Genomic DNA, 141,203 nt, shown 5'->3' with positions numbered 1-141,203 from the left:
GCAGATCTGTTAGAAACACAGCCAGTCTGAATTTAAAAATGGTCACTGAGGAAGGATCCACCACAGCCCTGGGTAAATTGTTCCAAGGGTTAATTACTCTCACCAGTAAAAATTTACACCTTAGTTCCAGGCAAAATTGGTCTAGCTCAGGGGTGGGCAAACGTTTAGGCCCGAGGGCCACATTGGGGTTGCAAAACTGTATGGAAGGCCAGGCAGTGAAGGCTGTGCCTCCCAAAAAGCCTGGCCCCCGCCCCCTCTCACTTCCCACCCCAACTGCCCCCTTCAGAACCCGCGACCCATCCAACTCCCCTCGCTCCTTGTCCCCTAACTGCCCCCTTCTGGGACCCCCCAGGACCCCACCCCATAGCCAACCCCCCCTGCTCCCAGTCTCCTGACTGCCCCAACCCCTATCCACACCCCCGCCCCGAGACTCCCACACTTATCCAACCCCCCCCTCCACGTTCCCTGTCCCCTGACCGCCCCCCAGGACCTCTGCCTCATCCAATCGCCCCTGGTCCCTGTCCCCTGACTGCCCTCCAGGACTCCCCACCCCTTATCCAACCCCTGGGCCCCTTACCATGCTGCTCAGAGCAGCATGTCTGGCAGCCGTGCCACCTGGCTGGAGCCAGACATGCTGTCATGCTGCTCGGCAGGAGCGCGCAACCACACCACCCAGCACGCTGCCCACATGGCAGCATAGCTGCAGGGGAGGGCGGAAAGCGGGGGAGGGGCCAAGAGCTCAAGGGCTGGGCAGGATGGTGTTCCCGCGGGCCAGCTTGCCCACCTCTGGTCTAGCTTCAGCTTCTAGCCACTACATCGTGCTATACTGGTGTGCTAACCTGGAGAGCCCACTATCAAAGATTTGTTTCCTGTGTAGGTACTTATCGGCTATGACCAAGTCACACCTTTACCTTCTCTGCGTGAAGCTAAACAGACTGAGCTCTTGGAGCTTGTCACTCTGCAGCAGGTTTTCTAATCCTTTAATCATGCTCGTGGCTCTTCTCTGACCCCTCTCCAACTGATCGCAGTCCTGCTGGAGTTGTGGGGACCAGAACTGGACCCAGGATTCCAGTAGCTGGCGCACCAGTGCCAAAGACAGAGGTAAAATAACCTCTCTGCTCCCAGTCGAGATTCCCAGTTCATGCATCCCAGGATCACATTCGCTTTTTTGGTCACATATGGGGAGCTCATGTTCAGTGATTATCCACCATGATTCCCAAATCTTTTTCAGTCTCTGCTCCCCAGGACAGAGTGGCCCACCTTGTGCATATGGCCAACATTCTCTGTTCCCAGCTGTGCACATTTACATTTAACTGTATTCACATGCATATTGTTTGCTTTCACCCGGGTTACCAAATGAGCCAGAGCACCCTGTCTCCATTCCCAAATCCTAGCCTGCCTCCATACCAGGAGGGACTACCCACCCTTCCTCTAGTACTCCTGCTCTGCTTCCCCCAGAAAATCCAACTGTCCTGTCTGCAGGGGTGGGGTGTAACGCAGCATCAGCTAGAGCAGCTGAGCCCGCCAGATCTGGCCCTTGCTTGGGGAAGGAGGGAGCAGCATTGGGTGGCACACCCTAGCTGCTAGCAGCCAAGCACTGCTCTCCTATAACAGACTAGTTCAACTCCTGCCCCCCTGCAGCCTGCCTGAAAGAGCCTGGAGGTGGGGACGAGGCACAGAAACTTCACAGAGGAGCCTACAGCCAGGGCATTTATTGAGAAAGGAGCTCTGGTTCCAGATGTATGCAACCCACTGTGTGGGTGCAGTACAGTGCCCCTGCCTCTGGGGCAGGAGCATGGCACATTGTCCTCTGCCCTTACCTAGGGCCAGCTTGGCCCACTTGCTCACCCAGCAGCTCCTAGCCCCGCCAGGGCCTGGCCATACACTTCACAGCCACCCTCAGTCTCTGTGCTGCCATGGGCAGCATGGCCCCTCTGGCCTAGCGAGCCTTCTTGTGGGGCCGCTGGTGGTGCCTGGAATGCTGAGGTGTGGGGGCTAGGGCAGCGCTGCCTCCACGGGTGGGCACAGTGCTCTGCGGGCTAGCGTCCTCAGCAGATATGGGCTGGATGATGTGGCCTGGCTGGGTGAGGATGCGAGGGGCTGTCAGCTTCTGGAAGGCTCGCTGTGTGTTCCACGTGGGCCCCACCGGCGCCCGGATGCTCTGCTCAAACTGCTGGTGGTGCTCGAAGGGGAATGGGACCTCGTTGACCTGCCAGAGAGGGAGATACAGACAGGGTCAGAACCCTGTCCTGGCACCAGACTGGGCATGGTTGGTCCTGCTAGGGCAGCCAAGGCACGGTAAGGAGGTCACTAGAGACCCACACTAGAGGGAGAGCTGCCAGCACTGGGCTCCGCATGGGCTGGATCCTTGCTCCAGGCCCCCACTACCCCAGTATTCAGGGCTTGTGGGGATTCAGCCCTGAAGCAGAGGAGAGCCCAGCTGTGATGCTGGCTGCTGCAGGGAAGCTGTGGTGTCAGTGCTGCTCCTGCCTGCTGCAGCTGGAACCCTGGCACCCCCTACACAGTCAGCTGAGGCCATGGCTCATGGAGCTTTGGTGCCACTGGTCCTGGGAGGGAAGTGATTCCTGAAACAGCCTCCTTGCTGGCTAGAGCGCCTGCCCAGCTTCCTCTAAGCCTGTGCACTGGGGCCACTGTGGTTCTAGTTGTCCCCACAGTGCCCTCTGGTCTGCCTGAGGGCTGAACAACTCCTTCCTATCCAGGGACTCATCGGGGGGGAGCTAGCCTCTGAGTGGCTGGGGCCCCATGGGGCAGGACCTGTCACCAGGGCAGGTGGGGTTCCCCTCACCTGGTGTGCTGCAGCCAGGATGTTGCGCTGCTGGCTGATGATGACATGGGGTAGGTGCTGATCTCTCCTGGGTGGCCCTGGCACCGGCTTGATGAGGAACCTGAGAGACAACGAGACAGATTAGGTTGCAAGGCTCCAGCGAGGGGCGAGACACCCCATGCCCTGGTCTCGTCTGTACATACCGCTTCCTCTTCCTGGCGCTAGGCTGCAGCCCTGTGCCACCCCACTCGCCCCATCCGGGTAGAACCAGGTTTATGGCCTGCGGCTTCCCCGCCTGCTCCACCTTGTGCTTCTCCCGCAGGAAGTCAGCAATGACGTCGTCCCCCGCAAAGGCCTCCTTGATCACCAGCCTCTGGTCTGCAGCCTCGTCCTCCTGCTAGAGAGAGATAAGGACCCATGGCACCCACCTACCTTCCTTCCCAAGACAGAGACCAGCACCCATGGCATCTGCCTGCCCCCCTCCCCCTGCCCGAGACAGAGATCAGACCCAGGGCACCCACCTGCCCTCTCCCTAAAACAGATTAGCACCCATGGCACCCACCTGCCCCCCTCCCCAAGACAGAGATCAGCAGCCATGGAACCTCCTCCCCCTCCCCACTCCTTATAGCAGCAGACAGCACAGAGCCCAGCTCACTTCGTTTTGCACAGAGACTGGCTGGGCAGGACATTGGATCACGTGGGACTCCCCAGCCAGGACCGCCTGCAGATTGATCATCTTCTGCTTAGGTGCCTTCTTGGCTGTGTGGCCACCCCCAGCACAGCCCTCTTCCTCGGACTTCTGCAGTGTCCTGGTGGGCCAGGGCCGCTCCTGCTCTTCTGCCCCCTCCTCCTGGCCCAAAGCATCTATCTCCTCCAGTGTGCACCGCCTGCCCAGCTGCTCGGACAGCAGCGGCTCCTCTGGCCCCTGGGCAGGTTGTTCCACTCCAGGACCCGTCTGCACATTTGACAGAAGCTCCACAAACAAGTGTGCTTCCTCCGCTTCGCCAGCACCTGCAGAGAGCACTGAGTGAAGGCACTGCTACCCGCTGTGGGTATAACAGGCCCCAAGGATGGCATCGGGGGGCCCACTGGGCTGATGGGTGAGAGATGCTGTTCCCCCAAGAGCAGCAGGGTGGCAAGCGATTCACACAGCATCTCTTCCAGCCCAACCAGCTCCTGACAGATGGTGGTAGGAGGCTCCAAACCTGACTCCTGTCCTCCCACCACATCAGGCCCAGGGCCTGCCCACCCCAGGGACTCCGCCCCCTCACCCAGCCCTGGGTCTGGCCCACTCTCCCAACATCAGGCCCCGGCATGCCCACAATGGGGCTCCGGGCTCCCGACATTTGGCCCCAGCCTGCTCACCCTCAGGCTCTGGGCTCCCCGTCTGTTGCCGTGTACATCGTCTTTGCTCAAAGTCTTGTAACAAGATCTCCTCCTCTGACATCTCACTCCCAGCATCCTCTTGGGCAACAGACTCTCTGGGGTCCTTGGGATCCTCCTGCATCCCAGAGTCCTTTGCTTCACTGCTGGGTTTCCCCAACATCCAAGGGTTGGCTCCATCCATGCTGGGCTGCACTTCATTGATGGAGTCTGGGAGAAGGCCTTCCCCAGCCATGTCACCCTCCTCTTCGCCCTCTGACTCCATAGGCATTTTCTGGGTCAGCTCCTTGTTCCTGGCCAGCTGCTCCTGCATGGCCTTGCGGTCCTGTGGGGAGATGGAAACACGTTCACAGACAGGCCCAGAAAAGTCCCCACACTGCCCCAACTCAGAGCCACCCTTCTCCCAACAGCTCCTCACCTCCAAGTTGTACTTGGCCATAATGGCCCTGGAGCGGGCCCATTTCCCCTTGTTTTGGTGCCTGAGGCCCATCCTCTCCTGGGGAGGGAGAAAGCAAAGAGAGGCATCAGCAAGGGCTTCTCTGGGCAGCTGGAAGATCTCAGGGTGCAGAGGGTCCCCGAGGCATCACCTCAATCCTGCTTTTCTCTATCTCCTCCAGCTTTTTCAGGGCAGCCTCAGGGTCTAGCTTCCGCAGCACCTCAAACTCCTTCAGGGCCTTGCGACTCCTGCCCTTCTGGAGCACTCGGTGGTACCTGTGCAATGAGAGCAGAGCAGCCAGAAGATGAAGGCGCCAGCCGAGCTGCCCTCCCACAGCAGGAAGTGAGATAACTCACACTAGCTCATTGCTAACCCGCCCCGCACCTGGGCTCCAGGGCAAGTGGCACCCAGGGCTCCTAGCAGGCCCCCCAACCTCCCCACACACTAACACCTGCGTGAACGATTCCTTACTTCTTGCTCTTGATCTTCTTCTTTCGTCGGGCCTTGGCCTCATAGTAGGACTGCAGGGCACGGGCCTTCTGCAGCTCTGCCCGGCGCAGCTGAGCCTGAAACACACAGCACGGGGTGACAGCCAGCTTCAAGGGGGGCCTGCACCCCAGGGGGGGGGCATGGACAGGGATGGCACGGTCCACTCACCTCCTCCAGGCTCATCGCCCGCAGTGAGGCCTCTTCCAGAGGCGTCAGCAGCGGGTCCGTCACCGGCTGCTGCGTCTTATGGAGAAGACTGAAGATCTCCTGCTCCAGCGGCGTTCGGGCCTTCGGGACAAGGAAGGCAGCAAGTGAGCACAATACTAGGCATGCAGGGGCAACCTCATTGGGATCTCCCTGGCCATGGGCTCTGGCCATCCCACCCACTCCCCCTAGCAGGCCCAGAGGGAGGGAGGGAGGGATTCCACTCTTCCTGTGGGCCACAAGGTTAGCAAGGGGAGCCACCAGCCAGTATTAGCAGCCCCACCTCAGTGAGGGCTGCTAGTCACATGGGGGCTCCCTGCCTCATCTAGCTCCTCACCCTCAATATAACCCAAAAGGAGTGGGGGCCATTTCACCATAGCTCCTGGGAGGGGATAGGCTGGGGACACCAATCGAACCCAGGCTGAGGGGGAGGGGGTGGCGCCACCCAGACAAGTGTACTATGGGTCACTGGGCAATTTCCACAGAAGGGTCAGGGAGACATCCCCATTAACTGCCCCCGATCCTTTTGCCCCATCTGGTTCCCACTACTGTGGGGATTTCAGGGTGCAGGATCAGGACCCTCAGGTGGTGGGGGTTAGGTGGGTGGGGACTTGGGTCTGGGGACGTCTTGAGGCGAGTCTGCTGGGGCAAAGGGGGCACAATGGCAAGAACCTGCTGCTTTCACAAGGCTTTTGGTGAAAATTCAACATCAGCCCAGGGCTGAAACCAAGCCAGGCCTAGTGCGTGGACCAGCCACTTTCATCCAGCATATCGGGTGGGCACCCCCAGAATACCAGGCACAGCTAGAAAGCCTCCACTATCAACACAGGCCACTGGCCAGCAGCGCCCTGAAGGCTAGACTTGGCCATGGTCAGAGAGGCAGAGGTGAATGATAAAACCCAGCAACCCTGGCTCAATCCCCAATCCAAACCCCCCACTCCTCCAACACTCCCCAGCCAGTGCCCCAGAGGAAGCCCCTGCGTCCCAGGGAACATAGAGGGGAGATGGGATGCAGAATGACTGTCTGACAGCGCTTTGTCAGCCACCCAGGCACGTGTGCTCAGAATCCAGGGGACACGTTTCATCTCAGCCAACAGTCAGCACCAGAACACAGCCATCTCTGTGGCACTACGCAGCCACTGCCTAACAAGCACAGCAACATGCACAGCTGCTCAGCACAAGAAGCAACCAAAGCCAACCAAAACCACAGGGGAAATGTGGGGACTGAATGGGAGGGATTCCCCGTGGCAGTGTCTAGAGAGGACTCCTGGGTGACCCCCCCTAAGAGAAAGCCCTGGGACCCTGTGGGAGCAAAAGACTGATTTTCCACCTCATCTGAAAGAGGCTCCTCAGAGCCCGTCACATCACTGGGACCTACCTGGGCCTCCTGATGTGGGTGCCCCCAGAGAGCCAGACTCTCCGTGCAGAGCGCAGACCCATTTCTCAGCTCTCACTTTTACAGTCTCAAGCATCCTTCTTTGGGGGGAGAATTTGACAAGCAAGCGTGCAGTGGTCAGCAAAGCCTTTGCATTTCCTTTGGACTGCTCAGTGAGGCCAAGCCCAGAGAACCCCTCCAACCCTTGCACTGCTGGCAGGGCAGTCACAGCACGTGCTTCCCTCTGGACTGGAGACCGTTAGGCCCCAGTGCTGAGCCCTACACACAGCTGGCTATGTGTTCCCCATACATTTACCTCGCTAGGGACTGGGACTGCTGGAGCAGTCTCCTGCCTCATCGGGGGCCAGTGCTGCCCCAGCTTGCACTCTGCACAGGGGGAATGTTTGTGGAAGGGCTGCAATGGTCTCGCAGTTTGGGGGAAGAGGACCCTGCCCCAGTGGAAGGGTCCCTTGTCATTGGACAGCTCCAGCATTGCAGAGCTTGAGGGAAAGAGTGGAAATCTGGCTACGAGAGGGTCTTGCTGGGGTGGGAAGAAGGCAGGGCTGGGGACTTTAACAAGGCAGCCCCCTCCCACTTCCCTGTCCCATCCCAGCAGCAGTATTCAGCTGAGACTGTGGTGTCAGGACCCTGGGTTGAGGTCAGGAACTTAGCAGGAAGAGAAGAGAGCTGCAGAGAGAAAGGACAGCGCTGACCTGCTCCCTCCTTCCTGAGTGAGGCGCCTGGACGGTTTGGAATTTGTTTGGCCCTGGGAAGGTTGAGCAGGAGACTACTCAGATTTGGGGGGCAGAGAGTAAGCCAGCAGAGCTTGGGATGGCCACACACCGTGCGCGCCTGTCCGCACTGCAAAGCGCTGTGCATCAGCTACCAGTGTGGAATGCAGGTCAGGACCTGGGGAGGTCAGCACGAAGTGGCCCGGCTTTGTGTGTGCCCAGCCTCACATTGAATCTTCCCCCAGAAGCTGCATGGCTTGCCATGGCCCCGCTGAGCTAGCACGAGAGCACAGACACACACACCCCGCATGCCGGAGCTGGCAGTGCCCCTTGTTGTCACCGTGGCTCTCAGTTGGCTGGTGTGAAGCTCAGGCCTGTCTGCCACAGCAAGGCTGGGCCTGGGCTCGCCCAGTGCTCAGAGGCCTGATGCACTCCTGCTCCGCCAGTGCCCTCGGGGTTGGGATCAGGCATAAACCACACCTAAAGAGGCATAGACATCTGTGCCAGTGCTGACCCCATCCCCTGCCCCAACGCCGTGCAACAGCACCCACCTTCCAGCTGGTCAACACCTCCTCGATGGGTGCAACCCCCATCTGCTCCTGCTTCAGGGGGAAAACCAACTGCTCCGCTCGTCGGTTCTGCAGAACCACTTGCTCCCACTTGGCAACAGCCTTCGAGGTCTTATTGTAGGCAGCTTCCCTCACAACCTGCAGTCCCAAGAGAGAGTCTGTGAGGACAGAATAGGCCCCAGGTCTGCGACGACATCAGGCGCCAAGGTCTGGATAGCAAGGAAACCCAGCAAGTAACCCAGACGGGGAGAGGCACTCAGTTCAGCCACACAGGACTGAGACCAACCATGACTGCTCATCTCCATGGCTGCCCCCTGCTCCACTCCCAACTCGCTCGCACCCTGCTCTGCCCTTCATCTACCCCATCACCTCAGGCACTACCAGCTCAGCTGGGATGGATGGACAGACAGACTCTTACCCGCTCTGACTCCTGTTTGCTGAGTGGCAGCTCTACAGACTTTTTCTGCTTGACTCTGTTTAATTGCTTCTTCACAATGCCCAAGGAGGATGAGGCTCGGATGGACCCCAGCAGCTCAGGCAGGACCAGCTTCTCCCTTGCACCTGCAGGAACCAGTGCAGTCAACACAGGCAGGATGTCACACAGCTCCCCCCAGAGGGCACCAACAGGGAACTGTCTGCTGGGTTCCTGAGCCCTTCCCCTACCAGTCCATTGCAGTTTCCCACACTACCACATTGGAATAAGATGGAAGTGACCCAGTTATGCAGAGGGACCTCTGCCTAAAAGCTGCAGAAACAGTTTGGAGAAAGGTTCATCCCATCCCATCTTCTCCCCTCCCAAGAAGCTCACCTTCGCAGCTGAGGTTGAACTCGGACACCTGCAAGCTCGCTTCTGTGCGTTCTGTCAGCTTCCGCCTAGAAGAGAGGAGGCAGAATACATGGGGACCTCTTGTGTGCAATACACCAGCACCCCTGCCCATGCAATGCCCCCCACAGCTGGTCGTGACAAGCAGTCCAAACATAGAGGAGCCAAGTGCGCCACAGCCCTCCCAAAAGTGTGTGAGAATGTCCGGGGCGGAGGGGCAATGTTCCCTCTAATTTTTTACATCCATGTGCAGAATTAACTTTGTTATGTGCACCAATATGGAGGTGATGTGTGGCAGGGGTGGGGCCGAGGGGTTCAGAGTGTGGGAAGGGGCTCAGGGCTCAGATAGAGAATTGGGATCTTGGGGGTGAGAACTCCAGCTGAGGATGAAGGCTCTAGGGTGGGACTGGGGACGAGGGGTTCAGAGTGTGGGAGGGGGCTCAGGGCTGTGGCAGACGGTTGGGATGTGGGGAGGTGAGGGCTCTGGTTGGGGGTGCAGGCTCTAGGGTGGGGCTGAGGATGAGGAGTTTGGGGTGCAGGCTGCCCCAAGGAAGAGAGGACTCCCCTCAGCCCTCTCCCGTCATAGCAACCCGCGGAGGGGCACCACTCTCCCTGGAGCGGCCCTCAATAGTCTGCTGTGCAACTTAGAGGGAACTTAACCCGGGGCCCCCCTGTAGCCCCACCCCTGGCCAAGCCGAAAGCCTGAATGGGCCAGGGAGCCCCCTCCTACTGCCTGGCGGGGGGAGAAGGGGGCAAAAGAAGTCCTCTGCCTGTGTTCTGGGCCCCCTGCCCAGGGCAAGTGGAGGGACCCAGGCTTCCCACATCTGCCCTCTGGCCGGGGGGCATGCCTCGGAGCCGCAGCCTGCCCATGATAAGAGCCGGGCAGGCAGCTGTGAGGAGCCGCAGTAGACCCTCCACCTGCCTGTGGTGCAGGGAGCCCCTAGCCTGTGTCCCCAACCAGCCCGTGACTCCTCACAGCTGCCTGCACAGCTCTTATCATGGGTGGGTAGTGGCTCTGAGGCCTCCAGCCAGAGCCGGGTTGACGAGAGCCACGCAGGCAGCTGTGGGAAGCTGACGCATAGATGCAGACTCTCCATCTGTCCTGGGCCGGGCAGAGACACGGGCCGGGAGCTGCTGTCAGGCCTCCTGCAACCCAGGCAGGTGAAGGGTCCACCACTGCTCCCCTCACCTGCCCAGACTCCTTGGCCCAGCTCCACGCTGGCCTGGCCAGGGGAGTGGGGCTGGGGGGGGAGTGAGTAGGAGGGGGTCTGCCTCAGTGAAAAGTGGACATGCCAGACCCCTCCACTTTCAAAAAGTGGGAGGGCCCTAGCACTGTGGCAATCCTACCGGCTCCTGCACCACTGAGAGGAGCCCATTCCTGCGTCTTGGCAGGGGGTTAGACTTTATGACTCTTGCGGTCCCTTCTGACCCTCTTGGTCTAAGGTTGTGATGGGGGTATGTGGGGCAAGCTGCCTCCCAGACACCCCAGGGGCCTTTGCTGCTGTCACACTTGCCCTGAACATAGCGTGGGAGCCATAGCAACCTGGACACCAGTGTCTAAGAGTCCCCGGGTGATGAGCAAGCGTGACCCCAACACTCACCGCTTCCTTCCAGCAAGGGAGCTGACAGCCTCCAAGAGCCGATGATGCCGCCTCTCCTCATTGTCGTCCCCCTGGCACACAGGAGACAAAATTAATGCAGCCCGCACTGGTACAGTCCTTCAGCATTTGGCCATGAGGAGTTGCTTCAGTCACCAGAGGGGCTCTGCCCTGCTCCTACTGCAGGTCTGCAAGGGGGGCAGCGGGCTGGCCTTCAGTTACAGGCCTGACCCCTGGAGCGGAGTGCCCACAGTGCCCACCTCTGGCACAGGGTCAAACACAAACACATCATCAAACACAAACGTCAGCTCAGCCTGAGGCCCCACCATGCCTTGCTTCCACTGCCTCTCAAGTCCCCCCCCGGGACCTCCCTCCACTACACTGCCACCTTCATGCACCCACCATGACCTGCCCCCCCAAGGCTGTCTCACTTTCTGCCCCATTCCACCTCACTAATGTTACAACATAAAAGAAAACAATAGAGCTCGCTGTATTTACCCCCCAGGGCAGGACCACGCCCCCCCGTGGGAGGCCTGAGCCCTCCTGTCAACAGTAACCTGGCATACGCTCGGGGTAAACTACTAAACTCAGCCATGCCTTGAGGTCACTGCCCCAGCGCTGGGGCCGCAAGAGCCTCTCCTACCTCATCCTCGCTGGCGCTCACAGGGTGATCGCTCCGGAACAAATCCTCCTCTGCCATTGGCCGCCCTAGGAAGCTGCTACAGGAGAGACACGAGCCAGGCTCAGGCTTGGGCCCCTTGGCACAGGATCGCACAGGCTACGGGCCCAACCAGGTCCTGCGGGACGAGCTACCTGGGAAACGGGCACTTAATAAACGGCACAAGCCTATCAAGGATGCTTTAGTCAGAGATGGGGCTGGGGCTGGGGCCGGGGCCAGGCCCCGACTTCCCCCCCACGGCGGGGACCGGGAAGTCCGGCTCCCCCACAGTAGCCCAAGGCTACTTCATCCTACCCGCGGCAGGGCGGAGCCAGCAGAGCCCGGCGGGGACGGGCTGGCCCCAGACACCACCTACAAGTCAAAGGAGGAACCAGCCCCCGAGACCCCTCACCTCCGCCGCGTGTCCAAGCCCGCTCCCCTCCCGGCCTGCACACGTGTGTAGGAACAAGTACTGCGGGGCGCAGGTCGCCAAGTGCCGCACTTCCGCCCTGCACAGGGCCGGCTGGCACTTCCGCCCCGCGCTGCGCGCGCTAGCTCTGGCTGTTGCCGGGGCGGGGGGGCGCATGGGAGGCCTGGCTGGCCTGGTACTTCCTCTGGCCGGCGCTGAGCGCTCGGCCGCGGGCCGGGGGAGACGGGCAGCTTGCGGCGCCTGGCGCTGTGTCCCCGGGGCACTCGGCCCCGGCACCACCCCCGCCCGGGGTGACCCCTTCTCTCCTCTGGGACTCGGCCGGCTCCCCGCGTTGCGCCGCGTGTGGGCGCCCAGCCCGGCGGGACGAGCTGCTAACGGCACGGCGGCGGGCCTGGCGCCGGCCGACCTGGCGGCGGCGCTGCTGATGCGGCCGGGGAGTGTTGACCAGGAAGCCCCGGGCTCGGGCCCCGGACCCGCGAACCCTTTAGAAAAGGAGAAACCATCTGTGCATCGGTCACTCGGCTGGGGGAACCTCTCTGGGCCCAGGCAGTGGGGTCTTCATTTTCTTTCGTATCTCTTGGGGCCCAGGCGTCCCATTCGGGCTGCATCCATCTAGAAGAAAACACTGGCGGTCAGAAGGCCCCTTCCGACTTGGAGAACTGGCTACAAGCAAGATGCTGATGGATTCAGAGAAAAATGTTAGACAGTTTCATTCATACCCACTGGATCCAGATGCACAAACATATTTCCAATCAAATTCATCAATGTTTTTTTTGGCCTGAACGGCATGTTACCCCCACAGGGTTAGATGATCCTAGTGGCCATCTCCTGCACCTTATCAAGAAGGGTCTATGCATGGGACTAGACCTTCACCAGTTCTGTACCAGGAGGACATTCGGTTATCTGATCCAAAGCATACAGATATTTGGTGATTGTTTGTTCGGTTTTTATCACTAGGAGTTAATAGCAGACAGGTGGAGCCTGGAAGTTATTGCATGTGATTACACAATTCAAATCAAGACCCTTGCCCCCAACAGCTCACCCATTTCATCTCTGGGCAGAGACCAAAGTCATCTCATTTTGTTAAAGAACAAGATTTGATCTTTGCTGCAGTTAGGAGCCATAGAGAGAGTTCTGCAAGATCAGAGGGAGGGTTTATACTCACGTTTTCTAATTTAAAAAAATGTGGGGCTTTGCCCTCTTTTGGATTTAAGGAAATGAAACACTTAGATAAAGACATTTTGTTTCTGCATGTTAGAGATAACTTCTATAATCCTTTCACTTTGTCTTGAGGATGGGATTGCTGCTTTGGATTTAAAAGATGAGTGTTTTCATAAAACAGTATCATCTGAAATACCTGCTTTTCATGGTATGAGAAGTCCATTTTCAGTGCATGGTCCTCCTTTTTTGTAATCCATAGCTCCTCCTTTTAATTCATAGCTCAGCTGTTTACAAAATGCCTGTTGGCAGTGGCAGAGTATCTAAAAAGGCAGGGTATGTATGCATACCCATTCCTAGATGACTGGGTAATAAAAGCATCATCCAGGGAAGACATTCTAATACATGTAAATCAAATATGTTCTCTCTTTGCCAGTCTGGGATTAGAAATAAAATGGAAAAAGTTGTGTTTAAACCCTTTTCAAAGGATCTGCTTTATAGGGGCCATAGTAGATTCTACTGCAGAAAGAGCTTTTCTCCCACAGGAGAAGTATATAAAATATATATGTCCTCCAGTTTCTGTAGCAGTCAGTTCCCTTTTTTCTTCAGTTCCTGGGTCTGTCAAACACAGCAGTGCCACCATATGCTCATCTTCAGCTGAGATATCTTCAGCACGGGTTAGGAACAAGTTACAGACTAGGTTTGCGTAGCATGCATCACAAAATAGTAATTCCACAGCAGGTGTTAATGTCACTCATGTGGGGGACAGATGCTCAAAAATGCGATGAAAGGTACACTTTTCAATTCTCCACCATCACAAACCTCAGAAAAACAACAGAGGAGTTTGGTGGCACTTTAAGAACTAACAGATTAATTTGGGCATAAGCTTTCGTGGGTAAAAAACCCCACTTCTTGAGATGCATGGAGTGAAAATTACAGATACAGGCATAAATATACTGGCACATGAAGAGAAGGGAGTTACCTTACGGTAAGCCTTCCCCTATCACTCCTACCTTAAGGTAACTCCCTTCTCTTCATGTGCTAGTATATTTATGCCTGTATCTGTAATTTTCACTCCATGCATCTGAAGAAGACGGGGTGGGGATTTACCCACAAAAGCTTATGCCCCAATAAATGTGTTAGTCTTTAAGGTGCCACCGGACTCCTTGTTTTTGTGGAAACAGCTACCCCCGATACAAACCTCAGATGCAGCTACACTATGTTGGGGAGCTCATCTGAAAAGCAATGTTAGGGCTTATTGGTCACCCCACCCTGCCCCCCCAAAAATGTACATATCAGTATTGTAGAACTGAGAGCCACAAGACTAGCTCTAAAGTCCTTCCTATCTCAAGTCTAATACAAAGTACTTCAGGTAGTAACAGACAATGTGATGGCGCTACATTATCTGAACAAGCAAGGGAGGGGAAACATTCTATAAAATTATGCCTGGAGGCAAAGAGGCTTTGGAAATGGTGTACAGAACACAACATTCACCCAGTATCAGTTGGTGTAGGGGTGTGTGAATGGGTTTGTTGTCCACTTCCTAATGGTCACAGTCTCTGGCAGTTGCTCCTTCCAGTGGTTGCAGCCAAAGGGGAGGTAGGGGAACCTGGACCCTTCTGCTTCACCAGGTTCCGACCCAGGGCCCTGTGAGACTTGTCTGGTGCCTTGCACCCTGAGGGGCTGCAAGTCAGCCTCCCTGGGTCACTTCCTACTTCCCCTTTTCTTGCACTGGGGGCTGCAAGGTGTCCACATAAGCACCAGTTCGCAGGGTGCCTAGCCATCTCCAACCTGATAATTACAGCTGCCTAAATGCTAACTCCTCCAAACAACATTCCTCTTTCATTTAAAAAAAACTAGAAAATTCAATAGAAAAAAATTCATTAACCAGAGTGATGGCTGTCTGTCTGGTTGTATCTCGTGCCCTTCCAGAATTCAAGTTCAGTAAATCTCAAACTTATGAATACTAGGAAAAATAGACTTAAAGTACATGCCCACACAACTGTAACTCTGCCCTTTTTGGGTGATGCCCCAATACACTCATCACTCATACTCACATTCTGCCTTTGTATTGTACTGAACAGGAGAAATCTACTCCTGCCCTACTCTCAAACTCTTAGCACCCTCCACAATGAAAAACACCACATCTGCTAAATTTTACAACCTCTTCACCCTTATGCATATGATGCCAAACACTGTATTTTCATTAACCTATCATTAAACCCATAGACCACACTCATCTCCCACCTAACTGGGGACCATCCCCAGTGTCCTGCTACTGACACAACCTACATAACTCAGCACTGACATGAGACATCTTGGATCTCCCAAGGTATATGTGCACCTCTTTCCTTCTGTCACCCCTCCTCCCCCCAGAGGGGCACAGCCCTTCAAAGGTCACCTCAGATCACGATCACAGCTCTGACAAAATGCTCCAAACTAATCCCTCCCACATTCAGTACAGCTACACCTAACACTGAATGCAGCTGGAGTGCAGGCAGATAATTCCCAGTCACTATTGCCAGCTCCAGGGGGGAAAGTTAAGGTTATGTGGGCATTTACCTTAACTCAGTATTTCTTGGTTTTGAGAAAGGAAGGTTTCTTACCTGGACAGTGACTGGAGTTCTTCAGCATGTGTTATCCATATGCACATTCCACTTACGTGCCCTAGGCACCTGAGTCCAGGGTATTTTTCACAGCAGTGTCCACTGTGGCTGCACATATGCCCTGAGCGTCCTCATGCCCTCCACCACGTGTGTACAAGGGTAGAGCAGGCTGTAAGCATGAAAGGGGGTTAATTGTACAGATTTGCAGAGTTGCCAGTTAAATTTACAGCTGAAGTCTAACAAACTAGATTTGCCAATGAGATTAGTAGTGGTATAGCCCACATTCAAATATTAGAAGAGAAGAGATTGGTCCAAAATGGACCAGTTTAGTAATCAAAAGCAATTGATTAAAGTTATGGTTCAGGTCTCTCTTAAGCCAATTTGTTTAGCCTTATAAAGGAGGGTGTGAACCAAGCACGCTGTGTTGGCAGTAGGTGAGGGTACACAGTTGCAATCTATACCCAAGGACTTGCGTAGACGTGCCCAGAAGAATTGCTAACATAGTTCCTATTTTTAAGAAAGGGGAAAAAAAGTGATCCGAGTAACTATAGGCCTATTAGTTTGACATCTGTAGTATGTAAGGTCTTGGAAAAAATTTTGAAGGAAAAAGTAGTTAAGGACATTGAGGTCAATGGTAATTGGGACAAATTACAACATGGCTTTACAGAAGGTAGATCTTGCCAAACCAACCTGATCTCCTTCTTTGAGAAGGTGACAGATTATTTAGAAGAAGAAATGCAGTAGATCTAATTTACCTTGATTTCAGTAAGGCATTTGACACGGTTCCACATGGGGAATTATTAGTTAAACTGGAAAAGATGGCGATCAATATGAAAATTGAAAGGTGGATAAGGAACTGGTTAAAGGGGAGACTACAACGGGTAGTACTGAAGGGTGAATTGTCAGGCTGGAAGGAGGTTACTAGTGGAGTTCCTCAGGGATCAGTTTTGGGATCAATCTTATTTAACCTTTTTATTACTGATCTTGGCACAAAAAGCGGGAATGTGCTAATAAAGTTTGTGGATGACACAAAGCTGGGAGGTATTGCTAACACAGAGAAGGACCGGGATATCATACAGGAAGATCTGGATGACCTTGTAAACTGGAGTAATAGTAATGGGATGAAATTTAATAGTGAAAAGTGCAAGGTCATGCATTTAGGGATTAATAATAAGAATTTTAGTTATAAATTGGGGACACATCAGTTGGAAGCAACCAAGGAGGAGAAGGACCTTGGAGTACTGGTTGATCACAGGATGACTATGAGCCGCCAATGTGATATGGCCATTGAAAAAGCTAATGCAGTTTTAGGATGCATCAGGCAAGGTATTTCCGGCAAAGATAAGGAGGTGTTAGTACCGTTATACAAGGCACTGGTGAGACCTCATCTAGAATACTGTGTACAGTTCTGGTCTCCCATGTTTAAGAAGGATGAATTCAAACTGGAACAGGTTCAGAGACAGGCTACTAGGATGACCGAGGAATGGAAAACCTGTCTTATGAAAGGAGACTGAAAGAGCTTGGCTTGTTTAGCCTAACCAAAAGAAGGCTGAGGGGGGATATGCTTGCTCTTTATAAATATATCAGAGGGATTAATATTAGGGAGGGAGAAGAATTATTTATGCTTAGTACCAATGTGGACACAAGAACAAATGGGTATAAACTGGACACTAGGAAGTTTAGACTTGAAATTAGACTAAGGTTTCTAACCATTAGAGGAGTGAAGTTCTGGAACAGCCTTCCAAGGGGAGTAGTGGGAGCAAAAGACATATCTGGCTTTAAGACTAAGCTTGATAAGTTTATGGAAGGGATGGTATGATGGGATAGCCTAATTTTGGCAATTGATCTTTGATTATCAGCAGGTAAGTATGCCCAGTGGTCTGTGATGGGATGTTAGATGGGATGGGATCTGAGTTACTGCAGAGAGCTCTTTCCTGAGTGCTGGCTGGTGAGTCTTGCCCACATGCTCAGGGTTTAACTGATCGCCATATTTGGGGTCGGGAAGGAATTTTCCTCCGGGGCAGACTGGCAGAGGCCCTGGAGGTTTTTCACCTTCCTCTGCAGCGTGGGGCATGGGTCACTTCCACTGCACTTCTCTGCAGCTTGAGGTCTTCAAACCACAATTTGAAGACTTCAGTAATTCAGACATAGGTTAGGGGTTTGTTAAAGAAGTGGATGGGTAGGAATCTGTGGCCTGCTTTGTGCAGGAGGTCAGACTAGATGATCATAATGATCCCTTCTGACGTTAAAGTCTATGAGTCTATGAGATGGGCATATTTACCCTGTGATCACCATCTTCATAATACTTTACCAAAGGGGCTATGGGTGGTGACCGCGGAAAGCTAAGAACTGGCTAATTGTCATGGATATTGTGGGATGTATGCAGAGAACATACTTTAAGAGTTCTGTGATATATACAATATTGTGTTATGAAGTTGCTGGATATGAAATTGGTTACAGGGGGTGCGTGCTTCTCAGAGCTAACTCAGTCAAGAGTGAGAACAATTGACATCTGACCCAGCCTAGACAAGTGTTTACAGTCTAGGCCAGGTGTGGGTGTGGCACTTTTGGGGGTTATCCGAGACGATGTCCTGGGTGATTAACTGCTTACAGCACAAGAGGGCCTTGTCTGTGTATACCAAGGGAAATCCCAACTCTGCTCTAGGCTCTGCTAGCCCTACTCGTCCTCTCTGCAGGTTAGCAATTTACAAACCCCACTTTGTTACACTTGAGTGCCCAGCTCCTTGTTTCTGGATGCCAGGAGAGTACACTGTCCGCTGTTCCCTATGGAAGCAGTGCACCCCAACTTATGGGTTTCAACTCAGTTCAACACCCATCCTAGCACAAGGCACTTAAACATATCCAAATCAAACTGAAATGCATTTAACAGAGCTTGCCATAAAGGTTAAAAATAAAAGCCAGTATAAGGATTTGAAACACAAGGTTACAGGTAAAAGAAAACAAAATGCAATATGTAGCCTATACTTATTAACAAGTTACTTGCCTGTATAATCAGGTATTTTTCACCCAATGGTCAGTTCCTTCAGCTTTTGTCCAGTCCAGAGAGCTGGGATCCACTTTTCATGAGATACTCCATTTGGCAGAGTCTTTCCTCTGTAATGGATAACATCTTGTACCCTTTCTTCTTCCTTCATCTAGTTACAGACTTGTCTCTTAGCCCAGGGATTCCCCTTATCAGAGACTTTTCCTGGGATCCTTTGTCTTTGTAAATGTTCATACCTGCAAACAGCCACTCCATGGATGTTTATTGTTTTCAATGTTGATTGAGTCATCTCTGAGCCCTGGTCTACACTACAGCGTTATGTCAACGTAATCAGGGGGGCTCCAGGCCCCAGCACACCAAGCACATGCTTGGGGCGGCATGCCGCGGAGGACGGCAGGCAGGGTGCCTTTGGCCTGCGGGAGGTCCACCGGAGCCGCGGGACCAGTGAGCGGCAGAGTGCCCCCTGTAGCGTGCCACCGTGCTTGGGGTGGGGAGATGTCTAGAGCTGCCCCTGAACATAAGGCAGCTTATGTTGACCCAATTATGTCAGTGTACATGCTGCAGCCTTGCTCCCGCCAAAGTAGGTGACCTAGTACATCGACATAATAAATCTACTTCCATGAGGGGTAGGGCTTATGTCAGTGTAGTTAGGGTGATACAGTGTCTGTGTACACAGAGGGTTGTTAGCTGTCATTCTTGTCAATGATGAAGCTGTGAAACTGACAAGAAAGCCCTGGCTGGCAGCTCAAGCTGCTCCCCGGGCTCCAGGCTCCCTGCTCTGAGCTGGGCTGCCACCCAGGCTCCAAGTAGGGTTGCCAACATTCTAATTGCACAAAACTGAACACCCTTGTCCTGCCCCCTACCCTGTCCCTTCCCCAAGGCCCTGCCAATTCCCTGAGGCTCCACCCCCACTCACTCCATCTCCCCTCCCTCCGTGGCTTGCTCTCCCCCACCCTCACTCACACTCATTTTCAGTGATCTGGGGCAGGGGGTTGGGGTGCAGGATGGGTGAGGGCTCTGGCTGGGGGTGTGGGCCAGGAATATGAGGTTTGGGGTGCAGGAGGGGGCTCGAGGCTGGGGCTGCAGGGTTCGGAGTGTGGGAGGGGGTTCCTAGCTGGGGCACTGGGTTGGGGCACAGAAGGGGTTCAGGTTGCAGGCTCCAGGAGGGAATTTGGGTGTGGGAGGGGGATCAGGACTGGGGGTTAGAGTGTGGGACGGGGTGAGGGGTTCAGGCTCTGGGAGGGAGTTTGGGTGCAGGAGGGGGATCAGGGCTGGGGGAGGTGGCACAGGAGGGGTTTTGGGGTGCCAGATCCGAGCAGCACTCACCTCAGACAGCTCCCCGCAAGTGGCAACATGTCCCTTGGCTCCTAGGTGGAGGCATGGCCCGGCAGCTCTGTGTGGTGCAGTTTGCCTCTGCCTGCAGGCACCGCCCCACAGCTCCCATTGGCTGCAGTTCCTGGCCAATGGAAGCTGCGGAGCCAGCCATTGGGGAAGGGTAGGGGCTGCGCACAGAGATCCCATGGCCGTCCCTCTGCCTAGGCACCAAGGGACATCTCGCCATTTCCAGGGAGCAGCGTGGAGCCAGGAAGGGAGCCTGCTGCACGTTGGAAGCCTGCACTGAAGCTTCAGCTCCCCACTCCCCACCAGAAACCTGACTCCCTGCTGGGAGCCTGGCAGCAGCCTGGGCTCTGGGTGTAGAGCTCCCCACCAGGAGCCTGGGCAGCTGCACAGCTACCATTCGGGAGCTGTGCATACAGCTGAGAGCCTGGGCTCTCAGGCAGGGATGGTGGAACCTTCCCAAAAGTGGGGAGCCCAGGCCCCCTTTCCCCCCTCTGTGACCTCCCTCCTCCTCCTCCTCCCCCTGAGGCCTCTCCCCACAGCCAGGCCAGCAGCTGAAGCCAAGATGGGGATCCTGGGAAGCTGTGGGGAGCCATGGACCCTCCATCTGCCCTGGGTGGGGGGACATGAGCCGGGGGCTGCTCTTGGGCCTCCCACCCAGGGCAGGTGGAGGAGCCACAGCTTCCTACAGCTGCCCGGGCTCCCTAGCTGGGTCTAGAACCTCCAGCTGCCAGACTGACTGGAGGCCAGAGCCGAGGGAAGAGTAGAGGCAGAGGACATGGCCCGTGGAGAAAAGTGGATGGGCCAGGCCTGTCAACTTTCAAGAATTCCCCCCTATTCTGGTGCCCCTACTCTCAGCCGCCCACACTGCTGCTCTTAAGTTGGTGGAAGCCCAACCACAGACAGAAGAAGGGCAGTCTGGACATGAACCACCACAGTAATTACTGCAGTAGCTGTAAATTGACCTAACATAGGTAGTCTTTTGTGTACACATGCCCTGAGACTCTACCGCCTCAGGTGACAAGATTCACTTCCAAAATTTTTGGAACATAATATCCTACACATCGCATGGATCTACATTTGTTTTCTTCACAAACATCTTGCAACAACCAGGACAATCAGCTAGGTCTTAGCTTTTGGCACAGACCACACATGGCCCCCTTCAGTAAAAATATTAGGAAAATCTTCAGATATAGGCGTAATATACCTGCTTAGGGATGTCAGTGTCACAACAGGCTTTGTCCTTTACAAAGCACAAAAGAGTCCAAAAAAAGACCTTGAATAAGGAGACCATCAGGGACAAGTAAAAGTTAACAAAATGCCCAAGTTATGAAAATAGACAAAAGGAACAATATATTTGGAGAAAGGAGGGGACAAGATGGCATCCATTACAGAGTAACGCTCTGCCAGTGGGAGTGTCTCATGAAAAGTGAATCCCAGATCTCTCGGCTGGACAAGTGCTGTACGGACTGGCCATTGGGTAAGAAATACCTTATTAGACAGGAAAGGGCCTTGTTAATAGGTGCAGGCTTTAGATAGTATTTTTTATTTTTCTTTTATCAGCAGCCACGTGTCCAATCCTTTTACTGGCTTCTCTTTGAATCTTTATCGTGAGCTCTGTCAAATAAACAGGGATTTGGTTTTACTATAGACACAACTCAGTGCTGTGTGTTGAGGAGAGTGCTGAAGGGAAGCTAGTGAGCTGTCCGGGGTCACTGCTTCCATGGAGGCAGTAATCTGTGTGCTTTGTGGGTGACCGGAACTCATGAGACTGGGCACTTGTGTGTAATGAAGTGGGGTGTACAGGCAGGTGGAAGGGACCCGTGCTCAGTTCAGAGCAGAACTCTGGGGGAAACTATCTCCATAGATTTAGCCATAGGTTCTCTCTGCTCTGCCCCAAGGACTCACTCAGGGCTGGGGTGTGCAAATTGGCCTCCTGCAGAGTGAAGGAGTGCGGCTTGCAGAGCCTGGAGGGGGCACTTGCCATGCCAGCAACATGTAGTTTTGGGAAAGTTCCCCCAGTGAGCACAGACAAAGCTCCCTTGCACTATAAGTAGGCGGTAGTGATTCCTCTTGTACCCCTGGGGTAGTCCCAAAAGGTCTCAGTAGAGAGTGTCAACTTATTCAAGAGAACCTTCATTTATTGACATTAAAGAATAGAAGGGGAAATACGATCTTTGAGACTAAATCTCACCACTTCTTATCCTTTTAACCCTGGAATGGAGGAAAGTCCTTTCTACATGGCTGCTCCAGGTACCTGTGCACTGAGAATTCAGCAGCTTCTTTGTGGGTTGAGTCAACTCTGGGATCCCACATGGTGACTTCAGCTTTATATATTTCAGGGCTTGTTGGAAGGGATAACCTTCTGATTTCTAGTGGCCATTTGCCAAATTGCTCTCAGCTTTCATCCATCTCTGTGTTTCTGCTGCTTCCATCGATATCCAGTAGATGACATCAGTGTGTAAGGAATTTCTTCAATGCTTCCTTTAGTCGGAGGGTTTAATTTGTTTAATGGACTATATTTAATAATTTGCCCTATTAATTTGGGATTCCCTTTTAAAGTAATTTTATTTATCATTCCAAACTCATACCAGTCACAGAGCCACAGGACTAGTGCTTGAACTCCAGCCTTGGAACAGTCTCTGGGAGTGTCAGAACCCCTAGGGGTCTTGCTCTTCCTCCACAGTAAGCCACTCAACTTCACCGCCTCCTTGGACTGAACCTAAGAGCCTTCAGCACCCCTGCTTCCTACCGTAGGGTGACCAGACAGCATGGACACGATCTATTGTCTACAGCCAAGCACTGAGGTACGACTGCATCTGCTCCAACCCCTCAAACTGAGACCAAAACCTACAAAATCTTCACCAAGCATTCTCAAAACTACAATACCCGCACGAGGAAATAAGGGAACAGATCAGTAGAGCCAGACATGTACCCAGAAGCCTCCTTCTGCAAGACAAACCCAAGAAAGAAACCAACAGGACTCCACTGGCCATCACATACAATCCCCAGCTAAAACCCCTCCAATGCATCATCAGGGATCTACAACCCATCCTGGACAATGATCCCTCACTTTCACAGGCCTTGGGTGGCAGACCAGTCCTCGCTCACAGACAACCTGCCAACTGAAGCATATTCTCACCAGTAACTGCACATCGCATGATAGTAACTAACTCAGGAACCAATCCATGCAACAAACCTCAATGCCAACTCTGCCCACATATCTACACCAGCGACACCATCACAGGACCTAACCAGATCAGCCACACCATCACCAGTTCATTCACCTGCATGTCCACCAATGTAATATATGCCATCATATGCCAGCAATGCCCCTCTGCTATGTACATTGGCCAAACTGGACAGTCCCTCCATTAGAGGATAAATGGACACAAATCAGATATTAGGAATGGCAATGTGGGGGAAAAGACCACCACCCAGTTGATTTTGGATCAGACAGCCTGAGGCACCTTTATTGTTATAACAAGACTACAAGATTACAAGTATGCATACAGGGAGAGACAGCGTAACCCCATGCAAGGGGTAGGCTGCTCTGCCCTTTACAATTTTCACCACGCTTATAAAGGTTAAAACTGCAAAACGTCATATTGATTACACAAGTTATTTGCCCTTTTCTGGTAAATTAATATTGCAAATCAGCAAGCTATTTCAACACCTATCATGCATTTTGGCAGTGGGTGAGCTGGTCATTTTATAATTGAGCAAGCCATTTCCACACTTATCATGCGTGTTGGCAGTGGGTGAGCTGGTCATTCTGTAACTTCACCTTGCAGTTACCGTAAGCAGGCAATAATTATCATGCTACATTTTGCTTAAAACTGAGCTGACACTTGAGTGACCCCTTGTCCCCCCTCCCAGTTCCTCTTTTGTCGGTGTTCCATACCCCGCTTTCCTCATATCTAGTTTCTCCACACCCAGTGCACACCCAGTGCCACAGTAATACAAGTTTCTTTGAGAACTAAAACCGTGGCCCTTATTTTCCATTTATTTAGCATGCATGGCTTGTAAACTAATAAAGCTAAAAGCATATAATTGTTACAATATTATATGTTAAAATCACAGATGCTTATATCAATGGCAGGGCTTTGCAGCAGGGACTGAGAGTTTACTATTTCAATCAGTATCCCACCAGTACAGTATCCCACCAGTGACAGCAACCTCCAAAAGGCTTTGGTGGCAAGACAAGATCCCATATAAACAGTTGCAAAGCTCTATCCAACGAGACAGACGGGGGGGGGTTATGTTCCCTTAAAGCAATATACAAAAACCTGTAGGAGAACACTTCAACCTCCCTGGCCACACAATAGCAGATCTAAAGGTGGCCATCCTGCGGCAAAAAAACTTCAGGACCAGACTTCAAAGAGAAACTGCTGAGCTTCAGTTCATCTGCAAATTTGACACCATCAACTCAGGATTAAACAAAGACTGTGAATGGCTTGCCAACTACAAAAGCAGTTTCTCCTTCCTTGGTTTTCACACCTCAACTGCTAGAAGAGAACCTCATCCTCCCTAATTGAACTAACCTCATTATCTCTAGCCTGTGGGCTTGTCTACATCAGAAAGTTGCAGCGCTGGTGAGGGAGTTACAGCGCTGCAACTTTGAAGGTGTACACATCTGCAGGGCACCACCAGCGCTGCAACTCCCTGTTTGCAGCGCTGGCCGTACTCCCGTTTTGTCTCGGGTGTAGAGGATCCAGCGCTGGTGATCCAGCGCTGGTAATCCAATGTAGACAGTTACCAGCGCTTTTCTTGACCTCCGTGGAAGGAGGAAGCCTCTGGTAATCAAGCTGGTTTCCTTTCCCGGTTTGCTCTCTCGGTCCCGGAGCCACCCAGCAAACCGCAGGGAAGGAGACCTGCTTGCTCGGGGTTCCGGGACCGAGAGAGCAAACCGGGAACGCCGCGGTTTGCTCTCTCGGTCCCGGAGCCACCCAGCAAACCGCAGGGAAGGAGACCTGCTTGCTCGGGGTTCCGGGACCGAGAGAGCAAACCGGGAAAGGAAACCAGCTTCGCCGCGGTTTGCTCTCTCGGTCCCGGAACCCCGAGCAAGCAGGTCTCCTTCCCTGCGGTTTGCTGGCTGGCTCCGGGACCGAGAGAGCAAACCGCGGCATTCCGGTTTGCTCTCTCGGTCCCGGAACCCCGAGCAAGCAGGTCTCCTTCCCTGCGGTTTGCTGGCTGGCTCCGGGACTGAGAGAGCAAACCGCGGCGAAGCTGGTTTCCTTTCCCGGTTTGCTCTCTCGTCCCGGAACCCCCCTTGAAGCCGCCCAACAGCGCTGCAGTGTGGCCACATCTAACACCACTTGCAGCGCTGGTTGCTGTAAGTGTGGCCACTCTGCAGCGCTGGCCCTATACAGCTGTACTAATACAGCTGTAACAACCAGCGCTGCAAAATTTTAGATGTAGACATGGCCTGTTTCTTGTTTGCATATATATATATATATATATACCTGCCCCTGGAAATTTCCACTACATGCGTCCGACAAAGTGGGTATTCACCCACGAAAGCTCATGCTCCAATATGTCTGTTAGTCTATAAGGTGCCATAGGACTCTTTGCTGCTTTTACAGATCCAGACTAACACGGCTACCCCTCTGATACCAGACAGCAAGTGTGAAAAATCATAATGGAGGTGGGGGGTAATAGGAACCTATACAAGAAAAAGACCCAAAAATCAGGACTGTCCCTATAAAAATGGGACATCTGGTTACCCTATCCTACCGTGAGCTCTGTTCAGTGAGTCCAGTGGGGATGGACACCTGAAAGAGATATGTACGCTCCTAGGGGGCAGCTCCTCCTACTTCAGCATTCATAGCAACTCTCAGTCAGCATTGTAAAGACAGCTGGGTTTATTAACACAGCATACAAAATCCTTACTCAGCAAGGAGAAAAGAAAGTTACAGCATGGTCCATTCTGGTTAGTCCAGAGCCTCAGCCAAGCACTGTGCCCCCCTTGGCTCCCGCTCTGTCCCTTTGTGTCCTCTTCATTCAGGATCCGGGGGCCAGTCCCACCTGGCCCTTCCTCAGGCCCATATCTCAGGCCCATGTTGTCCAGCTGGTCCAACACGGCTGGCTTCCTGAGGAGGGGTGGGCCATTCATGGTCCTTTGTTGCTAGGTACCAGAGTCCTGGTGATTGGATTTGCCATTGTCTTAATGGATTCTCCATTTACATGGGGGCCAGACCAAGACAGTGAGGTGCCATTCACACCTGTGTCAGAGCCTGCCTGAGATTAAACAGTTTTTCCCAACCACCAAATTAACAACACAGCATATGGGAGAAACTGAGGCACACACAGTATTCATACAAAATATTTACAGAAAATTCCCACTCCATCACAATCCCGTAGTTAGATGTTTATATCTTTTAACATTCCTTCCAGGAATATAATATACAATACACTATCTAACATTTAGGACACAACACGATTTCCCAAGAAAACAAACTCCCTTAGAGTCTTCTAAATCTAGTGGACATGACCCACACCTTCTTTGATTATATCTAATAATTTTAATTTCATACCTTTCAAGGCTTATCATAGGATATGAGACAAATTAGGAACAAGATGGAGTATTTACATAGAGGGATATATATCTGGTTCATAACCCAAACAAATGCATAATTTCTAAATTGAGGTAAATAATATATATTCTTCTTGTGGTAGCAGGAAATTTGACCTCTGGAACTTTCAGTTTTTTGGGGCACCAACCAAGCTATTTAAACCTACATTTTGTTTTCCTCTCTTCTTCTTCTTAACATATAAAATACAAGTATGGAGGTAGCCATGTTAGTCTGTATCCACAAAAACAACAAGGAGTCTGGTGGCACCTTAAAGACTAACAGATTTATTTGGACATAAGCTTTCATGAGTCAAAAAAACACTTCTTCAGATGCATTGAATGAAAATTACAGATACAAACATAAATATACTGGCACATGAAGAGAAGGGAGTTACCTTACAAGTGGAGAACCAGTGATGACAAGGCCAATTCAGTCAGGGTGGATGTGGTCCACTCCCAATAATTGATGAGAAGCCATCAATACCATGAGAGGGAAAATTGCTTTTCTAGTGAGCCAGCCACTCCCAATCCCTATTCAAGTCCAAATTAAAAAAATTATGGACATCTTTGGTTTGAGAACTAACAATAGTTGGGAAATTTCTTATCAGGCATCAGAGCTTTCCTTTCCTGGGAATTGGATATTTTGGCTTTCCCTTCGTTAATGCTTCTCAGAGGAGATGTTTCACCTGCTGGCGTTCATTTAGCTTGAAAAGGAAAGTAAAGTTTGGAATTTGCCTCAGGGTGATTCCCACCAGGTAGTTCAAAGGGCGGTGTAACAGGGTGGCTTGCCCTGTGTGCTGGTGAACCTGGGGCTAAATCAACCCTGATGACAGGATAAGCCCCACCTGAGAAGGCTTAAGTCAAGTGCTGGTAAGGCCCACTGTCTAGCTGCGGAAAGAGCTAGGTGTGATGCTGCACTCCATAATGCTTTAAGGAAATATGCTTATGAGTGTGAATATAATGTAACTGAAATATGCTTTATGCCAAAAAGTGTCTTGTAAGGTATCATTACAAAGCTTATGATCTACTGAGTGTGTTCACCCCCCATTTGTTTGCATATATTATTTCTATGCCTGGAGTTAGAAGAATAAGATATAAACTTATGTTACTGATGTAAACATGTTAAGTGGAACCTATTAAGGGTGCTTCAGAATCAATGAACTGTGAATGGGTTTGTTTACCTGTAAGCCTTCCTATGTACATGTCTTCCAGCTACTAGGTAATGAAGAAGGAGGTCTTACAGTGACATGTGATCATGTCACCTGAACTGGAATTAGGGTGACCAGACAGCAAATGTGAAAAATCGGGACAGGAGGTGGGGGGTTATAGGAGCCTATATAAGAAAAAGACCGAAAAATCGGGACTGTCCCTGTAAAATTAGGACATCCGGTTACCCTAACTGGAATCCATCTTAAACCTGGTGTTTTTCCATTTAGAAGGGGGGGATCCAGAGACACAAAAGATTCCCTCCTTGTGACAAAGCTATAAAAGGGGGTGGAATAGAACAAAGTGGGTTGCCAGTCATGAGAAATCCCCTAGTTACCACCTGAGCTGGAACTAACAAGGACTGTACCAGGGAAAAGGATTGGGCCCAGACTAAGGAGTCTAGTCTGTGAAAGAAGCTTATTGGAACATCTCTGAAGGTGAGATTTACTTGTATTCAGTTTCTTAAATGTATTAGGCTTAGACTTGTGTGTTTTATTTTGCTTGTTTACTTACTTTGTTCTGCCTGTTATTACTTGAAACCACTTAAATCCTCCTTTTAATACTTAATAAAGTCACTTTTCTTTATGAATTAACCCAGAGTAAGTTATTAATAGCCAGGGGAGCAAACAGCTGTGCATAGTGCTATAGAGGGCAGCTAATTTATGAGTTTACCCTGTATAAGCTTTATACAGAATAAAATGGATTTATTTGGGGTTTGAATCCCATTGGGAGCTGGGTGTCTGGGTGCTGGAGACAGGAGTACTTGCTGAGCTGTTTTCAGTTTAGTCTGCAGCTTTGGGGACAAGGTTCAGACCATGGGTCTGTGTTGCAGCAGGCTAGCCTGTCTGGCTCAACAAGACAGGGTTCTGGAGTCCCAAGCCATCAAAGAAAATGTGCTCAGAGGTAGTTTCAGCACATCAGGTGACAGTCCCAAGGGGGTCTCTGTGTCCGAACCTGTCACACTAGGCAGGGAGCAAAAAGGCTTATGCACGGCCCTGAGTCTATCAGGAGAAGCTTAGAGAGGAAAGGAAGCTGGCAGGGAAGAGAGTGAGAAAGGAAAGCTCTCCAGGCAGGGAGAATTAGAAGAAGCCCTGATAAAATGGGGAAGAGCATGGGAGACCCACAGGGAAGGAAAGGTGAGGTAGGAAGTGGCCCAGGGAAAACTGAAATAAGCTGGGTCTGCATGAGCTTCCACTTGGCTTCAGAGTTACATGGGTAAAGGAGTCACCCTAGCTGTGCAGTACAGAGCCCTGGGGTAAAATCTGGGGTCCAAGGTGGTACTAGGGTCCCTTGCTGACCCCAGGAAGGGGGTGCACAAGGGTTATTGAGCCCAGCAAAGGGGAAGCAGGTAGAGGTGAAGGTTGGCTGAGGAAGAGCCCCAGAGAGGGTGGAAAGAATTTTGTTTCTGTTGATGACATTTTTGGACTTTTAATTTGGGACAGGTGGGAGCCCAGCAAGGGTGGACTACAGATAATCACCTGGCCAGAGGGCTGAGTGCCCAGGCACAGACACTGCTGGAGTGACTGTTGGTGGGGGGCGCTAGCCCAGCAAGAGATCTGTGAGGCCATGCCTGGCCATGAGGGGGCACCTAGCAGTGAGTAGATTTGGTTACAGTCGAAGAAAGAAGTTGTCAACAATATAATTTCAAGGCATATTTTAATGTCTGTACTTCTTACAGGGCCAACTGCCATAGTTTCCACATCAGAAACCTGGTGGTAAAGGACTCTGAGGCAGAAGGGATGGAGGGTGGGTAGTGGAATGTGAATATGGGCAACACATCTTAAAGAACTCCACCCACTGTACAGGTAAGTAACCTTTTTTTCCCCTTTAGTAATCGTCCACATGCCCATTTCACTTCTAGTGGCTCCCAACCCGTGGGCCAAAGCAAGAGTTTTAGGAGAACAGGGATTGTAACACTACTTTCCTGAAAGCAGCATCTTATTTGGAGACTTCAGAGATAGCATAATGCTTCCCAAGGGCTTGGCTACACTGGAGAGTTGCAGCGCTGGTGGTGGCTTTACAGCACTGCAACTTACTCACCGTCCACACTTGCAAGGCACATACAGCACTGTATCTCCCTGGCTACAGCGCTGCATGTACTCCACCTCTGCCTGGGGAATAATGATTGCAACACTGAGGATGCAGCACTGCTCCGCCAGTGTGACCACCAAAAACACTGTTATTGGCCTCCAGAGGTATTTGGAGGTATCCCAGAATGCCTGCTCAGCCACTCAGCTTATCAGTTTGAACTCTACTGCCCCGGCCTCAGGTGACCTGCCCTTTAAATGCCCCAGGAATTTTAAAAATCCCCTTCTTGTTTGCTCAGCCAGATGTGGAGTGCAATCAGTGAATCTTTCCAGGTGACCATGACTCCACGTGCCAAATGAGCCCCAGCATGGAGCAATGGCAGGTTGCTGGACCTTATCAGTGTTTAGGGGGAGGAAGCTGTGCTGTAGCAGTTTGAAAGCAATGTTTTCGCAGACAAATGTAGTGATGCATATGATACCACTGGCTTAGAGTGTGGCCTATTCAAGTAAAGAGAACTAGATTGTGGTCCCATGAGGGGACTGGTGGAAACACCTTGATTAGATCTTTCAAAAACTTTACCATTCTTGGGTGAGAAAACTGTATGTCCATCCACCAGAGAGCTGTGTACAGAAATCACAATAAGGGGAACTTGACTGAGCTAAGTGACCCATCCAGATGTTTCACTCCAAGTAAGTATTCCAGAATTTCTATCAGATATCAAGTACTTTGAAATTAAAGACTTCTGAAGGCAGCAAGAAGAAAAAATGTGAATCTCACTAAGTAAATTTGTCTTGTAGTGTCTTCATCACAGTTTAACAAGATATTTTGTGCAGGAGAGGAGTTTGAAATCCATCCAATAGCCAAGCCGTGAGATAAAGGGACTTCAGATCTGGGTGAAAGATCTTCCAGTCGCTCTGTGAAAGCGGGTCTGGAATCTGAGGCAATGTCTTTGGTTGGGAGATTGACAGGTCACGATGTTGGGGAACCAGAACTGCCATGGCCATGCTGGTGCTATTAATATCAGTTTGGTGGATCCCTGCCTGACCTTGCACAAGCCACGAAATCAGCAGGACTAGTAGGTATGTGTACATTAAAGTCCTCGACCATGAGATTAACAAGCTGCCAGAAACAGAACCCCCTTCCCCCAAAAAACAGAAGACCTGATACTTGTTGTATGTTGCAAATAGGTCTGCATGAGGATGGCTCCAATCCGTAATAATGTTCCAAAGGACCAAGTCTTTGGTTTCTCACTTGTGATTTGAAGAGAAGTGCATGCTCAGTTTGTCTGCTAGGCTGTTCTGCAGACCAGGTAAGTGTATACCACAGAGAAAGAACTGATGCATAATTCACCAATTCCATAGCCTGCTTCTTGCCATAAAGGGGAAGATCTCACCCCACAGTGTCTGTTGATACAACACACAATGATTGTGTGATCCTGTATGGAACATGGTGACCACTTATTGATACCTTTGTGTGGCTTGTCCTTGTCCATCCCTCCACAAATGCAAGTCAATGCCACACTATTCCATTTTGTTGCAAGCACATTCTTTCCATTTCTGTCTAAAGAGTTTTATAATGGGTTCAGCCCAGAACATTTTTGGTCCTCTCAGCGGTTGCTTGTGGTCTCTGGGGATCCAGTCACTGATGTGGGTTGTCCACTTATTGTCTTACCTGTGGACTACATGACCTGCCCACCTCTGCCTTGTGTCATGCATTGTGTGCACTACATCAGTCACCCATGTAAACCTTCTGAGCTCCTCATTCAGTATGTGATCACCAAGCAATCTCTTACACATTCGCCTTTCCATTGCTCTGTGGGTGACAGTGAATTTTTCTTCCTCTGCTTTCATCATTTATCATACCAGGCCTTTTGCTCTTGTTGGGCATCTCTTCACCCAGAGGAAATGCCAAATCAGGCTAGCAATCCAACCCACAGCTCTCCCCTTGATTTCTTTCTCCCACCAATTCCCTGGTGAGTACAGACTTAATTTCCCTGAAGTAAAGAAAAACTCCAACAGGTCTTAAAAGAAAGCTTTATATGAAAAGAAAGAAAAAATACAAATGTTCTCTCTGTATTCAGATGACACAACACAGGGCAATTGCTTAAAAGAATATTGAATAAACAGCCTTATTCAAAAAGAATACAAATTAAAGCACTCCAGCACTTACATTCATGCAAATACCAAAGAAAAGAAACCATAGAACTTACTATCTGATCTCTTTGTCCTTACACTTAGAAACAGAAGACTAGAAAATAGAAAGTACTTCTCCAAAGCTCAGAGAAGCAGGCAGACAAAAGACCTCTTACACAAACTTCCCTCCACCCAAAGTTGAAAAAATCCGGTTTCCTGATTGGTTCTCTGGTCAGGTGTTTCAGGTGAAAGAGACATTAACCCTTAGCTATCTGTTTATGACACGCCCCCCAAATTGCAGACAGTGGGGAAGCTCACTGGCGGCAATTTCTTCTAGAACTTGAAAATAAACAGATTAATACAACACATGCACCTTTACATATACTACTAAGTATATAACTAACAGACTTTAGATTTTAAGAACACTTTTTAACTACTGGATTCTGGGAAACTTTCACGGGAGAGTGCATCAGCAACTTTGTTAGAAGCTCCTGTGATGTGTTGAATTTTAAAATCAAAATCTTGGAGAGCTAAACTCCAACGAAGAAGTTTCTTGTTGTTCCCCTTGGCAGTATGAAGCCACTTTAGTGCAGCATGGTCAGTTTGTAGTTGGAATTGCCGTCCCCAAACATATGGGCGTAGCTTTTCCAGGGCGTACACAATGGCATAGCATTCCTTTTCACTGACTGACCAGTGACTTTCCCTCTCAGACAGTTTCTTGCTGAGAAACACGACAGGATGGAAGTTGTGATCTGTTGCTTCCTGCATGAGCACTGCTTCTATACCACGCTCAGATGCATCTGTGGTTACTAGGAATGGTTTGTCAAAATCCGGGGCCCTGAGTACAGGGTCAGACATGAGCGTTGCCTTAAGCTGGGTAAAGGCCTCTTGACACTCATTAGTCCACTTAACGGCATTTGGCTGGGTCTTTTTGGTTAGGTCGGTTAATGGGGCAGCGATTTGGCTGTAGTGTGGTACAAATCGCCTGTAGTATCCGGCCAAGCCTAAGAAGGATTGGACCTGTTTCTTTGACCTTGGGACAGGCCACTTTTGGATAGCATCCACCTTGGCCTGTAGGGGGTTTATGGTTCCTCGACCCACCTGGTGCCCCAGGTAAGTCACTCTGTTTTGGCCTATTTGACACTTTTTGGCCTTAACAGTTAGTCCTGCCTGCCTGATGCGCTCAAAGACCTTTTCCAGGTGTAGTAGGTGTTCGGGCCAGGAGTCTGAAAAAATGGCCACATCATCGAGGTAGGCAACTGCGAATTCTCCCAGTCCAGCTAGTAGACCATCTACCAGCCTCTGGAAGGTGGCGGGTGCATTTCGAAGGCCGAAAGGAAGGACATTGAATTCATACACCCCCGCATGGGTGACGAATGCTGACCTCTCCTTGGCAGGTTCATCTAGCGGTACTTGCCAGTACCCCTTGGTTAAGTCTATTGTAGAGATGAACTGGGCACGTCCCAACTTTTCCAATAGCTCATCGGTACGTGGCATCGGATAGTTGTCCGGACGAGTTACAGCATTTAGCTTACGGTAGTCCACGCAAAAGCGTATTTCCCCATCTGGTTTGGGTACCAGAACCACTGGAGATGCCCATGCACTGGTAGATGGGCGGATTATACCCATCTGTAGCATGTTCTGGATCTCCCGTTCTATAGCAGCTTGGGCATGAGGAGACACCCGGTAGGGTGGGGTTCTGATTGGGTGAGCATTACCTGTATCAATGGAGTGGTATGCCCGTTCAGTCCGTCCTGGGGTGGCTGAGAACAATGGGGCGAAGCTAGTGCACAGCTCCTTGATTTGTTGCCGCTGCAGACGTTCCAGGGTGGTTGAGAGGTTCACCTCTTCCACGCCACCGTCTTTTTTCCCGTCGTAGTAGACACCGTCAGGCCACTCAGCATCATCTCCCTGGACTGTAAACTGACAAACCTGTAAGTCTCTGGAATAGAAAGGCTTGAGAGAATTAACATGGTACACTTTAGGCTTTAGTGAGGAATTGGGAAATGCTATGAGGTAGTTTACAGCTCCCAGGCGCTCTTGGACCGTGAATGGCCCTTCCCATGATGCTTCCATCTTATGGGCCTGTTGCGCCTTCAAGACCATAACCTGGTCTCCTACCTTGAAGGAACGTTCTCTGGCATGTCTGTCATACCAGGCCTTTTGCTCTTCTTGAGCATCCTTTAGGTTCTCTCTAGCAAGGGCTAAGAGTGTCGGAGGGTGCTTTGTAGGTTGCTTACAAAGTCCAGAATGTTAGTTCCTGGAGAAGGCGTAAACCCCTCCCATTGCTGCTTCACCAACTGTAATGGCCCCTTAACCTCGTGACCATACACAAGTTCAAATGGTGAAAACCCTAAACTGGGATGTGGTACAGCCCTGTAGGCAAACAGCAACTGCTGCAACACTAGGTCCCAATTATTGGAGAATTCGTTGATGAATTTTCTTATCATGGCCCCCAAAGTTCCATTGAACCTTTCCACCAGGCCATTGGTTTGATGGTGGTACGGGGTGGCAACCAAGTGATTCACCCCATGAGTTTCCCACAGTTTTTCCATGGTCCCTGCCAGGAAATTAGACCCTGAATCTGTAAGGATGTCGGAGGGCCAACCTACCCTGGCAAAGATGTCTGTTAGGGCCAGGCATACAGTGTTAGCCCTGGTGTTGCCTAGAGCTACTGCTTCTGGCCATCGGGTAGCAAAGTCCACTAAAGTCAGTACATACTGCTTTCCTCTGGGCGTCTTTTTGGGAAAGGGCCCAGAATATCCACAGCTACTCGCTGAAATGGGACCTCAATTATGGGGAGTGGCTGGAGAGGGGCCTTGACCTGGTCTTGAGGCTTACCTACTCTTTGGCATACCTCACAAGACCGGACATACTTGGCAACATCCTTGCCCATCCCCTCCCAGTGGAAGGACTTCCCCAACCGGTCCTTGGTTCTGTTCACCCCAGCATGGCCACTGGGATGATCATGGGCTAAGCTTAAGAGCTTCTCCCGGTACTTAGTTGGAACCACCAACTGTTTTTGCGGCTGCCATTCTTCCCGGTGTCCACCAGAAAGAATTTCCTTGTATAAAAGTCCTTGGTCTATAACAAACCGGGATCGATTAGAAGAGCTGAGAGGCGGTGGGGTGCTCCGTGCCGCCGCCCAAGCTTTCTGAAGGCTGTCATCTGCTTCCTGCTCAGCCTGGAACTGTTCCCTTGAGGCTGGGGTCACCAGTTCTTCCTCAGACTGTGGACTTGGGCTTGGTCCCTCTGGAAGCGATGTAGGTGATGGGGTTGTTTTCGTTGCTGGTGAACCGCTCTCCGCTGGTGCACCTGAGGGTATTTCAGGCTCTGGCTGAGCCTTTTGGGTATGGCTGTCTTTTGCTTCTGCCAGTTCTGGCTTGCTGGCGCCCTCTGGCGTTGAGTTTGAAGATGTGGTTGCACTTGCTGGTGCTGGTTGCTGTTCCAGTTCCGGGCCTGGGACTGGAGATGCTGTGGCTGTTTCAGTGGTAGGCATGGAATCCGGGTCCACTGCCTCTGTCTGGGTCTCTGGTAACACAGACGGGGCTTCTGTGGACGGCTCAGGAACAGGAATGGGTCTGGAAGCTTGCCTGGTTTGGCTACGGGTAACCATTCCCACTCTCTTGGCCCGCCTCACCTGGTTGGCCAAGTCTTCCCCCAGTAGCATGGGGATAGGATAATTGTCATAGACTGCAAAAGTCCACCTTCCTGACCAGCCTTTGTACTGGACAGGCAGTTGAGCTGTAGGCAAGTCTACAGCTTGTGACATGAAGGGGTAAATTGTAACTTTGGCCTTTGGGTTGATGAATTTGGGGTCAACGAAGGATTGGTGGATAGCTGACACTTGTGCCCCCGTGTCTCTCCACGCAGTAACCTTCTTTCCGCCCACTCTCAAGTTTTCCCTTCGCTCCAAGGGTATTTGAGAGGCATCCGGGCCTGGGGATCTTTGGTGTGATGGTGGTGTAATGAATTGCACTCGCATGGTGTTCTTGGGACAGTTGGCCTTGATATGTCCCGGTTCATTACACTTAAAGCATCTTCCATCTGATGGTTCACTGGGCCGAGGGGAGTTACTGGAGACTGGTGAGGTTGAAGAGTAGGGTATCTGTGGCTTTACTTGGGTGGTATGGAGGGTCTTTGGCTGTCCTCGGTTGTAGGGTTTATGGTCTGTGTGCCCCCTGGGGTAATCGTTCCCCTTGACAGTAGCTTTTTTGCTTTCTGCCAGTTCCATCCATTTGGCTCCAATCTCCCCCGCCTCAGCGATAGTTTTGGGATTTCTATCTTGTATGTACCGTGTGATGTCTTCAGGAACACCATCCAAGAACTGCTCCATTTGTATGAGGAGGTTCACTTCTTCCAAGGTTTGAATGTTGTTTCCTGTTAACCAGGCCTCATAGTTTTTTGCAATGTAGTAGGCGTGTTTGGGAAATGACACCTCTGGTTTCCATTTTTGGGTTCTGAAGCGCCGACGGGCATGATCTGGGGTTATCCCCATCCTGTATTTGGCCTTGGTTTGAAAAAGTTTATAGTCATTCATTTGCGGCTTGGGCATTTCAGCTGCCACCTCTGCTAAAGGTCCACTGAGGTGTGGCCTTAATTCTACCATGTACTGGTCTTCGGGGATGCTGTACCCAAGACAGGCTCTTTCAAAATTTTCCAAGAAGGCCTCGGTGTCATCACCTGCCTTGTAGGTGGGAAATTTCCTGTGCTGTGGAGCAATAATTGGCGCCGGGTTGTTAGGGTTGGCTGGCACATGCAGCCCAGCTTTTGCCATCTCCAGTTCATGTTTTCTCTGTTTTTCCTTCTCTTCATTCTCTTTTTGTTGTTTTTCCATTTCTTTTTGGTGTTTTTCCATTTCTTTTTGGTGCTTTTCCATTTCTCGGCGGTGGGCCACCTCTTCTTCTTCTAGTTTTCTTTTGTGTGCTGCCTCTTGGGCTGCCTGTTCTCTTTGGAAGGCTGCCAGTTTGATGCTTTCTTCCTTTTCTTTTATCTCCATCTCTTTTTGTTTCATTTCCAGTTGTCGCCTGTGTTCAGCTTCTTTTAATTGGTCTTCGGCCTCCATTTTTGTCCTGGTAGACATGGTTCCTGTTTTCTTGTGTTGGGGTGCCCTCCGGTGTTTCTCTTTTGAACTGCAGGCTCTGTTGCCTCCTGAAGTCTGCCTAGCAACAGTGCTTTTTTCCCTTTCTCTCTCTAGCTAATGTTCAATGAAGGGAAACCAGAAAAACCACTTTATTTGCATGCATATAGAGTGCTGGTATGACTCTCAATGGGAGTGCTATTGTGTGACAATAGACTGTCAATAGTCTGCTAATGGCTTCTTGCTTACTATGCAAGCCACAAACTGCTAGAGAGAGCAGAAAAAAAAAATTCTCTCTGGTTCCCTTTTAAAACCAAACTGTTTCTCTCTGCTAAAAAACCCTTAGCAGAGAAAAGAAAAATATAATATTCCTACTGGCTTCTGGATTCTGTCTATCTCCCGCCACTGCCACCATGACATAACCTTATTCCCAGATTCTGGACCTTAGCGTCCAAAATTTGGGGGTTAGCATGAAAACCTCCAAGCTTAGTTACCAGCTTGGACCTGGTACTGCTGCCACCACCCAAAAAATTAGAGTGTTTTGGGGCACTCTGGTCCCACTGAAAAACCTTCCCTGGGGACCCCCAAGACTCAAATCCCTTGAGTCTCACAACAAAGGGAAATAATCCTTGTTCCCTTCCCCCCTCCAGATGCTCCTGGAGAGATACCCAGACACAAGCTCTGTGAAACTACGCAGAGTGATTCCCCCTCTCCGTTCCCAATCCTGGAACAAAAGCCCTTTCCTCTTCACCCAGAGGAAATGCCAAATCAGGCTAGCATTCCAACCCACAGCTCTCCCCTTGATTTCTTTCTCCCACCAATTCCCTGGTGAGTACAGACTTAATTTCCCTGAAGTAAAGAAAAACTCCAACAGGTCTTAAAAGAAAGCTTTATATGAAAAGAAAGAAAAAATACAAATGTTCTCTCTGTATTCAGATGACACAACACAGGGCAATTGCTTAAAAGAATATTGAATAAACAGCCTTATTCAAAAAGAATACAAATTAAAGCACTCCAGCACTTACATTCATGCAAATACCAAAGAAAAGAAACCATAGAACTTACTATCTGATCTCTTTGTCCTTACACTTAGAAACAGAAGACTAGAAAATAGAAAGTACTTCTCCAAAGCTCAGAGAAGCAGGCAGACAAAAGACCTCTTACACAAACTTCCCTCCACCCAAAGTTGAAAAAATCCGGTTTCCTGATTGGTTCTCTGGTCAGGTGTTTCAGGTGAAAGAGACATTAACCCTTAGCTATCTGTTTATGACAGGCATCCTGTAGGTTCTCTCGAGCAAGGGCAAGAGAATTCTTGAGGGTGTTTTGCAGGTTGGTTACAAAGTCCAAAATGTTAGTTCCTGAAGAGGATGTAACCCCCTCCCATTGCTGCTTTACCAACTGTAATGGCCCCTTAACTTTGCAGCCACAAACAAGTTCAAAGGGTGAAAATCCTAAACTGGGATGTGGTACAGCTCTATAGGCAAAGAGCAACTGCTGCAACACTAGGTCCCAATTATTGGAGTATGAATTTACATATCATGGCCCCCAAAGTCCCATTGAACTTCTCCACTAGGCCATTTGTTTGATGGTGGTAAGGGGTCACAACCAAGTCGCTCACCTCATGAGCTTCCCAAAGATGTTTCCTGGTCCCTGTCAGGAAGTTAGTTTCCAAATCTGTAAGGATGTCTGGGGGCCAAGCTACCCTGGAAAAAATGTCTGCCAATGCCTGGCTCACACTTTTTGCCCTGGTGTTGCTTAGAGCTACTCCTTCTGGCCATCAGGTGGCAAAATCCATGAAGGTCAGTATGTACAGCTTTTCTCTGGGTGTCTTCTTAGGGAAAGGACCCAGAATGTCCACAGCCACACACTGAAATGGAACATCAATTATGGTGAGTGGCTGGAGAGGGGCACTGACCTGGTCTTGGGACTTTCCCACCCTCTGGCACACCTCACAAGACCAGACATAGGTAGAAACATCCTTGCCCATTCCCTCCCAGTTAAATTACTTCCCCAAATAGTCTTTGGTCCTGTTCACCCCAGCATGGCTACTAAGATGATCGTGGGCTAAGCTCAAGAGCTTTTCCCTATACTTAGTTGGAACTACCAACTGTCTGAGGATGCCAGTGCTCCTTGTGCCCACCAGAAAGAGTGTCCTTGTATAAGCCCCTTCTACAACAAACCTGGACCTGTTAGAAGAGCTGAGAGGCAGTGGGTTGCTCTGTGCCACCATCCAAGCTCCCTTAAGGCTTTTATTCACTTCCTGCTCTGCCTGGAACTGCTCCCTTGATGCTGGAGACATTAGTTCCTCACTGGGTTGTGGGCTTGGTCTTGGTCCCTGTAACAGAGTGCTTCACTGCTTGTGCCAAAAATCAGCTAGAGGCCACTGAATGTGCAAACACCAATGCCCTTTTATTCTTTGTGTCAGTTCCCGGCCAGGGCCTTCTCCCTTTCCTGCCCTCCCCCTACCTGCCGGCTGGCTAGCTAGCTTTATATAGCCTCCTCACTAACAAGGCCCACAGGTGTTTTTTCTTAAACCCTTTGGCGAACCACACCCAGCCAGTACTATTTAATACCCCTTAATCAGAGCTGGGCTAGCAGGGACCTGGCCAGGACTTTTTTGGCCAGCACCCTGTTACAGTCCTAATGGAAGTGAGATGGTTGTCTCTGATTGTGACCTGCTTTCTACTGGTGCAGTAAGTTGTATTTCAGGCTCTGATTGAGTTTCTTATACTGCTTTAACTGCTGCTGGAGGTGCAGGCTCTGTGGTGCCCTTTGGTGCTAGCTCTCCTGACTCTGGTGCTGACTGTTCTGCCAGTTCCAGTCCTTGGGCTGGTTCTGGCTGGGTCCCTATAGAAGGCTCAGGAATGGAGTTACGGGTGGAGGCCTGTTTAACCTGGATGCAGGTCACTCTCCCTACCCATTTTGTTTGTCTCATGTGTTTGGCTAAGTCTTCTCCCAGCAGCATGGGAATGGGATAATCATCAGACTGCAGAAATCCATATTCCTGACCAGCCCTTGTACTAGAGAGGCAACTTGGCTGTGGGCAAGTTAAGAGTTGGTCTTAAAGGGTTGTACTGTCACTTGAGCCTCTGGGTTGATAAATTTGGGGTGCACCAGGGATGAGTGGATAGCTGACACCTGTGCTCCAGTGTCTCGCCATGTAGTAATCTTCCTCCTGCCCACAGTCACAATTTCCCTTCACTCTGGGGGTATTTGAGAGGCATCTGGGCCTGAAGGCTTTTGTTGGGATCCTGGGGTGATGAATTGCAGTTGGCTGGTGCTCTAGGGGCAGCTGGCCTTCACATGCCCCAGCTCATTATATTTGAAGTAGTGCCCAGCTAATTAACTGAGAGCTGGGGTGAAGAGGGTGGTGGGATGAGAGGGCATCTGGAGTCTCCCTGGCTGTGTGGAGGGCTCCTCCTTGCAAGGTGGGGCCTTGGGCTGACCCCAATAGTGTAGGGTCTGCTTTGATTGCCCCTTCTGGTATCCCACCACTGCCACCATGTCAAGGCTGATTCCCCACTCTGGCACTTTGTCTGCAGAAGGTAGAGGCCCACAAGGATTATAAAAATTAATACTGGCTACTCCAGGCTGGTATTAAACTCCCATGGTAGCAGTTTTTCTCTCCCCTTGGATGGGTAGATGCTGCCACCATCCAAGTGCAAACTCCCCCGTCCCCCTTTTGAGAACCCAGGAAGGAACACTTGGGAATTCCTTCCTGTGGGGTAACCTCAAGCTCTTTCACCTCCCCTCTAGGGAAGAGCGGAGAAAGAAAACAAAAGGAAATCAGCTGTTCCCAGCAGCTAATTAAACAACATGCACAAACCTCTTAGGGACACAAACCCCCTAATCTTGTTCTTAAAAAAAGAGAGAAAATACATCTGGAACTTAGGCTTTTTGCTAGATCTGAAAAGAACCACGTATAAGGATTAAGCATCAAAATAACTTTCTTAAGGTCCAGCTTAAAGGTTACAAGCAAAACAAAAGCATTTGTGGGTTAGCACAGAGGAATCCACAAGCCTTACAGAAATTAAAGAGAAACCTAATATCTTTCTAGACATTTTCTGGTCTACTTACATATCTGGGGTTTCAAATTTAGTAGTTCTAGGTATTTTCTGGTGATCACAGAATCATAGAATATCAGGGTTGGAAGGGACCTCAGGCAGTCATCTAGTCCAACCCCCTGCTCAAAGCAGGACCAATCTCCAACTAAATCATCCCAGCCAGGACTTTGTCAAGCTTGACCTGAAAAACCTCTAAGGAAGGAGATTCCACCACCTCCCTAGGTAACCCATTCCAGTGCTTCACTGCCCTCCTAGTGAATTTGTTTCCCCCTAATATCCAGCCTTAACCTCCCCCACTACTACTTGAGACCATTACTCCTTGTTCTGTCATCTGGTACTACTGAGAACAGTCTAGATCCATCCTCTTTGGAACCCCCTTTCAGGTAGTTGAAAGCAGCTATCAGATCCCCCCTCATTCTTCTCTTCTGCAGACTAAATAATCCAAGTTCCCTCAGCCTCTCTTCATATGTGACTGTTGGCAACTTCTCTGTCCTTCTGGCAGCAATAAGCCTCTCCTCATTGGTAGCACAGTTTTGGTCCTTCATCCCATCACTGCACGGCACCCTTATGATGTGGGATTCCCATGTGCCAAAAATACTGAACCAGAAAAAAATGGTCTTGTGTAATAGTCTCTCAGCAGTTTTCACAGCTGATTTCACTTTACCATTACTCTGTAGGTAAGCTGGGGAAGAGGTATAGGGGTCAAACTCCCATTTACATGTAATTTCCTTGAATTGTTCTGAGACAAATTGGGGTCAGCAAATATAGTGTCTGGACTGCCAAAATTTCTGGGTTGCCAGTCACTGACTTGCTTCTTGTATCAGGCAAGGCAGTGACTGCCCAGAAATCTCAATAGTAGTGCACTGTAATCAAATATTACTTTCCACTGAAAGTAAATGAGTCCACTACCACATTTTCCCATGGCTGGGTGGGCAGCTCATGTTGTAACAGGATCTCTTTCTGCTGGCAGTTATCACATGATTGGAAACTTTCTATCAAGGACTCATAGACTTTAAGGTCAGAAGTGACACTTATGATTATCTAGTCTGACCTCCTGCACAATGCAGGCCACAGAATCTCACCCACCCACTCCTGTAACAAATCCCTAACCTATGTCTGAGTTATTGAAGTCCTCAAATTATGGTTTGAAGTCCTCAAGCTGCAGAGAATCCTCCAGCAAGTGACCCATGCCCCATGCTGCAGAGGAAGGCGAAAAACTTCCAGGGCTTCTGCCAATCTGCTCTGGAGGAAAATTCCTTCCTGACTGCAAATATGGTGATCAGTTAAACCCTGAGCATGTGGGCGAGACTCACCAGCCAGCATCCAGGAAAGAATTCTCTGTAGTAACTCAGATCCCACCCCATCTAACATCCCAGTGTGTATTCATTCCCAGCTCCTAAACACACTCTCAAGCCTAAAGCATGATGTCACAGAAGCACCTTGGCCAATGATGTTAGGATTTTTTTTTTTTAATGGAGATATACCTATCTCACAGACCTGGAAGAGACCCCAAAAGGTCATTGAGTCCAGCCCTCTACCTTCACTAGCAGGACCAAGAGCTGACTTTTGCCCCAGATCTCAAGGATTGAACCCACAACCCTGGATTTAGGAGGCCAATGCTCAAACCACTGAGCTATCCCTCCCCTGCATTTATACCTCTCTGCATCTCTATTTTTACTCTTTTTTTCCTTCCCCCACTTTTAGAAGCAGCAGATTAAAACTAGCTAACAATCCACATAGCAATTTTGTGTTTGCCCACATTAACAAGAAAGGACAAGGAACAGGAAGTCATTCCAGGATCACTTTGCTTCTGAGGGTAACAGGGAAGTACACAAGGGATAACTGCCAATGCACTGCTCTGTTCATGTTTCAGAGTGGTATCCATGTTAGTCTGTATCAGCAAAAAGAACGAGGAGTACTCGTGGCACCTTAGACACTAACAAATTTATTTGGGCATAAGCTTTTGTGGGCTAAAATCCAAATGCCCAAATAAATTTGTTAGTCTCTAAGGTGCCACAAGTACTCCTTGTTGTTTTTGCTCTGTTCATGTGGCTGAACTGCTCCCAGCCTAACTCCCCATGTTCCCTGTTCCATGAATGCCTCTCAATAATAGTCCTTTAGTTCCACTGATCACGATACATCATTGTCACCATAGCCAACAGTGAAGCTGGCATAGAGGTAATCCCTGGCAGGAGCCTCTTCAGCGTGACAACCCCCTCAGAGTTCACTCTCAATGGGACAAGTCTCTGACTTCAACATCTCCTGGGAACAACCTCAGAGTCTTCAGCATTCTTGTTTCACACTGGGAGCTCCCTGCAGTGAGTCCATCTGAACAATGCACCCCCCTTCCTCAGTCAGCAGCGACTCTCGGCCAGCATGGTAAAAATAAAAGAGTTTGAGAGTTCTTTGGAACACAGTGTAGAAAATTCTTTGTTAGCGCAGGAAGTTACAGCAAAGTTCATTTGAGTTAGTCCTGAGCCCAGTGGCTTTCTCTCCTGACCGAGTCCAGAAGCTCTGTACAGCAGTCCATGGCCCACCTGTTGCCTCTTGCCTCGCCAATTGCCTTAACCCTAAATATTGATGCTAATTCTAATCCTCACTGTACCCGTGATGCTAACCCTAAACTGTAGCCTAACTCTCACTCTGTCATTACACCTTGCCTTAGACTTAAATCTAACCCTAAATTTAATCTGACTCTATCCCATAACTCTGACGGTAACCCCAACACTCCCCTTCACCATACTCCTTTACCTGACTCTAATTTCCTAAACTAACCCTCGCCCATGTCCTCTACCAGCTATTGCTAACCCTACCCTAAAGTTTAGCATTCCCCCCACCCTGAAGCTCATCTCAGTGCTAAACCTCTCTCTAGCCGGACGGTAGGGGTACTGTTGATACAGACTGAATTTATGATGGTATCTAAGGGAGCAAATACTTCTCCTCACATTTGAAAAATCTGCCAAAGTGGATCCTAGCAGATCAGAATCCCACACTTGAGGAGTTGCCACAAAGAATTCTCTGCTGCCCACCCCATGACATCTAGCTGGGGTACAGACATGAAGAGCACTGCATCTGGAGAGCAGTGGTGACAAATACCTTAATTGCCTTCAGGACTGAGCATGATAAGTTTATGGAGGGATTAGTATGACTAGACTGCCTACAATGGTGTGTAGCCAGCTGATCTGCAACAGGTAGCAGCAAAGATCTCCAGCAGCTGCTGATGGGATACTAGATGGGGAAGGCTCTGAGTTACTACAGAGAATTCTTTCCCAGGTGGCTGGCTGCAGGGTCTTACCCACATGCTCAGGGTCTAACTGATCACCATATTTGGGGTCATGAAGGAATTTTACCCCAGGTCAGATTGGCAGAGACCCTGGGGTTTGTGTCTTCCTCTGCAGCATGGGGCAGGGGTCACTTGCTGGCTTGAACTAGAGTAAATGGTGGATTCTCTGTAACTTGAATTCTTTAAATCAAGATTTGAGGACTTCAAAATAACGCAGCCAGGGGTTAGGGGGTTATTATGGGAGTGGCTGAGTGAGGTTCTGTGCAGGAGGTCAGACTCAATGATCATGATAGTTCCCTCTGGCCTTAAGGTCTATGAGCTGAGTGGAATTCATGCACAGAGAGTGAGGCAGTCTCTGAGATAGCAGGGTCTCAGAAAGCCATTTTGGGCTTTCTAGATAATTATCAGCTCTTGGAGCTGCACCTGGAACTAGATGGGAAGCCAGAGGAAAGAGCCCAGGAATTGTGTGCTCATGGCCATCTCACTCATTTTAACCCTACGTGGCCATTTGGCACTAGTTGCAGCTTCTGAGTTTTCTGCCAAGGAAGCTGTAAGCAGAATGAACTGCAAGATGAAATATTGCAGAGAACAAAAGTTACTTAATTTCCTGAAAAATCTGGACCAGTGACCTATGCCAAGTGGTGAGCAGTTGAGTGAGTGCAGCTCAGACTGAGGTTTTATTTCTGTCTGATTTACAGATAAGCTAGCTCAGATCTATGACATTCTCTGTGGCACTGGGGACAATTCTGAAGCAGAAAGGGGAAAAGGGGCCTTCTTTTTTTGTTTGTGTCACTCAGGCTGTCCTGAATGTGTTGGGGAAGGACTGCTTGGCAGCACCCTTTTTGTGATGGTCACCAAGCTGCAGGCCCTATGGCCAAGTTTTCACAGGTACCAGGGTATGACTCTTTGCCCCCATGCCAGTCTTATAGAGGAGAGTGGTCTTGGTGTTTGGTCCTTTCCACAGAGGGTGGGGGTCCCATATCTTAGCCTTTCCAATCTCACTGTGTGCTGAAGACAGTGGAATGGGAGAGAGGAGCCCACCGGCTCCACCAGAAGATTCCTAGGGTAAGACATAGCTGGAATCAGGGGTTTGATGAGGGGCACTGTGGCAGCCACACCTAAAGGGAAGGAGGTGGGAAAGGGGGCAGCATATTGGGCAGGGGCACATGTGAGGATGGGGACATCAGCCATCCCAGGGAGCTGGGTTGTGTAAGCCTCAGTGGCCAGGCCCTGAGCACTCTGGTGAAGGGACAGAATGACAGCATCTCCAACCCTCAGGCATGGGGATGGAGGAAGCGGGAGGAAACAGAAAGGGCTGGGAACTGCCTGATACAACTGCTGGGGGAATGGACTGTCTGTCAGCCTGGGCAGCAGCTCTGATTGGCCGTTTGTTTTCATCAGGCAGGGCAATGGGGAAAGGCAATCTATCAGACGGGGGTTCCCTGTAGACCCCTGAGTTGACAGCTCTGAACTGTGTGGGGCCTGAGGCATGGCATGGTGCTCAGCTCAGAGCTTTGGGGGCCTCCTAGGTAACTTGGGTCCCGGCTCTTGGGCACCTTGAAGATGCAGACCGAGATCTCTGCCCCCCCAGGCCTCCCACAGTCCTTAAACCCTGTGCCCCATCCCCAGACTCCTGCCTCTCATCCACTTGCCCCTATACCGAGGCCCCTACTCCCCAGCCCCTATGCTGCGCTGCCCGAACCCCCCCATCCCCTAGGCTGTGCCCCCCTGGCCCTGTGCCCCCTAGCCCCTTGGCTATGCTCTGGCCCTGTGCCCCCATCCCCATGCTCCCCATTCCTGGGCCCGTGGCCCCACCCGTGTGCTGCACTGCCTGGGCTGCGGGCCCAGGGCCGTGCCCTCCATTTCCTAGTCCTTGGGTCGCAGCCTCGGACCCCTATCCTGGGCTCCCACATCCCTTAGGCCGCGCCCACGGGCCCCTCATCTCCTAGCCCCTGAGTGGCACCCCCGTCTCTGGTCATTTCTCTCTCTAGGACCCAGTGATGTAGGAGCGGGGTGGTGGTGAGAGTGACACACGTCTCAGCCAATAGGAATGCGTTCCAGGTGTTGGGGCGGAGAGTCAGGTCGAGACGGGCCAATAGTAGCCGCTGCCGCGCCCCACCTCATCGGGGTGGCCTCTCCTGAGTCCGGACGCCGGAGGGAGCGAGCGGCCCGGCCAGGCTCGGCTCGGCCTGGCCTGCGGAGCCGGCAGCGTGACCGCCCGCCAGGTGAGGGGACCCTGGGGCCGAGTAGATCGGAAGGACGGCAGCGGGGTGGGATGGCTCCTGGTGCCTGGGGAGGTGTCACAGCTCGGCGGGGAGAGGCGGGGGGCAGCGCGGGGGGGGAGCGGAGTCGGGGCGTCGCGGCTCGGGGGGGGAACGGAGTCGGGGCGTCGCGGCTCGGGGGGGGTGAGAGGCGGGGGGGGGGGGAGTGGGGCAGTGGCAGAGGGGGGGTTACGGCTCCGGGGGGCGCGAGCGGAGTGGGGTTACCGCTCAGGAGTCGGCGGGTCACGGCTGGGATGAGGGGAGCGGTGTCGCAGCCAAGTGTACCCGGTTGAGGGGCTGGCTGAGTCTGGGGCTTTTGATTTGGCTCCTTAGACGGAGCAGCCTCGCCCGGAGTGCCGCAGAGCCCAGTCCCCGGAGTCCTTGGCTCAGGGCTTAGAGGCCATTCGTGTGAGGCCTGGAGTTCCCCGTTCCAGCGGAGCAGGCGTTTAGCTCCCACCCCCACTCTCTGCTCCCCACCCATTGTGCTCCTTTCCTCGGGTGAAGGGCTCTGCAGGGGCGGAGGTGTGTGCTGCCTCTCTCCCTGCTCTCCTTTGGATCCAGCCAGTCTGGCGTGCGGTATCGATAGATGCCTCTGTACTGCCCTGTCTGGCTGTGCAGAAAAGTCCAGAGAGCCCTGTGTGGGATGATGTGTTATCTCTCCTTGTGAGCTGGGGAAGATATTATTCTCCTCTGTTCATTAGTTTCTATCTCTGTTGTCTCAGCCACCAAATCCCTGGTTTTTGTTTTACTGTTTTTGTTTACCCCGTTTCTCTGTTTTTCTCTGCTGAAGGGGCTTTGTGCAGATTCTGGATTTGCACTTGTCAGAGTCCATGTGTAATGTAGCTACAAAAATGGCTTTATAATTGTGCTCCATATCTTTAGCTTTCATTTAAAAACAAATTCTCCACCCAAGATGAGTGTGTGAAGTGTTCCCTTCTCTTATCTGGGTTGGGGATGGACCTGAAACCTAATGATGGCAGCTTAAATGTAAACATTGTTAACTGTTTCTCTGCCACTTAATGTACTTAGCCAGATTGTCCACTGCAGTGAAAGATATTTGGGTAGGGAAGAGTCCAGTGCAGAAACTGCTTATTTTTGAAATGAGAAACTAGAAGTTCTAACTCCTCAGAGTTACTACCTTCAGACCTTTCTCACAGGAGGCAGGGAATGAAGGGCAGCATCTTCTCCCACATGCTAAAGGCATCCCCCAGACATCTTTTACAAAGCAGTTTTTATTGGTAATATCAAAATAATGCTGCAAACTAAAAACTTGATGGTGATGTAAAACAGTAATATAATATATTTTTAAGAACTAGAAGGAGGATGCTGTACTATTGTATTTTCATATTGAATTAACTATAAGCCTCAGTTCTACATGTATATGAATCTGCCTCAAAGTGTCCAGGGTGCAACACCAGTGTGCCCTGCAAAGCAGGAGGCCATGTTGCTAAGGTGGCTGGGTGAGAGGCTCCTCTCCTGCAAACTTCAGGAAGTCTGCAGTGGCAGGGGTGCTCTGGTTGGCAGAGAATTAGAAAAGCAGTATAATGAGGGAAGAATGGATAGACCAAAGAAAATCCCACAGTTCCACCCCTTATGAGTTCAGTGTGTAAATCTTTGTGACTAAAGTAGCTTTAGCTGTGTGGTGCACACCTGTCTTTATTCCCTGTATGCACCCTGCATTTTTAGCCAGTTGAGGATAGTTGTGATGGGAAGAGAATTTGGGGAGGGTCTTTGCTGCCTGAATCCACATGATTCATGCAACACATAATTTAGGTCTAACATGTTGCATGGGGGTACACGGTCTGAGTCATCTTAGAGGGACCATAATGGACCCACGTTACCAGGAAACCCCATTCCAGACTTTAAAGTGTAAGTAGTGGTCTGCTGTCTAAGGTCCAGAAAGTGGGAGTCAGAAGACCTGGGTTCTAATGCTACCTCTGCAACTGCTTACTTAAAGATCATACATATAGTTAATGTGAGTTCCATGGCTGAAAGAGGGATGAGAGAGAAGAGATGGTTTGATGTTTAGAGGCATGGGACTTGGACTTGGGAGACCTGGGTTCTACTCCTGGCTCTGTCACAAATTTCCTGCATGTCTATGGGCAAGTCACTTAATTAATCTGTGACTCAGTTCCCTGTTTGCAAAATGGGGATAATACATGCCTACCTGGATGTAAGTTCACTAATGTTTGTGTGATGTGTATTTTAGTGATGGGGCAATATAAGTACCTAGACAAAGTGCAAGATATTAAGATTTCTCTACAAAGATATGCTGTGTGCCATGACCTCATGAGGGTGGATATAAAGGCCAAACTCTGGAGCTACAAAGGCTGTCCTCTCCCCGTTAGGCAATGCTGACAATTCCTGTCAGCTGCAGATATCCTGCATAGAATGACTCAAGCTATGAGAGCTGGTTGTGTGTGGAGGAGCTGGATTTGAGGTGGTGGGAAGAATGTTGTGCCTCTAATTGTAAATTGAGCAGCTCCCTTGATCCATGTGCTATTGGAGAGCACTGCTGCATAGCATCCAAGCCCATGGTGATGTCCTTGTCTCTCATCTCTTTAGTGGCCGTGACTGGACTTTTGATGATGCCGGGTTTTTCAACGAGAGTGGAGCAGAAGCTGGACTTCGGTTGGTTGCCCTACGCCCTGTGAAAGAGCAGTCATGTCGGTGATGGTGGTGAGGAAGAAGGCGATGCGGAAATGGGAGAAGCTGCCAGGCAGGAACACCTTCTGTTGCGATGGTCGCATCATGATGGCCCGGCAGAAGGGCATCTTCTACCTGACGCTCTTCTTAATTCTTGGCACCTGTGCCCTCTTCTTTGCTTTTGAGTGAGTTCATAGTGGGCTGAGATCCCTGCTTTTGGAGGAGTTTATGGGGCTGAACTAATTGCCATAACTTGAGGGTGAGGGAAGGAATTTGCCCCCTATCATGGGGGCTTGTGGGTTGGGATTTGGGTAAAGGAAAGAAGGAATTTCCTGCCAGCCTCAGGTCCTTATTAGGGCTAGCTAGTATATTGAGATTTTTGGTGTAGCTCACCAGATTAAAATCCAGTTTTTGCAGGGAACCTGCTGGGTTCTGCTCAATCCTTTCTGAAAGCTAGAAATCTCCTAAGGAGTCTCAATTTGTGACTTTGGACCATTTATTGGAAAGATAGAACCAGTAAGTATGTGAGGTTTTGAGCTCATCAGGGTTGTCTTTGGTTGTGCATGACTCCGTATTACTGTGGTACTCCTCTTACAATTAGTATAGGCACAAAAGTTTGACTGGTTTAAAAATTTCTCTTGGTTAAACCACTGTAACTTTCATGTGTAGACAGGGCCTTGATTCATTGTCATTGCATTTCTCCCTCCTCTCCCAAGGTGGGAGTGGGCTGGCAGTCCAGTCTGGTGTGAAGAGGGTTGCTGGAAGTGCCACCTCATTGGCCAGTGTGGTGTACTGTGTCACCGTTACTGTGAATGGAGTGAAAGTTAGTTGATCTTATGTGGCCTGCATTGAGGAAGGAGACTTAATGGAAGAGGACTCAGTTTGTGAATGGCTTGTGATTGTCTCAAGATTGTTGCAAATCTCTGCTGTCTCTTGAGGGCTCATTTACAGCTGCTTTCTAGGGGACCAGCTCTGCTGAGCCTTGCCTCCTTCAGGGTATTTGTGATGCTGGCAAGTATCTGATTGTCCTGAATGATACTCTGGCTAACATGATGGGTTTTACAGATGTCTCTGAGCTGATGGGCCAGTGCATGCTTTAGAAAGCAGAGGAAGGGGACCTCTCTTGAGATCATTTTCTGCAAACTAAACCAACGTTGCCGCTTCTAAAACCTGCTGTTTACTGGAGATGATGTACAGTGTTTGGCAAACACAATTTCCACTCTGGTAACCCAGGCGTTTATGGCTTGCTCATTCATTGGCCTAGACATGTCACCCCAGTTAGGTATCTTTTCTTGACTTCTTCCTCAAAACTTTACCTGAACCTGGCTCGCTCCTCTAAATAATGGATATGGCTGAAACCCCTTCAGTGTTGATGGCCTTTCTGGAACATCCTATAGAGCAGTGGTTCTCAAACTTTTGTACTGATGACCCCTTTCACACAGCAAGCCTCTGAGTGCAACCCCTCCCCTTTATAAATTAAAAACACTTTTACATATATTTAATACCATTATAAATGCTGGAGGCAAAACAGGGGTTGGGATGGAGCCCAACAGTTCACGACCTCCCATATAATAACCTTGCAACCCCCTGAGGGGTCCTGACCCCCAGTTTGAGAACCCTTGCTATAGAGACATTTGCCAGGTCTCATGTGTCTTAGCAGTAGCAGTGAAGGGACTGTCAGGTCATAGACAATCTTGGACCTGTAAAACTAGGGTGACCAGATGTCCCAATTTTTGTAGGGATAGTTCTGATATTAGGGGCTTTGTCTTACATAGGCATCCATTGCCCCCCACCCCATCCCAATTTTTCACGCTCGCTATCTAGTGACCCTATATGAAACTGACTTTTCTGCTTCATTGACGCTGTCTGTTTCTGTACAATGGGTGTAATGTAAGCATGACACTGGGAATCTGGACTTCTGAGTTCTAATCTTGGCTCTGTCACTGACTCAGTCTGTGCTCCTAGGCAACAATACTTACCTCTCTTTATTCATTTCCTCCCCTGTAAAATGGACTTCCTGCCTCGCAAGGTGTTGTGAGGATGAATGAATGTGTGTAAAGTGCTGCTGTTGTGTAAGTGCTTATTATGATGGATCCCTGCAGAGTCTGGCAAGCAGTGGAAGAGCAAGCCATGTTACTCTGCAGGCAGTCACTATTATTGGTGATGGTGTATTGAGACCTATTGAACCAAGATTGCATTTGACTTTTAAATGTGTAAGGTGTGTGATTACCTCCCCTCCACACACTTAGGTGAGCCAGAGGCCTCTGGACGGCTCCCTTCAATCCATTCCTGTCAAGAGAATCCATGAGACACACCTCTCAAGGGCTGTATGCCCTGATTGTGTGTGTGTGTGTGTGTGTGTGTGTGTGGGGCGGGGGGCCTTAGGGCAGTCTAGTGGTGTTACATTTTCCTGTGCTCTGGGGAGATGCTGGGGCATCTTTCTCTTTCTGCAGTAGTTTGGAATTTCTGTTTTAATGCCATATTTTCTGAAGAAAATTCCATCTGTTACAACTGATTGTTTTGAAGAGAGGGGAATTAATGTTATGGGCGGAAGTGGCGTTTCTAGTATCTCCTGACCAGACCCACACTGGTGAGGGGTGTGTATGTTTTGAATGCGTATTTAATTCAGCTGAAGCATTTGTATGGTCACACCTTAGCTGGGAGGTAAACAAGCCTTTGGAATGCCTGGAATGGAGAAGTGTCAGATGTAGTTTGAGTCAGCAGTGCCTTGTGAACTTTGTCCTGTGCTGGGTGGAATCAGAACCCATCAGCTTGGCTCTGATTAATGCCGTTGACTGGTGGGTTAATGTTTTCAACACTTCCCTCTTTTAGTATCTCCCCTCTCCCCCCCCCTCAAAAAAAAAAAAGGGGTTACATCCCAAATGCTGCTGTCTTGCTGTGTCTCTGGTCAAATGACTTTGGGGACAGATCACCCTCGTTTGCAAATATTCTTTGCATTCTTCCACTCTGAGGATCCTAGTGTTGTCTCTGGAATGACACAGGAAACTGGCAATTGGGGTACCCAGAGTGTCCTTTTGAAATTGTACTGAAGAAATGTAAATGTTCAAAGTAGTCCTCAGGAGTTGTCATTGCAGACAGCTCGTGAAAATCTCCCTTCACCATATAAGAATAGCGAAAAAAACAATGTTAGGTTGAAAGAAATAGTTTGAGATCCTGAAAATAGTACTGGAGGCCATCCCTTTGAGTGATATGGCATTGTAATATATTCAGAATTTGGGGTGCAGAGATGGGAATCCTTCTGAACAAAGAGAGCAGTTTAATAAAGAAGAGAGAGAAATAAAAGGGGAAATGAGACATATACAAATGTATGAATAGTATAGAGAAGGTAAATTGTGCACTTGTATTTATCCTTTTTCATAATATAGAAATAAAATGACATCCCATGTAATTGATAGGCAGTAATTTAGAAACTGTTAAGGATTTAGATTTTTACACAATACATTGTTAGCCTGTGGACCTGATTGAGGCCAAGCATTTAGTCAGATTCTTCTATTAATTTTGCTGTCATAGATTGAGAATATTCCCAGTTACATTAGGGAAAATATATAAGGAATGCAAACTTTCGTGCTTCAGAGGCTGGTCTTGATGACTGTCATGTTTTTGTTTTTTTTTGTTTTTTTTTTTTTTGTACACGGTAGGCTGCAGGGCTACTACTAGCAGGTCAGGCTTCTGTACCAACTATGGACTAGCCACAGAGCTTCCTTCCCAGAGAGAGACACTAAAGTCCTTCAATGTTCTGCGAGGTATGGCTGAGGCAAGCTTAATAAGGTGTTACACATATGGCCACCTGCCATTTACAAAATTTGCACTATTGCACTATCTTTGAAATTCAGTATGGATCAATCTGTTAAGTGTCTCTGAATTGTACTGTTTTTTTAATTACATTACCTGAATGCATAACAACTTAGTCATCGGTCTGTCCATTAGTTGCAACAACCGGCAGTGGTAGGTTTCGAGTCCTTGATTTCTTGTTCTGTAGAGTTTGCTCTGTTGATTGTTCTTTCTGAGGGACATACTGTAGCTGTTGACAGTTTCTGTTGAACGCTCCATTTTTGGTCTTGGTCTCACATGATCTGGAGTGCTGAATTTTTTTTCTTTACGACCACTGGAGTTGTCCATCTTTTTTTTTATTGCATGTGTAGGTTCCTTGAAGCTATGTCTGGAGGATCTGTTAATAGCCTTTCTCAGAGATGAGATACTGGCTTCCATGGCTCTCTAGTCTGGCATTCCTGTGGTTACACAGGGAGGCCAAATCCTAGGGAAAGACTAGGGCATTGTCTTCGTTAGGGGAAAAAAGGAGTTAAGTAACTCGAGGTAAAATCAAACTATAAACTACCTTATCTTCACTAGGATTTTACCTCATTAATTGTGTTAGCTAACATGGTAAGAACTATATGTCTGCTGATAGCCCTCCAGGGATGCAGGCAGGTACCCAGGCGGAAGACCGAGGTCCAGTGCAGTCTGAACTGAAAGACAGCCAAGGTGCAATAACCCTCCAGTAAGGGACTCCAGGCTTACCTAAAGGGCTATGAGGGGTATAGATAAAGGAGTGAAGTCTTGGATGGAGGTGCCCAAGAAGCTAGTGCAACTTAGGGCCAGACCTGTGTGGGCAGATCAAGATTGGGGGCACCTGGACATCAAAAAGGGGCCACCCCATTGGGAAAAGCCTTACCCACAACTTGGGATATACCTCTTGTCTAGTCCCTGTGGTCTGCTTTGCATGTGTGCAACCAGGACAATTACACTGAGATTGCCCCTTTATCAACTATAGCTATAGTCAAGTCTGGAGGGCAGAAATCCAGATGCAGAAAAGGGCCCCTGCCAACCTGTTTGAACCAGTATAGATTGATGGGAAGGCAGTCACTGGGCTGGTGGACTTGGGGTAGAGCCAGATCCTAGTGAAGGACCAATTAGTTGGTTTGGTGACATCTTGAAAGAATAAGGTGGCTGACTGGCTGGCTACCTGATGGAACAGCTCACTTTCACAGACAGAAGCATTTTTGGAACCATCAGAACTGGTGGGGATAGCAGAGGAAGGGGACTCTAGTGAGGGGACTTCCAGCCAAATCAGGGAACCTTCAACTCCCCAAGCCTCAGGAGGCTAACATTCTAGCCCAAAACACCGATTTTGTCCAAGAGCAGTGAGCTGATCAGATGCTAAGTTGGGCTGTGATGAATGGAGTGGTGGTAGATCCCCAGTGGCTAAGGCAGTGGCTGTACTTTGAGGTCAGGGATGAATGGCTTTACAGCCTTGAATGAAGTGGGCAGATGGGAGGTAAGGAGTTTGAGATAAGAACTCAAATCCTAGCCCTGGGAGTTAAAGACAGGAAGTCTTACAACTTGCCCATTCAATTCCCTTTGCAGGATGCTTGGGAAGGGAAAAAACCATAAGTTGGGTAGTGGTCCACATCTACTGGCCCAGTGTATGCAGAGATGTCTAACTACTGTGCCTCATGCCAATTAGCCATTCTCCCAAAGCACCTAAAGAATTCTTCCAAAGCACCCCTTAGTTGAGGACCCTTTTGAGATAATAGGGATGGACTTCATGGAACCCCTGAAAAAGAATGCTGTGGGGGCATTGGCATATTCTGGTCATCCTCAACTACGTGACCTAGTATCCCAAAGCCACCCTCTTGCACTCTACAAATGCAGCTACCATCGTGGTGGAACTCATAAAGCTCTTTGTCCAGATAGCAATACCATAGGAGATCCTGACCAATCAGGGAACTAACATCATAGAATGTCAGGTTTGGAAGGGACCTCAGGAGGTTATCTAGTCCAACCCCTGCTCAAAGCAGGACCAATCCCCAGACAGATTTTTGCCCCAGATCCCTAATGGCTCCCTCAAGGATTGAGCTAACAACTCTGGATTTAGCAGGCCAATGCTCAAACTACTGAGCTATCCTCCCCCTTTCATATGCTATCTTTCAAGCTCCTATATGGCTGGCTGTCACAGCATATCCTAGATCTGCTTTGCAAAACCTGGGAAGAGCAAGGACCACAGACTACGAACATAGTACAGTATGTTCACCAGCTAGGAGAAATTTAAGACTTTAGGACAATGGTGCGCAACCTGTGGCCCATGGGCTGCAGCCTGTCTGGGTAATCTGCTGGCGGGCCATGAGCAGACGGTTACTGACTGCAGATGGTTACTGTAAACAGACTGTCTCATGGCCCGCCAGCAGATTACCCTGACAGGTCGCAGGTTGCCCACCACTGTTTTAGGGGCATTCACCAAAGAAAACCTGCTAAATGCCCAGGGAGCTCAAAAAAGCCTACAATTGAGGGGCCTGATTGTGGTGTTCGAACCAAGTTATTGGGTATTATTATTGCTGCCTAGCTCAGAATCCAAATTATTGGCCTATGGCAATGGTCATTTGAGGTGGTGAGACAAGTTGGCCCTGAGGTCCTGCAGCCAAAGAAAAGAAAGGAAAAAACCCACATATATACCACCAGAATCTTTTTAAAAGCCTGGAAAGTCTTCAAGGGGCTTCATAGCCCTTTATCCTTTGGATCCTGAATTAGGACCCCAGGCACCCTTGACCCAAACAACCAACCCTGTACAGATGGGAGAGATGCTTGAACCCAAATAAAAAGCTGAGGTACAGCAGCTAGTTGACTCTTCCCCACTGAGTTATCATCCTTACTAGGACCAGCCAGCTTGGCATACCAACGTATCGAGATGGTGTCGTGACAGTGTGCCCAGGGGACTCCTGGGCTCTTCCCTGTATAATGTGGGACACAATTGGGATGAACCACAGGCTATGCTTACCCTGGGAAGAGTTGCACAGTGAATGGAGAAGCCCCATTGTGCTTGTGCCAAAGTCAGAAGGCATTTTTGCATTGATTTTTGAAAGATCAGTGCAGTATCAAAATTCAACACACATACAATGCCAAGGATAGATGAGCTGTTGGAAAGTCTGGGAGCTGCCAGATACATAAGTGCCTAAGATTTCACAAAAGGATATTAGTGTATATCCTCGATGCCAGGATCCTGGAGGGGTGTGTGTGAGGGACCTGCTTTTTCCATGCCTTTTGGTTTATATCAATTAAGAGCCCTGCCCTTTGACCTTTGGAGTAGCAGTAACTTTTCAGAGGCCAATGGACACACATTCTACAGCCATATAGGGAATACATGCTTGGATGATTTTACAGCCGAGATTGGGTTAGCCACATAAAACAGGTCTCAGCAGTCCTTTTGTCCCTCACAGTTGCAGGTCTGATTGCAAACCCAGCACAATGTAATGGCCACATATCTAGGCTATAGTATTGGAGAAGGCCGAGTACAAACACTGGTCAACAAGGTTCAAGCTTTGGCAGCCTGTCCCAGCCTCCTGACAAACAAAAAAGTATGGTGCTTCTTGGGACTGGCCTGGTATCATCAGTGTTTGTCACTGTTGTAGCTCCGCTCATGCATGTTGTAAAGGTTGGATGTTCAAAAAAGGTTCAGTGGTCTGAGGCTTGTGACGAGGTCTTTAAGACACTAAAGGATTATATGGCTCAGAAACCAGTTCTTTATAATCTAGACTTCGCAAAAAGTTTCATACTACAAACACAGGCCTCAGAGAGAGAGCGGAGGACAGCTCTTTCTCAAGAGGTTGAGGGAGAACACCCATACTCTACATATGTCGACAGCTGTACCCCAGAGAGAATCTATTCTGTCATTGAGAGAAAGGCCCTGGCAGTGAAATGGGCCATGGACTCCAAGGCATCATCCGCTGGGGACCCTTTTTCTCTCATCATAAACCATTTAGGTATCTGAATAACATGAAAAACACCAATCCAAGGGTAAAGTGCTGGTACCTGTCTCTGCAACCCTATAGCTTCCAAATATTCCATTGGGCTGGTGAGATGAATCAAAATGCTGATTTTTTTTTTTATTTTTTTTTATGTGATTGTGGAGATCCAAACAGCAGCTAACAGCACCCTGGCCCTCCTCCTTTTCTCCCCCCCAACCCCCACTCCAAAGGTGTGGGGCCAGATGAATAAACTCCACAACAGATAGGAAAGATTTAAGAAGGTGCTCTGGAGTGGCCCCACCCCACTGCATCTGCAAGTCATGTCAAGAATGGAGGCGTTCAAGAGTGGGGAAGCTCAACTGAGCAGTGGGCAGCTCTGAGTGTATGCCTAAGCTGTGAGCTAGGGATGTGATTCCTCTGCTTGTGTACATGTACATTAATGCTGCTTGAACTAGCCTGAGTATAAATAGTAGTGTAGCCACCGTAGCACAGGTAGCGGCAGCAAAGGCATGGCTGAGCCGTGCTGAGTACATACTCACCAGTTTCAGGCTGGTTTGTACTCAGCACAGCTGACCTGTGCTTCCAGCTGCCTGTGCTACCATGGCTACACTGCTATTTATACTCGTGCTAGCTCAATGTGTGCTAACATATGCATACACGCCCCATCTTCTAATGTAAATGTAGCCTGAGAGCAGGGCAGAGTGCTGGGCCTCCCTGCTCTCAGGGAGAAGCCTGGTGAAAAACAGAGCCTACCCCTGCCTAAAAGGAGGCCCAAGTCCTCTGAGGTGAAGGGGGCTGTATCATATTCCTCTGCTGCTGACCCTGCGGCCTTTGACCCAGTGTGCACCCCATCCATGTCCCCTCTGAAGGAAGAGAGGCCAGCAGCCCAGCTTGAACTGGCAGCATGTTTTTGTTTGTTTTCCTACTCCTCAGTTGCTTTTCCCCGTATGACTCAAGAGGGGGGAACACCCAGAGGGAAGCGGCTAGAGGGCTGAGGCTGCATCCCTTTTAGAGTGCTACTGGGCACCCCCACTTGAGCAACTGTACCACCTCCATCAACACTCCAAGCAAGTGCTGTTGAAAGACCAGAACCCTAACAAGCCTAGTTCATATTGTCACTCACTCTGGGGGGAGGTTGGTAATGTGGGTACTGGTGCCTTTCATTACACATGCTCCCTTGTGTTGCTCCGTAGGTGACCTGGCTGAGAGTGTCTCTGGCCATGGCTACACTGGCGCTTTACAGCGCTGCAACCTTGGCTTTCAGGGGTGTGAAAAAAACACCCCCCTGAGCGCTGCAGGATACAGCACTGTAAAGCCTCAGTGTAAACAGTGCCACAGCACTGGGAGCGCGGCTCCCAGCACTGCAAGCTACACCCATAGAGGATGTGGAGTACACGCAGCGCTGGGAGAGCTCTCCCAGCGCTGGCGCTGCGACCACACTCGCACGGCAGCGCTTTGAAGTTTCAAGTGTAGCCATAGCCTCTGTCGACTCTCTGTTAAAAGGAAATGCTCAGTGCACTCTTGCTTTCTGATGCTCTGAGTCTTGCACTTGCTCTGCCCTGTGTAATTTAGAAGCACTAAATGGGCTGCATGAGAGGATGAGCTTTCCTATTGCTCAGTGTTCTGCTTCAAACCTGAGGGCGGAATGGCCCTGACATTACCAAACACACTCATTCTTCCTGTAACCATCTGACCATACACCCAGAACAGATACACAGGCCTGTCTCCAGTGGGGAGATTTGGTTCAGGCTCAGAGTGCATATATGGATCATACTTTCAGCTTTGTGGCCCTTCTACTGTGGTTTTGGTTTAATTCTCCATGTGTAGTGCATTATTGCAGGGAGGGGGGAATCTATGGGCTTCCTCCTATGGCCAAAATAATCCCTCTGACTTTCCCTAGTGAAGTAATTAGATTGCATAGCTGAGTGGATAGGGTACATTTCAAAGTGAATTTCATATTCTGCTGAAGCGAGGTCTATATAACTTGTCTCCATTCTCCCCTGCCCCATCAATGAGATATAAATGAAATCATACCAGTATTATAAAGCAACAAACAAAAATCTGGTCTAAAATAAGCTGTTTCTGAATGTAGCTGTCTTTTTACATGTCACTTCTTCATGTGCCTGAATGCTTTCATTTGGCATTTTTATGTAGGTGGTGTTCTAGAGCCTTTGAAGGGCATGCTCCAAATTCGCTCTGTCCCACATGTCGTAGTTACCTTTTGGCTTCTTCCATCATATCTCCTTTCTGTGGTGGTTTATCTATCAATTGTTGCTCTGACTGCATTTCCGCTCAGCACAAGTACCACTTGCAGTGATGCTGCAGCAGCATGGGCTTCATTGTGAGCTGCGCAATCTGGCTTGGGACCCTGGGCTCTTACTTGAGTGGCTAGCCTGTCCTGAAGTCTATGCTGCCACAGCTACAAATCTACCAATACCCCGAGCTAGACAGACTAAAGCTAGTTTAAATATGTATGTCAACTCATGCTGCCAATCACCTTGAATTGCACTCTAGACATACCTATGACTCCTATGCATGATTTCAGTAGGGGAATTAGCAATTCTAGAGCTCACACATCAATGAGGGATGAGAATCATGTTCTCAGTAGAAACCTTGATATGAATTTATTAGGCAGAAACCAGCCTATCATCTGTGCAAGCTGTCACTTTTTGGGAATCCAAAATGAGACAGTGGCTTGGCTACATAGAGAAAATGTAAATCCAGCAACTAGCCAGTGAACAAGTGTCCAGCTAGGTGTCCCAGCCGACCAGCTAGGAATCCCTCCAGTGCTTTGCAAGGAACTCTCAGACAGTAGGAACAGATAGTAGCACACACATACCGAAGACCTTCTCTGCCTTTATTATTAGGGAAAGCAGTTCAAGCAATAAACCACTAGATGGCAACAGTGTAGGGCTATTTGGAGCTGGTAGCCCTTGTAAAGGCACAGGTCACGCTGGGAGACACATCACCTATTGTCATGGATCAAAAACAATCTAGGAGACGGGAAGTAAAGAGTAGGAATAAATGATGAACTTTCATCAGGGCAAAAGGTTAGCCGCGGGGCCTCAAGTTTCCATGCTACAGCCAATGTTTAATATATTTACGATCTGGAAAGCAGGGGGTGAGCGGTGAGGTAGCAAAATTTGCAAATGACACAAAGTTACTTAGGTTAGTCAAGTCCAGAGAGGACTATGAGGAACTTCAGAGGGACCTAACCAAGGTAGGGGAAAGAGCAACATGACGGCAAGTGAAATTCACCATTGATAACTGCAAAGTAATGCACACGGGAGGGAAGAATGTCTGTTTTATACTTCCGTGCGTCACTGTAGTATCTGAGCTTCCATGTAAAATCAGAAGCAACATCCCTAGAGGACTTCATGGAATCTCTAGCACTTCTCCCTTTTCAAGTTCAAAACTCTGGTGGTTTTGAACTCACATCTTGCATGATTCTAAATTAACTGTATTGACGTTGGAAAGGGATCTGGCCATCACTGTGAAGGCTTCTGCTGAACGTGCAGCTGTGGTCAAAACAACAAGCTGTTAGGAGGCACAAGGTATGGGATGAAAAGTAATACAGAGTATTATAGAGCGGTTATATAAATTAATGGTGAAACCTCATCTGGATTACTATAAGCAGTGCTGGTCACCCCATCTCAACAAGGAGACTGCAGAACTAGAAGGGGTTCAGAGACGAGTAATGAGAACGAGTAGGCATCTGGAAAAACACAGGAGAAGTATGATGGGTTGGATCACAGAATACCCCCCTGGGAGCTTTCAACTGATGTGTCAAGACTACTTCTGCTCCTGTTTTCCCTGCCAGCTCAGGAGCGCCAACACAGACCCAGGGTCTGAATTACCTGCCCCAAAGCTGCAGGTTTACTGAAAACAGCTCACAGAAGTGTGCTTGTCTTTAGTACTTAGATGCTCAACTCCCAGTGAGGTCTAAACGCAAATAAATCCATTTTATCCTATATAAAGCTTATGCAGGGTAAACTCATAAATTGTTCGCCCTCTATAACGCTGATAGAGATGCACAGTTGTTTGCTGCCCCTGGTATTAATACATACTCTGAGTTAGTTAATAAGCAAAAAGTGATTTTATTAAATACAGAAAGTAGGATTTAAGTGGTTCCAAGTATTAACAGACAGAACAAAGTAAGTTACCAAGCAAAATAAAATAAAATGCGCAAATCTATGTCTAATCAAACTAAATACAGATAAGTTCCTCACCAGTTCCAGAATGCTCCCTTTTACAGACTAATCTCCTTGTAGCGTGGGTCCAGCAATCACTCACACCCCCTGTAGTTACTGTTCTTTGTTCTAGTTTCCTTCAAGTATCCTGGGGGGTGGAAAGGCTCCTTCTTTAGGCAGCTGAAGACAAAATGGAGGGGTCTCCCACGGGTTTAAATAGACTTTCTCTTGTTGATGGAGACCCCCCCCCTGTGTAGAATCCAGTCACAAAATGGAGATTTGGAATCACATGGGCAAGTCACATGACCATTCATGACTCAAGACTTGCAGGTAGCTGCTATTACCCACATGCTACCTTGAACATCCTCAGGTAGACTTCTTATGTGAATTGGTATCTTCCAAGCTCTCTTGTCTGTTAAGTGCTTCCTGACTGAGCACTTAACTTGCACATTCCTTTCCCAAGAAGTGACCAAATGTTCTAATTAAGGCTACTTAGAAATCAAGCAATTATACAGCCAATGTTCATAACTTTGAACACACAAATGGTGCCTGCATACAACTAGGATGAACATAGCCAGTAGATCATAACCTTTACACAGATATGTTACATGGCATATGTAGCAAAACCCTATTCCAGTTATATCATACATACATTTATGAGCACCACCCCCATAAAGCCTAATGGGGTACACTGTCACAAAGAGATTGAAAATATTGGGGTTGTTTTCCTTAGAAAGACGATGATTAAAAGGGGTCATGATACAAAACATAAAGTAATGGTCTAGAGCAGCAGTTCTCAAACTATGGGTCGGGTCTCCCAAGGTCGGTGCAGGAATGTTCCAAGGAAGTTATGAGCTGTATGTCCCCCTTTTGCGGGGGAGGAGAGAGCTCTGGCTTGGGCTCTCCTTTTCTCTCCTCCCACATCCCTCACCAGGAGACAGCTTGGGCTCAGGCTCTCCTTCCTGCATGCCCCCCTCCCCCACTAGTCCCTCACCTGGAGCATGCGGCAGGGCTCCACTTGTAGGCCCTGGGTGGTGGGGCTCCAGCTGTCAGCCCTAGGGTGGCAGCAGCAGCACAGACATAAGGGTGGCAACGGGGCTTTTCACATTTAATGTTTAACATTGCCACTCCACCATTACTTCTGCACTGCTGCTGGCACAGCACTGCCTTCACAGCTGGGCACCTAACTGCTCTCTATTCTGCCCGGGCGGCAGTATATTTACTTATTTTGGCATGGGAGCGTAAACAAATAAGCACACAAAGAATGAGGGCTGGCCTGATCAAATAAATTTGAGAACCACTAGTCTAGAGAAGACATATTGGGAACTTTTGCTTTCCCTGTCTCGTAGCACAAGAACAAAGGGATGTTAAATAACTGAAAGTTGGCAAGCTTAAAACTGATAAAAGGAAAGACTTTGTCCCACGTTGTGTGATTAGACTGAACACTCACTGCTACAGGAGTTCATTGAGGCCAAGAGCTTAGTAAGATTCAGAGAGGGACTGGATGTTTATAGAGAGAGGGTAGATACCATTATTTAAAAAAATGTTTTTATTTAAATCTTATTTTTTAAATTTACATACATTTAAAAAAGGTATATCCTATGCTAAGTCAAACTTACTATAATCTATTAAAATCACTTACATAAAATTTTAATAAATCAAGCAGTACATGTTAACTGCTGAAGTTTTAAAGAAAGTCAAAGCACTGAATTAGTAGAGGTTACTGGCTGAGCACCTGAAAGCTAGGGTTTGCTGAAGTGCTACACCAGGTTTTGACAGGAGTAGTTTCTTCTGCAGGTGCAGAGAACGCTTTCTTCATTTCAGTTTATTCAGCTAGTTCAGTTTAGTGACTAGTTATTCAAACTTGAGAAAAGCTTTGTGAAAACGAGGAAATGCAGAGTTAAGGTAAAGGTCCATGCAATCTTAACTCCACCCTCCTGGAATTGGCGATAGCCACTAGCTGCATGAACTCCAGAGGCATTCACGGTGTAGCTGTATTGAATGGTAGAGAAATTAGTTGGAGCAGCTTGGAAGAGCTGTGATTGTGATATGAGATGATCTGAATGTCTGTAGCCCTATGTCGGTATATTTGAGCCCCTCTCCTTGATCCCCTGTGTGTGTGACAGAAGGAAAGAGGTGCATCTGTACCATGAGAGATCCAGGATGTCTCATATCAGCACTGTGTCAGTAGCAGGGCACGTGCCTTCTTGCGATGGGGGTATCAGCAGTTAGTTGGATCATGTGGCCTGGTGGGTTTAATTTATGGTAAGTGAAAGTTCTGTGTGTGATTGTATGTACATAAGGATAAAGGATTTGAAGGAGTTGTATAATTTAGGCTAATCCACGAAAAGACCCCCGTGTCTACTAAGAGTATGAGTATAGGGAGCTCCTGTTTAGTATAGGGCAAAGGCAGACTGTGAGTGTGTGTGTTCTGGGTTATTGGGACATTGCTCAAAGATGGTAGAGTTAAAGTTGCATGGGTGTGCACCTTGACTCTGTACTTCCTGATTTTCATAAGTTTGAGTTTTACTGACCTAGACATTCTGGAAGGGCATGAGCTATCACTGGGCAACTTTCACTCTGCATTAACAAACTCTTTTGTTATTTAATTTCCTAATTTTGTTAACAAAGAGAAGGGTTGGTAGAAGGTAGTGGTCATGTAGGCAGTTGCAGTTATCATGTAGGAGTGCAGCCCAGATGTTTTTGTGACCAGGTGATGATAATTCCTAGATCTTACTTAGGGCTAGTAGCCTTAAGGAAGGAAACATCATTATTTTCATTGTAGAAATGCGTGAACTGAGGCACAGAGAGATGAAGTCACTTGGCCAAAGTCACCCAGCAGGCCAGTGTCTGAGACTGGGACATGGGTGGTTATGCCTAGGGGTTGGATCAGGAGTTGGTAGCCAGGAATCGGAGCCCAGGATCACAGCTGGGGTCAGAGCCAACGGTCAGAGATGAAGTTAAAAGTCAGGAATCTGAGCCCAGGGTTAGAGCCGGTAACCTGGAGTGAGGCAAGGCTGGGAGCAGGACTGTGTTGGGCGCAGGGAGAGGGCTGGAACAAGGTGGGAGCAAGGCTGGGAACAAGCAGGCACAGGAACTGTCACAGCCATGGATGAGTGCTTTGAGCAGCTGCCAAACTGCTTCCAAAGTGGAGAGCTGGTTTGCTGACTTCCACCCAATCAGGCGGTGTAGATAGTCAGGCAGCCTACTACAGGCTAGCTGCACTCATTAGGTTGCCCAAAGACTGGCTTTGCTGCAGGACCTGATTCCTGACAGTATTCCCACCACCGAAGGGCGCCTGCTAGGAGCCTCATGGCCCGGTTTCTTGGGGTACTGCCAGTGGAACTCTCAAATATGTCCAGGGCATGGATATTCTCCCCCAGTTCCCAAGACTGCTTTCCTGGACCATAGTCTTCTCAGCCTACCAGTTACTGGAGGCTTCCCCTAACTTGCCTGAGTCAAGGATTTGGTAGACCAAGTACTCCTGCTGTCTGCAGACCTGTGTGTGGTGAATTGATCAATTTGGGTATAGGATCCTGTTTTACAGCTTTAAAAGGTGAGATGTGAAAGATGGGTGGATTTTCAAGTACTCTGGCAGCTGTAACCTGAAGGCCTTTGGGTTTACCCATTCTTTAAAATATTAAAGGGCCCAGGTATTGGTAGTCTAGTTTGGCAGATGGGCAGAGAGCCATACCTTGTCCCCTATGGCCAGATTGGGGCCACTCTAACAATTTTGGTCTGCCTGGTGTTTATAGGCTTCATTGGTGTACTGAAAGTATTCCTTGATCTCCTAGTAGAGTCACTTTTTATAGGATGGAGGCTAGTTCACAGCAGCTAAACTGGGGAACTTACCAGTAAGTCTTAATGGAAGTGGGGGTGAAAGCTATAGTTTTCAAAAAATGGGCTATGTTGGACTGAGGTGTGGATTTCATTAACGTTCAAATTTGGTGTGGTACGGTAGGGGCAACAGTCGTCCTGGTGGTAACTCGGAAAGCAGCAAGGATACTGTGCCAAGATTTGACTCTCCCTGTTTGCCCATGAGTCTGTGGGTGATAGCTGGATGAGGCAAGGGATTCAGTGCCAACAAGTCAGAATGCCACCAGAATCAGGAAATGAACTGTGGTTCCTAGTCCTATACAATATCTGCTAGTAACTTGTGGTTGCAGAAGACATTGTCCAGGGCAAGCCGAGCCATCTCCTATGTGGTAGGAACAGTAATGTTATGGAATGGAGTGTGCCATCTTTGGTAGGAGATGAGTGGCAACCAGATTACTGTGTGTCCCTGAGAGTGTGGCAGTTCTATAGTGAAGTCTGGAAGTCCACTGATATAATAGACAGGCTATGGAGTCCCTGGCAGAGGCTGGAGGAAACCTATGGGTTTTCAGGGTGCAGTCTTGGTACAGGCACAGAGGTTGTAGGACCTTTTATATAATCCTTGATGTAAGATCATTGGCCTGGCCACTGGAAGCAACTTGAGATCAGATTCCAGGTATAGAATTGGCCAAAATGGCCCACAAGTGGCAAAACATAGCACAGCTTTCCTACCTGAAGCCTTGGTTGTCCCTCCAGAACATAAATACAACCGTTGCGACAGAGTTCTGTTGTTGGAACTTGGCATTAGGCCTGGTACCTGCATAATTCAGGATCTGGCAGATCTGGGTTGCGAATGGGTCATCAGGGAATGGAAGGAGGATGGCAGACTGTCGATCATTCCATTGATAAAGTTGGACACCATGAGCATAGTGGAAGAGAGCTCTTCATTGGGTTTGAGATATTTGTCTTTGCGGGATAGAGCATCTTTCTTCCTGTTTCTTGTCCCTGGGTGAAAGGCTACCTCAAAGTCAAAGCTTGCAAGTCTGATGTTGGTTAAGGTGTTTGTAGTCTGTAGGTATTCAAGGTTCTTGTGAGCTGTCAGGAGTTTGGACTGGGAATTGGGCTCCCTCTAATAGGTAATTCCACTTCTTGAAAGCCACCTTGATAACCAGTAGCTCCTGGTCCCAAATATCATATTTTTTTTCCTCCTGGGGTTAGCTTCCAAGAATAAAAGACTCAGGGGTGGAATTGGTTGTGGGGGCCCGCATGATGGATAAAACTGTACCAATGACAAAATTCAAGGCTTCAGCTTCAATCCTAAATGGTTTAATGGGATCTGGGAGAATCAGGATGGATGCTGAGGTGAACATCCTCTTCAGCCAGTCAAAGGCTGACTGGGATACTGTGGACCTGGTGAACTGGTTCCCCTTTTGCAGGGGTGTCATTATGGGTGCAACCAGGCTAGAGACTCGCCTGTAGAAACTGGCAAATCCCAGGAATTGCTGCACCCCATGTATATCCTTGGATGAGGCCCAGTCAGATATTGCAGCCACCTTATGCGGGTCCATGGTGAGTCCCTCAGGCATGATGAGATAACCCATGAATTCCGCTGTGTCCTTATCAGACTTTTATTTCTTAAGCTTCACATAGGTATGGTTTTGGCAAAGTCTCTCTCATACTGTGCAAACATGATGATTGTGGAGATTCAGAGAAAATGAGGGTGTCATCCAGTTAAATGACGACAAATTGGTCCAGGATGTCCCAAAAGATGTCATTTAGGAAATGCTTGAAGGTCGCCAGGGCATTGCACAACCCAAACGGCTTAACTAAATATTCCAGGTGCTCATACCTGGTTCATTCATCATCTTCTCCTTCACCAGGTTATAAGCTCCACAGAGGCAGGGCCGGCTTTAGGCCAATTTGCCCGATTCCCTTGAATTGGGCCCCGTGCCTTAGACACCTGTAAATAATTTTTTGTTACTTACCTGGTGGCAGTCTGGGGCTTCAGTGGCATTTCGGCAGCGGGGGGTCTTTGGTGCCGCAGAAGACCTGGAGCGGACCCCCCCACCGCCGAAGCCCCGGACTGCCACCGGTATTCTAATCAGGCCCTGCAGTTAGTAAAGCTGGCCGTGCATGGAGATTCATCTTTGTGAAGAACAGTCTTTAGAACAGTTCATTAATAAACAGTCAGGAGTATTGGTTTTGGGATTGTAAACTTGTTCAGAGCTCTGTAAACCACACAAAGTTGGAGGGAGGCATCTTCACCACAAAGAAGTTTGAGGCCCCTGCTGGGGTTGTGGAAGAGTAAATGAATCCCTTTTGCAGGTTTTCATGCAGATAGCTCCATGAGTGACAGTAAGTTTGAGTTTGGAGAGGGAGTGAATGCGCCCCAGGGAACCTCTCCTCCTGGCTAGAGGTCAATGGGGTAGATGTAGCTGCAATGGGGTGGTAGGGTGTCAGCCTTTTTTTTTTTTTTTTTGGTCAAACCTGTCAACATAATGTTGATATTTAACAGGGGCACCTGTTATTCTGGGGGCACCTATTTATTTCTGGGGGCACCTTTGGATTGTCTTTGTGTGTCTGGAGGATTGTGTAAGCTGCAAAGGATTGCTGGTCCCAGCTCGGCCCTTGGCAAACAGGATTGTAAGCAAGACGGGGAGTCAAAATATGCTGTGCCTGATCACTGGTGGATGCCAGATGTCAGAGCCAGGTTACCTGGAGTGGGGCAGGAACAAGGCTGGAACTAGGCAGGAGCTGGACTGGGGACAAGCTGGCACAGGAGTTTTTGCAGTTGTGGAAGAATGCTTTGAGCACCCGCCAAACTGCTGTTGCTGCTGGGTTTAAGATCTGGTCTGCTGACTCTTTCCACCAATCAGTCAGCCTACTACAGGCCAGTTCTCCTCTTTGAGTTGCCTGGTGACTGGCTCTGCTGCAGGCCCAGCTTCCTGACAGTCACTGTCAAAACTGGGAATAGAGCCCAGGTTTTAGGAGCAGGGGTGGCTCTTGTTTTTGTGCCGCCCCAAGCGCGGCAGGCAGGCTGCCTGTCCTTTGACTGCCCCCAGGACCCCCTGTCCCTTATCCAACTTCCCTGCCTCCTTACCTTGCTGCTCAGAGCAGCAAAAACTTGCGGCCAGTTGGAGCCAGCTACGCCACCCACGCTGTCCAACAGGAGTGGTGGGCCAGAGCACTGGCGGTGCGGCTGGGGAGAGGGGACAGCAGGGGAGGGGCCGGGGGCTAGGCTCCCCGACCAGGAGCTCAGGGGCCTGGCAGGATGGTCCTGCGGGCTGGATGTGGCCCGCGGCCCATAGTTTGCCCACCTCTGGCATAGATGCAACCTATACTGCTGGAAGGGGCTTTTTCCAACAGTGTTGAATTAAGTTATCTAGGTTGATGGAAGCAGCTATGCGGACCTAGCATCTGGCATAGACTTTGTGTGTCACGGCGAGGGGTGTGGTGTGTCTCACCCCTGCACAATATAGCTATCTCAGCCTAGCTTTTAATTGTAGATATCAAGCCCTAGTTGTAGTGGGTTGGGGACAGTGGTCGTGCTTTTGCAGTATGTAATTGATAACTGAGTCTGTGGGAAATCTCAGGCACGGCATGTGTGTCCCAAGAACTTGACCGTTTCATACTGGTGGTTACAGTAACTTTTAAGCATGTGAAAGAAGACTGTGTGTCTCTTGTCCAGTTCACCCTCTCCTTCCCAGCCCATTAAACCATTAGCATTTTAGAAGCTAATTGTGCACAAAAAGGTTGGCGGAATCTGTGAACTTCAAGAAAAGCTAGTTTTGGGGGGTGCAGGTTTGGGAGGGGAGGCTGTATCATAAGAACCTCTTGCTCAAATGACCTCCAATTTGGATTACTAAGCCTACCCTGCACCACCACAAAGCACAGCAAATTTCAAGACTAGCCAGGTAGGCATGCAGATTTTAGAACACTTAGAAAAATTGTCCTTTAAACAGAAAAATTACAAAGTCTTAACTGAAGCAGAGAGGCTGTTCTGCTATAATATTTATGAAATTTATCAGCAACTGCTTTGCTATAGTCAAAGCCCCAGCCCAGGATAATCCTGAAAGCATGGGAGGCTAACAGGTGTGAAATGGCCCATTCACCTAAATGTGATGGTCTCAGCTGAATGAGAACACTCCCTATAGCCTGAAACAATAGCTCTGAGATGTGTGAACTGCTCCATTCTCAGCTCCTCACCCCAGCAGTGATTCTCAAACGTTTAGGGGTCAGGACCGATTTTTAAATGTTTACGGCTTGTCTTGACCCGGTAAGTAGTCTGGGGGTGAAGGTCCTGGAGTGGTTTCTCTTGGGTCCTGCCTGGCAGTCACCTCACATTGGCAGCTCCTGGCTGGACTTGTCTCTGCGATCCGGGCGTTGCAACCTCCCGGTTTGCTGCATTGCTAGGTTCCTCCCCCTGTCCCCACTAACTGGACCAAATTTGTGAGAGTGAAGTTGTGACCTGGCCCATGGGATTGCAGTTCTACCTGGACTCCTGTCGTCATGGTGGCAGGGCCAAACCTGAGTGGTGCTGAGACCCTAGAGGCTGCAGTGTCTGGAACAGGGAGGCAAGCCCAGCCAGCCCCATGGGGAACCCTTTGAAACATTTTGGTGACCTAATTATGTATCCCAGCTCACAGGTTGAGAAACCCTGTGCTTCTGCATGCTCCAGATATGCCTGACCTCAGCTCCCCCACCCAGTAGGGTAAGGCTTTCCCAGATCCCAGCTCACATGGGGGCATGGAGAGAGTTCCAGTCCAGAAAGGCAAGCCCCTCCAGAACCAGCACAAATGAAGGGTGGGCAAGGGAGTGGGTCAGAACCTATAGATGGGCAGGGCCACCCCAGATCCTGGCATATACGTGAAGGCTTAGGACCCCCCAGATTTTGGCATGCACACTGTAGAGAATGTGGGGCTGAGACACACCTTGCCCCTATTCTCCCCCAGTTCCCCTGCCACTCTCTCCTTTGTCCCCTTCCCATGTCCCTCCCCAACCCTTTACTTCCCTTACTTACCTGTCCTTACTTATTGCCCTCATTGCTGCCCCATTGCCTCTCACCCCATTCCCTCCCACTCCACCCCCTAAAATGTCACTCCCTTCCCAGCAAGCATTCATGTTTAATTCTTTTCACAAAAACACTTTGGTTACAAGCCCCAAAAAACAAACAAAAACTTTCCCAGAGAGTTTTTAGTAATATGTCCTCGAGCCTTTTGCCCACCCTGGGGCTTGAATTGACACTGGCTGGGTGGGTCAGGTTCGAAGGACTGCTGCTTATCCTTTTGACCCATCTAGTTGGTGTGAAACTTTCAAGACTGCAAATCCTGATGGCCCCTCTGTTCAGGCATGCTCAATGTAATCGGTTTGGCACAAGGACCCAGGTCTCGTGCGGCAGACTGAAGATACTCACTGAGCCACACTGCCTTTTGGACTGAATGTGACAAAGCTGTGCTTGGGTAGTCTGTCTGTAACCAGCAAACCACCCTTTCCTTCGAAAGCCAGGTGCAGGGGTCTGAAATCTCAGCCTTCCACTGCGGTCTAGCAAATAGTTATGTAATGCACTTGCAAAGTATGTTTAGCCCAGTGGCTCTCAACCTTTTTAAACTGGTGACCCCTTTTACATAGCAAGTCTGTGATTGCGACCCCCCCTTATAAATTAAAAACACTTTTTTGTATATTAAACACCATTATAAATGTGGGAAGCAAAGCGAGGTTTGAGGTGGAGGTTGACAGCTCCCGACCCCCAGTTTGAGAACCCCCAATTTAGCCCAAGTGGTAAAAGAAGCTGTGGTGTAGATCTGAACGTCCGTGTCAAATCCTGCTGTCAAACCATGTTGGGAACATTGTGGTTCCATATTCCAAATAATTTCCATATTTCCAGTTCAGTTCCAGTAAAGTTGCAGTGAAACTTCTATTTAAAGTCTTCCCCCAAAGTCAGATTAATCTGAACATTGCTAGGTCAGGGGCTTGACACAGGTGCCACAGTATCTCTTCAGGCAGAGCTACAAATAAAGTCCAGGTCCCTCATATCAGAACAAACTATTATCCACTTAGCTTTCGGAGAGGCAGCATTGCTTAGGCCAAATGTGTGTGTTCAGCTAAACTGCTACAAATGGGCTACTCCTGCATCGGCAATAGGTTGACCAAATAGCAAGTGTGAAAAATTGGGATGGTGGTAGGGGGCAATAGGCTTCTATATAAGAAAAAGCCTTAAATATCGGGACTGTCCCTATAAAATCAGAACATCTGGTCACCCTAGTCTTTAAAGCACTCTGAGACACACAGGTGAGATTGCCTAACAAAGAGTTGCATGTGATCACATTTGTGTGTAGGGAAAGAGGGGAACTGCAGGAAGAAAAAGAATGGTCAAGACATTGGGCTAAGATTCAGAGCTAGGTTCTGTACAGACTCCTGCCACAGGCTTCCTATGCTATGGTGCCAGGTCACTGACACTAGAATACGTGGAGGTGGTGTAAGTTCACTAATGTTTGTGAAGCACACTGATACTGTGCTGAGGGGGGCCATGTAGGTACCCAGTTAGATCATTGACCCCTTTTGTGGGCCATTCGGGGCCACCCCAACCCTCCAGCCTTGCACTCATTAGGGCAGGTGTAGGCAACCTATGGCACGCGTGCCAAACGCGGCATGCAAGCTGATTTTCAGTGGCACTCACACTGCCCGGGTCCTGGCCACCAGTCCAGGGGGCTCTGCATTTTAATTTTAAATGAAGCTTCTTAAACATTTGAAAAACCTTATTTACTTTACATACATACAATAGTTTGTTTATATATTACAGACTTATAGAAAGAGACCTTCTAAAAATGTTAAAATGTATTACTGGCACGTGAAACCTTAAATTAGAGTGAATAAATGAAGACTCGGCACACCACTTCTGAAAGGTTGAAGACCCGTGCATTAGGGGCTCACCAGCCTTTCTGAGCCTTAGGAGCAGTGGTGCAAGTAGAAATCCCAAAAGTATTATGCCCTGGTGACTGGGATGGAACATGGACACCGGGCAGTCTCTCCAGACGTGATCCTCACAGTGATCCATTGGAGAACTCCTGCATGGCTGTTTCTGGGCTCTGATTCCTTCCCGGGCTTTGAAGAGAGTTTTGCCCAGGCCATTGTTTGGTTTGATTCAGCACCTCCTTACTTCTCTCCCTCCATAGGTGTCGCTACCTGGCAGTTCAGCTGTCTCCAGCCATCCCTGTCTTTGCAGTAGTTCTTTTCCTATTTGCGATGGCCATGCTCCTGCGGACAAGTTTCAGTGATCCTGGTGTGATCCCCAGAGCCCTGCCTGATGAGGCAGCCTTCATTGAAATGGAGATTGGTGAGTGTCAACAGAATTTATGCCAGAGTACCTTCTCTGAGGTCTTTGTGAAGGAGTATGAGTGTGCGCTAGAGCCTGGGTTGGTGTGGGGAGTTTGCTGGGGGGTGGCATATCTTCCCTACTGACTCTATGAGAGGAGTGAGTGTGCCTGGAGAGTGGCTGTGGTGCCCTACGATCCTCTGTCCGTTCACGTATCTGGGCGGAATTCCTCTGGGCTGTGTCCACTGGCTCCCTTTATACCTTTGAGGAGCAGTGGGCGCTGTCCGGGGTTCTCTGCTCGGTGTCCCCGTCAGGCTTCCTTCTTATGACCCTCTGACCGCACTCCTGTCCCTGTTCTTTTATTAGTTGTCCCCCAGAATCAGTTGGATTTTTGAGATCCTGTAGATCCTCCCCTTAGGTTGAGAGGGGGATCTGTTAGCAGTGAGTGGGCTTCCGCCCACCCAGTTCTCAGAAACCCAAAAGGCACATGTCTCTCAGCCCTGGAAGCGCCCCCCTCACTCCCCCAAGTACCTATCCATCTGTTCACATGCGTGTTCTCTCCTCCTGCTGGGCTGGTTTGCACAGGGAATTCCTCTCTCCCTCCCCAACATCCCACTTCCATGATTGGGAATGGGAGCAGGGAGATGAAATCTAGGTCATTCTCTCTCTCTCTTTCTGGAGGGTGATGTCTGGCGCAGGTACATCCTAGCAATGGTTTGCCACTGTTCCTTCACTCAGCAGAGCCCTTGGCATCTCTTCACCAGGCCCCAAGTTCTTAGAGCTGTGAACAGAGCTGCTGCCGATGGCTCTGGACATTGCAGGCTCTCCTGGTCTTGGTGTTAATGAGATGGAACAAGCAGTTATTGCTGAAGTGCAGTGGACTTGGATTAACAATTCTGGTGTCTGACTGTCTTTTACTTTCAGAGGCCACCAATGGAACTGTGCCTCAGGGCCAGCGCCCGCCCCCGCGTATCAAAAACTTCCAGATCAACAACCAGATAGTGAAGCTGAAGTACTGTTACACGTGCAAGATCTTCCGACCCCCCCGTGCCTCGCACTGCAGCATCTGCGACAATTGTGTGGGTGAGTTAAGAGAGCACAGTGCCCTTGCAATGGGGCAGACCTGAATCCAGCACTCATGCCTCTCATGGTAGCATCTGGGACATAGGAACTGCCAGATGGGATCAGATCGAGGATATATTTAGCCCTGTAAATCCTGTCTCCACTAGTGGCCAATCCAGCGGCCAATCCCAGCTGCTTTGAAGGAAAACCACACAGTAGCAGATGGGGGATAATCTGCCTCCTATGAAGGCCTCATTCTAATTCCAGATAGTCAGAGATTGGTTTAAAATCAGAAGCTGGAGGCTTTATTTCCCTTCAAATACATTTTTTTTTTTTTTTTAGCTTTAACTGTTCTAACTCTGGATATTCTTGTTACCTGTGTAATTGCTCAGTCCCTCTTTGAGTCTTGCTAAATTCTTGGCCAACAACTTTTTGTGGCAATGAGTTCCACAGTTTGCGTTGCATAAAGTATTTTCTTCTATCAGTTTTGAATTTGAGATTGAATGTGGAGCCCAGTGATGGAGGCTAGGACTGGAAGCTATTTTGTATGTGTATGTCGGGGTGGGGGAACAGATCAGATGAGGAGCAGGAAAGGGAAATGGGACTGGTGGCTGGGCAAGGAGACTGGGACTCGGCTGAGAAGCCTGAGGAGTGGAGAATGGGACTGAAACAAGGTGCCAGGGATGGGAAAGAGACAGGACTGTGACAGAGACAGGTTGCGAGGGACAGGGCAGAAGGTGGCAAGAGTGGGCAGAAGATTCCGTGCCCACTAGAGTGCGCTCTCCTCCTGCATCTTGAGTAGAACCCAACATTCCTGAGTCTCACCATTCTGCTGCTGTCAGAAAATATCTGTGAAACTCACTGGCAAAGTGCTTGTTTGTTTCCTTTCCCATCTAGTGGTGGGCCAAATACAGGATAACAACCTACTATTGCTATCAGTTACTCCACTAGCTCAAGCAGCAGAGGTCTGGGGGGTGGAACTAAAGGTTCCAACCCTGCTGAAAACCCATATAGGTATCAAGATGATGGAACTTATTTTCAGATTGCTTTTTTAAAAACCTAGGAAATTATACACACAACTTCTGTTAAAAGAACATTAAGGTTGCAAATTCAAACAGTTGAAAGATAGGAAATGCCACAATTAAGGTCAGCTGTGTATGCGCGTTATGGTAGTTTTTAATACTGTTTTGGGTGCAGGATCCCTGCCTCATTCAGTGCACAGGATGGATGGTGCTCGCTTAATGGGCAGCTATTCAGTAGTTTTTCTCATTGCTCAGGGAATGTCCCTTGTCTTTTTTACTGCATGCTTTTCAAACTCTGCTTTGGAGACAGAATTACTAATTTTTGTGAGGGATTTTCTGTAGCACTCATCACTACAATATCGGAGTGTTTCACAACCACTGATATGACTTCCCCACGCCCCATGAGGTGAAAGGGTGGGATTATCCTCATATTACAGATAGGGCTGAGGCACAGAAAGATTAAGGTCAAAGATGTCCACTAATTTTGGGTACCCAATTTTGAGACCTCCAGGGCCTGATTTTTTCCAAGTATTTAGCACTACACTTTGTATTGTTATCCCCTTTTGACCAGAGTGGCTAGTCAAACTTGGGCCCTGTGGGTGTTTCCCACTAGGAGGGAAAATCTTGTTTATTTACAAAGGTTATGCATAAAGTCTCAAAGATCAATGGACTTGAAGGCTGAAAGGGACCATCATGTTCATCTAGTCTGACCTTGTGCACATCTCAGGCCACAGAATCTCACCCACCCACTCCTGTAATAGACCCAGAACCTCTGGCTGATTTACTGAAGTCCTCAAACCTTTATTTAATGACTTCAAGTTACAGAGAATCCACCATTTACACTAGTTTAAAGCTGCAAGTGACCCCTGAGTCATGCTGCGAAGGAAGATGAAAAGCTCCCAGGGTCTCTGCCAATCTGATCCAGGGGGAATTCCTTCCCAGCCTCAAATGTGGAAATCAGTTAGACCCTGAGCATGTGGGCAAGACTTACCAGCCAGACACCTGGGAAAGAATTCTCTGCAGTAACTCAACCCACCTCATCTAGTGTCCATCACCAGCCGTTGGAGATATTTGCTACTGGCAGTCTCAGATGGGCTACATGCCATTGTAAGTAGTTAGTCCTACCATCCCCTCCATAAACTTATCATGCTCAGTCCTGAAGCCAGTTAGTTGTTTGGGGTTTTTTTGCTTCCCCTTGGAAGGCTGTTGCAGAACTTCACTCCTCTGATGGTTAGAAACCTTCATCTAATTTCAAGCCTAAACTTGTTGATGGCCAGTTTATATCCATTTGTTCTTGTGTCCACATTGGCGCTTAACGCCTCTCCCTCCATGGTATATATTCCTCTGATGTATTTGTAGAGAGCAATCATATCTCCCCTCAGCCTTCTTTTGGTTAGGCTAAACAAGCCAAGCTCTTTGAGTCTCCTCTCATAAGGTAGGTTCTCCATTCCGCGGATCATCTTGGTAGCCCTTTTCTGAACTTGTTCCAGTTTGAATTCATCTTAATCATGGGAGACCAGAATTGCAAACAGCATTCCAGATGGGGTCTCACCAGTGCCTTGTATAACGGTACTAACACATCCCTGTCCTCTAATGGAAGTACCTCACCTGATGCATCCTATGACTGCATTAGCCTTTTTAATGGCTACATTGCACTGGCAACTCATAGTTATTCTGTGATCAACCAATATACCATGTCTTGTTTCTCCTCCTCTGTTACTTCCAACTGATAAGTCCCCAGTTTGTAACACGAATTCTTGTTCTTAATCCCTAAGTGCATGACCTTTTACTATTAAATTCCATCTCATTTCTATTACTCCAGTTTTCAAGGTCGTCCAAATCTTCTTGTGTGATAATCTGCTCCTCCTCTCTATTAGCAACACCTCCCAACTTTGTGTCATCTGCAAATTTTATTAGTACACTCCCACTTTTTGTGTGAAGGCCATTAATAAAAATGTTAAATACGATTGGTCTGAAGACCAATGCCTGAGGAACTCCAGTAGTAACCTCCCTCTGCCCTGACAGTTCACTTTTCAGTATAACCTGTTGCATTCTCCCCACTAACCAATTCCTTGTCCATGTTTCAGTTCTCATATTAATCCCCATTTTCTCCAGTTTAACTAATTATTTCCCATGTGGAACTGTATCAAATGCCTCACTGAAATCCAGGTAGGTTCGATCTGCCTCAGATCCTACCCCATTTACACTGATGTTCACTGTGTTAGTCATCAGTCACTGCTAAATTTTTTGGTGAAAATTGAAACAAAAAAGGCATTTAATGCTTAAACCATTATTGTCTTTCTTTCCTCATTGAGTAATGGGCCTACCTTGTCTTCGGTCTTCCTCTTGCTTCTCACATATTTGTAAAATGTTTTTTTATCTTTTGTGTCCCTACCTGGTTTTATCTTGACCTTTCTAATTTTGCCCCAACATGCTTTTTTTTTTAATTTTTTTTTTTAATAAAGCTACAAAGGCTCCTGTGGCACCTTATAGACTAACAGAAGTATTGGAGCATAAGCTTTCATGGGTGAATACCCACTTCGTCAGACACTGCTTATGCTTCAATACTTCTGTTAGTCTGTAAGGTACCACAGAACTTTTAGTCTGGCTCTGTAAAAAGCAACCAACATGTCTACCCCTCTGATACTTTTATTTATATTCATCCTTAATAATTTGACGTAGTTTCCACTTCTCGTATCCCTCTTTATTGGGTTTCAGGTTGTTGAAGATCTCCTGGTTAAGCCAAGGTCATCCCCACATACTTCCCATCTTTCCTATGCATTGAGATGGTTTGCTCTTGTGCCCTTAGTAATGACTCTTTAAAATGAAGCAGCTGTTCTCTTGGGGAAAAAATAGTATGATCATGGAATTAAGTACTGTCATAATACATAGGCATGCAGGAGGCAAATTAAGGTTGCATGGACAAGCTTAATTCTGGCATTTCCTAACTTGTGAGTGTTTGACTTTGCAACCTTAATAATGTTCTTTTAAAGTTAAGAGTGTGTGTGTGTGTGTGTGTGTGTGTGTGTGTGTGTGTGTGTGTGTGTGTGTGTGTGTGTGTGTGTGTGTGTGTGTGTGTGTGTGTGTGTGTGTGTGTGTGTGTGTGTGTGATTTAATAAATATATCCTCCACCTTTTATCTGCAACAGCTGTGATCTGCACACTGTGGGAAGCTAAGAGGATGAAGGGGAGCAGTTGCTGATTTTTGTAACTGAAATAGACACTAGGTTAATGGGGCTCCGTGTGTTATATCTAATACTGGAAACAAACAGCAGTGCACTCTGGGAGCAGGAACAGCAGTGCTCAATAGACTTCCCATAGAGTTGAATACCCAACTAGAAGTGACCTCTCTGCTTCAGGAGCACTTTGCTCAGTGGAGGAGCTTTGCTAGCTCATTTGCCTGGTTTCGTTGGAGGATGGGGTCTCTACCTTGGGCCACACTCAGGCCCGTGTATCGACCATGCTCTCTGTCTTTGTGGTAGGTAGAGGGGGTTCTGAAACTCTTCAGTTGTGGCATGGGAGGTTGGTCTGGAAAAAGCCAGGTATCCCCACACTAGAGGCCGTCCTCTTCCAGGGTTGCAGTATGGGGGAGTGTTTTCTGCGCAGAGGAGTGGGTTAGGAAGTGTTCTTCCCTCTGGATCCTTCCCCCTGGAGACTTAGCTTGGTACAACCTGAGAGCGCTTTCTGCTGATGGAGGCACAGGAAATGAAAGCCCCTTGCCTTGGGCTTGGGCTTGGGCTATGGCCTCCCCAGCTGTGCAGGTGGGATGTGTCGGCAGGGCTTGGTGCCCCTGCCTCGCCCCATACTGCAGGTACACTGACATTCTTTTCTTGCTCCCCCAGAGCGCTTTGACCATCACTGCCCCTGGGTTGGGAACTGTGTGGGGAAGAGGAATTACCGCTACTTCTACCTCTTCATCCTCTCGCTCTCGCTCCTCACCATCTACATCTTCACCTTCAACATCGTCTACGTGGCGCTCAGTGAGTCCTGCCAGCGGGGGGGATCAGAGTGGGGAGCTGTGTTGTCAGGGTGGGGAGTTGGGTCAAGATCAGCACAGAAATCAATAGACTGGAGGAGGCGTGAGGCCTGTCTTTCTGGGCAGTACTGTACATTAACTTCTCTCATTTGTGTTGTCCAGAATCCATGAAGATTGGCTTCCTGAATACATTGAAAGAGACCCCTGGAACATATCTTTCCCCACCGCGTGGAGCGTACCTGCCTCTCCCACCCCTCTGCCCTGGTGAGGGAGGGAGGTGTGTGTCTGAAAAGCAGCCACAGCCCTTGTGTGCAGCATCTTCCGAGGGGCTTTCTGGAGGCTTCCTTTTTAATTGGGGGTGGGGGTGGCTATAGGCCATGGGACGATGGGAGAGGAGCAGGTCTATGTGTTTAGAGGGAGCAGAGGGGAGCGACACAGAGTGTCATGGAGCAGGGTCAGTGGAAGATAGATGCTGTGCCGTGGGGTTGTGAATCCTTAACCAGCTGCTCACCGTACTGGAGGTGCTTATCTGTTTCTTCACCCTCTGGTCAGTGGTGGGGTTAACCGGATTCCACACCTTCCTGGTGGCTCTGAACCAGACGACCAACGAAGATGTGAGTGATGTTCCCCACTCTCTCCTGTCTGTCTGCTTGCCTCTCCCCAGCTTCTCTTCAGAGCCATCTCCCCCACCCCACTAAATCAGTTCATCACTGGGTGAATTTCTCTCGCAAGCAGCAAGGCCAAACCCCAGGCACAGGCTGGGGATGGAGGGAGGGCATACATCCAGGGCAGCACACGGGTTCACTGCTGCCACAGGCCCCAGAAATGCAGTGTAGGTCAACTGAAGCTTATTCTGAGGCCTCCTTGGGCCTGCTGGTCATGAATGGGGAGGACCCAAATCCCCTCTCTTCAGCCCCTGCCCGGCCACTAGACTCATGAGGAATCTGGGCCCCCACTCTTCAGTCCCCAGGGACGTAGGTTTGTGCTCGTGCTGAGGGTCTCCATGTGTCAGCAATGGAAATAACAGGGTCCAAACCCTGCTCTGAGAGGCAGCCAGAGCCCAGGTGGCGTGTAACCGTGACGAACAAGGGGCACCTGTGCAATGCCCCAGTGCATCAGTCAGTGAAGCTGAATGCTCGAGAGCCCTGGTCTGGCAGGGAACTCACACCCCATCCCTTTGGGATGTTCTCTGCTTGCAGATTAAGGGAGCGTGGACTGGGAAGAACCGGGTGCAGAATCCCTATAGCCATGGGAACATTGTGAAGAACTGCTGTGAAGTGCTGTGTGGGCCCCTGCCCCCCAGGTAAGAGCTGCGGAGCAATCGCAGGCCTGCATGGCATGTGGGGCTAGGGGGCACTGGGTCATGGATGCGGGTGTCTGTGGCATAAGCCCTTGCCTTGCCAGCCCATTACACAGTGGCAGTTGTTCTGCCAAGCATGGCTTTCTTTAGGAGAGACGGGGGTGGTGTCTGTACCCAAAACCTGAGAGAGAGGGGGCCTTCTGTATGTGCCTGTAGTGAGGCAAGTTTGTGCTGCACTTCATCCTTCCTCAGCCAAGGGGCAGCTCCTCTCCGGTGCTGCCTCAGGTGAGGCAGGGCTGTGCCCTCAGCCCACCCCCTCCCCCATCCTGCCTTGGGCAAGGCAGGACTGTGCCCTCAGCCTCCCCACTCTATTTCTTGCAGTGTGCTGGACAGACGGGGCATCTTGCAGCAAGAGGAGAGCAGCGCGCAGGGGGAGAGCAGCACTCGGGGACCCAGCACTCAGGAGCCCAGCGCGCCGGAGAAGAGCAGCACTCAGGAGCCCAGTGCTGCTCAGGTGCTTGGTGCGCAGGTAGTGGGCAGCTTTCGGGAAGGCAGCAACAGCCCCACGTGTCAAAGTGCAGTAAGTGACCCTCTTCCTCCATGTGGCCAGATGCCCTGCACTCCTCTCCTGCTGATGATGGTAGCCCTAAGCTCCAGCTCTAGCCAGGAGGACAGAAAGGGGCTGAGAACAACCTTCAATAGGGGGAGTGAGCCAACTGTTCTTAGAGTAAAGCTAGGTCCTGAGCTGAGGGACCTCCTGGAAGGAGTCTTTCTGCAGAGATGATGCTGGCAGCAGGGGTGTCTGTGATGGGGGGAAAGCAGGGTGGCTAAAAAGAAGCTTCCAAGCAGCTGGGCTCCTTTGCACTCTCTTGTGGCACCTTGAAGGCAGGTGTGGTCAGCTGGGGAACCACTGGGAATCACACCCTGCCAGTGTTGGCACTGGGCACTCACTGCAGTAGGAGGAAGCCATGGTGTAGTGAGCAGGGGACCCAGAAACCTGGGCATGGCTTGATTTATCACTCGCTCTGCAGCCTTTTTTCCTCCCCACGTTTCCATCTGTGGGTGAGGGTGTTATGGCAGCACCTGCTTCTGCAGGGCAGCTGTATCTGTTGGAAGCCTGAATAGTCCACTCACTCCTGGTTCCCTAGGCCCCTTTCCTCCTCTCTAACCCGGCTCCTCCACTTGCCCTGCAGCAACACTCGGTGGTGCCAAACCATAACTGGGAGTGTAACCTCACGAGAGAGAACAGTGGCCAAGGGGGCTGCAGGGCTTGTTGGAAGGAGGAGGTAGGCAGGGGCAATTAGAGAGTTAGTTCCCTTTTTCACGCTTTACCTGGCCCTTCTAACCTTGGCCTGCAGGTGAAGAAAAGCAAGCAGGAGCCTGAAGCCATTGCTGACCATGGGGGAAGCAGCAGGGAGAGAGAAAGGGTGTTGAAGCTACAGGACAATGTTGGGGCAGGAACAAGTAGGGACAAACTGTCCGTGGACAAACTGAGTTTAATGAGCAGAGGAAGGTGGCTCTGGAACAGCCTATTAGTCAGAGCAGTGGGGAGAACAGCCCAGCTAGTTTTACGACAGAGCTTGATCAGTCAAACAGGATTACATGACAGTATGGCCTGCAAGAGCTGGGTCTGAACTGAGTGATGCAGGAGGGCCCTTCCTGTCCTTTGCTCCCATCCCTGCTTGACCTCAGTGGGCGGGGCTGTCACCTGTGGATTTGGAGGGAAAAACACACTGTGGGTTTGGGAGTGTCTGCTCCATCTCATTACTCTCTCTCTTCTTCCCAGGTCCCCATGCTGCCACTGAGCCCCACTGGGATGCCAGAGGAGGCTCAGCCTTCTGCTGTGGAACTCCCAGCACAGCCCCGGGACGATGGGCCAACCGAGCACTAACCTCTGCTCAAAAGGAGAACGTTGTTTGTTCTGTCCAATCAATGCCAGAAGTGATTACCAGGCGGAGAAGGCTGGCCGGCGAGCAGACCACCCCTCACTGAGGGGAGCAGATGGGCTGGCTGGCAGGTGATTCTTCATGGCCATTTTGCTTTAGTCTTTATTCACTTCGATTGTGGACAGGAGTGCGCCTGGCCCAGGTCATTGCCAATGGCTTCTAAGAGCGAGCAGAGCGTGTCAGTCATTGGTGGAGACCTTTACCCTTGCAGCTGGTCTCGGAATAGGCTGAGGTAGGACTTCTCGCTCTGCAGTTGGTCCTTAGTGCTAAATGCTAGCCTGGCCGAGGCCCTCTCTTTCTGCTCCAGCAGTCGTGTCTGACATCTGCAGCTGCCCTGCAGTGGAGTGGCAGGATTGAGGAATCATGATGGGAAGGTGACTGTGACCATGGCAGTGTTTGTCTCTCTCCCTCCCCCTTCTCCCTCCATCTGTGGCATTATTTTATTATTTAAGGTGGTGGGGTGGCCAGGAAATACTGTCTTGGGTGCCAGGAGGGCCAGAAACACGTGGTCAGGCATTCCACCTGGGGATAGTTTTCTGTAGCTTCCTTCCCAAACTTCCCCATTAGTGACTAGCAGGCTTAGAGGTCCTTGAACAGTCATGGAGTGGGCAGCCTCCTGTGCCCTTTGGGGAGTGCACCTTTCACTACAGGAGTGTGGGGGGAGAGCAATGCCAGGTGCAGAGCTCGCTACTCTCTTGACCCTGCATCAACTGCAGAGCAGTTGCACCAGGGAATCATGAGGGAAGAGCCCTCTTGGGTCATGCATGCAGTCTGTTCCTGGGGCCAGGGCAGGATTTGTTCCCTAGTGCCTTGTCAACTCCTGTGTTTGCTGCCCCAAGCAATGGGGCTTCCACCCCTTCCCTGGGGAGGCTGTGCCCCCATTGAAGTAAATGATAAAAAGCTCTTTCCCTCTCTCTGCCCCGGTTGACTCTGAACTCCCTTTGTCAGGGGTGCCTAGGCCTTGCTGCAGTATTCCAGGGCCCCCATGTGCTTTTCCACCTGGAGCAGCTCTGGCTGCGAGGGGTTCCGCTAGCTGGGGCAAGGGATGGGTGGTCCGTTCACAGGGGCTGTTGCCTTGGGAGAAGGAGCTCTTTGGAGCCTGACTCCTTGCTTCTCCTGTCTGCATGAGCCAGGCTTCTGGGGGCTCCCAGTCTCAACTCAAGGGCTTCTTTGAGGCAGCTCATCCATCTCCTCTGTGCCATCTTCCCTCCCTGTCTCCCACCAAGAGATGTTGAGTGGGGCTAAAAGAAGGAGCCCTTCTGTGGCAACCCCTTGCACTCCCTGGGGAGGAGTGTCCCCTGCCTGCCTGTCTGTTGGAATTCCCAGTCTCTACCTAGGGGGAATGCCTGATTCTGTTCAAGAGGGCACTCTTATTCCCCTCCACGTGTGGTATGTCCTAGTGTGAGACCCTGGTGTGGAGGGAGGGAGGAATTGGGGTTACTGAGGTGTCTGACCTGCTTCTCCTCCACAAGCCTGAGGCAGGAGCCCCCCCTCCCCATCTTGTCCCACATTTACTGGCCTGTTAGTAACTAGTTCTCAGAACTGTCTGTCTCATCTGGCACTGGAGGTGATCGTAGCATGTGAGACCTGCACTATGCCCTGTGTCCCAGCACTCCCTTTACAGCAGATGTGTGCTGAGAGTCCTGAAGGGCAGTGCTCTGCAGAGTAGCGGGGGAGGTTGGAGTTGACCTACCTCTGTGGCTCGAGGGCAGCACTGTTGAGATCTGGAGGCAGGGTCCTTCCTGTTACTCCCTTGGCTGTGTGGCCCAGCCTCTTGACCCATTCAGCCTTAAAGCTCCTGCTCTATGCTGGCTTGATGCAAGTGGGATGGCCAGGGTAGAAGGCGCAAAGGCATTCCCACTTTTCCCCCCATCTCTACAAGTGAGCACAGTTTAAAATTGCTGCCTCCTTTAGCTCCAGCTGGACTGTGTTGTCCCCTGGAGCACTGTTCCCTCTTCCCCTGCTGGGAGAGCACAGAGGAGGAGCCTTGAGTCTGGCTGGCCTCTCTGAGATCACCAACCCTGTGCCAGGTTCTGGGCTCTCCACACCCCTCCCCCTGAAAGACTTAGTCCTGTGGGTGGGACTTGTCCCCGCTGCATAGGCTCAGCTCTCTGCCACTCCAGTGGTGGTCCACTCCCTGCCCATGCTAGTGCCCCGTGCCTGCTGGGGATTGTGTTGGAGGCTACAACCAAACTCTTCCACCCGCCCCCAACATGCTACCGACCAAATCTCAAAGTTGTTGCAAAAAATGTATTTTTGTTTTTACTAATCTATTTTCTAATGTACTGTGTCAAACTCTGCCCACTGTGGGGGGTCCCTCTGGTGCCTCTAGCACTGTGGCTCCTTTTCGGATCCGTTAAGTTTCTCAATGAAGGAAGTGTTTTTGTGTTTTGGATTTTTTAAACAAATGAAGGAATCCTAATCAGTTTGAAAGCCTCTGAGATGTAGTCTCTTCCTGTGTATGTCTGTCTGTCAACTCTCTTTCCTGAGGCATCCCTTACTCCGGAAAACCAGAGGGGCTGGGCCCTGTTTGTAAAGAACCATATTTTCAGATTTTATTCAATGTGTTTTAATGTCAGTGGGGCAGCTCAGGACCCTTGTGGGGAGCCCTTGGCAATACCTGGCTGAAGGGAAGGTCAGCTGTTGGGCTGAACTTGTGGGGTGGGGTTGAGAATGATCTTGTGCTAGCTGCACCTGTGGGATTGTGGAGGAGAAAATGGAGCAGATTTTAAAAAAACCCATTCTGAAGAGAGGAAGAACAAAGGCTCCTGTACTTGCTGTAGAAGTGGGGAGCCCTTTTGCCAAGAAAAACTTGCATGCTGGAGGGTGGGAGGAAGGCAGCATCCTCTCCACCTGGGTCTGTCATCCAACTGGCTGAAGCCCAAGTTAAAATGGCCTTGTACTAACCTCCCCCTGAGAGAGGGGAGATCCCCAGGTTCCCGAGCCCGTTTGCTAAGCTTGTGGTGCAGGCAGGAGGCCGACACACAGAGTTACAGGTTAGATCACATTTTATTGGGGTCAAGCACAAAGGAGTGAATTCAACACCCAAACCTACATTACTGCAACAGAAAGGCAGAGATTTCACAGGCACAGGAGTCCTGGAATTCAGGGCTAAGCTTGCCACAGACACAGGGCCAAAGACATCTGCTTACAGGAGTCACATCTCCCATCAGCATTAATGGGTGTTGTAGCCCTTTACTCCAGGACTGGAATTGGCCCATTACCCAGTCACTCCACATATTCTGTGGGTAACAGCATATGGGTGCAGCTCCAGTGCAAGACCATTTCCCGCCCTTTTAACATAAGCTAACCGAAGAACTCTTGGTGGAATGCCATTGTGCCAAAGCTGGCCCAGCCCTTTTGCCCTGGGACAAGCCCTAACTAGAACCCAACCTGCTAGTTTTTTTAAGCCAGGTGGACTCCTAACGCAGCACCCTCTTGCCTCTGTCAGCTACTTCCGTCATCTATGTGCCCCAATGCTGCAGTGTTAGTCTGTCAGGGACAGCCCTGAGCAGGGGTGTGAGCTCTGTAGGGAACACATGAATTCTTGTTGGGGACGTCCCTGTTCTCTGCTGCACAGGGGGGCTCTTGAGCAGTTGTGGGATTGGGAACTGAGCAGCAAGGATCGTTTCAAACAAACCAACTCAATATCGACTTCCTCTGGGCACACCTTCTGACGCACAGCACCTGCTGCAAAGCGAGGACTCTGCCCTCACGAAGGCAGAATGGACTGACACTGGGGAACGCTGTGAGCACAATGCATGGTCTTTCCGGCACAGGGTGTTTCCTTTCCTTCCACCTTCCCAAACAAGTCGCAGCTGACCTGAGCCAGGTTGGCCCCAGTGGGCGTGTGGCAGGCTGGAGCGATGGCCTGGTCGGTTGCTGCAGTGAGCTGGCCCAGGCCTTTGGCAGGGGGAGCTGCTGCAGCGTGGCCTTATTTCTAATAACTCAATGCTCTGTGACAAGGAGCGGCAAAGCCCCTGGAACCAAACCCTATGCTTTCTGGCCAAGCTGGTCCCCACATGGCTAGGGTCTGCCCTGAAAGAGACTCGCCCCATACTGAGAAATGCCAGCTTGGGAGGCTACAGACTCCTGCTCTCAGCGCTTGCAGAGTCTTGAGTGGCGAGGATCCTGTGTGGCACCTGTTGCCCTGCTCTGCTGCCTGTTCCCTCTCCCCCCGCCCCCCGACTTGCGTTAGAAACACATGAGTCTCAGTTCTTGTTCGGTGCCTGGCTCCCTTGACCTGTTAGCACCAGCTCCTAGGTTACCTGTAGCCTCCTTCGCAAAGAGCCTTTGATGTTGGGGAGCTTCAGCTGCTAGTGGGCATCTCCCATTGCACAGCCCCAGACACCCTCTTGGCTAAACTGCTTGTCTTTGCATTGCCCAGGAGCTTCCTGGATGCATCCCATTCAAAGGGTGTCCTGCTGACTAAGGCCTCAGCCATTTGGTAAGGCCAGGCAGAGGGTGTGGGCAGATGACAGTGGGTGCCAGGCAGAAGGACAGGCAAACACCCATTCATGGCTAATGCACAGGCTCTGAAACTGGAGTTTCTAATGGAGAGGCTGGAGAATGAAGACTGAGCTATTTGCGGAAGTAAGTCCGTTGTCTTTGACAGGAATGCAGAGATGGGTCCTGTGCAGTTCCCAAAGGGGAGATGTATCCTGGGGTGGAGACCTCGGCAGCTGCCCCGTGGAACCATAAAACAGCGCCAGTGTCTTCCCCTGCAGGGCTCACATGACTGTCCCCAGCAGAGGAGTGGTCACCTGTGGTCCAGGAATCTCCCCAGATGTTGGTCAGGGGGTAGAGAGTGCCCTTGGGGTGTCCTGTCCTCCCTGCTCTGCAGGTTAAATCCCTGATGTGGGGTAGTGCTGGGAGGGTTGGGGCAAGGAGGGGGCAAGCTCAGGAGGACTCTTCTAGAGAGAAGGCCTGAAGTTGCTCCTTTGTGCTGTTCAGCTCCGCCTCATCCCGGCCACTCTCCAGTGTCTCAGATCCTTCGAAGCAGCCCGAGTCGCGGGGAATGTCCCCTTTGGGGTCCGAGGGGGAAGGGTGTGGCTCCAAGCTCTCTCCTTCCTCAGTCTCACTGGCTGCTGTGGGGGGGGGGAGGGGGGGGAGAGAAGCCAAAGCATTAGAGGCTGTAGGGCATGGGCTGCTTCCCAGGGAACTCTGAGCAGGGCCCAGCCTGCCCTTGGCTGGGCTAAGCTGGGGATGGGAGGGTGAGGTTGTTCCCTGCATGCTCAGGGGCTGTGCAGAGGCATTCTGGGTAATGAAATGTGACTTGCTCTAAGTCTAGCCAGCTGCACTGAGTGAGGCCCCTTTGCTTATTCTGTCACCTGTGCTGCTTCTCCCCCAGGTGCACAGAGCAGCTTGCAGCTGGGATGTCTCCTGGTGGCTCGCCCTTGCTTGGCACTGGGGTGGCTCCTTGGCGGAGCAGTTCCAATGTGGGATGTAATTTGAATACTGGCTGTGGTAATGTGCAGGGCACTCCTGGCTCTGGCTGCCAGCTGAGGCCCTGTAGGGGAAGTCTGTCCTAATGGCTAAGAGTCAGTGGATATAGCCCACCTGCAGGCTCCTCTGCTTCCCACACCCTTGAATGGTGGATGTCTGCCCAAAGCAGCAGGTGGATTCCAGGGAAGGGCCAGACCTAACTTGGAGCTTACAGGCTGTTTTAGAGCAATTGCCTGCAGGTGAGGGGGTCTCTGGGTGCAGGAAGGTAGCAGAGCGGGTGTTTGCCTCTTACTGTCATAGTCCAGCAGCAGGTCAGCAGCTGTGAGCAACTTGGCGCGATGCTGGGGGTCCATGATGTTTAGCTCATTCAGGTGGGTCTCCCGCAGCTCCTTGAAGTCCTCCAGGGTCTGGTAGCCATTCAGTAGCAAGGTGGAGATGTGCTCCTGGGGACAGACACAATCAGACTCACACAACAGCTATGCCTGTAGAACGTGTATCCCTGGGGACACTCATCTAGTCTTTGTATGCCTCAGCTGAGAGCTTCACCCTGGGCAGGCTTGGGCTCCAGGATCTCAGCTTTCATTTAAAAACCCTGTTCCTAGCACATGGGGTTGCAGAAATCCCCATGCAAAGAGGCACAGTGTGACCACTGCAGTGAGTGGGTACTGAATGGCCCTCTTACTCCAAGGGCTGATGCTGGTTTTATCATGGCCTTTCACACTTGTCAGTATTGAGTTGCGTAACACTGGCAGCAGTGAGGTATGCTAGAGAAAGCTCCTTCACACAGCATATTGTCACTATAGCTCTAGGAAACATTTATTGCCAATTTGATTAACAGGAACATTTGTAGGTTCCAAGGTCAGAGGGGCCACTGTGATCATCTAGTCTGCCTTCCTGTACAGCACAGGCTGGAGAATTGCCCCAGGATAATTCCTAGGGCAGATCTTTTAGAAAAACATCCAGTCTTAATTTAAAAATGCTCAGTGATGGAGAATCCACCAGGACCATTGTAAACTGTTCCAATGGTTAATTACTCTCACTTAAAATTTACGACTTATTTCTAGTGTGAATTCATTTAGCTTCAACCTCCAGCAATTGGATTGTGTCTCTGCAAGACTGAAGAGTCCATTATTAAAGATTTGTTCCCCATGTAGATACTCAGACTGGGATCAAGTCACCCCTTCACCTTCTCTTTGTTAAGCTAAACAGATTGAGCTCTCTGAGTCTGTGATTCTAAGGCATGTTTTCTAAGCTTTTAGGATATGGCTACACTGCAATAAAATATCCCATGGCACTGAATCCCAGAGCCTGGCTCAGTTGACTCAGACATACGGCTAAAAATAGCAGAGTAGACTTTGGGAGGGAGGCATCTACATTGCTCTTTTTAGCCCCACAGCTACTTGGCCAGGCTCTGAGACATGGTACCATGGGTCTTTTAGTGCAGTGTAGCTATATCCTTAGTCATTCTCGTGGCTCTTCTCTAAACTTTCTCCAGTTTTCCAACATCCTTCCTGAACTGTGGATGCTAAAACTGGAGACAAGATTCTAGCAGCAGTCACACTAGTGCCAAATACAGAGGAAAAATCACCTTTCTGCTCCTACTTGAGATTCCCTGTTCATACCTCCCAGGTTCACATTAGCTCCTTTGGCCACAGCATCGTCATGGGAGCTTGTGTTTAGCTGATTAGCTGCCACAGCCCCAAATCTTCAGAGTTCCTGCTTCCCAGGCCAGAGTCCCCCATCCTATAAGTATGGCTGACACTCTCTGTTCCCAGATGAATACAACAATTATTGTTTGCTTGTGCCCAGTTTACCAAGCAATCCAGGTCACTCTGAATCAGTGACCTGTCCTCTTCATTATTTACTACTACCCCTATTTTTGTGTCATCTGAAATTTTTTCAGTGATTTTTATACTTTTTTCCATGTCATTGATAAAAGGGTCAGATAGAAAAGACACCTGTTTACAGTTACATTTTGAGGCCTATCAGTTAGCCAGTTTTTAATCCATTTAATGTGTGCCATGTTAATTTGATACCATTTTAGGTGTTTTTTAAATCAAAATGTGTGGTACCAAGTCAAATCCCGTACAGAAGTCTATTACATCAACACTATTATCTTGATCAACAAACTTGTAATCTCATCAAAAAACGATATTAGGTTAGTTTGACAGGATCTGTTTTCCATAAAGCCTTGTTGATTTGTATTTATTACATTACCCTACTTTAAATTTATATTATTCAAGTTCTGTATCAGCCACTCCATTATCTGGGTGAGATCAATGTCAGGCTGAGAGGTCTATAATTACTCTTGGCACATTCGCTTTCTTCCAGTCTTCTAGAACTTCCCCAGTGCTCTAAGACTTTTACAATCAACATTAACACCCAGCTAGCTCCTCAGCCAGTTCTTTTAAAACTCTTGGATGCAAGTTATCTGTACATGCTCATTTAAAAATGTCTGACTTTAATAGTTTCTGTTTACCATCCTCTCAAAATACTAGTGGAATGGAAAGAGTGCTACTGTTACCATATGATGAGACTATAATTTTTTATCCTCAGATACTGAAACCTTCTGCCTTTTACACATTATTATTGATAATTCTACCATTTCCATCTAGTATGGACCAATACTACTATCAGGATTCTTTTTGTTCCAAATATATTTGAAAAACTCCTTATTGTCCTTAATTCTGAAGGCAATTTATTTCTCCTTGTGTCCCTTTGCTTCCCTTATCAGTTTCTACAATTCCTAACTTATTATTTAAATTCATTTCTATCAGCTTCCCCTTTCTTCCATTAGTTATATATTATAGATCAAGCTGTTGTGTTTATTCCACAATCCCAAGGGCCACCCATTTTTTTCTCAGGTGCTAGAATTTCCAGCTGTCCCTGCCTGGCTGCCAAAACCTCCAGCTGCCTCCTAGCAGTTTCTGCTGCATTGTTACTCACTATCAGTCTAATCTCTGATGGCACCTTGAGCTGAAAATGTGAGGGCAAGTGAAAACTGAATTTAATCTAAATACTATATTAACTACCTAATCAATTAATGCAGAGGTGAGGCTGCTTAGTGCTCCCCACAGTATACCAAGAATGGTAACTGAAACCTCTATAAACCAGCAAATGAAGAGTTAAGGTAATACAAACCTCTGAAAATCAGGAAATACAAAGTTAAAGGTGTGCCCCCCACAGGCCACCTTAACTCTGCCCCCTGGAGCTGGCAATAGCCACTTGGAAGGGTTCAGTAAGGAGTCTGTGTGGTAATGAGGAATGAATGATTAAGTGGACATGCCATAGTTTGTGTTGTGGTCTATAGATGAGAATTGCAGCATTTTGATGCCATGCACTGCAGCCGCATTCCCTGTGTTTGGTGTGGCTGCACTGAATGGTGCAGGGATCAGATGGAGCAGGTTGGCAGAACTGTCACTGATATGAGAGATGAGTGAGGCTGGGGCTGGTGTGGGCATCGCTGCTCCCTCAAGCCCTGCCTTCCTCTCTGGGCGGGGCTGGCATCCTCACTCACCCCCCACGTTCCTGCGCACCTTGCTTTTGCCAAAAAAGTCAGGATGGCTGGGACAGGGCTTAAGAAAGGGACTGTCCCGGCCAGAACAGGACGTATGATCACCCTGCTGCTGGTGCCTGTGTGTAGGTCACCTGTCCTCCCCTTCCCTAGAGCCCGCGGCCAAGCTCTCACCTCCAGGTTTATGCGCTCCAGCAGCTCATGTAAGGTCTTGGGCTTGGGCCGCTTGCTCTTGCTCTGCACTCGGTTCTTGCGGGCTGGCACCGGCTCCTCGGGGATGATGTCCACATAGATGAACTTGAAGGAGCCTACTCTGTTGTTTAGCACCCCTGTCCAGGTGCCCACGGGGGGCTTCTCTATGATCCCAATGATGTCCCCTTTCTGGGCCAAACATGAAGAGGAATCCCTTTGAGAATCTCTACCCACTGGGCAGGTGGGACGGGGCTGGGCTTGTCCCACCTGCTCTGTGGTTGCTGGCTCTGTGCCCACGGGCTCCCCTAGCAGCGGCACAGGTAGGAGCCGGGTGAAGGCCTGGCCCCCCACAGTACCGCTGACATGCTGTGGGGGACAGCCAGGCAAAGGTGTTGGCATTTGTTCCCTGGAGCCCGCCTCTGGCTGTGAGCCACAGGGAGGGTTCCCACAGTTGCGGGCAGGTGTCATCCTCTCTCCTACCCTTGCAGTGAGGAAGGCGAGGGTCGGGGCTGCCTCTGCCAGGCTTTTTTGCCCCACATTTTCCCTACTGGCATCATTGGTCAGCTCCTCTGGTGCCAGATGGGGCTCAGCCAGGTACTGGTGTTTTAGTACATTGCCAGCCAGCTGCTCAGGGGTGGGAGCACCAGGGGAGACCTGAGGAGCTAAGCCAGTGGGAGCATGCAGCAGAGGTTGGGACAGAAGAGCTGGGCCGAGGCCAGGTATCTGCAGGTGGAAGGTGGCTTTAAGCCTCTTCTCTGTCTCTGGGAGTGAGAGCCTGGTTTGGGGCTGCTTTCCCTGATGCCAAGGCTGCAGTGTTCCCAAGAGCCCAGTGTAGCACCCTGGCCTTGCCTGGGGAAGGCTTGTCCAGTGGTTAGAGCAGTAGCCTAGGAACTGGGAGCCCCTGGTTCAATTCCCTGCTCTGCCACAGAGGCCCCGTGGGACCTTGGACAGGCCCATTAGCCTCTCTGGGCCTTGATTCCCTGAATGTACACTGGGACTACGGCCCTGCTGCCCGGAAGGTGGGAGGAGAAACCCATGCAGTCCAGTTGCACGATGCTCAGGTGCTGTGATGGGGGGGCAGAGTAGGTGCAACCCTGCCCCTGCCCCCTTTTCTTGGGCAGACGGGGAAGAGGCTAGGGTCATTTCAGCAGCTCTGTGCTGCTCTGGGACTGTGTGCCTGGGGAGCCAGCTGTTCTCCGACTCAGTTGTGCTGCAGGATTGACTGCAGGGCACTGGACTGGCTGCTGCCCCCAGCCTAGCTGGGCTACAAGGCTGAGCTTTCTATGGCCTGTTAGCCAATGGTGGTGGCTGGTGGGGGCAGCAGAGCCAGCACCAGAGCTAGCCTACCAGCAGCAGAGCTCTGTGCTGCCCAGCGAGTCGCCAGGAGGGGCCTGCCATGGGGGACAGCCTGGGCTTGTGCCTTTGTGATGGTTACAGGGGTGAACTGTTTGCTGCAATGCAGGCCCTGGTGAGGCTGGAGAAGGCTCTTCTAGCAGCTGGGCCTCTCCAGCCCCTCAGCTGCAGGGTAACTATGAGCAGCTGAGCTGGGAAGGGGGTGTTAGTCCCAGTTCACGCAGCATGGGAGTCGCATGGAGGTCATGACTTGTGGGAATGACACATGAAGCATTGTCAAAGGAGAGCGAGGCCCGTCCTGTTCTGTTTCCGTTTGCACTTGGCGAAAGGACAGCTATGATCAAGGCCCAGCCCCAGCCCCAGAAGCTCCTCCAGTTGAGCCAGGGAGAGACAGCTTCATGACTTGAGCCTGCTGAGGCCAAGCGCGCAGGGACCAGTGGTGGTGTGTGTTTAGTAATAGCTCTTTCTCTCTGAACCCATGTTCCTTCTGCACCAGCCGGCCAGGCTTACTCACCCGCAGCTTCAATGAGTCCTTGTCGTAGGGACTGGGCGTGAAGTCTGTGTGGACTCGGGCTCTCCCGCAGAAAGGGCCACTGTAGGGCAGGCTGAGCTCCTCCAGCCTCACACTGTTGCGATTGCTGCCTGTAGTGCAGGGACTGGTGCAGCCCAGTTCACTCCCTGCAGCGGGGGCGAGATGTCAGCCTCTCCTGTTGAGCCAGCCTGGCCAGGAGTTTTGCTTCCCTTCCCTGGGAGCTGGCCCCGCCCAAGGGCAGCCTCTGACTGGGGTAAGTGACTGTGCCGCTGTCATTTGCACTGGGCTTAGGAGTTTTTTTCCACTGCGCCTGCCACAACCCTCCAGCCAATGAGCAAGAGCCCCCCAGTGCCACATGTGAGACCTACACGTAACACAGGGGTGCCCCTTGCCCATGGCAAGGGACCGTCACGCTGATGCTGCCTGTTCTCTGCACAGTGAAGGAAAGCGTAGCTGCCTCTTGCGGCACGGGGTAAGGAGGCAGGACAAGGCTGCTGAGGGCCTGACGTGAAGTTCTGCTGCCTGACATCACCCCCACAACTCCATGAGCAGTGTGTAAGGCACGTGGGGTAGCCAACTTTCTAATCACACAAAACCGAACACCCTGCCCCTTCTCTTGAGACCCTGCTTCTCACCAGCTCGATCCCCCTCCTGTCGCTTGCTGTTCCCCACCCTCACTTTCACCAGGCTGGGGTAGGGGGTTGGGGTTCAGGAAGGGGGTAAGGGCTTTGGGCTGGGGGAGGTGGGCTCTGGGGTGGGGCTTGGGATGAGGGGTTTGGGGTGTGGGAGGGCGCTCCAGGCTGGGGCAGGGAGTTGGGGTTTGGAGGAGAGTGAGGGCTTTGCTTCGGAGTGGGGCCAGGGATGAGGGGTTTGAAACAGTTACTAGGTCCCTGCAGTCTCTAGGCACATGGGTGGCCAGGGAGCTCTGTGGGGTGCATGCTGCCTTTGCTCCCGCAGGCGCCATCCCCCACAGCTCCAACTGGAGCTGCCAGAGTCCCTTTTCGACTGGGTGTTCTGGTTGAAACCAGACACCTGGCAACCCAAAGGGCACATATACATGCACTGCAATTACAAACCCTCGCCAGTGAGTCTGAGTCTAGTTCTGCACACAGCTCTAAGGCCACCTGTGTTCATGGTTGGGTGCCGCCTGCAGCAAACGCTCTGCAGTTTGGAGGTGGGGGATCCACAAGGTCTACCCATAAGCCCGAGTGCTTGGCTCTGAGCCTGGTTACGTAGGTTAAAGGCAGGGGACATGCACTCTAGGTGAACTGAGCTGGCCTGGAGCCCCTGCATCCATGGTAATGTGAGTGTCCCAGCCATGTCTGGCTGCACTAGATGGGTGGGGCCTCTCCCACCTTTGCCTGGGGCAGCTCCCCGGCCAGTGCTCTGCCCCAAGTAAGCTGAAGCCCAAGAGTGGTGGAGGTGGTGGCAATCACTGAAGCCCTGTTGGCCCTCATGCCACACTGTCCCTGGGGCAGGCAGCAGGGGCTAGAAGGTGACGAGGTGCTATTTCCATGTGGGCTAGGCTGAGACTGCTCTGGCCTCTGCCCTTCCTGCTGGGGGTGGGCCCTCTTCTGCCTCCACAGGTGCCTGGGGAGAGCTGGCCATGGGAGGGGAGCTGGGAGCATAGTGGCATGTGAAAATGCCCCCTCCCACTGAGCCCCGGGGAGCATCATGGTCCCTGCGCTCACCACTGGATGTCTGGCGGCTGAGCGGTGTGTGCACGTCCTCTTGCAGCTCCACATACGACAAGGGCATCTTCTCGAGGCTTGGCTCCTCCAGGCTGCCGTCCAGCGACATGGGGGATATGGAGCCCTCTTCCCCCACTTCTCCCTGCAGGTAGAGGCCAAGGCAATTAGTGCAGGCTGTGCCAGAGAGGCTGCAAGGCTGCAGCACGGCTGTGTCAGAGGGGTTCTTACTCAGTCACAAAAGCAATGTAACAAGGGTCATGGCTTGACTTTCTGCATCCAGCCGCCTTGAGCACACGGGCTAGCTGCTACAGAAAGGAGCAATAGGAGAGCTCTCAGTGCGATCACCATCTGGAATCCCCACACCTGGGCCTCCTGGGGCTTGAAAATTGGGTTCAGGTATTTCAGAGGGGGGGTTTCCTGGCAGCAAGTGATGCTGAGACGTGGAGGAGTAAAGAGGGGCCAGGGGTGTAAACTGCTCACTTTCCTGTTTCACTTGCTTGGGGGGGTGGGGGAGTCTAGGTTAGTGGATGGGAAGTGTCCATCCGGAGCTGTCAGGCCCCCCCCTCCCCTCCAAAATCTAGTTATTCAATTTCCTCTGCCTTTGTTCGGATTGATGTGGCCCGACAGCTTCATGCTGTCCACCCTGCCTTCAGCAGACATGGGCCAGTCACGGGCCGAAGAGTGCTGGAGTAAGTTTAAAATCACTGCTACAGAAGTTTAAGATGACCCGTCATGCTTACAGAAAGGGACAGTGCAGGGCTCAGAAAAGGCCTGATAAGAACTAGTCTAAAGTTGCAATGTGCTGGGCGAGTATATCAGGGAGAGGATGGCTGGTAGGGGAAGTGCACAGTCCAGGATGTAAACACTGCTCTCAGAGTTCGAAGAATGGCTCAGCAAGCAGAAGCCCAACCCAATCCAAAGCTGGGCACAGAGCTATGGGAAGCCAGCCTGGGGCAGAGGACAAAGGTGAAAAGGGGCTGGCACAAAACAAGCTCTGGAAGTGGGGGCAAAGATGCCCAGTCCATGGAGAATCTTGGGCCAGTCAGGCGAGCCTGAGGAGGGGAGGGGACAAGCCAGCTCATGTGACGGGTGCTTATCCAGTGAAGGGTGGAAAGCACAGAGCCTGAGTGATCAAATAAACCGTGTTGCACTCTCTGGATGAGGGGAGTCAGACCCCAGGCACAACTACCCTGGTCACCATGCAGCCACCAGCCTGTACCCTGTCTTGGGAGCTGGTGAGACGAATGGGAAAGTGGTTCAGGAATAGTGAGATACAGGCTGGCTGGAGCACCCTCTGCCCCAACTACAAGATAACTATGTAGCCTGAGCCAGCTGGGGAGTCCCCCACCCACCACCACCTGCATGTTGGTGCTATCTGTTCTTATGCACTGGGGCAGGACAGGCATTGTTTCCACATGCCTGCACTGGAGGCATAACTAAGAAACGACCCCCCTCCCTCACAGGGATTTAGAGGTCAGACAGGCAAGAACGTTCGTACTCGAGTCTTGCTCAGGATCCCACAATTCCTAAAAGGAACAGCAGTGAAAGAGTTGCCATCACATTGTCATCAGTAGGCTCCAGAGTTAACTACCCTTGGGGAGGGAGTTGCTGGGCCGGCTGCCGTCTGCAGGCTCAGGCAGGCCCTAATGCACCAGGTCATGTTCATAAGGTTTTCTTTGCAATCAGAAGGGCTGGGAACTCTGCTTTGGGAAATGAAAACCTTGATTGTACAGGAGCCACCAGAGACAAGCCGGGCTGGCACCAGCTCTGTTTCAGCTCACCCAGTGCCCCACTCTGGGCCCTGGTCCTTTCTGTTCTGTGGGTTCTCTGAGTTCCAGGTCTTTGTTCTGTGCTGACACCCTGGGATCTGAGCACAGAGACCTGGCACCCTGCTCCTTACCTTCCCCTCAGCCAGTGCCTTCACCACCACCTTGCCCATCTTCCTGTTCATGGTGCGGGAAATGACAGCTCTCCACTTCCTGCCCAGCTTCATGCCACTGCTCTTCCCAGTGTCATCAGGAGGTGCGTTGGCCAGGTCATCCTCAGGAATCTGCAGGGACAGTCACAGCTGGCAGTGAGGGATGGGGGACAGAGCCAGAGAAGCGAGTGCCCTGCCCTTCTCTGTGCCCTCTGCTCCTCAAACTAAGGGAGGATGAGCCAGCTGGGCAGCCACCTGAGTGTTGGGAGGATGCCCTGGGTAGAATCATCCACAGGGAAACCCCAGTGCCCTACACAGCTGAGCCCAAGCACTTGACTGTGGGGAAGAGGCACGTCTTCGGTGAGCACCGGGAGTCCACCTTTGCCACACGCTGTCCCTGTGTTGAGAGATGATGGGGGTGCGCCCAGCAGGTGAGTGCCAGCTTGGGGAGCAGTGCCAGACAGAGAGCAGTCAGTGTTGTGGGCACCTCCGACTTCTGAGAAGCTGTCTACCTGGGACGGGTGCAGTGTATGTACCATTTGTGTCTGCGCATGGAGTGGTGGGTGGAGTTGGGGCTGTAGGAGCCCAAGGGGCGAGTGGGTTGTGGGTGGGGTGAGGCCAGGCTGGGGCTATATGGGTCCGAGGTTGGAGCAGGCAGTGAGTGGGGCAGGGTTGGACTGGAACTATATGAGCGCAAGAGGGCAGTGGGTGGCGCAGGCCTGGGGTTATATGGGCCTGGGGCAAGCAGGGACTGGGCAGGAGCCAGTCCCCCTGTGTGAGTGGGGCTGGAGGGGTTTCCATGAGGGCAGGGAGTGGGCTAGGGTGTGATGCCCATGGGGCCAGGCAGCCCGTGAGTGCAGTCAGTTTCTCCCTGCTGCACAGATACTCACGTTCTCCTCCAGGTTAAACTCCTTCTCGCTCACCACGGGGGAGCTGGGCTTGGCCTTTCCAAAATCCTTGAAGCTGCTAGAGCGCTGCAGGGAGAGCTGTGAGGGAGCAGGGGACAGCATGAGCCACCAAGCCCCCTCCCGCTGAGAGCCCCCTCCGCCCTGGGCCTGCCCCCTCCCACTGAGAGCCGCCTGCTGCCCCACCCTGACATGACACGCAGCAGGGGCCTCCCCATTCTGCGGCATTACACTCTGCCCTTTCCCTGGAGCCTGGCCCCCAGTGCAGGCCGGGAACAGACCAGGGCTCAGCAGATCTGTCCCCATCACGCAAAGCCCTTTCCCACCTCCAGCTTGTCGCCCCGCCCCTCCCTGGCCCCACCCTGGCTGGAGGGCTCTCCCATCCTGCAGGAACTGCTCAGACATGGGGGTAGCAGGGCCATGATTGGCAGGTCAGACTGGTACCAAATATAGGCTGCCCTCAGCGCTCCCTTTATTGAAGAGCAGAGGCACTGTCTTCCAGGACAGCCCACAAGGTGCGGCCAGGTGCAGCGGTGGTGTGCTCAGATACAGCATGCACCATAGTGCCACCTCGCAGCTGCGCTGTACAATACAGTTAATGTCCATTCTGCTGTCCCTCCTGCCTCATCTGCTCTCCCCTGCCCTTGATCGCTGTTTCCCTTGGACCAAGGCCCATCGACTGCCACGATGGTGTGGGAGAGGATGTGCCCCAGGCCCTGCTCCCTTTAGCTAGCTAAACACACAGCCACAGACCCTCTGCCCTTTGCTTGGAGACACACCAAGTGCTTTTTGACGAGCCTCAACCCATGCTCAATGGCTGCACTTTAGACAGAGAAAACATGCAGCCCAATCCCAGGGTCACGCTCCGAGGCTGCAACAGGCTGCAACAGGCTGCAGCTTGCTGGGCTCTGACCCTTAGCCAGCCCCTTCCTCACCACCCGCTGCTGCCATGAAGTGGATGCTGAGCCTGCACAACCCACACTGCTCCAGGGAGTTTGTAATCTAGACCCAGGAACTGGGCCCCCTCTCACGCCTGGGTACGTTTGTAGTCAGTGGTGTAAAACCAGAGGATTTGAGGGGAGCATCAGGCCCAAAGAGGAGGAGCTATCGGGATCTGTCCCTCCAGCAGACCCAGACCCATCCACTGCTGGCTCCAGGGTAGCTGCAGCATCTGTGGCCTGGCACTGTGTGGGCAGGGTGTGCTCCCTCTCCAGGCCAATCATCCTGTGTGGGGAGGGGTAGAGCCCCACACACAGGTCTCTCCCAGCCTGTGGAACCACCCTGCCACCCAGTGCAGAGTAATCATCTGGTAGGATGGTGCCCAGAGAGCTTCTCTGGCAGCAGGCCTATAGCCAAATGGCAGCGCTGCCCAACTCCCACAATGCTCTAGCAAGGGTTGCAGTCAGTGGTGTTTTCCTGACGCCCCAGCACTGGGCAACAGGCTACTCTGGGCAACTCTTTGCTCGCCTTGACACAAAATATGTGTCCAGATGTTTGGGCTTTTCCTCTTCACACGGCAATAATAATACGAAGGGAACACATGGGTGTGGAGGGGTGCAAATATCATCATCAAACATGCCTAATCTGTTGCTCCCTGCTAGAGTGACCTCCGATTCCAGCCAGACTTTGACACCGATTCTTGCCTTTCGATTCTAATCTGGTACCACCTCTGATCTCTGGTCTCCCACACTGGCCTGACTGTCCCTGACTCTTCTTTGACCTGGCCTTGTGATTCCTCCAACTACAGCCTGGTGACTCCCATCCCTGATGAGTAGACCGCAGCCCAGCTGTGACCACTAGGCAAGACTGCCTACACCTGGTCCCTTACACACTGGGGCAGTCACAAGTTACTGAGGCTTTGTTGTAGCTCTGTGTTTTCAACAGGCATCACTGGTGTAGTATGTCCTGCCGAATGTGTGCTCAAGAACTGGTTTACAAGTCAACTCCAGGGCATGCTCAGAGTCATATTTACCAGACAAGGCAGAGGACACTTCAGGTCTCCATCAATTATTATAGGTGTTTCTTTACGGAGATTTTTTTCTCCCATGTGAAAACTGAGCAGTAGGGCGTGACTACGTGTGCCATTTGATCACCCTATTCCTTAGGAACATCTGTCTGTAGAAAACAGGGTATTAAACTGAAATGTGGAGGTGAGAGAAGGGTTGAAAGGCTCAAGACTAGATGGATGAACATTCTACAAAATTATTTGATTAACGGTGGAATTTCCGAGGAACTGCTTCAAGGCAGGCTGGAATAGAGAAGAAGGATCGAAGAGCTGACCTGATATAGAAAGAACTAAGGTTAGATGATGAAGTGATTTACTGCAATCACAAATGTATGCCCTATAAGTGATCCAGCATAGTCAACATGGAGTCACTGCCATGGCATAGCTGATGACTTCCAAGGATGCTGCGGAGCATGTTTAGACATCTCACCATTTTGCCATTTCCTCTTTCTGTGCATCAATCTCCAGTCACCACACACTCCTGGCCAAGACTCTCTTTTACAGTCCCAAATGGCCTCGTGTAATTCTTGGAATACACAGGCCCTGGACTTTGTAGAAATAACACTCTGGTGCCACACATTAGGCAACCTTGAGATATGCTTAACTGTTCCCTGTGAGCAAAGAAAGCGGGACACAGCTGTTTTTGTGCATGAGTCCATCTACCCCTTGTAATGTCAGACACTTTCCTGCTGTACCCTGGCATTTGTGGCAGGCAAGGTTTCACTTTGTGCTACATAGAACATATTAACTGTCTGGTTCAGTTCAGTATCCCTACCTGCAACTTCCAATGGCCAGTGTGAACCATAGGTGCTGACTTTTTTTTCACCAGGGGCTGCTGCACCCCCTCTTCAACTTGAGGCCCCGCTCCACCCCCTCCACTGAGCCCTGCCCTCACTCTGCCTCTTCCCACCCCTGGTCTGTCCCCTCTGATCTTCTCTCACATGAGAAATCACTTCTCCTGTTTCACATAGGGAAATGTCACCAGTTGATTTTACAGGCAAAGATGCAGCACAGTATAGAAGGGCCCCTTTGGATATCAAAAGCTTTATAGCCTCATCAAAAGCCGTGGGTTAGTCTGGAGATCAGCACCCTCTCTGTCCATTGTGTCAGAGTGCACTTAGGGGCTGTCTGCTGTCAGGCATACAATGCGGGACCTCCTCTCTTTACAAAGCAGTTTAGCAGATGCTGTTTACAGTTAGCTGTAACCTTCACTTTAATAACGCCCAGGAAATGAAGATTTTCCCCTGTGTGTTTTTAGTAGCACTGAGATTTTCTACAACTTCACCACTTTAAATTGTCTCTAATAACACTGCTCTACAGCCAAAATGCTTCTGAAATAAATGTAGTCCAACTTTTCTAATGCTGGGTCACTGAGAACGAAAATGATGCTTAAAATTGTTGATTGGCTCTAGTTTTCAAGATATGCTATTTCAAGATATACGACCCTTGACTTGGGAATGGCAGAGGATAAGTGAGTTATAAAGGGAAGGGATCTCAATTTAAACCAGAAATGACTAAAATACATCTTTGACTGGATCTATGAATAAATCTATGACTGGGTTTGGACAGTACTTGCTTTTTAGGCAAAACAATGAATGCTGCAATCTGAAGCTGGTATTGCGTCATACATGATATGAATTACATCATGTTATTCCTAGAAGTCATGGATGATGCAATCATAATGAAGCTTACATCACTCTGCTGAACAAATTGCCCTATATCAGCTCTAGAAATCATACAGTGTCGTGCTCTCTTATTGGTCAGTGTTTGATTTTGCAAAGGGACACATTTCTGTTTAGCCAAAATGAGCAGAGATGCCTCGTACTTGTATGAACAGTGCAGATAACTTCTGCTATGTTTGTGGTGAAGTGACTTTTGCATCACAAAAGCGCAGTATAACCACTATGGTTAAGAAAGCCTATCACCTTTATTTTGGCTGCAAATTGGAGATAAGGACAAGAGGTGGGCCCCACACATATGCTGCAACACTTGTGCAACAAATCTTCGCCAGTGATTGAACAGGAAAAGGAAATCTATGCCTTTTGCAGTGCCAATGATTTGGAGAAAGCCAAAAGATCATACCAGCAATTGTTACTTCTGCATGGTGCCTCCAGATGGGAAAGGTGTGTCAAAGAAGAAAAAGTGGACTGTGCATTATCCAAACATTCCATCAGCTATACGCCCAGTACCCCACGGAGAAGGACTGCCGGTTCCTGATGCACCAGAATCAGTCTCACTTGAGTCAGACGAGGAAGAGGAAGAGGATGAAACTTCTGGTCCTGAACCATCAATGTCACAGGATCCACATTTTCTCCCATCCTCCTCCTCTGAACCACACCTCATAACACAAGGTGAACTGAATGACCTTGTCAGGGATTTGGAAGTACCCAAGAGTAAGGCAGAGCTGTTGGGCTTCAGACTACAGCAGTGGAATCTCCTGGCAGGCTATCAGGGCAAATGGAGCCCATCAATGCTTGCAGACTATTGCTGGACAATGACAAGAGATGCTCCATTTAATGAATACAAGAGACAAGCCAAGAAGCGCCGAGTAGACACTGAATAGGACTAAACTATGTACATAATAGTTTTTTGCCTTTTGTTTCATAATAAATTTTATTTATATAACCCTTTTGCTGATTTTTAAAGTGTTACATAAACAGGACAGGTGAAATATTATCATGTAAAGCAACCATAAACACATGAAAAGACCTAGGTTTACAATTTATGATTAAAACTCTACTATCTACACAATATACATAGACATAAAATGTAAAAACTTAAATATCTTAGAAACAGTAGCCAATCAGTTGTTTTAATTGTCATATTTGAATTCAGCACATCAAAATACATAATAAATATCACATTTTATCTCTGAAGCAGACGACTTCTCAAAAATTGTAGACCGGTGTAATCCTACTCTAAAATTAGACACCATAGACCCCTGTACCAAGATCCATTTCCTACTCCTTCCACTTGTAAAGAAATCCATCCGTTATGGTCTTCCACATTTAACAGTTGTAGCGGTGCTGTAACATCTTCACTGGACTCCAGGCTGTCATTTGCAAACTGATGAATGTTCAAATCTCTGGCATTGCTCCCAGGAGGGGGCTGTTGTGTTGACCTGCACATTTTCTCTGCAGAGCCCAATTTGTTGCAGTTTTTGTTCTTGACCCAACAATCACTGAAAGACTCTTTCACACAAAGAAATAATAGGATCTGGGTGCTCTTCAGGTTGTACTTCCTCCTTGTCCCCCACTTTAGTTGCTGCATAGATGATATGAGGCCAGGGCCGGTGCAACCATTTAGGTGACCTAGGTGGTCACCTAGGTCACTAGGATTTGGGGGGCGCCATTTTCTTTGGCAGCGACCGCAGTGGCTGGATCTTCGGCCTCCCTGGTCGCCGCCGGCATTTAGGTGGAGGGAACTGGGGCAGGGGAGTGCGGGGAGGGCCACCTGCAGCAAGTAAGGTGGGGGCAGCATGCAGGGGAACTCCCCACTCCAGCTCACCCCTGCCCCACCTCCTCCCTGAGCACGCCATGGCTGCTTCACTTCTCCCACCTCCCAGGCTTCCGGTGCTAATCAGCCGCAAGGGCGGTGCCTCAAGGTGGAGGGGGGGAGCTGCTGTATGGGGGGGAGCGCCTCAGGGCGGGGGGGGGGGGCGCAAGGTGGAAGTTTCACCTAGGGCGCAAAACATCCTTGCACCGGTCCTGTATGAGGCTGTCGCAGCTCCTTGGCATCTTTGTAGCTGTGCCCATTGATACAGTAACTTCTACTGCAGGTTTTAGGGTCAACTCAGTCTCAGTCAATAGCTGTTCTCAGATGGCTTCATTGTGCATCCCACACACTAGCCAGCCACTTAATGCATCACTGAAACCTGCTCCAAAGCAGCAATGTTGTTAATCGCCTTAATTCAGCCACAGAATCTGGAATCATTTCCTTCCCCTTTTGATTCTGTTAATAAAAGCAGTATCAGAGGGGTAGCAGTGTTAGTCTGGATCTGTAAAAGCAGCAAAGAATCCTGTGGCACCTTATAGACTAACAGACGTTTAGGAGCATGAGCTTTCGTGGGTGAATACCCACTTCGTCAGATACATGTAGTGGAAATTTCCAGGGGCAGGTATATATATATATATATATATATTAATAAAAGCAGAGGCTCTGCAATGCCCAGTGGCTTTGGGGAACAGGGAATCTTGTAGAATCTCAACCACTGCTTTGGCTGCAGGCTTAAGCAGAGCTGTTAGGCTATGCAGCATGCGATATGTTTTGGCCGCATTGCGCTCAGAAAACCCCCCACCTGGTTTCATCAGTTATCCCATTAGCTATGATAGGCTGTTCCAGTCTCTCATTATAGGTGGGCCAGGCCTTTGCGGAGCTCCCAAACAAGTCAAATTTCTCCAGACAGCCTTTAACTGCTACATGAGCCTGTCACTCACAGTCACAGTAGCTGCAATTTCACTGTCACTCAGCCCCTAGTGCCCTGTGTTCCTGGATCAGGGTCCCATCCTCACCACCAGTCTTTGTGGGTTGTGCTTTTTATACAACATTGGTCATATGAACGAGCCAACTGGGCATGGTGGGCTCCAAATGGCCACACCATGCCAGGCCTCCTTACACACCCTGCTGCTCTGGCTGGTGACTGGCAGTTTCAAGAACACAGACGGCACCAGTAGAGAGCAAAAACTATTTAAAGGGATATGACCCTATTCCCATATGCTCCATTAGTCTTCTTGGTTAAAGAGAAAAGCTTGAGAACATGTTTCCCAAAGGCCCAAAAACCAGAAGAGAAAAACACAGACACATGTTATTATGTTTTAAAAGTCTCCGGATTTTTAAGCCTATCTCAGGATTACCCCCTGATTTGGAATGCGTAGGGTTGGCAGCACTGCAACGACTATACCTGCAAAGTGAGACTGGATTGCCAAGGGAGATTTTGTTCTCTAGTGCACTGCACGTGTGCCCCATGCTGTACTGAACCCACTTGGCAGAACAGGCTGTGGGAATAGTAGGGGAAGGCGCATCCCTGGGCATAAAGAGAGGGTTGGTCTGACTTAGGTGTCAGGCCATGTCTCTGCACAACCACACAGTATGGAAGGCTGTCCGCAGGGGAACACTGTGATTTTGCTCAGAATCAGTGCAGGGAAAGGGATGGTCACAAACGCAAGCACTTCCAAAGAGGCTGGCGCAACAGCTGCTGCCTTAGGCCCCTCCCACGTGCTATCACTTCTGCAGGCATTGATGGGACCGCATGGAAATCCTGGCCGCAGAGTGGTTTACTTCACAAAGTACAAGTTCGTGTGGTGCCAGTGCAGTCAGTCAGTTGCTGTAAGCCCGCACCTGCTGGTCTCACCCCTTGGATAGTCTCTGCACTGGTGATCTAACAACACCGAAAACTACCTGATCTGTCCTGATGTTTCAAGATCCTGCCTGCTTGGGAGCACCTGGGAAAGTCACACTGCCGGGCTGTCCTCTGCAATGGCTGGCTGCTGTAATCAAAAAGCCCCACAATCCTGGCAGCTGGCAATAAAGGTCTTAGGTCCCTGGCAGGTGTGAGTAAAGGTCCTTGTTCCCTTCTGTAATGTGTACGTACCAGAAAATAAGACTTTGCCAGCTTGTATGAGGGGCTGGAGATGAGCCTGGAGTGATGATCCTGGCTGTATAGTGAGCCTCCTGGCTGACAGCTGTGCTGTAATCCCTGGGTTTGCTCAGCCCACTCATCATATCCAGGAGTTCTCTCTGTACTTTGCTCCTCCAGGGAGGCGGTGAAGACAGCCTGGAGGCTGTGTGTTTCAGACCTCTCACCACTACAGTGCCTCCTCGTGACAGGGCGTTGTGTAGCAGCTCTCTCCCTGCCTAATGCCCCCCCTGCCGAGATCCGCGCTGGTCCTCTGGTAATCTGCCTCTTCCTGCCACTCAACTCTCTGGCCAGGTCACAATTCAGTCCTCTCCTTCTAGGGTAACAGAAAGTCCAACAGTCTAATGTCCTCACCGAAGGGTCTTGGGCCCTACTCTGGGTTCTGTGGTGCTCACAACCTTCACCATGGTTTATCCCTCCTCAGGACTCCCAAGGCTCCCCTCTGGGTCCCCTAATGAAAATCCCAAACTAAGCATACAGACACAAACCAATTTCAGCCCTCTTCAGCCTGGGCCTTGTCTCCCTCTTTGCTGTACTGTTCCTTCACTGAGCACCTCCCAGGCTCTCTCCTTGGTTGTCCAAATCTTGCTACTGAGGCTGCTCTACTCTCAGGGGCTGCTTTCTCTCCCCTGGCCTCCTGCCAGGATCGCCCGCTCAGGGGAGGAACCCAAGGTCACCCCACTGGCCCCATGGAGTGACTGCAGAGTTCCTCGCTCTCTACTGCCACAGCCCCTTTCCACTGTCACCTTCCTGCCTGTGTGAGCCTGGGCCACCTTCAGGGGCAGCCAGATAAGTGACTTCTCATGCCTTCATTAACCCTTTCAGGGAGAGTGTGGGGTACATGCCCCATCAGTGCAACCATAAAGTCTAGGGACTTGCTTTTAACACCCACCCAAAAAAACACTCCAGCTGGGTCCGAAGCCCAGTGACATGATATTTCCAGTTGTGTGGCAATATCCCTGGCTCACACATAGCACTGTCAAGGGTCTTGTATATTGCTATAAATAACACAGTAAGCTGGGCTGCATGGAGCTGTGCAGTACCTGGTTCAGGAACAGTGTCTGGGGTGCATTGGGGGAGGAGGGGGAGTGAGCTGTCAGCCCAGGGCAAGCTGCAGGCACAAGGGCAAACAAAACATTACCATTGGGGGAGAAGCAGATGGGCAGGGAACAGCAGTGGTTCATGGCGGTCAGGCCACCCTGCAACCTAGGAGCAAGCCCATCATTTCTGTAGAATTTAAACATCTACTGGGAGGGAGGAACCAGCAAATAGCTTTTCCAGTTTATCTGCTTGCTACAGAGGTAGGGAGGAGAGATAGCTCAGTGGTTTGAGCATCCGCCTGCTAAACCCAGGGTTGTAAGCTCAGTCCTTGACAGGGCCACTTTGGGATCTGGGGCCCAATCAGTACTTGGTCCTACTAGTGAAGGCAGGGGACTAGACTCAATGATCTTTCAGGGTCCCTTCCAGCTCTAGGAGATAGGTATATCTCCATATATTGACAAAACCATCCATGTGTTACACTGACACACAGCTATCTCCTGGAGTTTGTGGATAGTCTTAAAAGAGAGCTCTGAGAGGTGGGAATAGCCCCATTCATTTCTATGGGGTTTTAACACTGAAGCTAGAAGGTGACTCTTTCAATCACACTGGTTATTTTACAGTCTCTTTTTAGCAAAAGTATCAAGCTAATGTGCCTCTCCATCATTGCTGGAAGGAGTCTGTGTGTGCCACTTGGGGGGATTTTACACACGACTAAACAACCTGAGCCTTAGAAAGTGACCACTAGATGGTTGAGCTCAGGATTCTGACAAAAGGAAGAAAGGAGAGTAGCAAAATATGGACCCTAGACTTCAGAAAAGCAGACTTAGACTCCCTCAGGGAACTGATGGGCAGCTAATATGAGTGGGCAAGGAGTCCAGGAGAGCTGGCTGAATTTTAAAGAAACCTTATTGAGGGCACAGGAACAAACCATCCTTATGTGCAGAAAGAATCGCAAATATGGCAGGCGACCAGCTTGGCTTAGCAGTGAAATCTTCGGTGAGCTTAAACTCAAAATGGAAGCTTACAAGAAGTGGGAATTTGAACAGCTGATAGGAAGGAGTATAAAATTATTGCTAGAGCATGCAGGGGTGTAATCAGGAAGGCCAAGGCACAATTGGAGTTGCAGCTAGCAAGGCATGTGTAGGGTAACAAGAAGGGTTTTGACAGGTATGTTAGCAACAAGAAGGCGGCCAGGGAAAGTGTGGGACCCTTACTGACCTGGTGACAGATGATGTGGAAAAAGCTGAAGTACTCAATGCTTTTTTTGCCTCAGTCTTCAAAGACAAGGTCAGCTCCCAGGCTGCTGCACTGAGCAGCACAGTATGGGGAGGAGGTGAGCAGCCCTCAGTGGTGAAAAAACAGGTTAAGGACTATTTAGAAAAGCTGGACATGTACAAGTCCATGGGTCCAGAGCTAATGCATCCAAGGGTGTTGAGGGAGTTGGTTGATGTGCTTGCAGAGCCATTCGCCATTATCTTTGAAAATTCATGGCAATCGGGGGAGGTCCCAGATGACTGGAAAAAGGCAAATACTATTTAAAAAAGGGAAGAAAGAGAACCCGGGGAACTACAGCCTCACTTCAGTCCCCAGCAAAATCATGGAGCAGGTCCTTAAGGAATCCATTTTGAAGCACTTGGAGGGGAGGAAGGTTATCAGGAACAGTCAACATGGATTCACCAAGGGCAAGTTATGCCTGACAAACCTGATTCACTTCTATGATGAGATAATTGGCTCTCTAGATATGGGGAAAGTGGTGGATGTGATATATCTTGACTTTAGCAAAGCTTTTGATACAGTTTCCCACAATATTCTTGCCAGCAAGTTAAAGAAGTATGGATTGGCTGAATGGACTATAAGGTGGACAGAAAGGTGGCTAGATTGTCGGGCTCAACAGGTAGTGATCAACGGCTTGATGTCTAGTTGGCAGCAGGTATCAAGTGGAGTGCCCCAGAGGTCAGTCCTGGGGCCAGTTTTGTTCAGCATCTTTATTAATGATCTGGATGATGGGATGAATTGCTCCCTCAGCAAGTTCACAGATGACACTAAGCTGGGAGGAGTGGTAGATACACTGTAGGGTGGGGATAGGGTCCAGAGTGACCTAGACAAATTGGAGGATTGGGCCAAAAGAAATCTTTTCAGGTTCAACAAGGACAAATTCAGAGTCCTGCACTGAGGAAGGAAGAATCCCATACGCTGCTACAGTTTGGGGATTGACTGGCTAAACAGCAGTTCTGCAGAGAAGGACCTGGGGATTATAGGAGAAGCTGGATATGAGTTAGCAGTGTACCCCTGTTACCAAGAAGGCCAACAGCACATTGGGCTTTATTAATGGGAGCATTACCAGCAGATTGAGGGATGTGATCATTCCCTTCTATTCGGCACTGGTAAGGCCACGCCTGGAGTATTGCATCCAGTTTTGGTCCCCCCACTACAGAAAGGATGTGGACAAATTGGAGAGAGTCCAGCAGAGGGCAATGAAAATGATTAGGGGGCTGGAGCACACGGGGAGAGGCTGAGGGAATTGGGATTGTTTAGTCTGCAGAAGAGAAGAATGAGGGGGGGATCTGATAGCAGCCTTCAACAATCGGGGGGGGTGAGGTCCAAAGTGGATGGAGCTAGGTTGTTCTCAGTGGTGGCAGATGACAGAAGAAGAAGCAATGGTCTCAGGTTGCAGTGAGGGAGATCTAGGTTGGATATTAAGAAACACTATTTCACTAGGAGGGTGGTGAAGCACTGGAATGGGTTACCTAGGGAGGTGGTGGAATCTCCATCCTTAGAGGTTTTTAAGGCCCATCTTGACAAATCCCTGGCTGGGATGATTTAGTTGGTGTTGGTCCTGCTTTGAGCAGGGGATTAGACTAGATGACCTCCTGAGGTACCTTCCAACCCTAACATTCTATGAAAACCAGTGCAGTGAGTAGCTGTATTTTCCTTTGAGTGCACTTCCTCCAGCACCTGGCACTTCCTGGGAACTCATGGCCCTGCAGCCTCATTTGGCTTTGTTTGTGGGATGTGGTGAGTGAGTAGGTCTGGGTCAGGCTACAATTTGATTATAGTGACAAAAGTTTAAGTTCTAGCCTCTTGGGCTGAGCAGCTCCACTGTATAAGTCGGGCACTATGCGAGGCCAGCACCAGGTGACACATCTATCAGCAAGTCAAAGGGAACACACACGGGGTCGGCGCTAGGGGTCAGCATCTGTCAGGGAGTCAGATGGGATATGCATGGGGCTGGCATTACAGATCAGCATCTGTCAGCAAGTCAGATGGGATGTGCCTGGGGCTGGCACTAGGGAACAGTGTCCATTGTTGAATTGGAGGGGATGTGTGCAGGGCTGGCACTACAGTGTGGTGTCTGTCAGTGAGTTGGAGGGGACACACAGGAGGACAGAGCTAGGAGATGGTGTCTGTCAGAGAGGCAGAGCAGACACATATAGACCCTGAGTTAGGCAGCCCATCTGTTGGTGAGTCAGAGAGCACATGCACAGGGCCAGTGGTAGGCGACCCATCTATCGCTGAGTCAGAGGGGAAGCTTGGGGGGCCGGCAGTAGATGACCTGTCAGTCAATGAGTCTGTCAGTGAGTCGGAGGGGACATGCGGGGCTGGCGCTAGGCGACCCACCTGTTGGTGAGTTGGAGGGGACACGAAGGGCTGGCACTAGGCGACCCATCTATCAATGAGGCAGTGGGGACACATAGGGCTGGTACTAGCGGACATGCAGGGCTGGCATTAGGCCACCCATCAGGGAGAGAGGCAGAGGGGGCGGGTGCTGGAAATGTCAAGTGCCTGGAAGAGCAGCTGGAGAAAGTCTTGGCAGAGGCTGGCTCTCACTGGAAGTAAAGGGGGATCAGGCAGGAGTTTCAATGCCAGTAGCAATGGGAAAATGGAAGTGACTGACTAGCATCAGTGAGAGGCTCGGCGGGGGTGGTGGAATGCAGGGTGCCAAGAGCTAGAGAAGGAAAGTAGGGCCGAAGGACTAAGAGCCCAGGCCCCTGAGAGGAGGGGAAGTGAGAGTGGAGGGTGGGGCAGTGAGACGGGAGGGGATGCCCAGGGAGGCCTGCTGCTATGATGCTGCCTCAGCCCTGCCCTGCCTCCCCAGAGAGGGCCTGTTTCCATGGTGAGAGGAGGAAGGATGTGGTACTTCCCAATGTCTCATTCACTCTGTGCAGGGCTGTTGCAAGGGCCTGCTGTGTCAGACTGGAGGGACAGACTCTCTGCAGAGCGCCCCAGAGGTAGCAGGGGAGTCTAGCACGTGCAGGGGTCAGTTGTCCTTCCTGGGGCAGGACAGCAGTGGTGGGATAGATATTTCCAAGAGCTGCTGGTTGCATGAGGCTTGTAACCTCCTATATCATGTGGAAACCAAATCCTCATTGAGTCCTCCACAGACACTTCTGAGCCCACTCCTTGGCCTCAATATATCACTTCCAAAGTGGGGCAATGTCCACATTCAGCTGGCTGAGGTCAACACAAATAGTGGCTTCCTCTTCCTCATCCTCTCCCTTGCAGAGCTGTCCACTCTCACAGTGTTGGGGGAGGACAGATTTGGGTTCTCATTAGCTCCTGATTTGTTGTCTTCAAACTTGTGAAATGCTGCCCTTATCCAAAATGACCATCTTCCTATTCCTTTCAATGGGACTGAAGCCAAAGCTCCCCACAGCCAAGAGAGCTGCTGTTTTCCTACTGTCTTTGTAGATAACAGAGAGGCTCCGACAGGGGTTACGGGGACGAGGGAGATGTAGTGGGGACTCGTCCAAGTTCTGCCCCTACAATAAGTCCCACCACTCACGATGCCAGAATGAGGCACTGCTCTCAATAGCTATCGAAAGTTGATCATGTGAGCTCTTTGTACTCCATGGGACCTTGGGCTGGGCTCCCTTGTGGCAGGAGGAAACACAGAAGTGGTGGTATCTCCCAACCCAACCTGCTCCTACCTCCAAAATGAACCATCACTCAGTGCAGGCTGCACAGGTCTCCATACTAGACTGGCTGCTCTCCTTGCATGGGCACTGAAATAGTTCAGTGTTAACAATGACAACATCAGTACTGACTTAGCACCCACTGAAATAACTGGTGCAGATCATATTTCAAAGCTATTGTTGGAGGCTCTCCACAGATGTGGCTGTATCAATCATAAACTATCAGGGCTGGTAGGGACCTCAGGAGCTCCCACCCCCTGTTCAAAGTACAACCAAATCCCCAGATTTTTTGCCCCAGAGCCTTAAATGGCCCCCTCAAGGATTGAACTCAGAACCCTAGGCTTGGCAAGCCAATACTCAAACCACTAAGCTATCCCTCCCCCTTTTGGGTATGTTTAGGTCAAGTTTTATGTCACAGCCATAACTGCTAGAGATCCACTATTGTTTAAATTGAAAGCTGAGGCTCTGAAGAACAAGAGGGCAGCCTGGGGAAGACAGATACACTGCAGTACCATGTACCAGCCTAATGCTAGCCCTGGACTTCTAGTAAAGATGGGCACTATCCCCCATTGTTTCCAATGGAGCTGAAGCCAGGCTGCCCTCAGAGAAGGTGGTAGACCCTCAAGGAGGCCCAGGCAGGAGACATAAAAATATGGAGGTGCCAGGAATGAGCCAGGAATGGGGAGTGTATTAAGAAATTGGAATCTGAGGTTTGGGGAGTAGGAGGGAGATTACACCTTGGCAGAGGCAGGGTTCCTGGGGAGGTTTGTTAGGGTTTGGGGTTCCTGGGAACCATAGTTGGGGGCAGGGTTCCCAGGGAGATTAGATACAGGTGAGGTTCCTGGGGAGGTGAGGTTATTTAGGGGGTGAGTTCCTGGGGTGAAGTTAATTGGGGGTGGATTCCTGGAGAAGTTTATTGGGGCAAGGTTCTTGCGGAGGTTAGATAGAGGACAGGTTCCTGGGGAAGTTAATTGGGGGCAGGTTTCTGGGGAGGTTAGTCAGGGTTTGGGGCTTCTGGGAAGTGCAGTCGGGGGCAGTGTGTCTGGGGAGATTAGATAGGGGACAGGTTCCTCAGGAAGTTAATCGGGGGCAGGTTCCTGGGGAGGTTAATCCTGGAGTTGGCTGTGGTGTATTGAGGACTTTGTTGGAATTGCAAGCTATCACTTTAAGAGTGGAGGTTTTCCTGGTCTTGCTTGCAGTCTAATGGGCTCTGTAGGAAAGCGTGTGATCAGAGTCACTCTGGAAAAAGCCAGATTAGAACCAGGTAGGGTAAGTAGTGCCTCCTGCCTTAGGGAGCAGCCCAGTTTCTTTCTCTCTGGTTTTGATTACCATGTGTGATCTGTCTGGTGTCTAAGAGTAAAAGTAGTGCTATGCTGCACCCTTCCAGCGGGAGTATTTGATGTCTTTATCTAACTTCTTTGTGTGTAGGTCATGAACAACACTGGGGAGGCGCATCCTGGGGAAAATCCTTTGTATCACTTTAATAGCTTGCGGCGATGCTTGTCGCAACCCCTTATGGAGATGGGTTTGGTGCTGTGTGTGTGCTCTAGGCAGGCCCTGGAGCCAATATGACAGGCCTGTGCTGGCTGCACACCAGGCTCCCTGGCCTGTCCTCATGACCAGCCTAGCACGGCCACTGCACCCCATGGGACTCTGCTGGATCAGGAAGAGCTAGGCTGCTTGACCCTGAAGTGTTGGGGAATGGGTCCAGGTGCCTACCAATGGCCAGACCCTGGAGCCGTGTCTCCTTCAGCCTCCTCTTGCCTAAGGTTGCTCAGTGCTAGCTGGTGTTGAGCACTAACTGGAGCCAGTCCTTGCAGGCTGCCAGAGGAAGTGGTTAGCAGCACGTGATCAGCTCAGCCTAGAATTGCCTGTACCACAAACACCTTGAAGGGCTTTGATCCATGAGCTAAAACCCTGGTGATGTTTCTGCAAAAGTTTCTCACCAGCCTGAGAGCAGAGCAGCTACTGCTCTCTGCAGACGCAGCCCAGCCCTTCAGCACCCTCACAGGAAGGAAATGACAAGTGCCATCCCCCCCACCCACAAATGCACAAGCAGGGGTTTTCACACTCCTGCACTCCGCACTGGGCAGGAGCCACATTCCAGTACACTAGTGCCAGGATCATTCCAGAACTGGACTCTGCTCTCACTCACATCAGTGCAAACCAAGGGGATCTCCATGGACTTCATTAGGCAGCTGAAGTTGCCCCCCCAGCCTTGAAATGTGGCAGTACCTACAAGGCAATGCACTAGTGCTGGGATCTGCTAACTCCCAGCTACAACTCGTATGAGTCACCCTCCTAGCTCATCTGGTGCCGGGGGCCACCTCCGACCAGCAAGCGAAGGCAAACTCCACAACCCAGGGCCCCAGCAGCTGGATTCATCCCCCTACCTCACTGTCACCGTGGGATCCCAATGCCAGGTCACTGGCCCATGGAGCAAGAAGCCAAGCATTGGATTTTCACCCAGCACTTTTGTCAGTTCTGAGCTCATCAGCCCCATGCAGGTCTTGGCAAATGAGAGTGAGCTTAGAGAAGAGCAACCTCAGTGATCAGGTGGGGTTGGGAAACCAGGAGCTGTGGCCAAGGAGACTCGCAGTGCAGCCGAGTGCTACCTGACGGGGAAGGGAAGGGAGATATGTGGAGAGCAGCTAAGTAGACACAATGGGGAAACACAAGCAGAGGAAATGTAGGCTGAATATCAGGAACATTTTGCTGGCACTGGAATAGTGTCGTTCCCCCAGAGAGATGATGGGGGTCATGGCTTACCACTAAGCAGTCTAGCCTGGACCAAACCCTGCAGACATTCCTGCAGCACCCAGGGAGTGGAATGAGTGGCACCAAGGGCCAAGAGGACTTTGCCATTTCTAATTCCTGTAGCTCCACAATTCACTCCCAGCCCTGGACATGGCACAGGGTCTTTGTCCAGACTAGTCATCCTCCCACCCACCATCACAGGGGATCTGCCCTCAGCATAGTCCTTCTGTGGGGCGCAAGCTGGCACCGTCCACCCCAGCAGGGTCTGATGGGAGACCATCCCTCTGTGGAACTGGCTGGATCGGTCAGCTCTGCCAGCGTCTAGTGTCAGGGCCATGAACCCACAGGCAGCATGGAGCTGCTCAGAGTTGGGACCTGGGGGAGGGGAGAGACTGAGAGAGCTTGCAGCTGGTGGGCTGGTCACAGCTGGGCTGTGGGCCGCCCTTTGCTGGAGCAGGCAGAGGCGCTTCTCACACTCACCTTCTTCTTCTGCGCCTGCTCCTTGTCGCTGGCGTTGGATGGCTTGCGGCGCAGCATGGCGCTCTCTCCAGAAAGGCTGGAACAGGACAAGCAAGGGGAAGTCTGAGCCGCGGAGCACAGCACCCAGCGTGTCACTTACTGCACCCGTAGCTGAAGCAGACACTGGGAAATGCACAGGAAGCTGCGGCGTCACATGAGTTGCACTTACGGCAATTGCTGCTCCAGGGCAGCTGGTGCTGGGGGAGGAAGAAGGAAGTAGTTTGAGACCGGTCTCCCTGCCATGGAACCTGGTGTCCTGTATGCCAGGGAGGGCACTGCCCACGTCCCCGGACACAGCCAGAGGATTCTTTCCGTGCCCTCTCACCAGACACTGCTACAGATGTTCATGACCAGCGCATTCCCCCCAAATTGCTGCACAGATCCCTCTGGGGGGACCCTCCCCTGAACCAACTCCAGACTGGTTTATACATTTCTCCAGAGGGGCTGGAGGTAACCTTCATGCAGTGGATTCCTAGTATTGTCCACGTGAGCACCGGGCAGTTGAATTCTGTCCACAACCATTTCTTGGGGTTTTGCAGGGTTTAACCTTAGTCACCTTTCAGCCAGTGAAACAATAACCACCTGCCTCACAACTATAGAAGATTCATAGACATGATTGCAGATAATCCCCCGCCACATTCTGCACAGCGCTATTTTGGCCATCCCCAGTGTTTCTTGCACAGTTGGAGTGCCTCCTGCACCCACTCCTGTAGGCCACTGTGCACAGAAGGGGCAGTAATTCAGAGCACGTGTCCTGCCTTGCAGTCATCCTACCCTCAGGGCTCCTGCACTATAGTGGTCTCATCCATGCCAAGAGTAGGGCAGCTGGTGTAAGGTCTAGCAACCAGGCCTGCAGAGCTGCCAGGCAGCAGACACTCAGCAGTAGCTGTAACCAATTTGCGCTCCACTGCTGTGGACACAGACATGGGAAATCCCGCCTCAAGGGGTCTGACAGGCAGCAGCCTCATGGGTCTTGACTGGCTCCCTGCCCTATATAAATCCCAGGGACAATTCAGAAAGTGCCCCAGGAAACTGTGTGGCTTATAGCTCCCCACTCCATAGGTGCTCAGCACCCACCAGCCACCCACCAATCAGCTGTTCGGAGGGCCTTGCCAACCAGTTGTTTGGCGGTGGGCGGAACGTGCGGGGGAGAAGGGGTGGAGTAGGGGTGGGAAGAGGCAGAGCAAGAATGGGGTCTGGGGGGAAGGGGCAAAGTGGAGGCAGGGCCTCAGGGTGGAGCAGAGGTGGAGCACCCACCCGGAAAAATGAAAGTTGGTATCTCAGGTGTGGATCTCCTCTTACGCTGCCTACTTTTAGTGACTAGTCTCCAACACAATGCAATGAAGTAGCCCAGCTCTACCAGTTCTAGTGGGGACTACACAAGGAGACTAAGCTCGTGTGGCGGCCCTGACCAACATAAATGCCTTTGTCTACCTTGTCATATGCATTTGACAATAGGCGCAGTGAACAATGTGAGGAAAGTAAGGGGTCTGTGTTACCACCTGGTTGGTGCCCCTCAATACTTGTCTTCAACCCAGACCCCAAACCCATGTAGCTGGATAGAGCCCGCCGCCATGTGACCCCAAGGAAAAAGTGCTGCCACTGCCGTGGGCTGTGTTTCTAAGGTGGAGGGTCCGGCAATACTCTTGCCAACAGCTATCCTGAACTCTAGCACAGGAAATCACCATGCCCAGGTCCGGTACAGGAGGTTGGCCTGGGTAAGCCCCAAGATAATGCTCCCCTACTCCTCACCAATGCATGCCAGGTATGGTGAGCAGTTCCTGCACCTTCAAGTCCAGGTCTGACTCCGTGTTCCCGGGAGCCTTGCTGAATCGCCCCAGAGTGGGCACTGGTGGATTCTGGGGCAGCGGACAATTTCATAGATGCTGATATGGCCTCTATGAAGATTGTCCCCAATCTAATGGAGACTATAAATAGCTCTCTCCTGTCATCAGTGTCAGTGACACAGGAGACGGTGCCTCTGGGTGTTGCTGTTCAGGATCATCAGGAGGTCCTTCAGTTTGGAATGATCTGCTCACCACACTTCCCCAAAATTGCTGGCATTTCATGGCTGGCAACTCATGATCCACACATCCTTTGGCATGAGCACAAGGTTAGCTTCTGCTCCAAGTTCTGCCAGCAACTCTGCCTACCTGCACTGTCTGATGAACTCAAGAACCAAGACATGCGCCCATGGTCCTTGCCATGGGTCAGGCGGGACAGTCACTAGACTTGACTCCAGCACTTCTCTCTCCAGTACAGTGAGTACAGTGATATCTTCAAAAGGAAGAATGCTGACACCCTATCACTACACCGTGATGATGTCTGCCCAATTGAGCTGCAACGAGGGGCCAGGGTATCGTTTGGCCATATCTGTTGTTTGGCCATATTTGGCAAAGTTAGAACCAGAGCTGGCTACATTCCAGCACTTTGTGAATGAGGTCTTCCATGGCATCCTATACCAGTAAAGTCCACCTGTAATATCCTCATCTTTTCTGAGGATCCCAAACAACATACCCAGCATGTCTGGTTGGTCTTGGAATGGCTCTGTCAACATGCCCTGTATGCAAAGCTGGAAAAGTACAGCTTTGACCAGTGTCCATGGTGTTCCTGGGCTATATCCTGTCCCCTGATGGCCTCTGAATGGATCCCAAGAAGGTGGAAACGATACTGACCTCGGTGTCCCCCCAAAACATCAAGGCGCTGCAGTGCTTCCTGGGGTTTGCTAATCTTTATAGGCACTTTATCTCAGGGTTGTCAGGCCAAATCACCCGATTTACAGAGCTTCTCTGCAAAAACACCACCTTCATCTGGTCTCCGGAGGCCTAATAAACATTCAACCAGCTCAAGATGACCTTTACCAGTGCCTAAATCCTGGTCCATCTTGACCCAGCATGACTTTTCATTGTCGAGATCAATGCCTCCAATGTGGCAATTGGGGCCATACTCTCTCAACGGCATGGTTCTCAACAGCACCTCCACCTTTGTGCCTACTATTCACAGATGTTCACTCCAGCTGAAGAGAATTATGAAATTCTAAATAAGGAGCTTCTAGACATGAAAGTGGCCTTTAAAGAGTGATGCCTCTATCTGGAGGTCCAGGATGTGTTGCTCTATGTCAAAGGCCCCTTATATGTTCTGCCAGGATCCTCCAGTTAGAGATACTACAGTTCTGTCATGACTCACCATTATAAGGCCATCTGGGCACCTCAAGACCTTCTGTTTGGCCATCTGCACCTTCTGGTGGCCCCGAATACTCATGACCATGCACTCGTATGCAGATTCCTGTAAGACATGTACCTACACCAATAGACTGCGCTCGAAAACCCTGAGCATCCTAGTGCTTTCCAAAACCCCATCTAGACCCTGAATGGCCATTACCCTAGACTCCATACCTAAGGTTCCCATCGCTAATGGGCACATTCTAGTCCTCACTGTGGTTGACCAGTTGACAAAAATGGTCCAATTCGTCCCCATTGCACACTTGCCCTGTGCGGAAGAAACGGCCCAGCTCCTGGTGACTCATGTCACCCATCTCCATGGTCTCCCACAGCAAGTCACAACTGATTGGAGTCCGCAGTTTGTGTTGCATTTTTGGCATGAACCCCTAAGATTGTTTGGGGTCTGCACTTACACATCCATCGCACATCACCCACAAATTGACGGTCGGTCAGAACGAGCAAATCAAGCGTTACAACACTTGGGCTGCTTCAAGAATTTCCACCAAGACAAGTGGTCGAGCCTCCTACCCCAAACAGAGTTTGCTTACAACACCAACCACATCGTCACTGGGCAGAATCTGTTCTATGCAACCTGTGGCTTCCACCTAGGCATACCTGTCATCTCCACCAATCCCATAGCTGCTAATTGGGTACAGCAGATCCATGAAGTCCAAGAAGAACTCAAGCCCCATTTGGACAAAGACAAGGAGGACTATACACAGTGTGCCCACTGCTGGTGCCAGGATGGCCTGGCATTCACTATCTGGCAAAAAGTGTGGCTTTCAGCCCAAAACCTTTACGCCAACTGGCTGTGTTGTAAACTGGACTACTGCTACCTTGGCTGTATTCCATCAGCCAGATAATCAACCCAGTGACCAGAAAGCTTCAGTTAACCAGATCCCTCAAAATATACCCAGTGTTTCACGTACCCTTGCTAAAAGCTTACATCAACGGCCCCTTCGCTCACTTGGCTCAACCACTGCCTCTTCTGGTGTGGAGTCAAGCATGAGTATGAGGTCCATGAGATACTGGACTCAAAAATCAGATGCAGTTCCCTCTTGTATTTTGTTGACTGGGAGGGCTATGGCCCAGAAGAATAATCATGGGAGCCTGTGTCCCAAGTCTATGTACCTGATCTCATAGCAGCCCATCCAAACAAACATAGGCTAGCAGGGGGGCAACTCCTGGGGAATGGTGTAATATAAGGTCCTGCAGGTCTAGAACCCAGGCCAGAAGAACTGCTAGGCAGCTGGCATCACCAGGCTGCCATTACTAGCTTGTGCTCCACTGCTTATGATCTACTGTGGAACTAACCAGGGGCAGTCCCACTTCAAGGGATCTGACAGGTAGCAGCCTCCTGGGTGGCTCCCCTCCCTATATAAACTCCGAGATTATTCCAGGAAGTGTCTGGGCAACTGTGTGGCTATCCTGTAGTAGCCATGACTATGCCTGCTCTTGAACTCCTGGCTTTGACCTTGGCTTGATTAGTACTTTGCCTCCTGACCCCAGACCCTGAAACCTGATTTGGACCTTGGTGTCGACCCTGATTATGAACTCCTCTGCTACTCCCAGAATCAGGTTTGCCCCTGGTCTGACCTTTGGCCCCAACTGCCCTTGTTGGGCTCCTGACACCTGGGGTGAACAATCACAAAGCAAGGCAGGCATGTCACATCACTGTCCTTTTGTGTTGCATGGTTAGTGATGGCTGGGCTCAAGGGGTAAGAAACCACTGGGCCAAAGACTGCATGGGCTTGTGAGTGGCTCAGGAGAGCACCATGTACAGTTCCTTGTGCCCACCTGTGAACACTTGGGAAATCTGCTTGGACAATCCATGAAACTTGGATGAGATTATGAATTCTCTGTATGTATCTTTACTACATTGCAACCTCCATTTCAAATGTGCAGCCTCTTTGCCTTCTGCATTGTTTGTGTGCCTTTCTGTTGGACTGGAATCCGGAGGTGGGTGGCAAAGGGTTAGTGGTGGAAGGTTGTTAGCTTAAGTGTCTGACCACTGGAGGGTAATCACTCCAGACAAAAGGTCCCTTCTGGTCCCTTCCCAGAGGACCTTGCTTAGCAGGGGTGAGGTTGCCTAGCAATGGAGTCACTTGGGAGGGAGGGGCCCAAGCTGAGGGATGTTGTTGCCAGGCCCTAGAGGCCAGTTCTCAGGGGGACCCTGCAAACAAGCCTGAACCTCACCAGCCAGGGCTGGCCCACAGCATTTTGGCACTTGAGACGGGGAGCTCAAATGACACTCTCATGTCCCTTCATTTAGGCCAAAACTTTGAAAGGTCTCAATTCTGCCTTCTTCCTATTCTACTCCTCTCATGGTACTGCTCTGCTACTTACCCCAGTAAAGGAGAACTAACAACTTAAAATGCCTTGTTCAAAAATTTTAAGTAATGCTTAAATTTCAAATGCCTGAACAGCAAATGTAACTTTTCTTGTCTGCATAGTAAACACTGGCATTTTTATCTGTTTGACTAATCAAAGAGGTGCTTTCCGTGGGTTCTTAGTTGTAAAGATTTGAACTGCTTCCTGAGGGTCCACAGTCTGGGCCAGCTCATGCTCTATTGAGATGGTTGCAAGGCTGACCAGCCTCTCCTGTGTCATTGTGGAGCGTAGATGTGTTTTTATTAACTTTATTAACTTATTAACTTCAGCATGGAGAAGCTGCGTTCTCCACTGGCAACTGTTACCGGAAGTGTTAGAAGTATGTGCAGAGCAACAAACACATTTGGAAAGAGGGTGGTCATCTTATTTGTGCACATATATTCCAGAACAGCCTTTGGAGATGATCCTGCTGAAAGTATCTTGAAAGGCTTTCAGTTCATCACCTAAATCACTTGCATCAATATCGCACGTCATCATGTATCAACACTGTCTCTAGTGCCCTGCATTGCTGGTGTAGGTCTTCTTCAGGTATAGTGAGGAGTTTTGGAATATCATACAACATCCCAAATATACTGCTGTGTTCCTTGAGCTGCATGAAATGTTTTTCAACTGACTGTATTGCACATTCTAGCACCTGGTTAACCTTGAATTGTTGTTTGGGGTCTCTTATAGAATTATCCCGTGCCTCATAATCAAAATGTCTTCTTCTTCAGCGACTCTTGTATTCTTGAATGGGTGGGACAATAGCTTCAGTGTGAAGTTCCTCTGCCAACTTCTGTGCACTGTTCAGAATGTTTTGAAATCCCTCATCAGACTGGTAAGACTGTAGGAATGACTTTGCTTTGTCCAGTTCCATTGCTCCAGATATATCAAGGTCAACACCTTGGAGTCTCTTGCTTACAACATTTGTTTCAAACAGTATGTCATGCCACAACACCAAGCCACACAGAAATTTGAAGTTATGTATGTTTCTGGTGATTCCATTTCCCTCTGCCACTGTTCTTCCACAAATGTCATAGCATTATCCTCCATAATGGCAACTATGGCATCATCTATCTTCCCAATCTGGTGTTTGATAGGCTTTATCACCTCCACTCAACTTTCCCATCGTGTGGCACTCAGTGGTTTCAGTGTCAGAGAAGATGTTCCCAGATGTTGCTTCAAAATTTGCTATCCATGATGATGCAGAGAAAAATACATGGATGTTTTGAATTACATTAAAAAAATCAGCAGCCTCACTAGACCACCAAGTTAAATGAATGAGAACTACATGGGACAAAAAAAGCTAGAGGGTTTAACTCTCGGATCCTGTAGCAGGGTGGACCCCTGCTCCTGCCCAGAAGGAGTTAAAAACAGCCCTGAAAGGGGAAAGTAGCTGGGGAAAGCAGCCTTTAGGCTGCTTTGATTGGGGAAGTGACTGCAGCTGGGGCTACGCCCCAAACGGAGCAACAGGGCCTTATAGGAGGGCCAGGGAAGCCAGAAGAAAACAGCCTCTCTCTGACTGGAGAGGGAGACAGGCCTGGCCACTTGGGAACTCACCCAGGGGACCTAGAGGAAGGCAGGGCTGGGGAAAGCCCTTAGGAGCAGGGAAGCCCTAGGCCAGCAACTCCCCAGGCTGTAGGGCCTAGTTCTAGACCTCCTAGGTACTGGGTTTGCAGAGGGGCAGCCAGAGGGTGGGTAAAAACAGCTAGTCCAAACCCCATTGCCTATGATGAGTGGCTGATACTGCAGTCTGACCCAGTGAACGGGGGCTAGATGGAGACTGGGCAGTAGCCATCTACTGAGGCAAAGTGGGGATAGAGGGCGGGGTTTCCCGGGAAGGGGAAACCCTCGGAGAAAGGGGTGACTGCTTGGGGGCAGCACTCCATGTAAAAGGGCACTGACTCCGGAGAGGGACACGGGGCCAGATGACAGGTGCAGAGGGCACTCCGGGCTGGAAACCAAGCTAATTCCCCGAAGACACCAGCAGGGGGCGTCGTGGGGGTGAGTCCGCTCGATTACAGATCCGTGTCTGCACTCCTCTGTTCTTTTCTCTCATGTTGGCACCATTATCGTAGCCCTGACCTCTCGTCAGCTATCGCAATTCCCATATCTTCCAGCTTTTTAAGAAGCACATTTGTCATACCAATTCCTGTAGTATCATCAATGTCAATAAATTCTAGAAAATGCTCTCTGACAGCCACCATTTGCTTGGACATTTTCACTGGGTTCTGTTGTTGTTACAAAACGCACCATTAAAGTCATTTGTTCTGTATGGCTGATGTCAGGTGTGCAGTTCAGAATAACAGAGTAATATTTTGCTGACTTCAGATCTGCCATAATCTTGTGTTTGACTTTTGTTGCCAGTAACTGTATGATCTCATTTTGAATTGTTTTTCCAAGGTAGTGGTGTGTGTACATTTCTTGGGTGGTGACTCTTCTTAGATGCTCCTGGAGTATAGCATCAAACTCAACCATCAGTTCCACAATTTTAAGGAAGTTTCCATTGTTTGGTACACACAGCTGATCTGAAGTGCCATGCAGTGCTAGGTTTTGAGTAGCAAGCATTCTCACAGTGCCAATGAGCCTTTTCAGAACATTTTGCCAGTAAAAAGACTCTGATGCAATCTTCTCTTGATGCTGATCATCTATGGTGGCCTTTAATCTTAGTCTCATCTCAGGCTCTTTCCACCTATGGAATGCTCTCGGGTGATTTGCTGCCTTCTCATGGCATGTCAGATTTCTAGCCAGATTTTTCCAGTTCTTTGTTCCTGTAGAACCCAATGTGGCTGGAACATTAGACTGGAAGAGTTTGCAACTAAAACAGTATACAGCATTTTGGGTTTGGGGGTACATAAGATGTGGCCTCTCCACTTTGTCACCATTGGGGATTTCAATCCAGTAATGTGTTGGATGGAAACTTCTATTTTCATTGTCTTTGGGGAACATGAAGTTTTTCATTTGCTGTGGCCCATGCAGCACAAGGAAATCCCTCAGGCTACTGCTCAAGTGGGTTCACAGTCCTGGATCATCTTGACTTAAGGAACTAACCTCAGCAGCAGCAGTTTCTTGCACTTCCACCACACTCTTCTCTGATCTATACTATTCTTCAGGAATGTGCATGGTTACATCCATTTGAGATGGAGATATGGATGCTGAAGTAGCTGCCAGGTCATCTGTACTAACTGGAAGATCAGGCATCTCCTCACCACTCACATCCTCACTGGGGCCAGAAGGCTCACCGTGAACATTTGTGTCTATGTATCTCGGGAGAGCTCCTATTTGCTTAGATAGAAAAGCTTCTTTTGCTTTCTTTCTTTTTCTGAATGCTGCCCAGAGGGGCATTTTCTTCTTTCACTCCCGACTGCCGTTCTGTGCCAGCTATAGTGGCTCTCAACACATAATTAAAGGGCACAAATAAGCAGGCTGGTAGCAGGGCCTGAATGAGGGACGATATCAGCATCTTGAGGGCCTAACTGGCTCCTACTACTTCAGTTGACTGCCTGTTCTCCTCAGGTGGGTTCAGGGAAGGAGAAAGCTCCCTGAGAAGTTGGTGTTAATCAGTCCAGGCTCCTGGGGGTGCTAGAGAGGTACATAAGAGGCTCCTCCTCCTCTCTCTCCCTGCAGCTCCTGCTGCTTTCTGTTATTCCCTCTCACCTTTTCTCCTGCCTGCCTGTTATGTCTCTTGTGCCTACTTCCTCCAGCACAGCACTCCACCATCTCTGTGCATCTAGAGAAGACAGAATACCCCTGCTCCCGCCTCAGTTCACCTCATGGTAAGGCCAGCCCTGTCACCAGCCTCCATAGCCAGCCCTGCCCTTTCCCTGGCTGGCTCCAGCTCCTCTAGACTGACTTCTCTCCTCTCCAGAGCAGGCATCTCACTCCCTGTTGGTCAGGCTAGCTCTTCTTCTCAGGCTTTCCCTTGTCAGTCATTAGACCTGGTCAGTCATTAGACCCTCCTTTCTCTCAGGCACTGCCCCTCCCTGAAACAGGCGCCCTACAATCCTCCCCATGCCAAGGGGACCCGGTCACTCTGAACAGAGTCTGTCCTAGAATCATAGAAGATTAGGGTTGGAAGAGACCACAGGCCCTTAAAAACCTCTAAGGATGGAGATTCCATCACCTCCCTAGGTAACCCATTCCAGTGCTTCACCACCCTTCTAGTGAAATAATGTTTCCTAATATCCAACCTAGACCTCCCCCACTGCAACTTGAGACCATTGCTCCTTGTTCTGTCATCTGCCACCATTGAGAACAGCCTAGATCCATCCTCTTTGGAACCCCTCTTAGGTAGTTGAAGGATGCTATCAAATCCCCCCTCACTCTTCTCTTCTGCAGACTAAATAAGCCCAGTTCCCTCCATCTCTCCTCGTAAGTCATGTGCTCCAGCCCCCTAATAATTTTCATTGCCCTCCTCTGGACTCTCTCCAATTTGTCTACATCCCTTCTGTAGTGGGGGCTCAAAACTGGATGCAATACTCCAGATGTGGCCTCACCAGTGCCAAATAGAGGGGAATAATCACTTCCCTCAATCTGCTGGCAGTGCTCCTACTAATGCAGTCCAATATGCCATTAGCCTTCTTGTCAACAAGGGCACATTGCTGACTCATATCCAGGTTCTCATCCACTGTAATTCTGTAATTCCCCAGGTCCTTTTCTGCAGAACTGCCACTTAGCGAGTTAGCCCCCAGTCTGTAGCAGCGCGTGGGATTCTTCCTTCCTACGTGCAGGACTCTGCACTTGTCCTTGTTGAGCCTCATCAGATTTCTTTTGGCCCAATCCTCTAATTTGTTTTGGTCACTCTGGACTGTACCTCTGGACTGTACCCCTGGACTGTACTGGACTGCAGTGTATCTACCTCTTCCTCCCCCACCCCCCAGGCTGCCAAGAAGACTTTGAGTCTGCCCTTGTCCCCTTCATCCCTGGGACAGCACCCCTCCCTGAGTTACACCCACACAAAGCCCCAGGGACTAGGTGGGTTCTTGGGAGTTACACTAGGAAGGGCAGAACCTGATTTCTTTGCTCTCTTTGGCCGGTTCCCCCAGTTTAAGATGTGACACTCCTGCAGGAGCCAAATGAGGTAGGCCAGCTCTTGGCCCACTGACCACAACCAGGTGCTGATCAGTATGTGGCTGGGGTAAACTGTTCTCCAGGACATTGCCTGGGGTCACAGGACCATTCACATCTACTGGGAAATGTCATGGAAGCTGGAGGAGGCAAGCTTGGAGTAGACTCCAGCCCAATGCTGGAAATGCATCAAACACTTGCAGTCCTGCAGAAGAAAGCCAAAGACTCAAACAGTTGCTCCAGGAGGGCTCATTGTACATGCTCATTCTGTGATGAGCTGGACTGGGTGCTGCCAAGTGCTCTCAGCACAGAGCCTGGAGTGGCTCATGTCCCCCTCCTCAACCCGACTGGCCTGATTGTCCAGTGCGGGGCTGATGAAGACCAGGGTGAGGAGGCAGCAGGGACCATGGAGGATGCCCCAGAAGACTCCAAGAATGAGAAGCATGGAATTCTGCACCTCTGCTTAAAGCAGTGGTTGCAGAAACCTCCTTGGTAAAGCCGAGGACATTGAGCCGCAGCAGGAACTGGAACTCCAGGCTGGTAAATTACAATGAACCCCCACCCTACCTGTCAATCTCACTTCTCCAGTGCTAACATCCTTGGTTTTCAGCCCAGCCCCTACTCCACTTCAGCCCTTAAATGGCTCATGAGCAAGGCATGGCTATAAATGAATGGTTTTTATTAATTTCTGATGAGCCACTAGTATGCATCTGGCAGAGGCTCTAAAACAGATCACCATGCAACCTCTGTGCCTCTGTCTGCATTTATTGTCTGACTGGCAGTGATGGTCCCATGGCCACACAGACTGGAGGAAGGGAGGGGACGGGTTTAGAAAGGCATCAGCTGAGGATGGCACAGTTGAAGAAAAGTTTTTTTTATAGTTTTGTCTAAAATTAGTAACAGCTGTCTCTTGCCTGTTGGAAGATTATACAATTCAGTGATTTTTTCCCCCTCCACCCCAGCAATCTTAGCGAGAGGAGAGAAGAGATGGTGGGGGGAGAGGAATCTAGGTCCAGGAGAGGGAAAGGGAGGATACTTCAGTTGTCTGAGGAAAAGTTAGTCACACCTGTCCTTTTTCCCTTGGAAGATTACAAAATTGTTACCGTCCCTGTCCCTGCTGTCCGGCCTCTCCCCCACATTGAACCATGTTGCACAAGCTGGGGCAAGTGGGAGCTGGAAAAGGATCTGGTCTAGCAGTTGGATAAACACAGTGTAATGTTATGGCATTGTTTTGGGGGTTACCTGAGGTGTGTCTGGGATGAATTAGTACCAGCTGTTTACAGCAAGAGAGACCTGCTATTCCCCCACAGGGGAAACTCTCCCCTGCCACCAGCTGCTGGTCACAGAGGTGCTCAGTTCCAAGCCCCAATGGTTTTCCTTTGCAGGCTAGCAATGTACACACCTCACTTGGTTACACTCCAAGTGCCCAGTCCTCTGTCTTCTGGACACCTGCAGTGTCCACTGAGCTGCTGCGTGAATTCACTGGCTTTCCCTCAGTCCAGCGCTCTCCATAGCATGCCACTTAGGCCCTGTCTACACTGGCAAGTTTCTGTGCAGTAAAGCAGCTTTCCACGCTGTAACTCCCGAGGTGTACACACTGCCAAGCCACTTAGTGCACAGAAACTGCACAGTTTCAGCGCTGTAAAAAAACCACCCCAACAAAAGGCATACAGCTTTCTGCACCGGGGCTACAGCACTGCAGTGCCAGCGTAGGCACCGTGGTCGATTACAGTGCTACGATTGGCCTCTGGGAGGTGCCCCACAATGCCTGTTCCTGCCTTTCTGGTCATCAATTTGAACTCTACTGCCCTTTCCTCAAGTGACCAACCATCATCCCCACCCCATAAATTCCTTTGGAATTTTGAAAGTCCCCTTCCTGTTTGCTCGGTGATGCGTGCAGTGGTCTTGGTGCATCTTTCCAGGTGGCCATGCCTGCTCCATGAACCAGGCCATCCCCTGCTTGGAGCAATGAGGAGCTGCTGAATCTCATCAGCATTTGGGGAGAGGAGGCTGTCCAGTCCCAGTTGCACTCCAGCTGTAAGAATTATGATACCTGTGGACAGATTTCACGATGCATGACAGAAAGGGTCCATGACTGAGACACACACTGCAGTGCAGGGTCAAAGTGAAGGAGCTGCGGAATGCCTACCACAAGGCGTGGGAGGCAAACTGCTGCTCTAGTGCTGTGCCCACGAGCTGATGGTTCTACAACGAGATGAACGTGATACTCAGTGGTTACCCCACCTCCACTGCAAAGACCGCTGTGGATACTTTGGTGGCTCACGTGCCAATTGAGAGTGGACCGAGCCAGGAGGAAGAAATCTTGGGTGAGGATGTGGAGGGGGACCCAGGGGCAGAGGATGACTCGGAGGTCAGAGATGCACGCAGCCAGGAGCTCTTTTCTACCATAGAGGAGGCTAGCTAGTCACAGCCGTCAGATGTTGGTGAAACACAAACAGGAAAGGAGGCCCCTGGTAAATGGATTTGATTGTGAGAATTGCTGAAGCGAGTTGTTGCGGGCAGGAAGGTTGCAGGAAGCAGGCTTGTCTCCCACCGCATGCCTACTCTGAGTGGTGGAACAGACTGTTGATTGACTCCCTCACTTCACGGGAATCTGCCTCAGATCCACAGGTTCTTTGGCAGAACTGCTTTGTTTCTTGTCCCATTAACAGTAACTTTCCCATGCCACTGTACCATCATGGAAGTGAGCAGGAAGGGGGGAATCATTGCTGCACACAAGCAAGCCTCATAGGGGCCAGGGCAGAAGCCACAGTCTTGGAGAAGACCCTCCCTTGATTCGCTGCTCACCCTCAGCAGTGAGATATCTTCCATAATGATCACATCCTGTGGAAAGTATGGGGACAGGAATGGTTATCAGTCTGGCTTTCCCCAAGATCCACATACCCAGTGTACAGCAGCTTCTAGGAAGAGTGATTTACCCTGCCCCTGTGGCTGCTGACATTTTGAGGGTCTTGTGGCTCATGTGGGGTCAGTCAGTTAGTGACAGGCATGTGAGTACTGGCTGTGTTTTAAATCACTGAATCAGTGTTCTCTGTGTTGCAAACAATACTGCTTCTGTAAAGTGTTACATTTAAACTTCACAGAGATGACCTTGGGAGCCCAGCCTCCCTCTTTGTTATTGGCAGGACAGCGAGAAGAAGGACCGAAAGGAGAACGCAGCATGCCAGAATGAAGCCACAGAGTGGCTCTTAAATGTTATGGAGTGCCAAGCAGACTCTCTCCTCCGGTTGTTGTTTTTTAATAAAAGAATTGTGTTGGTTTGAAAGCAATCTTTAGTCTATTAACTGAAAGCAAACAGATCCCTGAAAAGCAACAGACAACTGTTAATCCTTCATATTGCATCGTCTGCACCAATCACCTCCTAGCATTACAAGAACTGCACTCCTGAGCACAGCAACAAATATTAGTGGGTTTCAGCTTCAAATTGCTGTCTCAAGGCATCCCTGATCCTTATGGCCCCGCACTGCACCCCTCAAATAGCCGTGGTCTCTGGCTGTTCAAACTCAGCCTCCAGGGACTTAGCCTCTGCGGTCCAGCCCTGAGTGAAGCTTTCACCCTTCCCTTCACAAATATTATGGAGTGTATAGCACACGGCTATAAGCATAGGAATATTGTCATTGGCCAGGTCCAGCTTCCCACTGAGGCAGCGCCAGTGGGCCTTTAAACGGCCAAAAGCACACTCGAGTCATTCTGCACTTGTTTCAGCCTGTTGTTGAACTGCTCCTTGCTGCTGTCAAGTTGCCCCATGTATGGCTTCATAAGTCATGGCATTAAGGGGTAGGCAAGATCTCCCAGGATCACAATGGGCATTTCGACTTCTCCTATGGTTATCTTCTGTTTCATGGAAAAAGTCCCTGCTTGCAGCTTCCTTAACAGGACAGTGTTCTGAAAGATGCATGCATCATGCACCTTTCCAGACTAGCCTGTGTTAATGTCTGTGAAACACCAACGGTGATCCACAAGCACTGGGGAACCATTGAGAAATACCCCTTGCAATGAATGTACTTCGTGCATAGGTGGTCTGGTGCCAGAATTGGAATATGCATGCCATATATTGCCCCTCTGCAGTTAGGGAAGCACATTGCCCAGAGTCACGGTCTTTCAGAGCAGGATGCGATTAATGGCCCTGCAGATTTCCGTCAACACGAGTCCAATGGTCAACATTCCCACTCCGAACTGGTTAGTGACCGATTGGTAGCAGTCTGGAATAACCAGCTTCCAGAGTGCAATTGCCACGTGCTTCTCCAACAGCAGGGCAGCTCTCATTCTCATGTCCTTGCACCACAGGGCTGGGGTGAGCTCATCACACAGTCCCATGAATGTGTCTTTCCTCATCCGAAAGTTCTGCAGCCACTGCTCGTCATCCCAGATGTGCATCATGATGTGATCCCACCACAAAGTGCTTGTTTCCTGAGCCCAAAAGCAGCGCTCCACTGTGGTCAGCACCTCTGTGAATGCCACAAGCAATCTCATGTAGTAGCTAGTATGAGTGGCAAGATCAATGTTGCACTCCTCTTATCTTTGTAGTTTAAGAAATAACTCCACTGCCACTTGTGATGTGTTAGGTCAGAGCGAGCAGCGTACTGGTCAACAGTTTGGGATCCATTCCTGCAGCCCAAAGAGACAGGGCGTGCAGTACACAAACCGTTGAAAGCTGGCACCAAATGTGGACAGAAGCACAGGGATTTCTGGGATGCGAAACAATGGATCAAGGGGCATTGGGACAGGACTCAGGATGCCCCACGACTCCCTCTATTTTCCCACAACTCCTAGTGACAGAAGAGGAAGAAATGCTCTGTGGGATAGCTCCCCAGAGTGCAACGCTCCCAATACTGCTGCAAGTGCCACAAGTGTGAACACGCCATTACACAGGCAGCTGACAGTGTGAACACATAACAGCGGTTTTCCTTCTGTGCTCTCTAAGTGTATGTCTACACTACGAAATTACTCCGATTTTACAGAAGTTGATTTTGGGGAACAGATTGTATAAAGTCGAGTGCATACATCCACACTAAGCACGTTAATTCGGCAGTGTGTGTCCATAGTGCCATGGCAAGTGTCGACATTCCAAGTGGTGCACTGTGGTAGCTATCCCACAGTTCCCACAGTCCCCGCTGTTACCCGAAATTGGGCCAGCTAGTAAGCTTAGAGAGGATTAATGACCCACCAGAGTTTGGCAGAAAGCAGAATGTTTATTATACTGATAGCTAAGGTCAAAAGAAGAGGGCGGGGGAAGTCACATTCACACTCACATACTCACGCTCCCAGGACAGGCACGGCACTGGAGATGTCAGGATCCTTTAAGTTAAGTGTCCCACAGCACAGCAATGGATGGTGTGATGAAGGTATGTCTTCCCGAGGCATGATGAAATGCAACGCAGGGAACCACAGGCCAGGCAGTCTGGGCAAAGGGCCTTGATGGGAGGTGAGTGCACTGCTGCGCACATGGCCCCTTCCCCTTTTAAGGACCTGCTCCTCATGGCCTGTGACTAGAGATGACTTGGCTGCATCTAGTTGGTCACACGCCACCTCATGCAGTGTCCGTGCATTGGGTGTGTGAACGCTGCCTAATTAGAGTCCCAGACACCTTGTCTACCTGGGAGCTCTTCTGATCTTCCAGCTGTTCAACCAGCACATTCATCCCACAAGCATTCCAGGAGGGAGGGGTGGGGAAAAGCCACTTCACAGATATTCAAAGAGGGAGGTGGGGGGAGTGTAACAGACCTTTTGAGCATACAGGTTATACGTACCGTACAGACCGCTGCTGCTCTTACAACACCTGCTGCCCACTGGAACTCTGGGTTGAGCTTCCAATGCCTGATGGGGTCATGAAAGCAACAGCAGACCATCATTTTTGAGCCCTTTTCCCTGGATTGCCCATAGCATGGCAGGCATAGAGCCCGTTCAGCTCACCGCAGCAGTTATGAGCATTGTAAACACCTCGCGCATTATTGTGCAGTTTATGCAGAACCAGAAGCTGAAAAACCCAGCAAGAAGGTGATGGCAGCGCGGTGACGAGAATGATGAGGACATGGACACAGACTTCTCTCAAAGTACGGGCCCTATCAATGTGGACATCATGGTATTGATGGGTCAGGTTCGTGCTGTGGAATGCCTATTCTGGGCCCGGGAAACAAGCACAGACTGGTGGGACTGCATAGTGTTGCAGGTCTGGGATGATTCCTGGTGGCTGCGAAACTTTTGCATGTGTAAGGGCACTTTCATGGAATTTTGTGACTTGCTTTCCCTGAAGCGCCAGAATGCCAGTATGAGAGCAGCCCTCACAGTTGAGAAGTGAGTGGCAACAGCCCTCTGGAAGCTTGCAACGCCACACAGCTACCTGTCAGTCAGGAATCAATTTGGAGTGGTCAAATCTACTGTGGGGGCTGCTGTGATTTCTGGGAAATGTGCAGGTCAGAGTTGATGGCTTTGCTGCAATGGGATTCCCTAACTGTGGTGGGGTGATAGACGGAACCCATATCCCTATCTTAGGACCGGAGCACCATGGCAGCCAGTACATAAACAACAAGGGGTACTTTTCAATGCTGCTGCAAACACTGATGGATCACAAGGGATGTTTCACCAACATCAATGTGGGATGGGTGGGAAAGGCTTATGACGCTCGCGTCTTCAGGAACTCTGGTCTGTTTAAACAGCTGCAGGAAGGGATTTACTTCCAAGACCAGAAAATAACTGTTGGGGATGTTGAAATGCCTATAGTTATCCTTGGGGACCTAGCCTACCCCTTAATGCCCTGGCTCATGAAGCCGTACACAGGCACCCTGGACAGTAGTAAGGACTGTTCAGAAGCACAGAATGGTAGTAAAGTGTGCATTTGGATGTTTGAAGGGTCACTGGCTCAGTTTACTAACTCATTCAGACCTCAGTGAAACCAATATCCCCATTGTTATTGCCTCTTGCTGTGCGCTCCACAATATCTGTGAGAGCAAGGGGGAGACATTTATGGCGGGGTGGGAGCTTGAGGCAAATCGCCTGGCCACTGATTACACGCAGCCAGACATGAGGGCGATTAGAAGAGCACATCAGGCAGCGCTGCACATCAGAGAAGCTTTGAAAACCAGTTTCATGACTGGCCAGGCTACAGAGTGACAGTTCTATTTGTTTATCCTTGATGAAAACCCACCCCCTTGGTTGAGGCTAATTCCCTGTAAGCCAAACACCCTCCCCCTTTCGATCACAGCTTGGAAATAAAGTCACTATCGTTTAAAAACCATGTATTCTTTATTAATTTATTGTAAAAATAGGGAGATAACTCACAACGTAGCCCAGGTGGGGTGGAGGAGGAAAAGACCACTTCAATACTTGTTGAATGACAGCCTTCTGTCCACTGGGTTGGAGTGGTTGAGTGCCTGGAGCCTTCCTCTGCCCCCACCCCGCATTCTTGGGCATCTGGGTGAGGAGGTGGCTATAGAACATGGGGAGGAGGGAAAGTGGTTAAAAAGGGACTGCAGCAGCAGTCTCTCCAGCTGACATTTCGGAACCTCCACCAAATGCCAGATCATGTTCGTTTGTTCCCGCACTAGCCCCAGCATTGCATTCTGCCTCCTCTGATCTTCCTGCCACCACCTCTCCTCACGTTCACTGGCCACTTTCCTGTCCTGTGCTATTGTGTCCCTCCACGCTTTCTGCTGAGCTCTTTCAGTGTGGGACGCCTGCATGAGCTCAGAGAACATTTCATCGCAGGTGCATTTTTTTCGCTGCCTTATCTGAGATAGCCTTTGGGACAGAGGAGGGAGGCTTGAAACAATTGCAGCAGTGGGAGGAAGAAAAGGGAGAGAAGTATTTAAAAAGATAGATTTTACAGAACAATGGGTATACTCTTTCACAGTGAACAACACTATTCACATTACATAGCACATGTGATTTCGGTACAAGGTCATTTTTTGCATCTTCTATTGAGTGCCTGCGGCTTTGGTGTTAGAGATCAAACACCCCGGGCAACAGAATTCGGCTTTCAGACTGCCATGGTAAGCCATAGTCTTTCGGCTTCTGCATCCTTCATAACAGCAGTGCCCTCCTTTCCCATACCAAGAAAAGCCCGTTGAGTTGTCCATTTAGGGCTGTGGTTTTCGTGCAGCAGCAGAATGTTAACATGCAGCAGCAGAAACCAAATTAACTGCCCCCTCCCATCCTTTTCTCTGGGATGACCACTTTAACCCCCACCCCCACCACACCGTGTGGCTGGTATCAGGGAAGCTCCCTGCTAGCTAAGCACGAACAGCTCAGCGTGAAAACCCCCCCACACATATCCTTTTCTCTGTGATGATCGCTTTAGCCCTTTCCCAGCTGCGTGGCTGGTATAAGGGAAGATTCCTGCTAGCCAAACACGATCAGCTCAGCACCAATGCCCCTCCATCCCCCTGCCGCCACCCACCGCTTGGCTAACTGTGGGGAGGATTTCTTTTCAGCCACAGGCAAACAGCCCAATAGGAATGGCCACCTATGAATGTCTCCTTAATTAAATTCCCGTATTTCAACGAGGTTACTATGAACAATATCACTCTCCTGAGGATAACACAGAGAGATAAAAAATGGATGTTGCTTGAATGCCAGCAAACACTGGGACCATACGCTGCCAGGCTTTGTCATGCAATGATACCAGATTACTTGCTACATGCATGGTGTGGTAAAGTGCCCTACCATGGTGGACGGAACAAGGCTGCCTTGCCCAGAAACCTTCTGCAGAGGCTTTTGGAGTACCTCCAGGAGCGCTTCATGGAGCTGTCCCTGGAGGATTTCTGCTCCATCCTCAGACATGTGAACAGACTTTTCCAGTAGCTGTACTAGCCATGAATGCATCCCAAGTCCTCAGGGCAAATTAATCATTAAAAAGCGCTTGCTTTTAAACCATGTTTTATATTTACAAAGGTACACTCACCAGAGGTCCCTTCCATGGCTTCGTGGTCCGGGATACCGGGTTGGAAGGGTATTTCAGTCAAGATGAGAAAAAGATCCTGGCTGTCAGGGACAACGGTATGGTGTGTGCTCTCCTCAACCTTCTCCTCTTCTTCATCTTCCCTATCCGCAGTCATGGCCTTGGAGATATTTTCAAATGTTTTGGCATTCCATCTTTTGGAACAGAGTTCTGATAGCACTAATTCATCTCCCCATACAGCGATCAGATCCAGTACCTCCTGTGTGGTCCATGCTGGAGCTCTTTTTCAATTCTGGGACTGCATGGTCACCTGTGCTGATGAGCTCTGCATGGTCACCTGTGCTGATCAGCTCTCCATGCTAAGCAAACAGGAAATGAAATTCAAAAGTTCTCGGGACTTTTCCTATCTACCTGGCCAGTGCATCTGAGTTCAGATTGCTGTCCAGAGCGGTCACAATGGTGCACTGTGGGATAGCTTCCGGAGGCCAATACCATCAAATTGCATCCACACTAACCCTAATTTGAACCAGCATGTCGATTTCAGAGCTACTCCCCTCGTCAGGGAGGAGAACAAAAATCGATTTTAAGAGCCCTTTATGTCGATAAAAATGGCTTTGTTGTGTGGACAGGTGCACGGTTAATTCAATTTAATGCTGCTAAATTCGACTTAAACTCATAGTGTAGATCAGGCCTAAGCGGCACTGTAGCTCCCAGCACTGTAACTCTGCCAATGTAGACATGCCCTTAGGCAAGTTTATAGTAAAACTGAATTGCCCATGTTATAGTGCAGCAGCAGCTGCGCTGCGACATGGGCAGTGTAGTCATGCTTTATCATGGGGGAGAGCTCTCCCAGTGATAAAAAATAACCACCCCGAACGAGCGGTGGTGGCTTTATCACTGGGAGCGCGGCTGGCAGCCACTCCTCTGTAATGGATAACCATTTGGGCTATTTCTTCTCCTCTTATGCAGTCACAAGCGACTGTCTCTTAGCCCAGGCAGCCCACTCTTCTGAGAACTCTGCTGGGGTTTGTTTGTCCTTGTAAATCTCCAGCCTGCATCTAGTCCAAACAGTAAACTTACGGTGCCTCTGAGGATGTTAATTGTTCTTATGTTGATTGGTCAACTCTTTTTCCTCAGGTTTCCCTCCCAGTAGATGAGGAACGTAATATCCTACATATTACATGTTTCACATACAAACATCTCACAATAGTCATGACAATCAGCTACTTCATAGCTTTTGGCAGAAATCTCACACGGCCCTGTGGTAAGATACTGTGCAGATGGTCAGACACAAGGTTCATATACCTGCCTGCCTGTGCTATAGGTGTCACGGACACCTATGCAGTGGACGAGGGAGGGGCTTGTGGGACTGAATGAAATAAAGCTGTAATGTGTCTCTTCCTTTCCCTGTACGTGTCACCATTGTTAGTCAGGCACAGGGGGAGGGTTTTCTGGTGGGGGGAGTGGGGCTTTTTTTTGTTTTGCACCTCTCTTTGCCTAGGAACTTCTGCTAGCTGAGAATATTGTCAGTCCAGTCGAATTACTTTCTGGTCCTGTGAACAAATTTCCCAGATTTAAGGTCAGAAGGGACCATAACGATTATCTTGGGCACATCTCAGGCCAGAGAATCTCACCCAAACCCACCCACTCCTAATAGCGCCTAATCTCTGGCTGAGCACCTGTACTCCTCAAACCGTAAAGTTACAGAGAATCCACCATTTATATTAGTTCAAACCTGCAAGTGACCTGTGCCACATGCCGCTAGGATGACAAGGCAGCAAATGTGAAAAATCAGGACAGGGGGTGGGGGAGTAATAGGAGCCTCTATAAAATCGGGACGTTTGGTCACACCCCCACCCCCGTCCCAATTTTTCACATTTTCTGTCTGGTCACGTGCATGGCTACAAGGGGTAAACGTCCTGCAAAATAAATAACCCTCAAAAGACATGTGGGGAGCTAATGTTTGTGGTTTTGTATATTTACATATGTATGAGTAGAGTGGTCAATGTAGTCAACAGTCTCTGTCTTTGCTGTATTCTTATAATTCAGAGGTCAGAAGAACATCCTGCCATGTAAATGAATTGTAAACACGGGATATCTCAATATTCATCGCATAGACTCATAGACTTTAAGGTCAGAAGGGACCATTATGATCATCTAGTCTGACCTCCTGTACAACGCAGGCCACAGAATCTCACCCACCCACTCCTGTAACAAACCCCTAACCTGTGTCTGAGTTATTGAAGTCCTCAAATTGTGGTTTAAAGACCTCAAGGTGCAGAAAATCCTTGAGCAAGTGACCCGTGCCCCATGCTGCAGAGGAAGGTGAAAAACCTCCAGGGCCTCTGCCAATCTGCCCTGGAGGAAAATTCCTTCCCGACCCCAAATATGGCGATCAGTTAAACCCTGAGCATGTGGGCAAGACTCACCAGCCAGCACCCAGGAAAGAATTCTCTGTAGTAACTCAGATCCCACCCCATCTAACATCCCATCACAGAACACTGGGCATATTTACCTGCTAATAATGACAGATGAATTAATTGCCAAAATTAGGCTTTTCCATCATACCATTCCCCCCATAAATTTATCAATCTTAGTCTTGAAGCCAGATATGACTTTTGCGCCCACTACTCCCCTTGGAAGGCTGTTCCAGAACGTCACTCCTCTAATGGTTAGAAACCTTTGTCTAATTTCAAGTCTAAGCTTCCTAGTGTCCAGTATATATCCATTTGTTCTTGTGTCCACATTGGTACTAAGCTTAAATAATTCCTCTCCCTCCCTGATATTTATCCCTCTGATATATTTATGAAGATCAGTCATATCTCCCCTCAGCCTTCTTTTGGTTAGGCTAAACAAGCCAAGCTCTTTCAGTCTCCTTTCATAAGACAGGTTTTCCATTCCTCGGATCATCCTAGTAGCCCTTCTCTGTACCTGTTCCAGCTTAAATTCATCCTTCTTAAACATGGGAGACCAGAACTGCACACAGTATTCCAGATGAGGTCTCACCAATGCCTTGTATAATGGTACTAACACCTCCTTACCTTTACTGGAAATACCTTTCCTGATGCATCCCAAGACCGCATTAAGTTTTTTAACGGCCATATCACATTGGTGGCTCATAGGCCTGGTCTACACTACAATTTTAGGTCGAATTGAGCAGTGTTACCTCAATTTAAGCCTGGACCCGTCCATATGGCAAAGACCCTTTTTTTGACTTAAAGGACCCTTTAAATTGATTTCTTTACTCCACCTCCGACAAGGGAATTAGCTCTGAAATCGGCCTTGCCGGGTCGAATTTGGGGTAGTATGGATGCAATTCAATGGTATTGGCCTCTGGGAGCTATTCCAGAGTGCTCCATTGTGACAGTTCTGGACAGCGCTCTCAACTCAGATGCATTGGCCAGGCAGACAGGAGAAGGCTCGCGAACTTTTGAATCTCATTTCCTGTTTGGCCAGTGTGGCAAGGTGCAGGTGAGTGCAGATCTCATCAGCACAGGTAACCATGATGGAGTCCCAGGATTGCAAAAGAGCTCCAGCATGGACCGAGTGGGAGGCACGGGACCTGCTCGCCATATGGGGAGACGAACCCATGCTAGCTGAACTCCATTGCAGTAAACGAAATGCCAAAACATTAGTAAAAGTCTCAAAGGGCATGAAGGATAAAGGCCATAACAGGGGCGCACAGCAGTGCCGCGTGAAAATTAAGGAACTAAGGCAAGCCTACCACAAAACCAGAGAGACAAGCAGAAGGTTGGGGGCAGAGCCGCAGACATGCCGCTATGCTGAGCTGCATACCATGCTAGGAGGTGCAGCCACCACTACCCCAACCCTGTGCTTTGACTCCATCAATGGAAAATCATGCAACAAGGAAATGGGTTTTGGGGACGAGGAAGATGATGATGAAAAGATTGAAGATATCACAGCAAGAGAGCAGAGAAATTGGCTTCCCCAACAGCCAAGATATGTTTCTCACCCTGGACCTGGAGCCAGTACCCCCCGAACCAACCCAAGGCATGCTCACAGACCCTGTAGGTGGAGAAGGGACCTCTGGTGAGTGTACCTTTGTAAATATTACATATGGTTTAAAAGTAAGTGTGTTTAATGATTAATCTGCCCCAGCTACTGCAAAAGTCTGTTAATGTGTATGGGGATGGAGTGCAAATCCCAGTGTTTGCTGGCATTCAGACATCCGTTCCTTATCTATCTCTAGTGTTATCCTCAGGAGAGTGATATCATTCATGGTCACCTGGTTGAAATAGGGTGCTTTTATTAAGGAGACATTCAGAGGTGACCGTTCCTGCTCTGCTGTTTCTGAACAGAAATCTTCCCCACTGTTAGCCATGTGGTGGGGAAGGGGAGGGTGAAGTGATCATCCCAGAGAATAGCATGGCGGGGGGTAGTATTTGGGTTTGTGCTGCATGCTAACCCGCAAACCACTCTTTTAAATTGCAAACCCATTTTAAGTGGCCAATCCAACGGCCACTTGGTATGGGAAATGAGGGTGCTGCTGTTTGAAACCATTCCCACGTTATGAAGGTTAAAGAAGCCAAAAGACTGTGGCTTACCATGGCTGCCTGCAAGCCAAATTCTGTTGCCTGGCACTACGTGAGTGATCTCTCACACCACACCGGCAGGCCCTCAATATAAGAGGCAAAATGCTACCTTGTAACAAAAGCACATGTGCTGTGTAATATGAACAGCAAGGTTCAACGGGAAAGCATGATCCTATTGTTCTCTAAAATGTGTCTTTTTCACCACCGATCTCCCTTTCCCCGCAGCAGCTGCAAATAGTTTCTCCTTCGCAGAGGCTAGAGAATATTAGAAGGTGAAAAAAACGCACTCAGGATGAGATGTTCTCAGAGCTACTGCTGTCCTCCCAGACTGACAGAACACACCAGAATGCGTGGAGGCAGACGATGTCACAGTGCAGGAAAGCATAACAGGAACTCGAGGAGAGGTGGAGGGCTGAAGAGAATAGGTGGCATCGGCTTGCTGACAGAAGGCAAGAATCGGTGCGCCAACTTATGGAGCATCAAACTGATATGCTCCAGCGTATGGTTGAGCTGCAGAAAAGGCAGTGGGAGCACAGACCGCCGCTACAGGCCCTTTGTAACCAACCGCCCTCCTCCCCAAGTTGCACAGCCTCACCCTGACACCCAAGAACACGGTGGGGGGGCCTCCAGGCCTCTCTACCCCAGAGAATTGCCCAAGCAACAGAAGGCTGCCCTTCAATAAGTTTTTAAGTTTAAGTTTTAATGTGCGGTGTGGCCTTGTTCTTCCCTCCTCCCCCACCCCACCCTGCGCTTCCCTCCCCGCACTCACCTGTCCCAGGCTACCCTGGCAGTTAGCTCCCCATTTGTGTGATGAATTAATAAAGAATGCATGAATGTGAAGCAACAATGACTTTATTGCCCTGCAAGTGGTGATCGAAGAGGGGAGGGTAGGGTGTTTAGCTTACAGGGAAGTAGAGATAACCAAAGTGGGGTGGGGGGTGTTCATCAAGGAGAAACAAACAGAATGTTCACACCATAGCCTGGCCAGTCATGAAACTGGTTTTCAAAGCTTCTCTGATGCACAGTGCGTCCTGCTCTTCTGACCACCTTGGTGTCTGGCTGCATGTAATCAGCGGTCAGGCAATTTGCTTCAACCTCCCACCCCACCATAAACGCCTCCCCTTTACTCTCACAGATATTGTCGAGCGCATAGTAAGCGGTAATAACAATGGGAATATTGGTTTCGCTGAGGTCTATCTGAGTCAATAAACTGAACCAGCGTGCTTTTAAACGTCCAAATGCCCATTCTACCACCATTCTGCACTTGCTCAGCCTATAGTTGAACAGCTCCTGACTACTGTTCAGGCTGCCTGTGTACGGCTTCATGAGCCAGGGCATTAAGGGGTAGGCTGGGTCTCCAAGGATAACTATGGGCATTTGAACATCCACAACAGTTATTTTCTGATCTGGGAAGAAAGTCCCTTCCTACAGCTTTTGAAAAGACCAGAGTTCCTGAAGACGCTAGCATCATGTACCTTTCCCGGCCATCCCACACTGATGCTGCTGAAACGTCCCTTGTGATCCACCAGTGCTTGCAGCAGCGTTGAAAAGTTCCCCTTGTGGTTTATGTACTGGCTGCCTTGGTGCTCCAGTGTCAAGATAGGGATATAGGTTCTGTCTATCGCCCCACCACAGTTAGGGAATCCCATTGCATCAAAGCCATCGACTCTGACCTGCACATTTCCCAGAGTCACTACCCTTGATATCAGCAGATCTTTTATTGCGTGGGCTACTTGGATCACAGCAGCCCCCACAGTAGATTTGCCCACTCCAAATTGATTCCCGACTGACCGGTAGCTGTGTGGCGTTGCAAGCTTCCAGAGGGCTATTGCTGCTCGCTTCTCAACTGTGAGGGCTGCTCTCATCTTGGTAGTCCAGTGCTTCAGAGCAGGGGAAAGCAAGTCACAAAGTTCCATGAAAGTGCCCTTACGCATGTGAAAGTTTCACAGCAACTGGGAATCATCCCAGACCTGCAATGCTATGCAGTCCCACCAGTCTGTGCTTGTTTCCCGGGCCCAAAATCGGTGTTCCACAGCATGAACCTACCCCATTAACACCATGATGTGCACAATGGCGGGGCCTGTACTTTGCGGGAAGTCTATGTCCATGTCTATGTCCTCATCAGTCTCGTCAGCCTGCTGCTGTCGCCTCCTCGCCTGGTTTTACTTTGGCAGGTTCTGGTTCTGCATATGCTCCAGGATACTGTGTGTGGTGTTTACAGTGCTCATAATTGCCAAAGTAAAACCAGGCGAGGAGGCGACAGCAGCAGGCTGACGAGACTGATGAGGACATAGACATGGACATAGACTTCCCGCAAAGTACAGGCCCCGCCAATGTGCACATCATGGTGTTAATGGGGTAGGTTCATGCTGTGGAACACCGATTTTGGGCCCGGGAAACAAGCACAGACTGGTGGGACTGCATAGCATTGCAGGTCTGGGATGATTCCCAGTGGCTGTGAAACTTTCACATGCGTAAGAGCACTTTCATGGAACTTTGTGACTTGCTTTCCCCTGCTCTGAAGCACCGGACTACCAAGATGAGAGCAGCCCTCACAGTTGAGAAGCGAGCAGCAATAGCCCTCTGGAAGCTTGCAACGCCACACAGCTACCGGTCAGTCGGGAATCAATTTGGAGTGGGCAAATCTACTGTGGGGGCTGCTGTGATCCAAGTAGCCCACGCAATAAAAGATCTGCTGATATCAAGGGTAGTGACTCTGGGAAATGTGCAGGTCAGAGTCGATGGCTTTGATGCAATGGGATTCCCTAACTGTGGTGGGGCGATAGACAGAACCTATAGCAGGCTCCATGATCCCAGTGCTATGGCATCTGGTCTGAAAAAAGACGTGAAACAATTGTCTGCTCTGACAGAGGGAGGGTTGACTGACGACATGGCTTACAGGGAATTACAGTCCACAAAGGGGGTGGCTTTACATCAAGGAGAAACACAAACAACTGTCACACACAGAATGGCCCTCTCAAGGATTGAACTCAAAACCCTGGGTTTACCAGGCCATTGATTTCATTGAGAGTGGGAGGAAGCAAATGAATACAAAACAAATCAGGTTTATGTCTTGTTTTGATCCACTCCATTTATCCTTTACATCTTTAGGGTAGCAGCAGACGATGCAATTTGACTGCTAGCCATTGTCATCTCCTGGCTGCTCAGCAGAAGGAGTTTGCCTAAGGGCCTGTGACTGACCTCACCAAGGTTGGTTAAAAGAGCACCCAGGAATACAACAACTATGGTTACCAGTCATAAAGCACCGTGTGCTGCCAAAAGGCAAAAAGCTTCTACTGTGTAGCAGTGCAGTCCCACATCTGCCATTTGCCCAGGCACCTCTTACCGAGGTCAGTTAAAAGAGCACCCAGGAATATGACAACACTGGCTACTAATCATAAGGCACTGTCTACT

At 50.0% G+C, this 141,203-nt stretch overlaps 3 protein-coding genes across 9 annotated transcripts; 1 reads left to right on the top strand and 2 right to left on the bottom strand.

Annotated features, from left to right (window-relative positions):
- Positions 1-1,683: 1,683 nt before the first annotated feature.
- Positions 1,684-11,571, bottom strand: UTP14A (UTP14A small subunit processome component). Of its 3 annotated transcripts, none has more exons than XM_030575668.1 (15): positions 11,464-11,571; positions 11,037-11,206; positions 10,397-10,467; positions 8,781-8,845; positions 8,391-8,533; positions 7,955-8,110; positions 5,262-5,381; positions 5,076-5,170; positions 4,756-4,879; positions 4,587-4,664; positions 4,151-4,493; positions 3,441-3,796; positions 2,989-3,182; positions 2,807-2,906; positions 1,684-2,209 (listed from the first exon to the last, which is right to left on the bottom strand). In XM_030575668.1, exons 2-15 carry the CDS (start codon positions 11,091-11,093, stop codon positions 1,940-1,942), a joined length of 2,172 nt encoding a protein of 723 aa, XP_030431528.1. In that variant the 5' UTR covers positions 11,094-11,206; positions 11,464-11,571; the 3' UTR covers positions 1,684-1,939. The 3 variants fall into 3 exon arrangements, with proteins under 3 accessions (XP_030431528.1, XP_030431530.1, XP_030431529.1); XM_030575670.1 differs by having other exon boundaries at positions 11,037-11,112; positions 11,464-11,570; XM_030575669.1 differs by having other exon boundaries at positions 11,037-11,202; positions 11,464-11,569.
- Positions 11,572-46,093: 34,522 nt separating this feature from the next.
- On the top strand, positions 46,094-83,674 carry ZDHHC9 (zinc finger DHHC-type containing 9). 2 transcript variants are annotated; one of them, XM_030574385.1, is made up of 10 exons: positions 46,094-46,179; positions 48,781-49,046; positions 71,797-71,957; positions 72,861-73,019; positions 77,862-77,999; positions 78,158-78,259; positions 78,548-78,609; positions 79,195-79,298; positions 79,677-79,875; positions 81,082-83,674. In XM_030574385.1, the coding sequence occupies exons 2-10, from the start codon at positions 48,880-48,882 to the stop codon at positions 81,184-81,186; spliced, it is 1,197 nt and encodes a 398-aa protein (XP_030430245.1). In that variant the 5' UTR covers positions 46,094-46,179; positions 48,781-48,879; the 3' UTR covers positions 81,187-83,674. The 2 variants fall into 2 exon arrangements, with proteins under 2 accessions (XP_030430245.1, XP_030430247.1); XM_030574387.1 differs by having other exon boundaries at positions 78,158-78,206; positions 78,507-78,609; positions 81,082-83,669.
- A 974-nt stretch (positions 83,675-84,648) lies between these two features.
- On the bottom strand, positions 84,649-113,866 carry SASH3 (SAM and SH3 domain containing 3). 4 transcript variants are annotated; one of them, XM_030574390.1, is made up of 8 exons: positions 113,623-113,857; positions 96,777-96,872; positions 95,869-96,018; positions 93,969-94,110; positions 92,260-92,423; positions 90,375-90,581; positions 86,979-87,129; positions 84,649-86,325 (listed from the first exon to the last, which is right to left on the bottom strand). In XM_030574390.1, the coding sequence occupies exons 1-8, from the start codon at positions 113,677-113,679 to the stop codon at positions 86,141-86,143; spliced, it is 1,152 nt and encodes a 383-aa protein (XP_030430250.1). In that variant the 5' UTR covers positions 113,680-113,857; the 3' UTR covers positions 84,649-86,140. The 4 variants fall into 4 exon arrangements, with proteins under 4 accessions (XP_030430250.1, XP_030430249.1, XP_030430248.1 ...); XM_030574389.1 differs by having other exon boundaries at positions 84,649-86,328; positions 113,623-113,855; XM_030574388.1 differs by lacking the exon at positions 84,649-86,325 and having other exon boundaries at positions 86,346-87,129; positions 113,623-113,861.
- Between the last annotated feature and the right edge of the window lie 27,337 nt (positions 113,867-141,203).

The sequence above is a fragment of the Gopherus evgoodei genome, chromosome 9 (assembly GCF_007399415.2).
Source record: "Gopherus evgoodei ecotype Sinaloan lineage chromosome 9, rGopEvg1_v1.p, whole genome shotgun sequence".
Taxonomy (NCBI): Eukaryota; Metazoa; Chordata; order Testudines; family Testudinidae; genus Gopherus; species Gopherus evgoodei.
Note: the sequence above shows the minus strand (reverse complement) of the source record. Positions and strands in the feature narration are given on the sequence as shown.

What these genes read in the sequence shown, in the direction of transcription:
- UTP14A (XM_030575668.1), bottom strand. Translation starts at nt 11,093, where the DNA reads ATGGCAGAGGAGGATTTGTTCCGGAGCGATCACCCTGTGAGCGCCAGC. An exon ending in GTTCAACCTCAGCTGCGAAG is followed by an intron (nt 8,534 to 8,780) that starts GTGAGCTTCTTG and finishes TGGTTCCTGCAG; the next exon opens with GTGCAAGGGAGAAGCTGGTC. An exon ending in GGGGAGCCCAGAGCCTGAGG is followed by an intron (nt 3,797 to 4,150) that starts GTGAGCAGGCTG and finishes TGCTCTCTGCAG; the next exon opens with GTGCTGGCGAAGCGGAGGAA.
- ZDHHC9 (XM_030574385.1), top strand. Translation starts at nt 48,880, where the DNA reads ATGTCGGTGATGGTGGTGAGGAAGAAGGCGATGCGGAAATGGGAGAAG. An exon ending in CATCGTCTACGTGGCGCTCA is followed by an intron (nt 78,000 to 78,157) that starts GTGAGTCCTGCC and finishes TGTGTTGTCCAG; the next exon opens with AATCCATGAAGATTGGCTTC. An exon ending in TGTGGGCCCCTGCCCCCCAG is followed by an intron (nt 79,299 to 79,676) that starts GTAAGAGCTGCG and finishes TATTTCTTGCAG; the next exon opens with TGTGCTGGACAGACGGGGCA.
- SASH3 (XM_030574388.1), bottom strand. Translation starts at nt 113,679, where the DNA reads ATGCTGCGCCGCAAGCCATCCAACGCCAGCGACAAGGAGCAGGCGCAG. An exon ending in AGTTTAACCTGGAGGAGAAC is followed by an intron (nt 96,019 to 96,776) that starts GTGAGTATCTGT and finishes CTGTCCCTGCAG; the next exon opens with ATTCCTGAGGATGACCTGGC. An exon ending in AGGCACTGGCTGAGGGGAAG is followed by an intron (nt 94,111 to 95,868) that starts GTAAGGAGCAGG and finishes CTCTACCTGCAG; the next exon opens with GGAGAAGTGGGGGAAGAGGG.